General features: G+C 37.2%; 1 protein-coding gene across 1 annotated transcript; it reads left to right on the top strand.

The window, feature by feature from the left end:
* The first annotated feature begins 55,662 nt into the window (after positions 1-55,662).
* SYT10 (synaptotagmin 10) lies at positions 55,663-110,874 on the top strand. Its single transcript, XM_049882810.1, has 7 exons — positions 55,663-56,088; positions 73,588-73,945; positions 84,688-85,252; positions 101,971-102,091; positions 105,363-105,534; positions 108,520-108,649; positions 110,738-110,874. Exons 1-7 carry the CDS (start codon positions 55,938-55,940, stop codon positions 110,807-110,809), a joined length of 1,569 nt encoding a protein of 522 aa, XP_049738767.1. The 5' UTR covers positions 55,663-55,937; the 3' UTR covers positions 110,810-110,874.
* The last annotated feature ends 33,305 nt before the right edge of the window (positions 110,875-144,179 follow it).

Genomic DNA, 144,179 nt, shown 5'->3' with positions numbered 1-144,179 from the left:
TTCAAGCCAGATTCAGGAAGTGGAGTGGAACAAAGGATATCATTGCTGATATCAGACAGATCTTGGCTAAAAGCAGAGAATACCTCTGAGCACTACCTTTGCTGTGTCTCAAAGGTTTTGGTGTGATGTGTTTTTATTCTCAATTAACTCTAGGATTTTATTTATTCCATAGTTGATTTCTTCTATTAGCCAGTTGTTTTTAATCAACATGTCACTCCGTTTCCATGTAATTGATTTTTTTCCTTGTTCTTCCTGTTATTGATTTCTATTTTTATGGTAATGTGATCGGAGAGAATGCTTTATATTATTTCAACATTTAGGATTTTATTGAAGCTTGCTTTGTTGCCTAACGTGTAGTCTATTCTGGAGAATGTTCCATATGTGTTGGAAAAAAATGTATACTTTGTTGCTGCTGGGTGGAGTGTTCTCTATATGTCTATGAGGTCAAGTTGGTTGATTGTGGCCTTTAGATCTTTTGTATCTTTGTTGAGTCTCTTTCTAGATGTTCTAGAAAAGTGGTGTCTTAAAGTTTCCTACTATTATTGCGGCACTGTTCATTCTCCTTTCAGTGCTGTAATAGCTTGTTGTGTATTTTGGAGCCCTGTCGTTGGATGCGTAGATATTTATTAAGGTTATATCTTCTTGGTAGATTGTCCCTTTAATCATTATATAATGTCCTTCCTTGTCTTTTATGCATGAGTTTGCTTTAAAATCTGTTTTATCTGAGATTAGTATTGCCAATTCTGCCCATTTTTGGTTACTGTTTACTTGATGTATTTTTTTCCATCCTTTGATTTTTAATACATTTACGTCTTCGTTTCTTGGGTTTGTCTCTTCCAAACAGGACATTGATGCATCACGTTTTTTATCCATTCTGCCATTCTCTGTCCCTTTACAGGTGTATTTTAAGCCATTTATATTCCGTGTGATTATTGATAGGTATGAGTTTATCATTGTCAATATTGTTGTGCTTTTTTTTGGTGGTGCTTCTGTTTTCTTTATTCCTCTTACTTTCCTGTGCTGAGTTCCTTTTGATTGGGGATTTTCTTTTCTTTTGTTATTATAGATTGTGAGTTTACTGACACTTTATGTTTTTCTTCTTTTTTTATGTTGAGGAGTAGGTTTGTTACCTTTCTTTGTGTTACTCTGAAATTTACCCTTATCTTTCAAAGTTTGTGCCAGTCTTTTATTACTTGATATCGCATTGACTAGGAAGTCAAATTTACATCTCCATTTGAAAGTTCTATACCTATGCCATTTATTCCCCCCTTTTATTGTTTTGAGATTGTCTTTATTTACAGATTGATGTCTCTCTTTCCCTGGTTTAAGTCTCTTAGCTTTGTTTTATTGTTGAGAGTTCTTCACTTTAGGTTGGTATCTGGCTGATGCTTTCCTGTGTCCTAGACTCTTCTTGTTGTCTGATGTTGTTGGTTGTTGGTTCTCTAACCAAAGGACCTCCTTCAATATTTCTTTTAAGTTCCCTTAGTTTCTGTTTATCTGGAAATGTATTAATTTCACCATTGTATCTGAGAGAGTTTTGCAGTATATATTATTATTTGTAATTTAGATGAAGGCTTACAGAACAAACTAGGTTTTCATTAAACAGTTAGTACACATACTGTTTTACGACATTGCATAACAACTCCACAACATGTCAACATTCTCCCTTCACAACCTTGGTTTCCCTAATACCAGCTTTCCTGTCCTGTCTGCCTTCTAGTCCTTGCCCAGGGCTGGCGTGCCCCTTTAGTCTCATTTTGTTTTACGGGCCTGTCTAAACTTTGACTAAAGGGTGAACCTTGGCAGTAACTTCATTACTGAGCTACAAGGCATCCAAGGACAATACTCTTGGGGTTTCTTCAGTCTCCATCAGGTCAGTAAGTTTTGTGGTTTTTTGTGAGTTAGAATTTTGTTCTACATTTTTCTCCAGCTCTGTCCAGGATCCTCTATTGTGATCCCTATCAGAGCAGTCAGTGGTGGTAGCCAGGCATTATCTAGTCGTACTGGACTCAGTCTGGTACAGGCCATGGTAGATGTGGTCCATTAGTCCTTTGGGCTAATCTTTCCCTTGTATCTTTATTTTTCTTCACTCTCCCTTGCTAGGAGTGAGACCAGTGGAGTATCCTAGATGGCCACTCCCAGCCTTTTAAGACCCCAGATGCTAATCACCAAAGTAGAACATAGAACATTTTCTTCATAAACTATGTTATGCCAATTGAGCTAGACATTCCCCGAGGCCATGGTCCCTATAGTCCTCAGCCCACCAATTCGGCCCCTCAGGGAGTTTGGATGTGCCTTGTACAAGATGTGCTGGCTTTCCCAGTATTGTACTGTCTTACCCTTCAACAAAGTTACCACTTATCTATTATCTATTTGGTGTTTTTCTATTCCCACCCCCCCCATAACCATCAAAGGTTTCTTTTTGTGTCTAAACCTTTTCATGAGTTTTTATAGTACTAGTCTCATATAATATTTGTCCTTTTGTGATTGACTTATTTCACTCAACATAATCCCCTCCAGAATCATCCATGTTATGAGATGCTTTGCAGATTCATCATTGCTCTTTATCGTTGCATAGTACTCCATTGTGTGTATGCACCATAGTTTGTTTATACATTCATCTGCTGATGGGCATCTAGGTTGTTTCCATCTTTTTGCTATTGTGAACAATGCTGCAGTGAACATGGGTGTGCATATGTCCATTTGTGTGACGACTCATTTCTCTAGGATATATTCCTAGGAGTGGGATTGCTGGATCATATGGTATTTCTATTTCTAGCTTTCTAAGGAAGCACCATATCATTTTCTAGAATGGTTGTATCATTTTGCATTCCCACCAGCAGTGCATAAGAGCTCTGATATCTCCACAGCCTCTCCAATATTTTTTATTTCCTGTTTTTTTTTTTTTTTTTATTCTTGCCAGTAATGCCATGGTATCTCATTATGGTTTTGATTTCCATTTCTCTCATGTCTAGTGATCATGAGCATTTCCTCATGTGTCCGTTGGGTGCTTCAATGTCTTCCTTGGTAAAGTGTCTGTTCATTTCCTTTGCCCACTTTTTAATTGGAATTATTTGCCTTTTTGTTGTAGAGGTGTTGGATTTTCCTTTACACTTTATAGATTAGATCTTTGCCTGATTTTTAATAGCCAATTTTTTTTTCCCAGTCTGTCGGTTCTCTTTTTACTCTTTGGTGAAGTCTTTTGATGAGCATAAGTGTTTAATTTTTAGAAGATCCCAGTTATCTAGCTTATCTTCTGGAGTTTGTGTGCTGTTGGTTATGGTTTTTATCCTGTTAAGGCCATGTATTAGGGCCTTTAGTGTTGATCCTATTTTTCCTTCTATTAACCTTTTAGTTTTTGGCTTTATATTTAAGTCTTTGATTCATTTTGAGTTAGTTTTTGTGCATAGTGTGAGGTATGCATCTTGTTTCATTTTTTTTGCAAATGGATATTTAGTTTTGCTAGCACCATTTGTTGAAAAGGCTGTCATTTCCCCATTTGATGGACTTTGGGCCCTTGTTGAAGATCAGGTAACCGTAGGTGGATGGATTTACATCTGGGTTCTCAATTCTGTTCCACTGGTCAATGTATCTGTCATTGTACCAATACCAGGCTGTTTTGACTACCATAGCTGTATAGAAGGTTTGAGGTCAGGTGGTGCAAGTCCTCCTACTTTATTCGTCAATAGTGCTTTATTTATCCGGGACTTCTTCCCTTTCCATATAAAGTTAACGATTTGCTTTTCTATTTCTTTAAAGAATATTGTTGGTATTTGGATAAGAGTTGCATTGTACTTGTAAATTGCTTTGGGTAGAGTTGTCATTTTCACAATGTTGAGTCTACCTATCCATGAGCAAGGCATGTTTTTCCATTTATGTAGATCGCTCTCTTTTTTTTTTTTTTTTTTTTTTGCAGTAGTATTTTGTAGTTTTCTTTGTATGGGCCTTTTATATCCCTGGTTAGATTTATTCCTAAGTTTTTTGTTTGTTTGTTTGTTTTTAGGGGTTATTATAAATGATATTGTTTTCCTGATTTCCTTTTCATCATTCTCTTTATTGATGTATAGGAATCCAACTGATTTTTTATGTTGATCTTATATCCTACTACTTGGCTGAATCTATTAGTTCCAGTAGTTTCCTCCTAGAGTCTTTGAGTTTTCTATATATAGTATCATATCATCTGCAAATAGGGATATTTAAACTTCTTTGTTACCAGTTTGGATGCCCTTTATTTCTTTTTCTTGCCTTACTGCTCTAGCTAGAACTTCCAGCACAATGTTAAATAGGAGTGGTGATAAAGGGCATCCTTGTCTTGTTCTTATTTTCAAGGGGAATGTTTTCAGCCTCTCTCCCTTAAGAGTGATGTTGGCCATTGGCTTTGTGTAGATGCCCTTTATTATGCTGAGAAATTTCCCTCTATACCTATTTTACTGAGAGTTTTCATCAGGAATGGGTGTTGGAGTTTGTCAAATGCCTTTTCTGCATCACTTGAGATGATTATGTGATTCTTTTGTTTTATTTCTGTGGTAGATTACATTGATTGATTTTCTAATGTTGAACCATCCTTGCATAGTTCGTATGAATCCTACTTAGTCGTGGTGTATTATTTTTTTAATATGATGCTGAATTCTATTGGTTAGAATTTTGCTGAGAATTTTTGCATCCATATAATTTTCTTTTTTTTGTGGTCTTTGCCTGGTTTTGCTATCAGAGTTATGCCAGCTTCAAGAATGAATTTGAAAGTATCCCTTCCTTTTCTAGGTTCTGAAACAGTTTGAATAGTACTGGTGTAAGCTCTTCTCTGAATGTTTGGTAGAATTCTCTGGTGAAGCTGTCTGAGCCAGGGCTCTTTTTCTGTTGAGACTTTTTAATTACCTTTTCAGTCTTTTCTCTTGTTATGGGTCTGTTCAGACCGTCAACATCATTTTGTGTTAGTCTGGGTAGGTAGTGTGTTTCTAGGAATTTGTCCATTTACTCTAGGTTTTCAAATTTGTCAGGCTATAGTTTTTCATAATACTCTGTTATAATCCTTTTTATTTCAGTTGGATCTATTGTAATGGCCCCCATTTCATTTCTTATTTGGGTTATTTGTGTCCCCTCCTGGTTTTCTTTCGTCAGTTTGACCAGTGGTTTGTCAACTTATTGATCCTTTCAAAGAGCCAACTTTTGGTTTTGTTGATTCTTTATATTGTTTTTCTATTTTCTATTTCATTTATTTCTGCTCTGATCTTTATTATTTCCTTTCTTCCAGTGGCTGTGGGCCTTTTTTTTTTTTTTTTTGGTTGTTCTTTTTCTATTTGTTCAAGTTGTATAGCTAATGTTTTTATTTCATCCCTTTCTTCTTTTTTTGATGTGTGCATCTGTTGCTATAAATTGGCCTCTGAGCACTGCCTTTGCTGTGTCCCAAAGGTTTTGGTATGATGTGTTTTCATTCTTGTTTGATTCTAGGAATTTTTGGATTCCATCTCTTATTTCTTCTATTACCCAGTGGTTTTTATGCAGAGCATTACTCGGTTTCCATGTAATTGATTTTTTTTTTTTCCTTGCTCTTCCTGTTGTTAATTTCTACCTTGATGGCACTGTGGTCACAAAAGATACTTTGTATGATCTCAATGTTTTGGATTTTGTTGAGGGTTGCTCTGTGGCCAAGATGTGTCCTATTCTGGAGAACATTCCATATGCTTTGGAAAAGAGGATATATCATTCTTTTTGGCAGTTCTTTTCTTTCAAGGTTTTATATATTTCATCCCATTGCCTTCTTGCTTGCATAGTTTCTGCTGAGTAATCAGAGTTTAGTCTTATGGTTTCCTGTTTGTAAATCACTTTTCGTTTTTCTTGAGCTGCTCTCAGGATTCTTTCTTTGACTTTGATTTTGGCAATGTGATTTATGATATGTCTTGGTGACTTTCTTTTGGAATCTATCCTATATGGGGTTTGTTGAGCTTCTTGGATAGTCAGCTTTTCATGTTTCATGATATTTGAGAAGTTTTCGGCCAGTAAATCTTCAGTAATCTTCTCTATGTTTCCCATTTTATTCCCCTGTTCTGGAATTCCAATGACATATAAATTTTTGCTCTTGATTGTGTCCCCATAATTCTTAGGTTTTCCTCATTTTTTTCATTCTTTTCTCTGATTTTTCCTTAAAGTGGCATCCATGGATTTGTCTTCAATCTTGTTGATTTTGTTTTCCATTGTTTAAAATTTGCCCCTAAAAAAGCTTCTATTCTGTTGCTCATTTCTTAAATTTTGGATTTCTAGTTGCTATTTGACTTCTAATTGTTTATTTTAATGTTTTGCTGTTCTATTATTTTCCTGAATTCTTCCATCGCTTTGGTTGTATTTTTCTTGACTTTGGCTATGATTTTTATTAGTTTTGTCTGCGTTTTCCATGATTTTGTCAATTTTTTTTTCTTGGTTTTGTCTTTGTTTTTCTTGATTTCTTTCCTAAACTCTTGGAGAGCCCTAAATATTAGTCTTCTGTATCCCATACCAGGTAGTTCCACTGCCTTTTTTTCTACTGGAATGTCATCTGATTCTTTATTTTGGTCACTTGCTGGAGCCATCTTATCCTACTTTTTTTATGCTTTGATATTGCCTTCTGTCTCTGAGATATTAAGGCATTATTTCTGTATTTATTGATTGTATGTTCATTTCATCCTCCTTTGTTTTGTTTTGATATGTCAGAGCGGGTGGGCCAGGTATGCTTTGCTGTTTGCTTGTCTGTGGGAACTATACCTCTCACCACTCTATTCTAGTGGACAGGGTAGCAGTAGGCAGGGTGAGCCCAGTTCACTGTACACTGGTTTGGTGAAGGGTTGAGTACGGACTGGGAAGGCACTGCCTGCCTCCTGATGTTGATCCAGCAATGTGGGAGTGTTCATACCCCCTCATCTAATAGGCAAGAGTACTGGATGTGGAGCGGTAAGGTCTTCCCTTCATTCAGCAGCTGGTCTAGTGGTGGGAGGGGAGGGGAAGTGTGGGCCCTATGCAGCAGCAGGACTGAGCCAGGGACAGTCTAGCCATGGCAGCATGGTGAGGGCCAGCCATAAAGAGGGGAGAGGTTTGTGGCTGGGTAGGGGGAACAAAGAAAAAGAAGAGATAGGTAGAAAAAAAAAAAGGTCAGGTAGCTGGTGTGTGGGGGCAGGGCAGACCTGGGGCCAGTGGTAAGGGTGTGTAGGTGGCATACAGGGCTAAGTGGGAGGTAGAACGGAGGTAGAAAGCAGTGGGCTGTTTCCTCACTAGCTGCAGTGGTGTGGCATGGTCCAGACGGAAGTGAGGAGGTGGTTTATGAGGCTAAAGGGGATGGACAGAAAAAATAAATTAATTAAATTAAATAAAAAATGGCACAATGGGGGCTGGTATGTGGGGCAGGGGGCTCAGGCTGGTGGGGGGCCAGTAGCTTTATGCCTGTGGTGGCGCAGCATGGCCTAGTGGGGAGGGGTAGAGGTAGGGTATGAGGATAGGTGGGAGGGAAAAAGAAAAGAAGGAAAGGGGGAACGTGGCATGGCAGGAGCTGGTGGGTGATGGCAGGGCAGACCCTGGCTGGCACTGGGCTGGTGTCTCTGTAGCCAAGGCAGCCTGTTGTAGCTCAGCAGGAAGTGGTAGAGTTGGGGCATGGGGCTAGGTGGAAGGGAGAAGAAAAGTAAAAAGAGGGGGTGAATGACGTGGCAGGAGCCAGCAGGTAGGGGTGGGCAGACCTGGGTTGACAGTGGGCTGGTGTCTCTCTAGCCAGGCAGTGTGACGTGGCTCAGTTGGGAGGTTAGAAATGAGGTATGAGCTAGGTGAGAGGGAGAAAGAAAATAAACAAAGAGACAAAAAAATTAAAAATGACTGGCAGGAGCCAGCGGTTGGGGGTGGGAGACTCAGACTGTTGGCAGGCCAGTGTCTCTCTAGCCTACTCTAGCCAAGGTGGTGTGGTATGGCCCGGCAGGAAGGGGTAGAAGTGAGGTATGGGCCAGATAGGAGGGAGAAAGAAAAAGAGGAAAAGGTGAAAATGGTGTGGCAGAAGCCAGCAGGTGGAGGCAGGGCAGACCTGGGCTGGAGGTGGACCAGGAACTCTCTATCAAAGCTGGCTTGGTGTGGCCCATCAGGAGGGCTGGAGGTGGCATATGGGGCAGAAGGGTGAGAGGTGGGAAAGTGTGTTTCTCTGGTTACCAGATGCTCTGACTCCTCTTGGGAGCTCTGTGAAGTTGCCTTCCTGTACTCCCTGTCCAGGGTCATTGATGGCTGTGCACCAAGATGGCAACATTGAGCTTTTAGTTGTCAGGGGACCTCCATATCTCTCCTTGTTTTGTTTTCCTTCAGTTTCTTGTTCCGTTCAGTGTTTGATCTATTTCCTCATGCCTTTGTTTGATGTTTAGGGTTTCAAGATTGATATTTGTATCTGTTTTATGTAACTTTATTTATTTATTTTTTTTGATCCTTCCTACAGAGGGATGGCATGATGTGACTGTCTAGGGCACCATGTTGGCTCTGCCTCCTGTATGATTCATTTTAAAATTACTTTTATGGTCTTCCTCATTAGTGGAAACTCTTATCTCTGGTACAGTCCCTTGATTTGGAATGAACAATCGCCATGTAAAAATGTCACCATATTTCTATCCTAAGACAAGGCTGTATCAATACACATCTCTTTATCACTCTGCCCATATTCCCTACTGTTTAATGCAAATTCCCATGTCTCTTTTCTCTTCAGCTCTCCTCCCATAGGTCCTCATTCAAAGACTGCAGAAAATTTCCCCATGATTCTAATACAGTAATACAAGTATATATGTTAAGAAATAGAAAAGACACACCATCGTACCAGTTGGATCCTGTCAGGAAAACAGAAAATATGCCATGTATAGGAGATTGGTTATTCAAATTTTAAAGGGCTGAAAGACAAAAAGGAGGACCCTGAGATAACTCAGGGATATTAGCTGCAGAAATCAGCTGCCACATCAAAGATGGTGGAATAAAAGGAAAGAGATTGGGATTCTCAGAAACTAGGAACTCAGAGGTGAGGCTTTGTTAAGTGAGCACAGACTTTGAAGGAGGGAGGTGACCTGGGTGCTCCTGGTACCTTAAAACTTCAAGGAGACTCCTCGGGCCTCTTAGGGAGGGATAGAAGTACCACCCAGCTGCCAATGGTACCTCTAATAATGGTACTGGCAGTGCTTAATTAAAGAGGCTGGAGACAAAGGACAACTGTCCCTGTTGGGATGAATACTGCTACCCACCTGGTGCTGAAAGACACATCAAAAACAAGAGAAAAGTTCTTCCCAACTACTTCCCTCTAGTGCAATGATTCTTAATCTTAGCTGCACATTAGAATCACTTAATTTTAAAAACCCTGATGCTCAGTTTATTCTCCCAAACAATGAAATCTGAATTTGTCGATGTGGAAATTAGGCACTAATAGTTTCAAAGCTCCCCAGGTGATTCCAATATGGAGCCAAAGCCGAGAACCATTAACCTAGTGCCTCCTATTGGCAGAGCCTTCTGGCAGATGAGTCTGGGTAGTTTGCAGAGTTCCTTCCCCACAACTACAGAAGAGAGTAGAGAAAGGTGTATTTTTTTTTTTTTTTTTTTTTGCTCTACTTCAGTTAGTGCAGAATTTAAATCCTGTCTCATAAAGACATATTCTGTCATTTATATCCAAGAGTAGGGGAAATGGGTCTTTACTTGTAATGTACACAAAATTTGTTACTCAATTAGCAAAAATATGACCAACATTTTCCTGGCACCTAAGGTCAAAATAAATTTGCAGAAATAGTAATACAGGAAAACTTTCAAACTGTACCTTATATGTATTGGTGTGATTAACATATTGCACAATATCTATAAGAATAACTCAATGAAAAATTCATTTGGACCAAAGTATATCATTCAAAAATTAATTTTCATATATTTTGACTCAAATTTATACAACCTAATAAATGAGTATTTAAAATTATAGAAACCTGGACACAGTATTTAAGATATAGTAAATATGATTGCTACTATCTTGATTATCTTAGCTTCCACCACATATTTCTGAAATTGAATAATCTGTCTTAGAGACTTTTGTAAATCTAAAATAATGTCAATTTTCATAATGAAAGAAAACATGGATCACTTATTTCAATGTCCCAAACAATAAACCATTATAAAAATAACTAAAATAAAAGTTTCAAGTTGCATTATCATGTCCCAACAGATTTTGTGTATCATACAAGACTGATCTCCCCATGTCCTTGGATATAATGACATAATATTGCCCTTAGCGAGATAAGCTATAAAGTCTGCACACACTGAATTAGAACAAAGACAAGCAAAAAAAAAAAAAAACATAAAAGCACCCACAATATCTGAATGTTCCTTAACTAAATGAATTGACATATCTTAAGAGTCAATGTATCATTCTGAACTGGGATTATTCAGCCAGGAATCTAGAAAGCCAGAGTTCAGTGAGGTAGTTGGAGGTGGCCCCTTACAAATATTCTCAGTAGATGGTTCCCTAACTTACTAGCAAACTATCCTAGAACCTGATACTATTAAACATAAAATCCTATATGTAACTGGCATTGCTTGGAGCCTACATATACCTTTACCCCCAAAAGAAAATGTGCATTGAGCATTTAGCTTCCATATAGTTTTCCTGGTGAAAATTGGTCAAGGTCATTCACTGGAAATTATCCGTGTCATTGGAAATTAATAAAGGAACAATTTCACATTGTATATTACATGCTGGAAAGTCTCATAATTTTGATTAGGGTAAGTCACTGAAACCTTCAAGGTCAAGTTTCTAGACATGCATATCCATCAGATCTTCCCCAGGAGATTTCTGACCTTGATGCCTGGCTGTGTATTTAAACATCTTCACTTACAAAACAAATTTTTTCAAAACTTTGATTAATAGTTCTTCAAGAGATCAGGAAGGAGATCATGCAAAATGCAGAACAAGCCAAGGAACACACAGATAAAACAGTCGAGAAAATTTAGGTTATTCAACAGCATAATGCAAATTTAATAGGCTGCAAGAATCCATAGAGAGACAGCAAATCAGAAATTCAGAAGATTAACAATAAAATTTCAGAATTAGACAACTCAGTAGAAAGTCAGAGAAGCAGAATTGAGGAATGGAAGTCAGAAGTAGTGAGATTGAAGATAAAACACTTGACACGAATATATTAGAAGAAAAATCAGATAAAATAATTGTAAAAAATGAAGAAAACCTAAGAATTATGTGGGACTGTATCAAGAGAAATAACCTACGAGTGATTGGAGTACCAGAACAGGGAAGGATAACAGAAAATACAGAGAGAATTGTTGAAGATTTGTTGGCAGAAAATTTCCCTGATATCGTGAAAGACAAGAAAATATCTACCAAGATGCTCATCGAATCCCATATAAGGTAGATCTCAAAACAAAGTCACCAAGATATATTATAATGAAACCTGCCACAACCAAAGATAAAAACAGAATTTTAGGAGTGGCTAGGGATAAGGAAAAAGTCACCTACAAAGGAGAGTCAATAAGAGTAAGCTCAGACTACTCAGCAGAAACCATGCAGGCAAGAAGGCAATGGGATGACATATATAAAGACACAAAGGAAAAAAATTGCCAGCCAAGAATCATCTATCCAGAAAAACTGTCTCTCAAACATGAAGGCAAAAAGGACATTTCCAGATAAACAGAAATTTTAGGGAAATTCGAAAAACCAAAACAAAACTACAAGAAATGCTAAAGGGAGTCCTCTGGTTAGAAAATCAATATTATATAACAACCCAACTCTAAAACACAGGGCAGAAAAACTAGATATCAACACAGATTGAGAAATCACAAAAATAAAGCAAGATAAAAAAGCCCTCAAAACAGGAAAACAGAGACATTCTATGTAAAAGATGACATTAAATCAATAAAAAAGGACTAAAAAATATAGTCATAGATCTTTCATATGGAGAGTAAGTCAACGTGATATATAGAGATAAAAGTTTGATTTAAAGTTAGAAAAATAGGGGTAAATACTAAGGTAACCACAAAGGAAATTAACAAACCTACCCATCAAAATAAAATACAAGAAAAACATAAAGACTCGGCAAAAACAAAATCAATGACAATGAAAAACAGGAAAGCACAATTTATAAAGGAAAACTATTCAGCACAAAAAATTAAGTGGAAAAAAAAATTCTCAACAACACACAAAAAAAGAAATCAAAATGACAGCACTGAAGTCATACCTAACCACAATTACGCTGAATGTAAGTGGATTAAATGCACCAATACGGAGACAGAGAGTTGCAGAATGGATAAAAAGAACACAATCCATCTACATGCTTCCTACCAGAGACACACCTTAGACGTAAAGACGCAAACAAACTAAAACTCAAAGGATGGAAAAAAATATATCAAGCAAACAACAATTAAAAAAGAGGAAGAGTGGCAAAACTAATTTCTGTCAAAATAGACTTTAAAGTTAAATCCACCACAAAGGATAAGGCAGGATACTATATAATGATTAAAGGGACAATATACCAGGAGGATATTACCATATTAAATATTTACCCACCCAATGATAGGGTTTCAAGATAAATAAAACAAACTCTAACAGCATTGAAATAAGAGATAGCTCCAGAATAACAGTAGAAGACTTCAACACACCACTTTTGGTGAAGGACAGGACATCCAGAAAGAAGCTCAGTAAAGATATGGCAGATCTAAACACCACAATCAACCACCTAGACCTCATAGATTATACAGAACACTCCACCCAACAGTAGCCAAGTGTACTTTCTTTTCCAATGCACATGGAACATTCTCTAGAATAGGCCACATAATAGGTCATAAAGAAAGCCTTAACAGAATCCAAAACATTGAAATATTACGAAGCATCTTCTCTGACCATAAAACCATAAAAGTAGAAATCAATAACAGAAAAAGCAGGGAAAAGAAATCAAACACATGGAAACTGAACAACACCTTGTTCAAAAATGACCGGATTATAGAAGATATTAAGGGCAGGATAAAGAAATTCATAGAATCCAATGAGAATGAAAACACTTTCCATCAGAATCTTTGGGGCACAGCTAAGCAGTCCTCAGAGGTCAATTTATAGCAATAAATGCACACATCCAAAAAGAAGAAAGGGTGGAGGACCTCATACCACCAAGAGAGCAGCACTGAGAGCAGAGCTTGTCCTTTGGACCTGGGGTCCCTGTACCTCAGAAGCTCCTCAACCAGGGGAAGTTTGAGGATAAGGAATCTTCCTCCAAAGCTGACAGAGAGAAAGCCTCCCTGTGGACCGGATACCTTGAATTTGGAATTGAAACCTACTAGACTGTGAGAGAATAAATTTCTCTTTTTAAAGCCATCCACTTGTGGTATTTCTCTTATGGCAGCGCTAGATGATTAAGACAGAATTTGGTACCGAGAGAGTGCAATGCTGCTCTAACAGATACCCAAAACATAGAAGCGGTTTTGAAACTGTGAATGAATAGAGTTGTGACAGTGGCAGAGGACCAGTGGTAGAGAAGCGGCAACAGCAGAGAACCAGCAGCAGCAGAACCAGGAGACCAGCGTAAGACAGCATTGGATCTGACCATGGAGTGAAAGAGCTGAGTGCCTGTGGCCAAGAGGATTCCTGGTGGAATAGGGTGCTCCCAGGCACTTACTGACAGAGCTACTGAGCTTTGGAACATTTGCCCCAGCAGGGCAAATGTGGGTGTGAGGTCCGAGGAGCCGAGAGGCCAAGAAACCAGGAAGCAGAAGCTAAAGAGACAAGGAACACAAGAAGATGAGCTGCCTTAGTCTCAAAAGGTATGGCCATTACCTCAGGGGTTTCAAAGGGTGGAGCCATGGCCTCTGGTGTTTCTAAGGGTGGAAAATAAATTTCTCTTTGTTAAAGTCAAAAAAAAAAAAAGGGCCCAAATCAAAGGATTAACCTTATAACTGGAAGAAATAGAAGGAGAGCAACAAAAGAAACCCTCAGGCACCAGAAGAATGCAAATAATAAAAATTAAAGCAGAATTAAATGAAATAGAAAACAGAAAAACAATTAAAAGGGTTAACAAGGCCAAAAGCTCATTCTTTGAAAAAAGTAACAAAATCCATAAACCACTGGCCAAACTGACAAAAGAAGAACAGGAGAGGAAGCAAATAAACCAAATGAGACATGAGATGGGTGATGTTACAACAGACCCAACTGAAATTAAAAGAATCATATCAGACTACAACGAAAAATTGGACTCTAACAAATTTGAAAACCTAGAAGAAGTGGACAAATTTCTAGAAACACACTACCTACCTAAACTTACACAAACTAAATAAACCCATAACAAAAGAAGAGATTGAAAAAACTCCCAACAACAAAAGAAAAGCCCTAGCCTTGATGGCTTCACTGGAAAATTCTACCAAACTTTCAGAGAAGACTTAACACCACTACAACTAAAGCTATTTCAGAGCACAGAAAACAATTGAATGCTCCCAAACTCATTCTATGAAGCCAGCATCTCCCTGATACCAAAACCAGGTAAAAACACCACAAAAAAGGAAAACTATAGGCCTATATCCCTCTTGAGTTTAGACGCAAAAATCCCCCACAAAATTCCAACCAATAGAATTCAACAACATATCAAAAACATAATTCACCAAGACCAAGTAGGATTCATACCAGGTATTTTTTTTTTTTTATGCAGAGATAGTTCAACATTAGAAAAACAATCAATGTAATCCACCACATAAATAAAAGACAAGAACCACATGATCTTATCAATTGATGCAGAAAAGGCATTTGACAAAGTCCAACACCCATTCATGACAAAAACTCTCAGCAAAATAGGAATAGAAGGAAAACTCCTCACCATAATAAAGGGCATTTATACAAAGCCAACAGCCAACATTATCCTAAATGGAGAGAGTCTGAAAGCATTCCCCTTGGGAACTGGAACCAGACAAGGATGCCCTTTATCACCACTCTTATTCAACATTGTGCTGGAGGTCCTAGCCAGAACAATTAGGCTAGATAAAGAAATAACGGACATGTAAACTGGTAAGGAAGAAGTAAGAGTCTCTCTATTTGCAGATGACATGACCTTATACACAGAAAACCCTAAACAATCCTCAAGATAACTACTGAAACTAATAGAAGAGTTCAGCAGAGCGTCCCCAGGATACAAAACAAACATACAAAAGTCAGTCAGATTCCTCTACACCAACAAAGAAAACATCAAGAGGAAATCGCCAGAACAATACCATTTACAATAGCCCCAAAGAAGATAAAATACTTAGGAATAAATCTAACCAGAGATGTAAAAGACCTATACAAAGAAAAGTACAAGACACTACTGCAAGAAACCAAATGAGATCTACATAAGTGGAAAAAAATACCTTGCTCATGGATAGGAAGACTCGACATTGTAAAAATGTCTATTCTACCCAAAGTGATCTATAGATACAATGCAATCCTGATCCAAATTCCAATGGCATTCTTTAATGAGATGGAGAAATAAATCACCAACTTCATATGGAAGGGAAAGAGGCCACAGATAAGTAAAGCATTGCTGAAAAAGAAGAACAAAGTGGTAGGCCTCACACTACCTGGCTTTAGAACTTATAAGGCAGTCAAAACAGCCTGGTACTGTACTGATACAACAACAGATACACAGACCAATGGAAGACAATTGAGAATCCAGACATAAATCTATCCACGTATGAGCAGCTGATATTTGACAGAGGCCCATAATCTGTTAAATGGGGAAAAGACAGTCTCTTTAACAAATGGTGCTGGCATAACTGTATATCCATCTGCAAAAAAATGAAACAAGACCCATACCTCACACCATGCACAAAAACTAACTCAAAATGGATCAAAGACCTAAATATAAAATCTAAAATGATAAAGACCAAGTGAGAAAAAATAGGGACAGTGCTGGGAGCCCTAATACACGGCATAAACAGTACACAAAACATTACTAACAATGTACAAACACCAGGAAAAAAAACTTAATAACCGGGAGCTCCTAAAAATCAAATACTTATGCACATTCAAAGGCTTCACCAGAAGAGTAAAAAGATTACCTACAGACTGGGAAATTGTTTTTGGCTACTACAAATCCAATCAGCATCTGATCTCTGAAATCTACATGATACTGCAAAAACTCAACTACGAAAAGACAACCCAATTAAAAAATGGGCAAAGGACATGAACAAGCACTTCACCAAAGAAAACATTTGGGCAGCTACCAGAGACATGAGGAAATGCTCATGATCATTAGTCATTAGAGAAATGCAAATCAAAACTACAATGAGATACCATCTTACCCTGACAAGGCTGGCATTAATCCAAAAAACACAAAATAATAAATGTTGGAGAGGTTGTGGAGAGACTGGAACACTTACACACTGCTGATGGGAATGTAAAATGGTACAACCACTTTGGAAATCTATTTGGTGCTTCCTTAAAAAGCTAGAGATAGAACTACCATACAATCCAGCAATCCCACTCCTTAGAATATATCCTAGAGAAATAAGAGCCTTCACACGAACAGATATATGGACACCCATGTTCACTGCAGCACTATTTACTACAGCAAAAAGATGGAAGCAAACAAGGTGCCCATCAAGAGATGAATGGATAAACAAATAGGGTATATTCACAGAATGGAATACCATGCAACCATAAAGAACAACAGTGAATCCGTGAAACATATCATAACATGGAGGAATCTGGAAGGCATTATGCGGCATGAAATTAGTTGTAAAAGGTCAAATATTGTATAAGACCATTATTATAAGAACTCAAGAAAAGTTTAAACCCAGAAGAAAATATTCTTTGTTGGTTACCAGGGTGGAGAAGGAGTGAGGTATTCACTAATTAAATAGTAGATTAGAACTACTTTAGGAGAAGGGAAAGACAACACAAAATACAGGAGAGGTCAGCACAACTGGAGTAAACCAAAAGCAAAGAAGTTTCTGAATACAATCAAATGCTTCAAAGGCCAGAGTAACAAGGACAGGGGTTTGGGGACCATGGTTTCAGGGGACATCTAGGTCAATTGGCCTAACAAAATGTATTAAGAAAACGTTCTACATCCCACTTTGGTGAGTGGTCTTAAACGTTAGCAAGTGGCCATCTAAGATGCATCAGTTGGTCTCAACCCACCTGGAGCAAAGGAGAATGAAGAATGCCAAAGACACAAGGTAAATACGAGCCCATGAGACAGAAAATGCCACATAAACCAGAGACTACAACAGCCTGAGATCAGAACTGGATGGTGCCCAGCTACAACCGATGACTGCCCTGACACAACAGAGAATCTCTGATGGAGCGGAAGAACAGAGGGATGCAGACCTCAAATTCTCATAAAAAGACCGGACTTAATGGTCTGACTGAGACTAGAGGGGCTCTGGAGGTCATGGTCCCCAGACCCTCTGTCAGCCCAAGACTGACTGGAACCATCCCCAAAGCCAACTCTTCAGACAAGGATTGGACTGAACTATAAGACGGAAAATAATACCGGTGAGGGGTGAGCTTCTTGGCTCAAGTAGACACATGAGACTATGTGGGCAGCTCCTGTCTGGAGGTGAGATGAGAATGCAGAGGGAAACAGGAGCTGTTTAAATGGACATGGGGAATACAGGGTGGAGAGGAGTGTGCTGTCTCATTAGGGGGAGAGTAGCTAGGAGTGCATAGCAAGGTTTCTATAAGTTTTTCTATGAGAGACTGACTTGATTTGTAAACTTTCACTTAAAGCACAATAAATTAAACATAAATATATAAATAAAATTAAAAAAGGTTTGAGCACACATTTAACCAAGATAATATATTGATCGCAAATAAGCACATGTAAAGATGCTCAACATCATTAGTGATTGTTGATATTTTGTTGTTGTTTTTAGCTGACATTGAGTGAAAACAAAATATTTCCTGATCCTGCATCATCTTCATGATCTTTGGTATGTTTGAGTCCATTGTTGCAACTATTGTTGCAAGTTATTTCAAAGCACCAACTTTTGAATTCATTATTTTTTCCTATTGTTTTTCTCAGTTGAGACGATGGCATGAAACCGGGCAGTGTTTTTTTCAGTTGTACATAGGGTCTCTATGAGGCAGAACCAACTCTTCAGCATCTAACATAATCGTTTTTCTATTCTCTCATTTATCTCTATTTTAACGTTTATTATTTTATTCTGCTAGCTTTGCGCTTAGTTGCTCTTATTTTTCTAGTTCTTCAAGGAGCAATGTTATTTGAGATCTTTCTTCTTTTTTAATACAGGCATATACAGCTATAAATTTCCCTCTGAGCATGGCCTTCACTGCATCCCGTAAGTTTGGTATGCTGTGCTTTCATTTTTATTCAACTCTATTATTACATTTCCCTTGTGGTTTCTTCTTTGACTCATTGGTTCTTTAATAATGTGTTGCTCATTTCCACACAATTGTTCATTTTCCAGTTTTGCTTCAGTTATTAATTTCTAGATTGATTCCATTGTGGCCAGAGAAGATACTGTGTATGATTTCAGTTTCTGTAAATTTATTGAGATTTCTTTTGTGACTTAATATGTGGACTAGCCTGGAGAATGATCCAGGTGCAGTGGAGAAAAACATGCGTTCTGCTGTCGTTGGGCAGAGTGCTCTATGTATGTCTGTTAGGTCCAGTTGATTTATAGTTTGTTCAGTCCCTCTATTACCTTAATGATCTTCTGTTTAGACATTACATCCATTATTGAAAATAGTGTATTATAGTCTCCAACTATTATTGTAGAACTGTTTCTCCTTTCAATTCTGTCAATGTTTTGCTTTATACATTCTGGGCCTCTGTTGTTAGGTGCATATATATAATTGTTATATCTTCTTCTTTTATCATTATAAAACATCCTTCCCTGTCTTTTTGTTTTGTTTTGTTTTTTTAATAATAATTTATTTTGTTTTTGGTGAAAGTTTACATAGCAAGTCAGGATCCCAGTTGACAATTTCCACACAAATTTTTCAGTGACATTATTTACATTTTTCAGAATGTGTCCACATTCTCCTTAGTTGTGTTCTGGTTGTTCCATCTCCAGTACTCTAGCTTACCTGCCCCCTTATCTTCTCATCTTCGCTTTTGAATAAATGTTGACTTTTTGTCTCATAGAGATGGTTTTTAAGCAGAGCACCAATCTTATGGGTGATATCCTTTATTTTCTGTACCACTCTGCTATTTCCCTACAGGTGATCTCTGGGGACAGACTCAGTTCAAGATTTAAAGAGTGTCTCAGGGGGATAGTCTTGGGGATTCTTCTGGTGTCTACTGGTCCAGCTAGTCTGGCCTCTTATTTTAAGCATTTGAGTTTTGTTCTACGTTTTTCTCCCATTCTATCTGGGACCATCTATTGTGACCCCAGACAGAATGGTCAGTGGTGGTAGCCAGGCACAGTCTAGTTCTTCTGGTCTCAGGGTAGATGAAGTTGTAGTTTGTGTAGACTATCAGCCTTGTAGACATCTATCTTCTCTAAGCTTTTGGTTATCTTCTTACTCTTTTGTTCCTGGCAAGTAGAGACCAATAGTTGTATCTTAAATGGCTACTTACAAGCTTTTAAGACCCTAAATGCTACCCACTTCACTAGCATGCACAACATGAATTTTACGAACTATGTTATGCCAACTGACTGAGTTGTCCCATGGGAGTACAGTTCTAAGCCTTCAAGCCAAGAAAACCAATCTTGGAAGGTGTTTGGTTATGTCTGAGGAGTATCTGTATTTGTGTCTTCAGTGAATGTATGTGCCTGCAAACACACATTTGTATACACACATACATAAAGATACTTCATTACCTATGTACATACTTGTACCTAACCATATATATCTATACTCAGACATATGTGGTCAAACACTCATTTTTTGGTCTTTGTTGGAGTAGTTTCCATCTTATTTATGTCAAATTCTTTAGTACAGACATCTTTTTCTCTTCAAGGTTTCTCAGTGACATCATTTATTTTGGTTTTGCTGTGCTCACTACACACACACATTCGGTGCCACTTTTCTCATCACCAAAAATAACAGGTATCTATGATATAAAGCATGCTTCCCTCTCTCCCTTGTAGCCACGAATGAACATTGGTCTCTCTCTCTCTATGTCTATTCATGCCTTCTTATAAAAGAGGAACCATAAAATATTTGTCTTTATAAGCTTGGCTTCTTCCACTTAGCATTATGCCCTCCAGGTCCATCCATGTTATGTTTCGTGTATTCTTGATGCTTATTCCACCTTATTCCATTGTATGTACCATATTTTGCTTATTCATTCAACCATTAATGGACACTTTGGTTGTTCCCATTTTTTTTGCTATTGTGAATAATGCTGCAGGAACAAAGGGGAGTGGGATTGCTGGATCATAAGAAAGTATTAGGTTAGTTCAATTTCTAGTTTTTTGAGAAAGTGACATACGATTTTCCATAGTGGTTTTACCATTTTACAGTTCCACCAGCAATGGATAAGGGTTCCAATCTCGCCACATCCTCGCCAACATTTGTTGTTACCTGTTTTTTGTTTTTTTTTTCATATCTTTTACCTGGGATGAGATGGTATCTCATTGCAGTTTTGGTCTGCAGCTCTCTAATGGCTAATAGGAAACCCTGGTGGCATAGTGGTTAAGTGTTTGGCTTCTAACCAAAATGTCGGCAGTTCAAATCCATGAGGCACTCCTTGGAAACTCTATGGGGTAGTACTAGTCTGTCCTCCAGGGTCACTATGAGTCGGAATCGGCTCAATGGCAAGGGTTTTTTTTTTTTTTCTTGAATGGCTAATAATCATGACCATCTTTCCATATGTTTGTTGGCTGCTTGGATGTCCTTTTTGGTGAAGGTTCTGTTCATGTCTTTTGCTCATTTTGTGATTGGGTCATTTCTCTTTTTGTTGTTGTTATAGTTTTCAGTAGGTTTTAGAGATTAAACCCTTATCAGATATGTTATTTCCAAAGATGTTTTCCCAGTCTGTGGGTTGTCTATTTACTCTTTTAATAAAGTCTTCTGATGAGCGCAAGTTTTTCATTTTTATGAGGTCCCTTCTATTTTGTCTTCTATTCGTGTTTGTTGTGTTTGTTACTGTATTTTTGCAAAAGATTAGGCCCCATAGTTCCCTCCCTATGTTTCCTTCTAGGAGTTTTATGGTTTGGGGCTTAACATTTAGGTCTTTGATCCACTTTGAGTTAGTTTTTGTGTATGCTGTGACGTATGGGTCCTGTTTCATTTTCCTCAAAGTGAATATCCAGTTTTGCCAGCACAATTTATTAAAGAGGCCATTTCTGCCCCATTGAATGAGCTTTGACGCCTTGTAGAAAATCAGTTGTCCATAGATGGCTGGGTTTAATTCTGAGTTCTCAATTCTATTCCACTGATCTATGTGTTCGTTATTGAACCAATACTAAGCTGTTTTTATTACAGTGGCTGTATAGTATGTTTTGATATTGTGGTGTGTGAGGCCTCCTGCTTTGTTCTTTTTCTTCAGTATCACTTTGGCTATTTGGGGTTTCTTTCCCTTTCATGTGAATTGGTCATTAGTTATTCTGTTTCAGTAAAGAATATTGTTGGGATTTGTATTGGGTCTGCATTGTATCTGTACATCACTTTCGGTAGCAGAATCAATATTTTCAGTGTATTAAGTCTTCCAATCCATGAGTACAGACATCTTTCCATTTTTGTAGGTCTCTTTTAGTCTCTTGTATTAGTGTTTTATAATTTTAATTGTTTAAGTCTTTTATGTCACTGGTTAATTCCTAAGTATTTTATCATTTTGGTGGCTACTGTAAATGGTATCATTTCTTGATTTCTTTTCCAGAGTACTCTTTTTAGTGTAGAGGAACCCAACTGATTTGTGTGTGTTGATCCTGTATCCTGTAACATTCCTGAATTCTTCTATTAGTTCCAGCAATTATCTTGTGGAATCTTTAGGATCTTCTATGTACACGATCATGTCACCTGCAAAGAGAGTTAGTTTTACTTCTTCCTTTCTGATATGGATATTTTTCATTTCTCTTTCTTTCCTTATTGCTCTGGCTAGGACTTTCAGTACAATATTGAAATAGAGTATTGATAATAGGCATCCTTGTCTCTTTCCTGTTCACAAAGAGAAGGCCGTCTCAGCCTTTCTCCACTGAGAATAATGTTAGCTGTTGATTTTGCATATATGCCCTTAATTATATTGAGAAATGTCCCTTCTATTCTTTTATTGCTGAGGGTTTTTGTCAGGAAAGGATGCTGAATTTTATCGAATACATTTTCTGCATCAATTGATATGATCATATTGTTCTTTTCCTTTATGTGGTGGATTACATTAATTTATTTTCTAATGTTGAACCACCCTTATAATCTAGGTATGAATCCCATTTGATCACGGTGTATGATTTTTTGATATATTGCTGAATTCTGTGGCAAAAATTTTGTTGAAAAATTTTGCACCTATGTTCATGAGGGATATTCGTCTGTGATTTTCTTTTTTGTGTGTCTTTGTCTGGCTTAGGTATCAGGGTTACGCTGGCTTCACAGAAAGTGTTCGGTAGTGTTCTTTCCTCTTTTATATTTCGGAGAGATTGAGAAGAATTGGTGTCAACTCTTAATATTTGGTAGAATTCTCCAGTGTAGTCAACCCATCCTGGTTTTTTTTGGCAGTTTTTTGAAGACATCTTCAATCTCTTATTTTGTAATGGCTCTGTTTAGATTGTCTATCTCTGTTTGTGTTAGTTTGGATAGGTAGTGTGTTTCTAGGAATTTGTCCATTTCATCAAGGTTTTCAAATTTGTTGGAGTACAATTTTTCATGGTAACCTACTAAAAACCTACTATGATCATCTTTATCTAGGCTTAACCAGTTGTAACGTGTCCAGGTTCATCTCTTAATTTGGTTATTTGACTCATCTGTTTTTTTTTTTCTTTTGTCTGCCTAGCCAATGGTTTGTCTATTTTATTGATCTTTTCAAAGGACTGACTTCTGGTTTTGATTCTTTCTATTGTTTTTCAACTTCATTTACCACTGCCCTGATATTATTTCCTTTTTCTGGTAGCTTTTGGCTTCTTTTGCTCTTTCTTTTCTATTTGTTCAAATTGTCCGTTTAAGTTATTGACTTCAAATCTTCTTTTTTTTAATGTAGGAATTTATTGGTATGAATTTCCCTCTGAGTACTGTTTTGGTTGTGTCCCAAAGGTTTTGATATATTGTGTTTTCATTTTTGTTTGATTCTAAGAATTTTTTAATTTCATCTTTGATTTCTTCTATGACCCAGTAGTTTTTTTCCTAGTGTATTATTTAGTTTCCACATACTTTTTTTTTCCCCCTTATTTTCCCTGTTGTTGATTTTTAGCTTCAAACCACTGGGTCAGAGAAGATGTTCTGCATAATTTCAATCTTTTTAAATTTGTTGAGACTTGTTTTGTGTACTAGCACATGATCATTCTGGAAGAGGGTTCCATGTGCACTGGAGAAGAACATGTATTGTTCTGAAGATGAGTGGAGTGTTCTACATATGACCGTTAGGTCAAATAGTTTATGGCTTTATTCAAGTTCTCAGTGTGCTTATTCAAGTTCTCAGTGTGCTTAGTGATCTTTTTAGATGTTCTGTCTATAATTGAAAGTGGTGTGTTGCAGTCCCCTACAATTATTTTGGAATCGTCTATTTCTCCTTTCATATAAGTTAGTATTTCATGTATTTTGGAGCACTGCTTTTAAGTGCATATATAATTGTTATGTGTTCTTGCTGGATTGACTCTGTAATGTCCTTCTTTATCTCTTATAACAGATTTTGGTTTAAAGTCTATTTTACCAGATATCAGTATGGCCACCCCTGCTCTTTTTTGTTTACTGGTTGCATGGAAAATTTTCCTTTGTCCTTTATTTTCAGGCTGTTTGTATCCTTATATCTAAGGTGTGTTTCTTGTAGACAGCAAAAGGATGGATTACGTTTTCGTTTTTATCCAGTATGCCACTCTCTGCCTTTTGCATGGGCCGTTTAAATCATTTATGTTTAAGGTTACTACTGAAAATGAAGTGCCTGCATCATTCATTTTGCTATTTGTTTTTTGAGGGTTTCATATATTCTGTTTTTTTTCTTCTAATTTTTCTATTTTTGTTTGGCTGCTTTCTTGTGATGAACCTTTTTGCTTTCTTCCTTCCTTTCTCCTGTGGATTTTTTCTCACTGATTTCTTAGTGGTTATCACAGATATTACACTGTGTAATGTACAATGGCAACAATGTTTAACATACGAACAACAGCTAACATACAACTTTAAGCTCCTCCCTCCTCCTTTCTGTTGGTGAGTGTCTCAGTTAACTAGTGTTGCTATAACAGAAATACAAGTGATTGGCCTTAACAAACAGAAATTTACTCTCTCACAGTCTAAGAGGCTAGAAGTCCAAACTCAGGGCACCAGCTCCAGGGGAAGGCTTTCTCTCTCTGTTGCTCTGGAGGAAAGTCCTTAACATCAATCTTCCCTGGTCTAGGGGCTTCTCAGTGCAGGGACCCCAGGCCCAAAGGACACATTTCCCTCCTGGTTCTTCATTCTTAGTGGCATGAGGTCCCCCTGCCTCTCTGCTCACTTCTCTCTTCTATATTTCAAAAGAGATTGACTCAAGATACAACCTACTTTTAGACTGAGTCCTGCCTCATTAACATAACTGCCTCTAATCTTGCCACATTAACATCATAGAGATAGGATTTACAATACATAGGAAGATCAAATGACAAAATGATAGACAATTACACAATACTGGGAATCATGACCTAGCCAAGTTGACATACATTTTGAGGGGACACAATTCAATCCATAACATTAAGTGTCCATTAACATCATTGTACATCTTATATTCAATAGGTTTATTCTATAGTTATTTCTTAAAACTTTGATGTATTGTTTGCATGATTAAATTAATGATTTTATTCCCTGAAAATATCATATACTTGGTCCTTATGATTGCATTTTTGGAGATCTCTCCCTCTTATTTTTCATTTATTTTTCCCGTGTATAGATTCAAGTATTTATTTAATGTTCTTACCTTTCCATTTGGAGAATTCCTGTAATACTTACAAAGCTGGTCTAGTAGTGGCAAATTCTCAGAGCATCTGTTTGTATGTGAATGTCCTGATTTCTCTCTTATTTGTGAATGACAACTTTGCTGGGTAAAGAATTCTTGGTTGGCAGCTGTTTTCATTCAATATTTTATATATGTCACTCCATTGTCTTCTAGCCTCTATAGTTGCTGGGGAGAAATCTGCATGAATTCTTATGAAGGGCCCTTGGAATGTTATAATGAGTTTTTCTCTTGCTGCCTTCAGAATTGTCTACTTGTCTTTGATTTTCAAGAATTTTATTAGGATTTGGCATGGTGATGATTTTTTTCTATTTCCTCTAATTGAGGTTTGTATTTTTGCAAGCTTTGTTCCTGTATTTGCAGGCTTGGTTCTCTGTTCTTGGAAATTATCTCTGATATTTCTTGTAAAATTGTTTCTATGCCTTTACTGTTGTTATAGTGCTAATGTTAGATTTCTTAATTGAATCCCACCACTCCATTTGGGTTTGTTCGCTTTTCTTTATTCTTTTCTCTTGTTTCTCTTGAGACTTGATAAGTTCAGTTATTCTGTCTTCTAGTTCATTTATTCTATCTTCTGTCTGTCCAATTTTATTGTTCAGTGTTTCTCTTGCTTTTTCTAATTCAGTTGCTTTATTCTTCAGTTCTTTTTTTAATTGATGTTTTCAAATTTCTTGTTGAGTCTCTCATTTTGTTTTTCCATTTGATTCCTGATCTTCATTAGTTTTCTTTGTGCTTTTTGCTTTCTTTAAACATATTTAGCACCATTATGTGAAAATTTTTAATTTGTTCCATTATCCATGCCTCCACAGAAGAAATTTCCTTGTCTTCACATTTTGTTTTTGATTGGCCCTTCTTCTCTTGTGATTTTGTGTGTTTTACTATTTTTTGTTGAACTTGGAGCATTCTGACATATTTGTTTTTAATAATTTAAATTCTGTTTTCTCATTTTTTTGAGAAAATTATCTGATTTCAAGAGACTGGTTTAACTCCACTATTTTCTCCTAAAAATCAGTAAATGGCATGCTTATCCTTGGGTTTTTTTCAGCTTGCATTCAGGAGTTCTGGGTGCTTGGGCACTGAAGTTCAATATGCATAAGCAAGGAGTTTTAGCTGTCCACAGACATTGACATAAGCATTGGTACTCGGCTTTCCTGTGGTGAAGATGGGGAGTGCTCCATGTCTTTCTCTCATGGGTACCCCTGCACAGGCTCTCCCATGGTGCCCTGCTGTGAGCAGGGAACCACCCATTTCCCTCTGTGTTGCCTGTCCAAAGTATTCCCTTTACTCTGGTGCCCTTTCATCTCCTCTCAGTTCCAGTGCCCGTTCATCTCAGGCCTCAGAGAGATTCAACAGCACTCTCTCACAGAGCCACGGTCTCCTTTCACCCCCTGCCAGTTTGCAGCCTGGGAACTCCCACAGCCAACCTGCACCACCTCAGTTTAGCTCCCATTCTGTGTTCCCAATTTGGTGTGTTGCCAAACCCCATTATAAATGGCTGCAACGAGTGAGTGCTTCAGATGATAGTGGGTAGCTTCTCTCAGGTTCTTTGCAATCCCCGTTCTTCCTCTCCCCCACTTCTGGACTCATCCCTACTCTCCAGCACCTCAGCTTCCATCTGGAGTTCTGAGATCTCACTCTCTGCTTGTTTTTATTTGTTGTTCAGGGGGTTGATTGCTGTGGGTAAAATGGGAGTGGCCACTCACTTTGCCATCTTGCCCTGCCTCCCATCTTTGTCTCTTGTGACAGTTTTTCACTTAAAGTCTATTTTGATATTAATTTCAGCTCTCTTTTGGTTACAATTCACATGAAATGTTTTTCCCATGCTTTCACTTTCAACCTGTTTCTTTGGATATAAAGTATGTTGTTGACAATATATAGTTGGATCTTATTTTTCAAACGCATTCTGCTAATCTCTGCCTTTTAATTGGAGAATTTAATCCATTTACATTTAAAATAACTACAAATAAGATGGAACTTTTGGCAATTTTTTATTTATTTTCTGTGTGCCTTATATATTTATCATTGCCTCCAATATTGTCTTCTTTTGTGTTCAATTGTTTTTTTTGTAGTAAATCATTTTGATTCCCTTTTCATTTCCTTTTGTGTATTTTTTTTCTTTTAGCATTTTCTTTATAATTGCTATGGAGATTATACTTAACATCCTAAATTTATAACAATCTAGCTTGAAATTGATACCAACTTCAATAAAATATGAAAACTCTACAGCTCCTTCCTACCCTCCCTTTATGTTGTTATTGTCACAAAGTACACCTTTATACTCTGTGTGCCCAATAACATAAATTAATAATTTCTTTATGAATTTGTCTTTTAAATCATGTAGGACATAATAAGTAGAGTTACAAAACAAAAATACAATAAAACTGTCTTTTATATTTGCTGATGAAATTACCTTTATTGGAGATTTCTATTTCTTCATATGGTTTTGTGTTAGTGTCCTTTCATTTCTACCTGAAAGGCTCCCTTCAGCATTCCTTGCAGGGCAGCTATCCCCCACTGTTGTCGAGCCAATTCTGATTCATAGCAATCCCATACGGTTTCCAAGGCTGTAAGTCTTTACAGAAGCAGATTGCCACATCTTTCTCCCAAGGGCAGCTACAGTGGTAACAAATTCCTCAGCTTTTGTTTATCTGAGAATGTTTTTATTTCACCCTCATTTTTGAAGGACATTTTTGCAAGACATAAAATTCTCAGTTGACAGTCTTTTCTTTCAGCACTTTAAATATGTCATCCCACTACCTTTTTCTGATAAGAAATTAGTGCTTAATTTTATTGAGGATCTCTTGAATGTGATGATTTGCTCCTCTTTAGCTGCTTTCAAGCTTCTCTCTTTATTTTTAATTTTCAGCAGTTTTATTATACTATGTCTTGGTTTGGATTTCTTTGAGTTTATCCTCCTTAGAATTAGTTGGGTTTTCTGGAAGTACAGATTCGTGTCTTTATCAAATTTGAGTAGTTTTCAGCCATTATTTCCTCAAATATTCTTTTGGCTCCTTTCTCTTTCTTCTCCTTATGGAGTTCCCATAGTATGTATGTTGTTCTGCTTGATGGTATTCCACAGGTTTCTTGGGCTCTGTTCAGTTATATTCATTCTTTTTTCTTTTTGTTTCTCAGAGTCAATAATGTCAATTGTCCTATCATCAATTGACTTGATTTTTTCTTCTGCTGCTCAAATCTTCTGTTAAACCCCTTTAGTAAATATTTTAATTTCAGTTATCGTACTTTTCAGCTACAGTAATTCTGTTTGGTTCCTTTTTTTAAAATTTTTATCTCTTTGTTGATATTCTCATTTTTTATGCATTATTTTCTTAATTCCCTTTATTTTTTTGTCTGTGTTTTCCTTTTGTCCTTTGGGGATATTTAATAAGTTGTTTTAAAATTTTTGTCTAGTAAATCCACTACCTGGCCTTCCTCAGAGACGGTTTCTGTCATTTTATTTTGTCCTTTTTTAACTGTTCATACTTTCTTTGTATGCCTTGTTATTTTTTGTTAAAAACACTTAAAAACTGGACATGTGAATGTGGTAGCTCTGGAAATCAGATTCTCCCCTTTCCCAGTGTTTGCATTTTTTTTTTAAGGCTGAATGCTGTCGTATTCTGTTTGTTTACATACTTCCCCTAACTATTTTTGCAAATATGGCCTTCCTAATCATGTGTGTGTTCATTGAATTCTCTGTTCCTTAGCTTGTATTCAGCTATCATTTTGACAGAGAATGCTGGGGGTGCGGGGGAGGGAGTACAGGGATGAACACACATGTCTTCCTGTTTTTTGCAAATTGACTCTGTGCCGGGGCTCTCCTTCAATACTTATTCAGCCTTGCAGTGAGTCTAGGAATCAGCCTGAGGTGACGGCATAGTGTCTTCTGAGATATTTTCTGAGCATGTCTCTTGCTCTGAGTAAGCATGTTGCTTTCTAAACTCCTCCATAAACATGGGAGCTTTTGCATATCCTAATTTCCCAAAGAAACGTCTTCTCTTCCCAGTTCTTTAGGCATATTGTATTTTCAATTGGATTTTTTAGCCCCAGCAAGATACAGATTGTTATAACTTTCAGGCAATACCTGTTACTCTTCCTCCCTGCATGACTTCTGAGATAAGCCAGAGATAATGCCTTTGTATCTGTCCTCCAGATAGCCCCTAGAGGTGTTAGAAGAGATACATATAATAATTTATGAAGAAGATCAGTAAAATCCGCTCTGCTTCCTCCAGGGCCAGGGAATATAGGCTGCCATTGCTTAAGACTGCCAATGAGCAAAGGAAAGGGTAGGGCATGGAAATCTAGAAAACTAAAGCTTTCCTAGTGTTTAGACGTCATCTTTTGTTGTTATTGATTCAGCGTTTGCTTAGTAGATATAAATATTTGATTGATTTCCAGAGTTATGACAAAGTTGGTCCCATCAGTTTCTGCTTGTTTTTGGTTGTTCATATGGGGGGGACAGGACAGTGGAGCTGATTATCCCTTTCATTACCAAATTTTTATTTAAAAAAATTTTTTTCGATGACGTGTTTTCAGTATTGGAATGCATGCTTACTAATTGAGTGTGTTTAAATTTTGGGTTGGTAATATGGATTTTGAGAAATATGATCTGGCAATACAATCCGCCAGTGAAGTGAGTGGCACTTTGGTGCCACCTATCTGTGGCATGATAGTATGCCAGTGAGAACTAGGTAGATAATTTATTGCTGACACCGTTCCATTAGGTTACATGAGGAACCTCTGGTTTTCCAAACATGACACAGAAAAACCAAAACAAACCCATCAGGACTCCCTATCACACAGGAAACACAGTTATGCTTGTGAGCTTTATCTCACAGAAATAAAGGAAAAAAAGGCAAAAGTTTACAAAACTAACATATTCAGGAATCATCACCTAATAGAACACCTAACCTACACAATAATAAGGCTCAAAGTATGGTCTGCTGAGCTTTATGCATTTCTAAAGGGACCCACCGTGACACTAAATCCATTATAACCGGAGTAATGCCTTACCTCTGAGGTCCAGAGGCATAAAAAGTGGCTGACATACTGTTTATGCCCATGGGAATGAAAGGGTTATTCTACTCTCTTGCTGACATCACTTGCATCCACATGTTTTAATATGTGATATTTCAATACAGTTGTGAGTATATAATCATGTCCCCTATAAATTATTCTTTACCCTAAGAGGTGAGGTATTTAGAAATATGTTATCTTTAACTTATTGATTTTTAGTTAATTAAATTTTCATTGTTGCTGTTGTTGTTAGGTGCCATTGAGTCAGCTCCAACTCATGGCAACCTTAGGTATAACAGAATGAAATGTTGCCCGGTCCTGGGCCATCTTCATTATTGGCACGTTCAAATCGATTGTTGCAGCTATTGTGTTAATCCAGCTCATAAAGGGTTTCCCTCATTTTCATTGGCCCTCTACTTTACCAAACAAGCTATCCTTTTCTAGCGATTGGTCCTTCTGATGATGTGTCCAAAGTAAGCAAGTTGAAGTCTCACCATCCTCACTTCTAAAGAACCTGTTGGCTGTATTTTTTCTATGACTGATTTGTTCATTCTTATGGTGCTCCATAGCATATTTGTTGTTCTTTGCCAGCACCACAGTTAAAAATGCATCAATTGTTCTTCTGCCTTCCTTTTTCAATATGTGAACTTTCACATGCATATGAGGTGAGTGAAAAGACCATGGCTTGGCTCAGAGTACCTCAGTCACCAAAGTGACATCTTTGTTTTCTAAAACTTTAATGAGGTCTTTTGCAGCAGATTTTTTCAATGCAATACACCATTTCATTTTTTGACTGCTACTTCCATGAACGTTGATTGTTGATCCAAATAGTCAGAGTATATTGTCTATATGGTTACCAGTTATTTGGAAATTTTGAGGATTAATTTTTGGCATATTAATTGGTCAATTTTGGAAATTTTTCCATGAATGCTTAAGAATATGAGTTACTTAATTTTTTTGTTAAAATGTTTTATGTATGTCCATTTTACCAAGCTTATTAATTGCATTCTATATCTTTAACATTTCTACTTGACCTGTCGGTATGTTGAAATCTCACATAATGATGGTTAATTTGCCCACCAGTGTTTAGAGTTAAGTCAATTTTTCCCTCATATATTCTAAGGTTATACTATTACAGACTTAATGTTCAAAAGTAAATTGCCTTCCTGGAGGCCTGAACCTGTTAACACTATATTGTGACCTTTCCTTGATAATGTTTTTTGTAAAAGATATTTTATATTGATATAGCTATTTCAATGTTCTTTTAATCAGTGAAAGTAGATTATTTTTAGTGGTATTACCTTATTTCCACCTGCCATTCAAGTCTTACATAACTCCTAGTGAGGAGAGATTATGCTTGTGTTTAATTTAAGGGTAGAGGAGAAAATATCTTTCCATTGAAAATATTAAATCAACAAATATTAAATTCTTCTGTTTGAGCCAAAAGTATTTCATATAGGAAAAGACAAATAGACACACAGAGTCACATACACATAAAAACACACACCATTAAAAATATCTCAAAAGGGTAAGAAAGGGTTTGTTCATATTTTGGTTAAATATCAGAGAATTTTTCCCATATGTGGTCAAATATTCAGTAGATTTGTATATACTTGGTGATTTTCTGTAATGCCTATGATCTGTTGATAGTTTACTATGTGCCAGGCATTAAGCTATGCATTGTTTACATATAATCTCAGTAAATGTGTACACTTGAGTGGGTTAAATGATTTTCCTTTTCCTCAATTTTTCATCTCTAAAAGAAGACAGTTATGTCAGTTCGTGTATTAATTTTTTAGGGCTACCATAACAAACTACTCAAACTGGGTGACTTGAAACAATATAAATTTATTCTCAGTTCTGGAGGCCAGAAGTCTGAAATCAAGTTGTAGGCAATGTTGGTTTATTCTGGAGGGCTCTGATGGAGAGAAGGTCCCATGCCTCTCTCAAGCTCTGGTAATGGCTGGCAATTCTTTGCATGTGTGACTTGTAGATGTATCTTTACATGGCTGTTGTCTCTCTGTCTCCGTGTATCTTGTATTCTTTTATAAGAACACCAGTCATATAGGATTAAGACTCACCCTACTCCAGTATGACTTCATGTCAACCTGGCTGATGACACCTTCAAAGACTACTTCCAAACAGGAATAGGGGTTAGGATGTCAGCATATATTTGTGGGTGACACAATTCAACCCATAACAGTTGGTCTTCTAAGTTGCTTTTTAGTGTTATAAATTTTTAAGATATGTGCTTTTGTGGGTTTTTCTAGGGAGAAAAGCCTGAGCAAGTTTTAAAACAACCTAATTTTTTTTAATATTTATACTATTATAGTAGTAATATAATGCGGATCAATAACGCAATATATATACCTTCGATAGGTACCTTTATCTTAAAAAAGTTGTGCGCACCTGTGTGCACATACATACACACTCTCCCCGCCCCCACAAACACACAACTCACAATTATTTTAAAAAACACTTCCAAGTAATGAGGACACTGACAAAAGGGCAATTTAATAACATCAGTAACTGATGGGCTCAGTGCCACGAGTTTATTGATCTATTTGTCTACAAAAGTAAGTCTGTTTTCACACTACTCACCTGTTAGCCTTTGTTTTATCACTTTATTTACAGAGTTTTCTTCCTTTGCTATATATTTTTGCATGTCAGTAATTAAATGATCTTGTTCATGGTTTAGTTTTCAGATTTGACATCGTTTATACAGCTCACAAGAACACTTTCTAATACTAGAAATAGGTAAGAACACAGTTCTTATTAAATAAAATCAGTGATAAACTTACTAAAAAACTACAAAATGCAGGGATTTTTGAAACTGTCAGTGAACAGGCAGTGATGTTTCAGAGCTATGGATAATAGATCAGTGAAGGGTTGGGAACAGACAAGTTTCAAGGGTCACAGTTACCTGGGAACATTGACAAACGACTTTTCACCCAAAGGAAGTGTGCATAAAAGTGAGACTATAGGAAATGAAAATCTGAATATTATTTTTATGAATTCTAATGCACATTAAGAAGGGATCCTGTTGGTGGAGCTGTTAAGAACTGGGCTGCTAACCCAAAGGTTGGCAGTTCAAACACACCAGCTGCTCCATGAGAGAAAGATGTGGCAATCCGCTTCTGTCAAGATTTACAGCCTTGGAAACCCTCTGGGGCAGTCCTACTCTGTTCTATAGGGTCATTATGAGTCAGAATTGACTGGAGGGCAGTGGGTTTGGTTTCTGGTTTAATGTGCATTATATAATGAAAGAAATGAGTTTCTTAAAATCAAATTTTCTTTTACAACTCTACATTGCCTCTGTGTACTGAATATGATAACAAAAAAAGTGCTGCTTAGAAAGAGTTATAAAAGGAGATTTTAGTGCAAAAATAGCTATGCTGGGTGGCACAAATGGTTAAGCACTCAATTACTAGCTGAAAGATTGGTAGTTCAAACCCACCCATAGGTGCCTTGGGAGATAGGTTTGGTGACCTACTTCTGAAAGGCCACAGCTTTGACAACACTATGGAACCATTCTACTCTGCACATGTGGGTCTCCACGAGTTGGAACTGACTCCATGGAAACTAACAACAATAACCTGAATAAAGTAATACATTCCACCACTCATTCAACTTCCTCTCAGATTATTTCTGCAAGTACACAATTATCTACATTTCTCTTTGCCTTCCACCTATCCCTAGCATTTCATTTTGTTTTTCCCAAAGCAGAATTGTATAGTAGGAGGTTTCTCTAGAAAGTAAAACTGGGTAGCATTCCAAAGAATCCAACAGGGTTAGTATGAGGAGCGTGTACAGTCATGTAGGCTGTGTACTTCATACGTGATTATGATACGAAATGTGTCCCCTGGAGTTGTGTAATACGACAGCCCTGTACACTGATAATTTCAGAAATTCTCAACTCTGGGGATCTTCAATCAAGTATCAAGGACCCCCCATTAACAAATACAGGTATTCACTCACTGCAATACATTTATCTAGACCTGAAGGAGTCAGAGGGTTTGGGTGAGGCTCATTCATTTACATCTTTGACAAATAACTTTTACGTTTTTATCATGTGCCAGGCACCATTCTAGATGGTAAAAATAGAGTATTAAATTAAAAAATGTACTCACCTTTTTGATGTTAACATTATAATGAAAGAAAACAGACCTTAAACAGTAAATTACTAATACAACATGAACATTTTAGAGAATCATAACTGTTACAGAAATTGTAAATCAAAATAATGGGTCAAGGATAACATAAATTTGGAGGTTAGGAGGAGGCTATTTAAGATAGGATGTTTAGGTAACACCTGTTTCAGGGAAGGACATTTGAATTGAGAACTGAATTATAAGAGGCAGCCACATGAAGATGGGGGCAGGATACATTGCCAGGCAAGGGACTGGCAAGTGAAAGGCTGGGACTCAGAACTACATTTTCTACCCATTAGTACCAAGAATGGTAACTGATGGCAAAAAGAGTGGAAAAAGCAATAGTGAAGAGGTGGGAATTCAGGAGCACAATCCATTCCATTTTGGGGAGCATAACAGGCAAAAGTAGTATATCCTCCCCAAAGGGCACAAGAAAGATCTAAGCTAACAGATCAGGGAGCTTTATGAAACCTCTCTGTAAGAAGACAGGAAGACTAAGGGAGTAGAAATTAAGCAGAAATTGCCTTAATCAAACTGCCAATTATAAAGACAATGTATGTTTACATATTTTGGTACAGGTGTATCTTTTCTACTAAGTAATAATTTCCCTGAGGATGGGGTCTCTCTTATTAATCTTCTTATTTTTGATGAGGTCTACTGATTACTCTTTTTTGGCCCCAAGAAGGATCCACAATCAATTATGGTTTTACAAGATAAATGTTCAATAAATATCTGAATAGGGCATTCATGAAGTGGAGACATTTAGTTAAATTACATGGAATTGCACCCACAGGTCATCTGGAAGAGATAGATGTGTCCAGGAGAGAAGGGGCACTGTGGCCATACAAACACAGACAGTGCATATCAGAGGCAATTTTGAATACCTGAAGATTATTTTAAACCAGTTTGTATGGCCATTGCATCTACAGAAACCCTCTTGCAAACTATAACCTTTGTCTGTGTTTCACTTTTAATTAAGGTTTGTATCTTTTCCAGGCTCATCACTGAGGAAGGAAAAAGCACTCATACAACTGGTAGATGTAGCATACACAGCACACCAGGGTCAAAATTAGTGGTGGCAAAGATAATTAACAGATAATGTCAATGCACTGAAGTGTTGTCATAAGATAATGGTCTCCTGCTGCTATATAAATGTTGAAGTGAAGCCCATTTTTCAAAAACAAATATCAAAGTTGAGCCAGGAAATATTATCCCATAAAATAATAACCTTTAAACAATGCTCTATTGCAATAATTTTTCTGATACATTATACCTTTCTCTAAAAAATGCTAGAAAGAGTAATTTCATAATGGGGATGCTATAATTGTGTCATAATAGTTATTTGGAATCATATTAAATGTTCTCATTCAATTTGATCAGAATCTGGCTTTTAAAAAAATTTTAGTCATTTAGAAATGTTTATTTTAGCATATTTTCCAGTACGACTAGTTATCATTTCACTACTTACTCTGTACGATCAGCTTACTTGAAAATGATGATTAGCCCTGAGCGTCTGAATGGAAGATTATGCCTTTTTTTTTTTTTTAATCAAGAAGCATGTCTTATTGATAATAAAATATTTTCAAATTCATCATTGCATTTTTATCTAACAACTTCAATTAAGCATTATAATCTAATATGACTGGGAAAAACAAAAAACTAGCCTATTTTTTTTTCCTAAGGAATATATCCTAGATGATTGGAGGGAATAGCACAACCCCAGATAACAACTAAATAACCACATATGGATTATGAATCACGAATTAATATTGGAGGCAGTTATTGACCTTTGTGTAGGATATTTTATCTAAACTTAATTAGAATAGTTTTTTTTTTTTTTTGCCTGTTATCAATTTATTGTCTTTCAGCTCAAAAATCCACCTTTTATTTCTTGCTCTGCAATAATGGAAGTGGACTTTGCAAACATTTTTGCATTCCCAGATGGCATTAATATTAAGCTTTGTTAGTGCAGAGTACTGGAAGGACATGGCAGGAGGAACCATCTTCTCTTCTTGGTTTCCGGATGCCCCTTTTGGTAAACTCCTGCAGTGCACTGCAGCCAGCAGCCCTTCCCCATGGGCAGCTTCCCCCACAAGCTAAGCACACCACCCCAGTGAGCACCTCAACAAACTTTTCCACTATCCTACGGGTCACTGCCATACCTCTCCCACAAGATCTGGATCTAAGCCCTGGAAGTAAGGCTTTTCTAAATCTGTTCCTTCCTTGAGTGCTCCACCTTAGCCTTAAAAGCAGATCCTTTTCCATATTTTTTTAAGTACTCGTTTTCCTTTAATAAATAATTTCATTACAATTAATAATTAATAACAAAAGTAGATATACCTTTCCTGTATTTTTTAAGTTTTCATTTCTCTGAGTAGGTTGTTGTTGTTAGGTGCAACTCATGGGGACACCATGTTACACAGTAGAGCTGCCCCACAGGGTTTTCTAGGCTGTAATCTTTATAATAGCAGATTGCCAGATCCTTCTCTTGTGGAGCAACTGGGAGGATTTGAACCACTAACCTTTTGGTTAACAACTGAGGGTTTAACCATTTGCACCACGAGGGTTCCTTCTTTAGTAGGTAATTTCATTATTATTAATAATTCTTTATATTCAATCTTTCTTGTTGAAATTATTGTGTGGCTTCTGGCTCCTGAATGGACTCCAACTAATACAGCTTCCAGTTTCAACCCATCAGTTTTTAAATAAGTTCAATGAAGAGTAATTTTATACAAAAAGGTGTGACAAAATGTTAAGACAGACATCACAATTACAAACGGAAATTATGCTCTTCTTTGTAAATGTTCTTTATATATTCTAGATGATCAATAAGCTTTGCTAAACCTACATGTTTAAAATGAAAATGTTCAGAATAGAGTGTGTTGCTTTAATTTGGTGGCTCAGCACAACTGATTTCTGATGTTCCTCCAGAATTCAACTGATGGAAAATAAGTCATTTCATATTTGTTTTCAAAATTCCATTTATTCATTTTCTCCAATGAAGCAAACAAACAAATCATGATGTTCAAGGAATCTGAGTAACTGCTCTATATACTCATACCTATGAATGAAAATCAAATATATATTTTTAAAAGAATAGATTCACCAAACCAATAATGATGTATGTCAAGGATTTACAAAATCCTTAAGCCAAACAAAAGTCAGAATTAAAGAAAATGTTCCCGTCCACCTGGGAGGGTTGGATTAAACAGACAGTATAAAAAGAAAATGGTGGCAAAGTGAATCTAACAAAAATAATTAGGAATACATGTGTGGGAAGGGGTACTGGGCTAGAAAGGGAGAGCGTGGTAGAAAATCAAATGATTCAATCAACTGTCCCAATTTTGAAGGCTCTTTTTTCTTAATTCTGTGCTTTTCAGTACCAGCCAGAAAGCAAAGCCACCTGTGATACTATGTAAAATTGCAGATTTCTAGAATCTCCCCTTGGAGATTCTGGTTTATTGGTCTGTGGTAAGGTCCAGGTGCAAGTATTTTAGAAAATTCTGAAGCTGCTGACTCAGTTGTCTGTTTCAGCATATATACACACACACATATATAAATATATATATACATATGTATATTAAAATTGAAGATATGTATATGTGTATTGAAATTGACTATTTTCACCAACTACTGCAGACTGAAATTGATAAAACATGCAATTAGGACGCATCAATAATTACCAGTGATTGAATGTGAAAGTTGGAAATGAAGAAGGAACAGCAGTTGAAAATATTACCTTTGTGATGGAAATGATTGCAGAGATTGCATGATAGAATTTTGCAAGACCAACGACTTCTTCATTGTAAAGACCTTTTTTCAACACAATAAATGGTGACTATACACATTTTTTTTTTTTTTTTTATACACATAGACCTCATCAGATGGAATACACAGGAATCAAATCAACTACATCTGTGGAAAGAGAGGATGGAAAAGCTTGACATCATGAGTCAGAACAAGGCCAGGGGCCAGCTGTGGATCAGACCATTAATTGCTACACGCAAGTTCAAGTTGAAGCTTAAGAAAATTAAAACAAGTCCACGAGAGCCAAAGTATGACCTTAAGTATATACAACCTGAATTTAGAGACCATCTCAAGAATAGATTTCACACATTGACCACTAATGACCGAAGACCAGACGAGTTGTGGAATGGCACCAAGAACATTGTACATGAAGAAAGAAGTCATTAAAAAGACAGGAAAGAAAGAAAAGACCAACATGGATGTCAGAAGGGACACTGAAAGTTGCTCTTGAACATAGAGTAGCTAAAGTGAAAGGAATAAAAGATGAAGTAAAAGAGCTGAATGGAAGATTTCCAATGGCATCTTGAGAAGACAAAGTAAAGTACTATAATGAAATAAACAACGACCTGGAGATAGAAAATCAAAAGGGAAGAACACACTCAGCACTTCTCAAGCTGAAAGAACTGAAGAAAAAATTCAAGCCTTGAGTTGGAATATTGAAAGATGCTACAGGAAAAATATTAAATGACACAGGAACATCAAAAGAAAATGAAAGGAATACAGAGAGTCACCGTACCAAAAAGAATTGGTCGACGTTCAACCATTTCAGGAGGTAGCATATGATCAAGAACCAATGATACTGAAGGAAGAGGTCCATGCTCCACTGAAAGAATTGACAATAAACAAGGCTCCAGGAATTGACAGAATACCAATCTAGATGTTTCGACAAAAGGATGCAGCACTGGAAGCACTCACTCATCTATGCCAAGGTATTTGGGAGACAGCTACCTGGCCAACAGACTGGAAGAGATCCATATTTGTGCCCATTTCAAAGAAAAGTGATCCAACAGAATGCAGAAATTATTGAAGGATATCATTAATATCACACATAAGTAAAATTTTGCTGAAGATCATTCAGAAGCAGTTGTAGCAGTACATCGACAGGAAACTGCCAGAAATTCGGGCCGGATTGAGAAGTGGACGGGAAGTGAAGGATATCATTGCTGATGTCAGATGGATCTTGCCTGAAAGCAGAAAATACCAGAAAGATGTTTACCTGTGTTTTATTGACTATGCAAAGACAATCAACTGTGCGGATCATAACAAATTATGGGTAACATCATGAAGAATGGGAATTGCAGAATCTTTAACTGTGCTCATGAGGAACCTGTACGTAGATCAAGAGGCAGTCATTTGAACAGAAGGGGATGCTGTGTGGTTTAAAGTCAGGAAAGGTGTGTGTCAGGGTTGTATCTTTCACCATACTTTTTCAATCTATATGCCTAGTAAATAATCTGATAAACTGGACTATATGAAGAAGAACAGGGCATCAGGATTGGAGGAAGACTCATTAACAACCTGTGATATGCAGACAACACAACCTTGCTAGCTGAAAGTGAAAAGGACTTGAAGCACTTACATGAAGATCAAAGACCTCAGCCTTCAGTATGGATTACACTTTAACATAAAGAAAACAAAAATCCTCACAACTGGACCAATAAGCAACATCATGATAAATGGACAAAATATTGAAGTTGTCAAGGATTTCATTTTACTTGGATCCACAATTAACACCCACAGAAGCAGCAGTCAAGAAATCAAAGGACACATTACACTGGGTAAATACGCTGCAAAAGATCTCCTTAAAGTGTTGAAAAGCAAAGATGTCACTTTAAGGACTAAGATGTCCCTGCCCGCAAGCCATGATGTTTTCAATCACCTCATATGCATGCGAAAGCTGAACAATGAATAAGGAAAGCCAAAGAAGAATGGATGCATTTGAATTATGTCTATGTATACACACACATATATAGGTATATGTAAATTTATTTATACATATATATATGCCCATTTGATCAGGCAAAATTTTAATCACTACTCCTCTTTCAAAGTCAACAATGTCAATATATGTATGAATTTAACAAAATTAATTTTGTGGACCACTTACATTTTTACTTAATAGTCAAATAAAAAATAAACTACAGTTGATCTTACTCAAAAAAGGATGTTTTATACTCCCACAAGATAGTAAATACATTTCATCAAGCCCTAAAATTTAGTAACTACTTAATGTAAGCTACCAAGTCTGCCTCAATCTCAGTCTGCCTAGAAAGTCAAATAAAACTTGAAGATATCTGATTCGTGTCCTATTATTTCTGATATGGAAACCACAGTGTTTGTATGTCCTTTCTCATGACCTGCTCTGTCCTCTCCGCATAATGTCATTAAAAGCACCAGGTTCTTTGCTTCTTCTAATGATAAATCAAAGTACACATATGGCAGAAAATTTATTTTGTCACTCTTAATGTAGCCATTCTGTATAAGGAAGGGTAACTGGGATTCTAGAAAGCTTTGAAAGGTATCATGGTGATGATGAGGCAATAGCCAGTATTTCTAAATAGATTGTAACAATGATTTCTAGGCTTTCCCACCAAAAAAGAGATTTCCAAGGAAAGCCTGTAGCTCTCTGTCACTGACAAAAGATTGGAGTATTGCTCACACAGTGAGATTGTCATTGTTTGTGTAGTCTTAAAAAAAACTAAGTTTATATTTTAGTTCCAGCATTTACCAGCTGGATAAACTTGGGAAGAGGCAAGTTACAGAACCTCTTTTTGCTTCTACGTCTATAAATTGAAGATAATCGTACGTATATTCGAGGGCTATAGTGAGAATTAGAGATAACGTTTGTGTGTGTGCATCCACATACACTCATATATGTTGTGTGCTGTGGTCAAGGCAGCTCTAACTCATGGCAGCCTTATGTATAACAGAAAAAAAGTGCTGCTCAGTCCTGCGCCGTCCTCATGATCATTGCTATGTTTGAGTTCACTGTTGTGGCTACTGTGTCAATCCACCTCATTGAGGTTTCCCTTGTTTTTGCTGACTCACTACTTTACCAAACACGATGTCCTTTTCCAGCAATTGGTTTTTCCTGATGACGTGTACAAACTAAGCGAGTTGAAATCTCCCCACCTTTACGTAAGGCGCATTCTGGTTGTATTTCCTCTAAGATTAATTTGTTCATTCTTTTGGGAGTCCACAGCATATTCAATATTGTTTGTCAATACCATATGTATATGTATATACCTATAAACATACAAGGGCGCACATGCACACACCTTTGCTGTGTGTGTATATATGTGCATATTTGTGCATAAAAAGAACCTAGTAAAATACGTAATAGACACTCAAGAACTTATAGTTATTATGTTTTATCAGCTTCATAGTTACATATACAGGCATTGATTGAACTACTAAAATAATTATAACTGCCTCATTATGCTGGGATTATTAGACTCACATAATTATGGTACAACTATCACTACTACTGGAGCCTAGGTGGTGCAGTGGTTAAGAGCTATGACTGCTAACTAAAAGGTCAGCAGTTCAGATCCACCAGCTGCTCCTTGGAAACCCTATGGGGCAGTTCTACTCTGTCCTACAGGGTCACTATGAGTCAGAATTGACTCGACAGCAATGGGTTATCACTATCACTATAACTAGATGCTTGAATTAAAAAACATTTGCAAGTATGCTGTTACTTTTAATTCCTAGGAAATTCATTGCATGGCCTCATTTGCTATTAACTTTACTAAGTGTTACGCATGTGAATCCAAAGAAGAATAGACTCTTTAATTATCAGGCATTGATGTGTTACTGTATTTTGAACACGAGGCTGGCACTTGTTTTATTTGGAATAATCAGTGAGCTGAATAAATCTTAAAAACACTTAAATCTAAAGTGAAATTTGTTTTCTTAACTAATGTCAATGGTAATGAAATACAGGCTCACATGGAAAAATAATTTTCATTTAATATTTTCATGATGTTTCTTGCACTGAATTTAAATAAGATTAGGACATTTATCTGTATTCATTTTGGTACAGTATAATGAAAGGCAGTTTAAAGCAAAGCATTTAAGAATTATGGATGTTCTTATGATCAAGATGGGGAAATGTGAGCTCTATGAACATTTGAGGAAGACTGGGAGGCTGCAATCATTTATTGAATTCCTGCAAAATATTAAGCACTTGGGATCTCAGCTTTATATACATTATCTCATTTAATCCTCACACCATAAATAAAGTGTTATAACCCCCAATTTATAAAAAATGATCTGAGGTTTTAGAAGGGTTTTTGCCTAAGGTCACTAATGGAGGAAGTGATGTTACTGAGATTTGAACCTATGCTGTCTGACTCCAGAGCCCAAAGTCTTCACTACTAAACTATAATACCGTTTTCTAAAGATTAATGTAATCTTAAAAGAAGTCCCTTCAAAAGCTTCAGATTTGTTCCAAACAATCTTATTATTATCTAAAATTATTTTTCATATTACAATAGTAATATGTGGTTGTTCTAGGTAAATCTAGGTTCATATCATATAGAGAATTTAGATGATAATACAAACTAAAAGATGAAAATAACACTAACCCAATTGTATAGATGTTGAGTTGCAGAGAATAGAATTCATCTGCCAGTCCACATCAAAGTATATTTTAATAAGTACTAAATGACTTACAGAATTATTGTAGGGTGTGAAGAGACAAATTCTAGGTTGCGTTTTAAGAATGAAGCTCAAAGTCATATGCCAGGGACCTGCTAGCTTTTCTATGGTTAGAAATTAGGATTTAAAGCCATGCCATCACCACCAGGACTAGAAAACTGCTCCAGAATCTACCCTGTGAATGCCATAATACACACCAGCAAAATCAATGTCTCATGCCCAGCTCCATAAGAGCCAAGCGATAAATAACTTCACATTGGGACCCCGGATGATGCAGCAGCAAAAATTTAAACCCTTCCATGACCATGCTTGCCAGCAGAAACAACAGAAGTATAGTCTCTGCCACATTTCCATCTTCCAAAGTCACAAAAATTTACTCCTATGATTTCTTCTACAATGTTTACCATTTTAGCACTTACATTTACGTCCATGATACATTTTGAGTTAATTTTTATGTTTGGTGTGAGGTAGAGGGTCCAACTTCACTCTTTTGCATGTGGATACCAGTTGTCCCAGGACTACTTGTTGAGAATACTATTCTTTCCCCATAGAATTGTGTTGGCACTCATTGAAAATCAATTTCCCATAAATTTGTTTATTTCTGAACTCTCAATTCTATTCCATTCACCTACATATCTTTCCTAATGTCAGTACCATACTGTTTTGATTACTACAGCTCTGTAGTAAGTTTTGAAAATGGTGTCATGGATTGAATTATGTTCCCCCAAAAATGTGTGTATCAGTTTGGCTGGGCCATGATTCCCAGTATTCTGTTGTTGTCCTCAATTTTGTGATTATAATTTTGTGTTAAAGAGGATTAGGGTGGGATTGTAACACCCTTACTAAGGTCACATCCTTGATCCAATATAAAGGGAGTCTCCCTGGTGTGTGGCCTGGACCACCTTTTACCTTACAAGAGATAAAAGGAAAGGGAAGCAAGCAGAGAGTTGGGGATCTTATACCACCAAGAAGGCAGTGCCCTGAGCAGAGCACATCCTTTGGACGTGAGGTTCCTGTACTGGGATGTTCCCAGACCAAGGAAGACTGATGCATCAAAAGGACCTTCCTCCAGAGCTGACAGAGAGAGAAAGCCTTTCCCTGGAGCTGGTGCCCTGAATTCAGACTTCTACCCCACTGGACTGTGAGAAAATAAATTTCTCTTTGTTAAAGCCATCCATTTGCGGTATTTCTGTTATGGCAGCACTAGATAACCAAGACAAATGGGAAGTGTGAGTTCTGTAACTTTGTTCTTCTTTTTAAAGACTGTTTTGGCTATTCTGGTTTTCTTGCACTTCCATACAAATTTTAGGATCAGCTTGTCAACTTCTACAAAAAATCAGCTGGGATTTTGATAGGGATGGCATTGTTTCTATAGGTCAATTTGGGGAGTATTGTCATCTTAACAATATTAAGTCCTCTGATTCATAAACATTGGGATAATTTTCATTTATTTAGGTTTTCCTTAATATTTTTCAACAATGATTATAGTTTTCAGGGTTCAAGTCTTGCACTTCTTTTGTTGAATTAATTCTTAAATATTTTAGTTTTTGAAACTATTATAAAGTGATTTAACTAATTTCATTTTTTAATTGTTCAGTGACAGTATGTAACAGTACAATTGATTTTTGTGTATTGGTCTTATATCCTGCAACACTTCAGAACTTGTTTATTAGTGGTAATGATTTTTATATTAGCACACATTTTACCCTAGTCCTGGTCACGAGAGAACACAAGTCTATCATTTTTTTGGATGGGAAAAGTGCACTTGATATGAGAAGAATTAATTTTAGCCTATCAAGTTAGGATTGCTTTTTTCCAAGCCAGCTTTCTTCCAAGAAAGTGATTGAGAATTAGAGTCACTAAAAATGTATGTACTGTTTATACTACCATGTATAAATATTTGTTCAGTGAAGGAATAAATCATAATCATAGCAATTTACACAGCATTTTGATCAATATCTCCTTTCTATGGAACTTGCCAAAATAACCATTAATATTTATGTGTTTCTGGGTTTTAGAAATTGGCAAAAAACATTTTAAACTCCTATTTTGTCAATGCCTACTTATAAACTATCATAAAGTTTCATTCAGTCACTAAGGAGTTAAATAGTTGTCTCATTCCTACTTTGTGCCCAGCATTGGTCTCAGCTCTGGGGACCCAGTGATGAAAAAGAGATCTGGCTCTCATAGAGTTTGCACTCCAGTGTAGGGAAGGTGTGGGGAAACACATAAATAAAAGGTAAACACATAAATAAACAAGCAAGTTAATTTCAAAGAGTGGCTAGCACTATAGAAATGACAGAATATTCTAATACGATTTATAATGACAGCAACCTCCTCAATGGGTGAGATTTGGGGGACAGAGTTGTCTAAAGAGGAATTTTAGGGAGGTCAATGGTATGCTGTGTGAGGTAATTCCTTACTTATTGCCTCTTTAGAGGGGGATGGGGAGGTTTCAATTCTTTTACTTATGAATGAGATGCTAATCTTTATGAGACGCTAATCTGAGAAAAACTTTGACACAGGTAATAAGGCTGGGTTGTATCTCGTTTACATAACAAATTATCTTGATGCAAAAAATGCTGATGATAATTTATACTTGCATAGTGTTTCACAAGTTTTTGAGCATTTTCACATTCATTGCCTCTTTTGAGCCTCAGAACGTGTAATAGTATTTTGACTTTAAAGAAAAACTAGGCTCAAAGTATCTGTAACACATGGGGTCATCATGAGTCAAAGTCATCTACCAACCAGCAACTAACAACAACATCCATCCCATTGCTGGTAAATGATGGAATTTACACTAAAACTATGGTTTTCTACCTAAGTTAATCCAATGACTTCAATCTTCTATTATTTTAAATTGGTTATTTTACAGGTATGAATGTCTAGCATATACTTCTGGTGTAAATTCTTAGCAATATTTCTTGTTTTTAAAGAGCCCATATAGAACAATGGTTCCCAAAATGTGGCCTCTGGATCAGCAGCATGAGCAACACCTGGGAGCTTGTTAGAAATGCAAATTCTCAGGCTCTACCTCAGGCCTATTGAATCAGAAGCTCTGGGGGTACAGTCCAGAAATCTATGTTTTAACAAGCCTTCCAGGTGATTCTGATACATTCTGAAGTTTGAGTCAGAGGATAAGTTACGACTACCCTATACTTCTTTATTATTAAAAATAATCGTTTTAAAATTTAATGTAATTTTAACTTCATTTATATACATACACATTATATAGATAAAACTTTACATAAATGTATAAATTATCATATCACATCTTTTTTAGTGCAGTCCTTGGGAAAAAAAAATTGCACTCAAAAGAATGGCAAGATGTAAAAATAGCAACACCTATTGTTGTAAGCAGGGAATCCAAAAGAAAGGGCATCCTTATAATTTCTAGCAGAAATGTGAATTTAAATTCAACTTCATATAGAAGAATTCTCCTTCTGGGGAATGTAGACCTTAGAAATAAAGTTATTACTATTTAATAAATATTACAAAGAAGTTCATTAAAACATGGCCCATAGTGATGAACTACCTCTTCAAAGTAGAGTTGACCTTAATGATGTGGATGGAGTCAAACTTTCGGGACCTTCATTTGCTGATGTGGCATGACTCAAAATGAGAAGAAACATCTGCAAACATACATTAACAATTGGAATGTGGAACAAAGTATGAATCTAGGAAAACCGAAAATCATCAAATGAAATACAATGCATAAACACTGATATCCTAGGCATTAGTGAGCTGAAATGCACTGCCATTGACCATTTCGAATCAGACAATCATATGGTCTACTATGCTGAGAATGACAAACTGAAGACGAATGGTGTTACATTAATCATCAAAAAGAATATTTCAAGATCTATCCTGAAGTACAATGCTGTCAGTGATATGATAATATCCATCCAGATACCTACAAAGAAGGCGAGTTAAAATGACTGTTATTAAAATCTACGCACCAAGCTCTAAGGCCAAAGAGGAAGAAATTCAAGATTTTTACCTACTTCTGCAGTCTGAAATGGATCAAACATGCCATCAAGATGCATTGATAATTACTGGTGATTGGAATGTGAAAGTTGGAAACAGAGGATTGGTAGCTGAAAAATGTGGCTTTGGTGATAGAAACAATGCCAGAGATCGCATGATAGAGTTTTGCAAGACCAACAACTTCTCCATTGAAAACCAAAAGGGAAGAATAGGCTTGGCATTTCTCAAGCTGAAAGTACCGAAGAAAAAATTCAAGCCTTGAGTTACAATAGTGAAGAATTCTACTGGGAAAATATTAAACAACGCAGGAAGCATCAAAAGAAGATGGAAAGAATACACAGAGTCACTGTATCAAAAATAATTGGTCGATATTCAGCCATTTCAGGAGGTAGCATATGATCAAGAATCAATGGCAGTAAAGGAAGAAGTCCAAGCTGCATTGAAGGTATTTGCGAAAAACAAGGCTCCAGGCATTGATGGGATACCAACTGAAACATTTCAACAAACAGATGCCGCACTGGAATTGCTCACTCCTCTATGCCAAGAACTCTGGCAGACAGCTACCTGGCCAATTGACTGAAAGAGATCAATATTTGTGCCCATTTCAAAGAAAGGTGATCCAAAAGAACATGGAAATTATCGAACAATATCATTAATATCACGCACCAGTAAAATTTTGCTGAAGATCATTCAAAAGTGAATGCAGCAGGACATTGACAGGAACTGCCAGAAATTCAAGCCAAATTCAGAAGCAGATGCGGAATGAGGGATATCATTGCTGAAGTCAGATGGACCTTGGCTGAAAGTAGTGAATACCAGAAAGATGTTTACCTGTGTTTTATGGACTATGCAAAGGCATTCAACTGTGTGGATCATAACAAATTATGGATAACATTACAAAGAACAGGAATTCCAGAACATTAATTGTGCTCATTAGGAAGCTGTATTTAGACCAAGACGTAGTTATCTGAACAGAAGAAGTGGCTACTGCATGGTCTAAAATCAGGAAAGGTGTGCGTCAGGGTTGTATACTTTTACCATACTTATCCAATCTGTATGCTGAGCAAATAAAAAAAAAATCCAAGAAGCTTGACTAAGTGAAGAAGATCAGGGCATAAGGATTGGAGGAAGACTCATTAACAACTAAGATATGCAGATGACACAACCTTGCTTGCTGAAAGTGAAAAGGACTTGAAGTACTTACTGATGAGGATCAAAGACCACAGCTTCAGTGTGGATCACACCTTAATATAAAGAAAACAAAAATCCTCACAACTGGACCAATAAGCTAAACATCATGATAAATGGAGAAAATAGTGTAGTTGTAAAAGATTTCATTTTACTTGGATCCACAATTGTCATTCATGGAAGCAGCAGTCAAGAAATCAAACAATGCATTGCACTGGGCAAATCTGCTGCAAAAGACCTCTTTAAAGTGTTAAAAAGCACAAAGGTGTCACTTTAAGGACCTAGGCACACCTGACCCAAGCCAAGATGTTTTCAATATCCTCATATGCATGTGAAAGCTGGACAATGAATAAGGAAGCCCAAAGAAGAATTGATACCTTTGAGTTATGGCATTGGCGAAGAATATTGAATATACCATGGACTGAACAAACATGAAGAATGAACAATTATGTCTTGGAAGAAGTACAGCCAGAATGCTCCTTAGAAACAAGAATGGCAAGACTTTCATCTCACATACTTTGGACATGTTATCTGGAGAGACCAGTCCCTGGAGAAGGACCTCATGCTTGGTAAAGAAGAGGGTCAGCAAAAAAGAGGAAGACCTTCAACAGATGGATTGACACAGTGGCTGCAACAATGCACTTGAGCATAACAACAATTGTGAGGATGATGCAGGTCCAGGCAGTGTTTCTTTCTTTCGTACATGGGGTCACTATGAGTCAGAACCAACTTGACAGCACCTAACAACAGCAACGACAGGTGAGGAACAACTAAACATGAAGCAAATCCTCATCTGTAGGGAAATAGTTGAAAAAATTATGGTACATCATCATGTTGAGAAGTTTCTAGTCATCAAAAGTAATTACTAAAGCTACAACTATTTAGTTAGAAAAATTTTCATTATTATATTTGTGTAAGAACTGCACCTTTTTCAAAAATAGACAATGACAGAACAATGCCCGTTTCTGCACATGTCTCTCTGTGTGCTTATTTAATTACCTGGGAGAAAAAAAATATGATAAGATGCATGCTAGCTTGTTAAATGGCATAACTATCAGGGGCATAGATTGGTTACTAATATGAATGGAGAAGCAGAAAAGGCCATGTTTTTATCATTACTACTCCAATTGCATCTGCCTAGCTGAATGGCTCCTAAGCTGGATTTTGCTTACTCTGTAGGTGTCTCATAAGGATAGACGAGAAGCAGCAGGATATTGCAGCAGTTAGGAACCTACTTTTGCAACATTAAGGCCTTAGTCCAAATCCAGGCTCTACAACCAACTAGCTGCATGTCCTAAAAAAGGCCATTTAACCTCTCTGCAACTCAATTTTCTCATCTGTAAAATGAGAATAATAATACAGTAATCCCTACCTGATAGATTTGTTGTGACCATTAAATGAATTAATATATGTAAAGGCCTTGGAACTGTGCCTGACACTGTTCTAAGTGAGTTAATACATGAGTTACTATAACAATTAGTTTGCAAAGTAGCTACTTTTATATAGGTTTATAAGGTCACTATGATTTGGAATCGACTCGACGGCAATGGATCTTATAACACATAATATTTATGATGATTATTACATCATATATGTAAAACATACAACACAGACCTGACATAAAACAGGTGCTCAAATGTTGGTATCTGTTCTCAAGGTACAAATGACCATTTTCTCTCTTCTCAAAAGACGTATTTCACTGGTATCACTTGCTCTTCCTTCTTGTCTCTCTTCTCCCAATTTCCCTGGGAATAGAAGCTTACCAGTTTCTACTACACTCTGGTATTTCTGCAATAAGCAAGTAAAGCTAAAGGCCTTTATCGCTGGTAATTAGAGGGAAAGATCTGGTTTCTCATGAACACAATTAAGTGTTCCGGAATTGAGGAACCTGCACATAGATCAAGAGGCAGTTGTTCGGACAGAACAAGGGGATACTGAGTGGTTTAAAGTCAAGGAAGGTGTGCGTCAGGGTTGTATCTTTCACCATACCTACTCAATCTGTATAACACAGCAAATAATCCAAGAAGCTGGATTATATGAAGAAGAATAGGGCATCAGGATTGGAGGAAGACTCATTAACAACCTGTGCTATGCAGATGACACAACCTTGCTTGCTGAAAGTGAAGAGGACTTGAAGCACTTACTGAGGAAGATCAAAGATCACAGCCTTCAGTGTGGGTTACACCTCAACATAAAAAAAAAAGGAAAACAAAAATCCCCACAGCTGGACCAATAAGCCACATCATGATAAAGAGAAAAAATTGAAGTTGTCAAAGATTTCATTTTACTTGGATCCACAATCAACAGCCATGGAAGCAGCAGTCAAGAAATCAAAAGACTTATCACATTGGGTAAATCTGCTGCAAAAGCCCTCTTTAAAGTGTTGAAAAGCAAAGATGGCACCTTGAAGACTAAGGTCCGCCTGACCCAAGCCATGGTATTTTCAATCGCATCATATGCATGTGAAAGCCGGACAATGAATAAGGAAGACTGAAGAAGAATTGACGCCTTTGAATTGCGGTGTTGGCGAAGAATATTGAATATACCATGGACTGCCAAAAGAACGAACAAATCTGTCTTAGAATAAATACAACCAGGATGCTCCTTAGAAGCAAGGACTGCGAGACTACATCTTACGTAGTTTGGAAGAGTTGTCAGTGGGGATCAGTCCCTGGAGAAGGATATCATGCTTGGTAAAGTACAGGGCCAGTGGAAAAGAGGAAAACCCTCAATGAGCTAGATTGACCCAGTGGCTGCAACAATGGAGTCAAACATAACAACGATTGCAAGGATGGTGCAGGACTGGGCAGTGTTTTGTTCTGTGGTACATAGGGTCGCTATGACTCAGAACTGACTTGATGGCACCTAACAATGACAGAGGAAAAGAAACAGGGTTAAGAAATGACATACATTAATTTATTCATTCATTCAGAAAATACTTGTTGAGTGGCTATTACTACTGGCATGGTGTAAACCCCAAAAATGAAACCCGTTGCTATAGAGTCGGTTACAACTCATAGCAACCCTATAGGACAGCGTAGAACTGCCCAATAGGGTTTCCAAAGAGCGGCTGGTGGATTTTAACTGTGAACCATTTGGTTAGCAGCTGTAGCTATTAATCATGGTGTAAGGCACTAAGAAAAGGATGAAGGAAGCAAGGTTCCCTACCTTCTGAATTTACATCAAATTAATTATTTGATTTAATCACGATGTGTGCTACAAAAGAGAAATGGAGGATGCAAAGAAAGCACAAAGTCAAAGAATTATGAAAGTACAAAGAAAACAGGCAGAGGCCAGATCATGTGGGGCTTTGCAGGTCACTCTAAAAGTATTTGATGTATCTAAAGTACAGTGAGAAGATACTACAAAGTTTTAAAAAGGAGAATGACATGATCAGGATTACCTTCTTAAAGAGTTAAATATGATAGATTGAAGAAGTGCATGTGTTCCTGCCCCTCCTGAAATGCCAGTGAAACGACAGTACAGCAATAAAAAGCAATGGACTCAAAAACACAAAAAGAATAGGAGAGAATAAAGGAGACGACAAAAGATGTCAATAGGTTTAAAGATGGAAACCAGTGAAGGGAGCTCTGCCTTGCCGAGCAGAGAAGAGACAGCTTAAACCTCCAGAGGCAAATAGCAATGAAAACCTAGTGATTCACACCACAGAGCCTCAGGAAGCACCAGAAATAGAAGCACCTCATACCAATTCCACAGAAGATGGGAGTAGGGTAAGAAGCTTTAAAAAGTAGTAGTTAGAGCTAGTGTAATTCTAAAAGCATCTCAAGGCTCAAATTTCCATCCACACACCTGTGTTGAGATGATTACCATTCCCCAAACATGCAAATAAAAGTGTTAATTCCTGGAAATATTAAACGAGAAAGCCTCCGGACCTAGATGTCAGACTCCAAAGAGGGATAGTGAGGCTCCAGACTGAAAAAGAAGGGTGAAGTGAAAGCAGGTGGACTCTAGTTATTATTCCATATCCCTAGTTTTTTAGTGAGAGGTTAGAAAGTCCCTCTCTGAAAAAATCAAAGAACTTCCAGGACAAAGAACTTATTGACAATGATACTTGGAGGTGCTCCATCTAAGAATACAGCTCAGTTCTGAGTCACCCCTCGGTGCAGCCAGCTGGTCACAAACCCCACTGATGCACTCAAGGCTTCAAATTCTTACTACAGTGCTCTTAAATATGAGCGGAGAGCCAAGCATCAGCAGACACCTGAGGAGATTATCCATGGTGAAGAACAAAAGCTAAGGAAAAGGAGAAAGTCTTCTAGAGGAAAAGGACAAAAGCAGAAGCCAAGGGAAAAAAAGTTAAAAATGCATAATTAATATGGTCAGAGAAACAAGCAAAGACTTTGTATCTATGAAATAAAAACAGTCAGTAAACAAGACAGTATGCATAGAACTTTAATAGCGGAAATTGTAGTAATTTAATAGAAGGCTCAGAAGATAAAGTGAAGGAACTCTTCCAAAAATTAGATTACAAGGAATGAGGATGATAAGAGATGGAAAACAGGAGAGAAACAAAAACAGGAGAGAAACAAAAGTTGGAGATTCAGTCTAGGTGGTCAAATATCCAACAGAAAGGAATTCCAAGAAGGAACTCCACTAAAGAAGGATAATCACTAAAGTAATAAATCAGTATAATTTCTCAAAATTGAAGGACTGAAAAGTGGGTCTCAGTTTGAAAGAATACTAAGTGCCCATTAGGATGAATGAAACAAGTGAACACAAAGAGAAAAGAGAAGACACCAAAGCTCTCAGAATGATGAATCATGGTTGTATTAAAAGGACCCGGAATTAGAACGAAATTGGACTTCTCAAAAGCGATACCCATCTAGGCAAACCAGAAATCTAGTTATCATCATTGGCAGTTGGGATGAGTGGGAATGCCATTCTTTGAATTAAGAAACACTGGAGGAAGCCCAAGTCTGTAAGAAAAGTATAAATTGGGCAGTTTTGAGTTTGAGCTGCCTGCAGAACACAGAAAAGGAAAGTAGTAAAGCTTTAAGTAAGCTAAAATATAACATTGTCTGTGATGTTTATTCGGACTGAACTCAACTGCTCTAAGATTTCCTCATTTACTCACCCTGCTTAGTTCCTCTCTTGGGCTTCAATTAATATTTAAATTTTAGACTTTGGAATGATTCCCAAGATCCTCTTCCTTTAGGGATGTATCTACCTAAGAAGATATCTCCTCCTACCTCAGGTTTGGAAAGGGGCGTGGGAAGCTAAGAAGAAGGAATTGGACAAGGGTTGAGCAAATAGGGAAATCACAGTGTTGAACTTCAAAATCACCACTCATGAAGCTCACTTAACTCACACAAGAATTCTCTTAGGCTTCTCATTTCGAAATAAATTCCTCCTCTATTTAATGCAGAGGTCATTCAGAAGGAAGCTGCCACAGAGACCCTTAGAGCCTGTATTATTATTATTATTTGCTATTAATGCCTAGTAAGCACTTGGCACATCAAAGTACGCTCCATAAATGCCAGTCTAACCTTCTCTCCCCTCCATTTACTGTTTTAAGAATTCTTCCACAGTGTAGGCACAGAAGTAAATGCCGATCTATACTCTCTGGTTTACTTTTAAGCTCTTGGTGATTGAAGGAGTTGGCAGAAAAATAAAGACTATGAACTGAAATTCTTATCCTAATTTTTATCCTTCAGCATTGGAAAAAAATGACCTTGAATGCAGTTTTACTTTTCCCCCAAAACTTACCGGGGCTGTTTATAAATGACAGGAAAAACTGGTTTGATTCACCTTCTAATGAGCTGTGAGATACTCTAATGAACAAAGAAAGAAAAAAAAAAAAGCAAAACCTTGTGGTATTAATTTTAGATGAAAGCAAAAAAAAAAAAAAAGAAAAGCCCAAAGACTAAATTCAGAAAAATGAATATTTACATGAAACTAAATCTACTTGTTGTGAAATCACAGCAGTAAGAGTACTAATAAGCCAGTAACAGCATAAACAAATACCAGGAAAGTTATTTTCAGAATTTATTTACTTAATAATATTTAACCCTGAAATCAAACATAAGAGGGTCATTAATGAGAACTTCTGCATTACTCCACTTAAGCAATTAGAGTCTGCAAGTAGTATAAAGACAAATTACTCACTTGGTCCTCCCACACAGCCATTTGTTCATACACTAAACATGAAAGCACAGCATTGCATTGCAGGTTGTTTATACAGGTCTGTCTGTCCAGTAGATTGTGGTGAGCTGGAGGGCAAGGGAAAGTGGAGAGGGCCTTATTAAAGTGTGTTACCTAGCTTCAAACATACAGTAGAAGCACAATATCTTTTTGATTGACAGTGAAATCATTTTTTTAGATGATTCGATTTAAAAACTACTCAAATCAATGTGCATAAATACAAAAAGTAAATGAAGCCTGTAGATTTTACCTTGTCTAAATTCATGGTAAAAATAGTCCTGCTTAAACCAATTGTCTTGTGAATCAAGTAAAAATGATTCAACTAATGAATGCCTACCTACCAGAGTGCTTGCCTAATATTTATAGTAGCTTTTACCATAGTGTCTGACACAAAGCAAATAATAATGCGCCATGAACAGATTCCCAGTTTAAAATAATTCTACTAGTATAGATACATTAAAAAGCTCAGGATATTCCATCTCAAAAATAAAGAAGACTCCCCTAATAACTGTCAAATCAACCCTTAGGTTATAATATGGGATCTAATTATGTCTAAAATGATTTAAAACTATGTAAATGCATTTGCTATATCCCTATGGTACTTGTTTATTATTTTTATTTTGTGGCTTTAGCTCCATTAACAATTTGCACCTATTTGCATTAGAGAACTGTAAGAACAGGTGAGCTCAAGACACTCCAGTCCAAGCCTCTTATTTTACAGACTGGGATAAACACCTGACAGCAAATTATTCAAGGTTAAGCAAGGCTGTGGGACAGATTTGAACTTAATCCCCCTCCCTTTTAACACCAATGCCTTGTCTTCTTTTCAGTATTTACATCTCTAGCAATACTGATAAAGGGAGTCAAGTTGTACATTCTCAATTGCCAATGACTGATTAATCAAAAGAATCCTAACTGAATATTAATATAGATAACTTTTTTTGCGATTTACCTAGAATCGTTTAACAAATCAAAGGCAATAAATTTATTTGCCTATACGTAGCATGTATGCATAAGGAAAAATTGAACTAGCTTTACAGGAAATGTACGTTATAGCGAATTTCACTACAATAAAGACCTCCGAAGTAAAATATTTTCTGTCCCTATACCATCATCATCGGCAATCATGTTAAAAATTACCTCCAGGGACGTCTCTTTTTCTTTTTTCTCTAGATGATTTAGTTTGAATATTCAATTTTTAAACTGCAGTTTTTCGTTTTTTCTTCAGATGTGGATGGCATGGAATGACTCTTACGAACAACAAAACTGAACAAGGGCATCTGTAGATAAGTTGGAGAGACGGGGGGGAAAGGTTGGGGGAGGAGGATGAGCTGTGAAAAGCACAAAGAAAACGAAGAATACTTCTCTGACCCCTTGCTGCAAAGATGAGCACCCCCAGCCTCAGCAGGAGGGCCCAGCAAAGGCGCCGGGCCGGGCCGGACGGCGCCCCTCCTCCTGCGCCGGCCCCCTCCCCATCTGACTGGTGAAAGGGGGCCTGCGCGCTCTCTGCCACCCGTTGTTCCGGGCCCGCGCCGGGCTGCGATTGGATGCGCCGCCGCCAGGCACCCGCCAGAAGCACAAACACGCTGGGAGGAGGAGAGGGGCGTTCTTTCGAGTCGAGGGCTTTGGCTTTTTACGTCTCTCCCTCCCCTTCGCACTCCATGCCGGGTCTCTGCCTCCAGCTCTCCTCGCGCCAGGGGAGAGTTAGCACAAACCTCGCCGCCACTGCCTCGCTCGGGCTCCCGCAGTCTTCCCCGGCGCCCTCCTCTCCCGCCATGGGGCCAACTTGGGGCTCCTAAGAGTTGCCTGTTCTTACCAGCGCGCTCTCCGGCCAAAGTCCCCGCGGGCGGGCTATGGCTTAGGGCACAAGAGCGGCCAGCCACGAGGTAAAAGGAAGGGGAAAGGACGGCTCACTGGGAAGAGAGGGAAAAATCAAAAGAAAACCCACACGATGAGTTTCCACAAGGAGGATGGAGTGAGCAGCCTGTGCCAGAAAGCGCTGCACATCGTCACCGAGCTGTGCTTCGCGGGACAGGTGGAGTGGGAGAAGTGCTCGAGTATCTTCCCCCCGGACAGGGGCAGCCAGGGCGGAGGCAACACAGGTAACGGAAAAGGGGTCGGCTCGGGCCCTTGCACTCCGCTAGGACCCCGTGCGCTCAGCTCCAAGCTCCCGGGTCCTGCGCCTCCGGCGCTGCGCTGGAAGCATCTTTCAGGCGCCGCGTCTTCCCACCGCGCTCCTTCCTTCTTCTCAGCTCCTGCGACTTCGACCTTGCGGTTGTTTGGGTCCTTTCCCCCTTTTCTCTACCTGCCCGGCTTCCTCCACCTCTCTGCCTGCTTCTTGCCTGCGGGCGCCGTCTCTTGCTCCCTGGCTCCCGCACTCTGTCTCTCCGCTCTCACCCACGCCGGGTCTCCCTCCCGGAGTAGAGAGGCAAGCGCGGGCGGCGGCGCCTGGACCGCTTGGGCGCCGCTACCCTCGGGGGCGGCTCGCCGGCGGGGACTCGGGTGCCCTTGCTTGTCCCACGGGTCGAGCTGGCTTAGGTGAAGGGACCCAGCCAGAGAATTCGTGCTTGGACGCACAGAACCTCCTTTCAGATGGGGTAGCTTGGCCACGGAGAGAGGAGCAAATCCTCGTCGGTGTAACCCGGGGCTGCAACCTGTAGAGCGCTAGACAGTTTCCAAAACCCTTTCATCTACATCATTTTCTAGGACTTCATACCGCAGGGACTATTGATCCCATTTTGAGGCGACATCTAAGGCTCAGGGCACATGTCGATTAAGTGGAAGAGAGGGAAGGGTTATAAATCCTTTCCACACTCACGCTTTCACACCCCAGCATACAGGCATCCTCCCTACTCTTTCAAGAAACTTGAAAGGAAATGGGGTGGGATGGAGGAGGACATCGACAATCAACTATCTGGAGGTGGAAATAAGTCTGAAGTGAAAGATTTTTCTCAAGGCTAAAAAAGGAATGTGTGTTGGGGGCCGGGGGGGGGTGCCTGTATCAGAACCAGACTTTATCACTCCCACTGTTTCAGTCATGCTTGGAGGAAAGGATTTCAACCACCTGCACAGTAGTTGGCTTGTCCAGCCTGCTGTGCTAGTCACACAGGCGAGATGGGCTCGGGAGCTATGTATGGGCCGAGTGGTTCATAAGCGCTTTGAGGGTCACTTGTTGCTTTGGGAGGCAAACGAACAGTAGTTTCTTAATTTTCGACATCGCACCGGCCAGTTGGAACAGCAGCTTTTAAGCATGTTAACTTATTTCTTCCCCTTGTCATGCCTTGTCATTCTGGTGTCCTGTCGGTGTCTCCTGAGGGTAGCCAGGGCAATAAGTAAGAAGTGGATGCCAAGCTCTGGGCGGAGCAGAGCTGTCAGGAGCCAGGCGTGCTAATTAGGAGGAAAGGAGGGCACACACAGTGAATCCCGCCCCACCCCCCACCCCCAGACGAAGACAAAGAGGGAGGTGAGGGGTGAGAATGGATTCAGTTTAGCTTTTACAAAGCATTGTTAAATTGCATCTATGCAGGCTTTTCAGATTCTCTGATCTTGGCAACAGGGGCCAAGAGGGGCTTCTGTCTGCTTGGCAGAACCTGAGGAGATACTGCTGTTTGGTCTCTGGAGCGGAAGGAAGCATCATTGCTACTGTCAACTTGCTTGAAACTTAAATATTCTGTGAATGAATATACACAACTCAGAGTCTTTTCTATTTGCCTAGTACATGTTATATTTCTAGAAGTGTATGAAATTGAACTGTAGGTGTTAAATTTCTAGGAGTAATTCTACTAGAAGGGCCTGGGGGAACATCTTGTGTGTATATATCGTGTATAGTTCCTAAGCGTGAGATAAAAATAAGCACTCATAATTGTGGTGATATTACATAAGCTCCTCTGAAATGTCTTTTAGTGGCATAAATACTAAAGATAAGACTCAGAGAAGGGGTACAGTAGAAGAAACCAGAGTATTTAAGTTTAAAACCTATTTTTGGTCATATAACAGTTGATGCTGTGAATAAAACTCATTCTTCCCCTTTTGTGATAATGCAACACATAATTAGTTTCCTGGATTCTGGATTGGCTGGTAATGTAGAAAATGTGTAAAGGTTGGGACCAAATACTAGCTTCTAAATAAATACAAATCTATATCAGCTTAAGATAAAACACAGTATATGGACTGTACAAAAGGTTCTGAGCTTTTCCTAAGCACTACGAGAAGTAGTTGTATCCCTAATTCTTTTGGACTTTCCCTCCCAAACCAAAACTGGGGAAAAATTAGTCTAAAACAATTGCATGGATATTCTTTGCCCCTTAAGGGAAATATAAGCTATTCAAACTAGGTATTCAACAGAATATATGAACATATATATTTAAAGGTTACCCCTAGGTGGTATGTTATAAAGATCTACCAGCCTACTAGGTGGTGTGTTATAAAGATCAACAGGATTTACATTTTCTCTTTGCAAATCTGTGCAACAGTTAGAGGTAAACTACTTTAATCTGAGAATAAAAAAATAGTCTACCCTTATTAACAGATACCTATGAAGTGGATTCAAAGATTATTTACATAATATTTAATTATACTTATTAGCCTTCTAGCTACCCATTGTTCTTTAAAGTATATTTTCTTATGAAGTGTGTAAAAAAAATTTTTTTTTATTTTAGGTCCCGAAATAAGCACTTCTAGTAGGTGATTCTTCTACTCTGTTTGCTTAATAAGATGCATGTTATTGGTAACAGGACACCGACTATGACGTTGACTGGTACAGTGGTTATTCAGTTTGAATGTTAATCATCACTGCCCAGATGGTGTCAGTTATGCTAAGGCTGCAGTGACAGTGGCAGGCTTCCAGACTGTGCATATTTTTAGATTCCTTCACAAAGGGGAAGAGGGAGAGAAATTCAGGTAATTCCAATTAAAGTCATTCTACATTAAGAGAGTTATGAATCACATATACAAATAAGATATTATCCTACTGTCTCTTTAAATACCAACAGATAGCAAGCATCACCACCTCTTTACCATAACATCAGTAGCAGAAACAGCAGCAGAATTATTGCCGTTGAGAATTTGCCAATCAAATTGGCCAATTCCATATTTTAGTAAAATATATGAAGACTTAGACTGCTGCTGCCAACACTAGTTAATTTACTCTTAGGGAATAGTTTATTTGAGCCATTGTATACTTCGACATTACTAGTATACTAGAAAGCTCATCAAGTACAATTTTTAGAGAATCAGATTTTGGGAACCTCTTTACCATTTTCTCCCCTCCTCGAAACAAATATGCCACCCACTAAATTCATCTTAATGCACAATATGGTTTAATAATAGAATGATGCTTAAGGGAAATGCAAAACAATATATTGATCTCACATGTTGTTTTTCAGATGGATAGATTGTGATTTGACTACACTATACATAATAGTTTTTAAATTGGATTTGGGTTAATTTTTGTTCAATCATTAACTGCTTACCCATATCCAAATGCTTATGAGGTTCAAGGAGCCCATGCTGCCTAAAAGAGACTTCATAAATCACAGCTAATCAAACCCACTTAAATTCACAGTCACTTAAGATTATACCATATTGTATAGACCTAACCTTAATTTAAATATTCTTAATAAGCATTTAAGTCATCACTTTTAATTTTTCATTTCTACACAATTTTAATTGGAGACTAAAAATTCTAAAATAAATATTTAAAAAAAATTCTTCTAAATTGACATGTGTATTCTTCAATTTATTAAACGTGGGGACAATGAGTAGGTATATGGCAAAGAATGTCGTTGAAGTTACTTGGCTAATAAAAAAGAAAGTTAAGTGAAATTTTAAAACTTATATCATGATTCTCCTTTGAGATTAAAGCATTTTGAGTCTATAATGAGGGCTTAAAATGAGTAGGGGCACTTCATAGATTTTCTGTACACACACAAAGCAAATGACTACCCAAATAATTTAGTTAAGCTATAATCTCTGTACCGTTATAACTCTGAGTTTCACATATCCTAATGGTAATAGAAAGAATTACAGTTTAGAAACATATATTAGTGGATTTTTTTCTTGAGAATTGTAGATCTGAAAAAGACTAACTGAACTACAATGAATTCAGAATTATAGGCACACAGCCCATCTGAGGAAGGATGGATGAGAAGGATTTTTTTTCCTTCCTCCTCTTGTCACCTCCCTGAAAATGGCCAGCTTTTACTATTCCTCATCTCATTCTCACATGATCATCAATACATATTACACTTGCTCTCATTTACTCCAAAGGAAAATGAACAGCTGTCTTCAAAGGACAAGCAGCTGTCAGCAAACATCTATTTTTCTCAATTATGAACATCAACATTTTGGCAATATTGGGAGGATTTTTTTTTTTACCTTAGCCATTTTTATTTTCTTGTGACAAACTAAGATCTGTATTTCCTTTTTTTATGAGCTTTGAATCTCTTAAATCTAATTCTTACAGGAGTGATTTTACATAAAAAGCATATAGCTGTACATTTCATTTAAATCACATTTTTCTTAAGACCTTATCATCATTGTAATTTTGCTCTTATGGAAAAAGTTAGTCATTTTGGGGGATAGATCTGCATTCATTTACAACTTTATGGGTTTTGTGTATGAAATTCTGGCAGAAGACTAACATTATCATAAATGTTTAATGAAATTTTCAATGCCAATTAAAACAAATTATATTTGGAATTTGAATTCTTTTCTTCCTGATCTACATCTTATTCTACTCATGTTCTGACCAGCAAGTCATAGAATGTAAGCTCTTTGAGGGCAAGGGCTTGTTTACTGCTTTATTCTCCATGCCTAAAAAAATCTGTGGCTCCTACTAGAAGCTCAGTAAGTATTTGTCAATGAAATAAAGAATGAATGAATCAATTAATTTATTCTCAATAACCTCAATTTATTTATTTTTAAAACAAGGAATACCACTTAATAACCCCCAAGTCCCTTCTGAAACTTAATTATATATATATATATATCAGATCTTTGTAGAACTGCCCCACAGAGTTTCCAAGTAGCACCTGGCGGATTCAAACTGCTGACCCTTTGGTTAGCAGCCGTAGCACTTAACCACTGTATCACCAGGATTTCCTTTGTGTCCCTAGTGTTTAATATTATATCCTAGATAGGCATGCAAAATATGTAGTTTATAATAATGACAGAAATTACAGCAATTGAAGCATTTAGAGTTAGAATTTAATGAGCAACCTACCCATGAAATAGCAACTGAATACCATATGGACGACCATTGACTTTCCTCAGAGTGGGTTCAAACACAGCTATGAATCCACAGCTAAATTAATAAGTGTTACATAATAAATGTACTGAGCTTACTGACATTTTAGAAAAGTGGGAATATCTGTATTGTACCCATTTACAAAAGTAAAACTAAACCATGGTACTTCGGTTAAGCAGAAAGTAGTGTGGGAAACATAACTATATCATTATTAAAATTGTTATTAGTCATTCCAGTTAGAATTAGAAATCACCATTTTGCAGGTGTGAAAACTAAGGCCAAGAAAATGTTAGTAACTTCTCCCAAAATTGTATCTAGTTAGTGATGGAGCTAGGATGAGACTCCAGGGCTCCTTAGATCCTAACGTAGGTTCAGCAGAAAGAAAAAAGAAAAAAAAAAAAAAACAGGAAGAAGAGGAGATGGGGGAGGGGCAAAGAACGGCATCTTTGAGATTAAATAGCACTGGGGGAAAAGCTTGTGAAGTTAGGCTCTTAACTATTATACTTTTGGTTGTAGTTAGTGGCATATAAGTGGTCAATAAGGTTTATCAGTGTTTAATTATAACCTAAATCCTAAACTTTTCTTTTTATTAGATTTACTGTCATCCAAATATGACATGAAACCCTGGTAATGCCATGGTTAAAATCTTGACTGCTAACCAAAATGTCAGCAGTTCAGATTCACCAGCCCCTCCTTGGAAACCTTATGAGTCAGTTCTACTCTGTCCTATAGTACCACTATGAGTTGGAACTGATTCGACGGCAACAGATTTGGTTTTTGCTAAATATGACACACAATGTTACATGCATATGTATGTATGCATATGCACTTGAGTGGATACGGGTGTTTGTTACTCCTATTTCCCGGCCAGTTCTAATTGATTTGTATCAACGCTAAAATCATGTTAAAGGTTTTAGTGTGTTTGAAATGAACAATTTGTGAAATCTTATAATTCCAAATATAGCCTCTTTATATATTCATAAAAAAGCCTATAATGAAAATAGAGGACATTAAAGTACCAAATTGTTTTTGTTAATTTATAATTAGTAAGGTAATCTATCAAAATTCATTCGTTATACTTTATTGCCATATTATGGTTAATTTCAGTAGTTAACAATCCATATTATTATTAAAATTTAATACTATGAGGCACTGGATCAGGAGGGATCAGTCCCTGGAGAAGGACATCATGCCTGTAGAGGGTCAGCGAAAAAGAGGAAGACCCTCTACGAGATGGACTGACACGGTGGCTGCAACAATGGGCTGAAGCATAACGACGATTATGGGATGAGATGCTCTTGAACTTGAAGTAGTTAAAGCAAATGGAAGAAATGATGAAGTAAAAGAAATGAACAGAAGATTTCAAAGGGCGGCTCGAGAAGACAAAAGTATTACAATGACATGCAAAGAGCTGAAGATAGAAAATCAAAAGGAAGAACACGCTCAGCATTTCTCAAGCTCAAAGAACTGAAGAAAATTCAAGTCTCTAGTTTCAATAGTGAAGGATTCTATGGAGAAAATATTAAACGACATGCAACCAAACCAAAACCCACTGCCATCAAGTCGATTCTGACTCATAGTGACCCTATAGGACAGAGTAGAACTGCCCCATAGAGTTTCCAAGGAGCACCTGGTAGATTCGAACTGCCGACATCTTGGTTAAGAGCCGTAGCACTTAACCACTACGCCACCAGGTTTTCCAAACAACATGCATGAAAAGAAGATGGAAGGGACACACACAGTCATTATACCAAAAAGAATTGGTCAACGTTCAACCATTTCAAGAGGTAGCATATGATCAGGAACTGATGGTACTGATGGAAGAAGTCGAAGCTACACTGCAGGCATTTGCGAAAAACAAGGCTCCAGGAATTGATGGACTATCAGTTGAGATGTTTCAACAAATGGATGCAGCACTGGAAGTGGTCACTCATCTATGCCAAGAAATTTGCAAGACAGCTACCTGGCCAACCGACTGGAAGAGATCCATATTTATGCCTATTCCCAGGAAAAGTGATCCACCCAAATGTGGAAATTATCAAACAGTATCATTAATATCACGTGCAAGTAAGATGTTGCTGAAGATCATTCAAAAGCGGCTACAGCAGTATATCCACAGGGAACTGCCAGAAATTTAGGCCAGATTCAGAAGAGGATGCTGAACCCGGGATATCACTGCTCATGTCAGATGGATCTTGGCTGAAAGCAGAGGATACCAGAAAGATGTTTACCTGTGTTTTATTTACTATGTAAAGGCATTCAATTGTGTGGATCATAACACATTATGGATAACATTGCAAAGGATGGGAATTCCAGAACATTTAATTGTGCTCATGAGGAACCTGTACATAGATCAAAAGGCAGTTCTTTGGACAAAGCAAGGGGATACTGCATGATTTAAAGTCAGGAAAGGTGTGCATCAGGGTTATACCCTTTTACCATACCTATTCAATCTGTATACTGAGCAAATAATCTGAGAAGATGGATTATATGAAGAAGAATGGGGCATCAGGATTGGTGGACAACTCATCAACAACCTACATTATGCAGATGACACAACCTTACTTGCTGAAAGTGAAGAGGACTTGAAGCACTTATTGATGAAAATCAAAGACAACAGCCTTCAGTATGGATTGCACCTAAACATAAAGAAAACAAAAATCCTCACTAGTGGACCAACAAGCAACATCATGATCAATGGAGAAAAGATTGAAGTTGTCAAGGATTTCATTTTACTTGGATCCACACTTGGATCAACACCCACGGAAGGAGCAGTCAAGAAATCAAAAGACACATTGCATTGGGCAAATCTGCAAAAGACCTCTTTAAAGTGTTGAAAAGCAAAGATGCCACCTTGAAGACTAAGGTGCGCTGGACCCAAGTCATGGTATTTTCAGTCACATCATATGCATGAGAAAGATGGAAAAAGAGTAAGGAAGACAGAATAAAAACTGACGCCTTTGAGTTGCGGTGCTGGCGAAGAATATTGAATACACCATGGACTGGCAAGAGAACAAAAATGTCTGTCTTGGAAGAAGTACAACCAGAATGCTCCTTAGAAGCAAGGATGGGCGGGACAACATCTCACATACTTTGAACATGTTGTCAGGAGAGATCAGTCCCTGAAGAAGGACATCATGCTTGGTAAAATACAGGGTCAACAAAAAAGAGGAAGACCCTCAACAAAATGGATTGACACAATGGCTGCAACAACAGGCTCAAGCATAACAATGATTGTGGGCATGGTGCAGGACTGGGCAGTGTTTTGTTGTTTACATAGGTTTACATAGTGTTTTGTTACATATACATATATATGTATATATATAATTGTTGTTGACTCTTCTGAATGGGTTTTTGATTCAGAATTGGTGATGCCCTTGTTTCCACACATTAAGAGTGCTGTATCAAAAGTGTTAATGATTCAAATTTTTTTTCATAATAGAATCTATAAAAGATGTAAAAGACATAAAGGCCATTTGTGCTGTGTCCTAAAGACAGATAGCTGTGCAAGGATGTGGAATGTTGGCAGTGTTGCCAAACACATCTGACTCAACACATTTCCCACCCATTCCTAATTCAAATTTTGCCCAAATTTTAGCTGTTAAGGAGAAACCACTTTCTTCCTTGCTTTATGTTTTCTTTTCTTTTTTTTTTTTTTTTTTTATGTTTTCAGGTGGGAGCTACACAACAGGAATAATTATAAAAGCTTGCCCCACTCCCTTTCCCTGAGAAGTAACTTATCTGATTCCCCCATCTTTGAGACATATGCTTGATATCTTCAGGTAACAAACATTCTCTGCTCCTCCATGCTGTAAGTTCTACAGAGATGTCTCTATAAGGAAGACCCATGGCTGTCCAGCCAAGGCTGTGACTGTATGGGTAAATATAATTAATTCAGGGTGATATATCAGCAAATCCATTTTCTGATAGACCTAACCTGATATTCCCTAGTAGTTTAATTGCTACCTGTCTGATCATTGTGTCTGTCAGTTGTTCTGAACACAAATGGGTAAGAATATAGAGTGTAAATTACTAGTCACCTGAGACACTGAAGTCTACTTCGATATGTTGAGCTCCATGATAAACAAATTCACTTCTCTCAGTGCCAAATATCATCAGAAGATGAGTTTCTCCTCTTTTTACTACCCTGTGGATCACCATTCAATTCCATACTTCTTTTCTTCTAGGCACTCTTGTTTAAAGACAAATAGTTGATAATGATACCATTCCATTGCTGAGCACTTATTATGTAATTTATGATGCTAAATGCTTTACATACATTTCCTTATTTAAACCTCAAACATATGTTTGAAATAAATATAATTACTCCTATTTTGGAGTCACTGGATGGCACAAACACTTAAGCACTTTACTTAAGGTTGGTAGTTCAAACCCACTCAGAGGTGCTTTGGAAGATAGTCCTAGCTACCAAAAGGTCACAGCACTGAAAACCCTACGGAGCAGTTCTCTGCACACATGGGATTTCCATGAGGCAAAATTGATTCTACAGCAATGAACAACAACAAAACTCTAATTTTACTGAGGCTCATAAAGTCTAAACAATTTGCCAAAATCAACCAGTGTTGGAGTTGACATTTGAACCCAAGTCTAAATGGTTGTAAAATACAAACTATGTTATACTGTCTTCCTAATAGAAAGATTTCTGTATATTCCCTCCAAATCACCCAAATTTTAGTCATCCAAGAATCTTAAAACCCAAAGACATTTGAGGACTTTTTCAAATAACTCCCCAAATATTTATTCAGTAGCTGTGCAAACCCTTTTTAAGTATGTAATATATAAACTAAAAAAAAACCAAACCCACTGCGGTCGAGTCAATTCTGACTCATACTAGACATTAAAAACAAAAATGCAAAGGATCAGGGAGTGCGAGTACTGGTAGGAGGTATTTGCATAAGCAAAATAAGTGCAGATCCACAATACTTTATCCACATTGATGAAATACCAAAACCTCTGAAAAGGGACATTATTTTGTAATTTTGGCAATTTGGCATCAATACCTTGCCTGAATTGGCATGAAGCTACTTACAGTCTTCAATTACCCCACTTAGTATGACTAATTCATATATTTCATTACCAGATATATTAATGCATTTGATTACTGGCTCTAAAAATACATGAAGATTATAAAGCCCTAACTGTAATATTTGTAAACCATAGTTGATAATCAGTAAGCACATTTACATGTTTTCTCTTTTCCTGACATTATGGTGCTAATAAATAATAGAAGGTAATAAAATAAATAAGCTGCAAAATATAAAAATGTCACACACTCCATCACCAATGGAATGGAAATGGGAAGCATAGTTAATAATTGCTTTAGGAAGCAACTGGAAAATATTGATGCCTATATATCATAAAAAAATATATATATATATCATATCATAGCATGTCAAAATTAATTTGCATTCTTATAATTAAGTAGCAGTAAAAACTGGAATTATTTCCATTTTTGCTTGGATCTCCACTAGCGACAAAACGGGGCTTTGAATGAAACCATTTTATCTTACCAATCAGGGACATGTTAACTAAAACAAGGTATCATTTTCCCCAGCATATCAGCAAAAATTAAAGTACAACAATATTTCTCTGATATTGTGGGAATTAGTAAATTCATGTACTATTTTCTTACAGCAACTCTGGGGTTAATTTTGGTAATATATAGTAAACCTAAGTATGTGTATTTTAAGTATGTGTATAAGCTATGACCCAGAAGTTCCATTTCTAGATATTTACCTTAGAGAAACACTCACAAATATGAAAAGGCAAAAGGTACTGGATACTCTTTGTAGTTATAATAACAAAAAATCAGACAATCTAAATACTCATCATAATTATTACGGAATGCTATGTGGCAATGAAACTAGACCTCAAGTATTATTGATTAAAAAATAAAGCACCTTGAAGAAAGAAATATACAGTAACTAATGCTAACCTCGGAAACCCTGGTGGTGTAGTGGTTAAATGCTACAGCTGCTAACCAAAGGGTCAGCAGTTTGAATCTGCCAGGCTCTCCTTGGAAACTCTATGGGGCAGTTCTACTCTGTCCTATAGGGTCACTATGAGTCGGAATCAATTCAGCAACACTGGGTTTGGTTTTTATTTGGTAATGCTGCCTCAGAGAATGAGTCAATAAAATGACAAGCCCCTAACTAGACTGACAAAGGAAAAAAGAAGATGCAAATATTTAAAATTAAGAATGAAACTGGGGACATTACAGCCAACACTACAGAAATAAAAAGGGTCAAAAGAGAATACTATATACAACTGTATGCCAAGAATTAGATAATCTATATGAAATGGGCAAATTCCTAGAAAAACATAAACTACCAAGCTGCCTCAAATCCATAACAAGAGGAGAAGAGATTGAATCGGTAATCAAAAACCTTCCCCAAAAAGAAAACCATTGTTGGAGCAGTTGGCTTGACTGGGGAATTCAACCAAACATTTATAGAAGAAGTGACGCTTTCAAAAAATAAAAGAGGAGGGAACACTTCCTATTTCATTTTATGAAACTAGCATTACTTTCAAGTGTTAGTAAGCAAAGATGTCACTTTGAAGATTAAGGTACTGAAAACATGGTGTTTTCAATGCTCATATGTATGCGAAAGCTGGGCAATGAATAAGGAAGACTGAGGAAGAACTGACGCCTTTGAGTTTGGTGTTGGCGAAGAATATTAAATATACCATGGACTGCCAAAAGAACGAACAAATCTGTCTTAAAAGTACAGCCAGGATGCTTGTTAGAAGCAAAGATGGCAAGACTACATCTTACATACTTTGGATATGTTATCAGAAAGAATCAGTCCCTGGAAAAGGACATCATGCTTGGTAAGGTAGAGGGCCAATGAAAAAGAGGAAGGCCTAACAACAACAACAACAGCATTACTTTGATACCAAAGCTAGGCAAAGACACCACAAGGAAAGAAATCTGTAGGCCAATACCCCTTATGAATATAAATGCAAAAATCCTCAGAAGAATACTAGCAAACCAAATCCAAAAGCATATTAAAAGGATTATACACCATGAACAAGTGAGATCTACCCCAGGAATGCAAGAGTGGTTCAACAGTAGAAAAATCAATCGATGTAATATACCACATTAATAGAATAAAGGAAAAGAACCGTATGATCATTTCCATAGATGCATTTTATAAAACCCAACACCCTTTCATGGAAAAAAAAAAAAAAAAAAACTAGGAATATGAGAGAAATTCCTCAGAATAATAAAGGACATTTATGAAAAACCCACAGCTAACGTCATACTCAATGGTGAAAAACTGAAAGCTTTTCCCCTTAAGATCCAGAACAAGATACAGATGCCTGCTCTTACCACTGATATCCAGTATTGTACTGGAAGTCCTAGCCAGAGCAAATAGCAAGAAAAAGAAATAAAAACTATTAAATCAGGAAGGAAGAAATAAAAATATCCTTTTCACAGATGACATGATCCTATGTATAGAGAACCCCGAAGAATCCACAAGAAAGCTACCAGAGCTAACAAATTCAGCAAAGTGGCAGGATACAAGGTGAACACACGAAAATCAGTTGAGTTTCTATACATCAGCAATGATTATTTTGAAAAGAAAAGTAAGGAAACAATTTTATTCATAACAGCATCTAAAAGAAAATAACTAGGAATAAGTATAATCAAAGAAATGACAGACTTGTACACCAAAAACTATAAAACATTGCTGAAAAAATTAAAGAATGCTTAAATAAATGAAAGGAGATTCTGTATACATGGACTGCAAGGCAATATTGTTGAGATCAATATTACTCAAAGCAATCCATATATTCAACACGATCCCCATCAAAATTCTAACAGCTTTCTTTGCAGAAATGGGAAAAGCAATCCTCAAATTTATATGAAATGGCAAGGGGCCTTGTGAGGGTTAATGTTATGTGTTAACTTGACTAGGCTATGATTCTCAGTGGTTTGGCAGACAGTATGCAATCATTTCTTATTTTGTGTTTTGAGGTGAGTAGTTTTTCTTTTTTAGCCAATCAGTTTGAAGAGGAGTTTCCTTGGAGTGTGGCCTGCATCAATGAGATCAACGTATGTTCTGGCAAACCTCTCTCTCAATGCTTGTATTCATCTCATCTGACCTCCTGTCTTTGGACATGAGAAGCCTTCAGCCTGTTGCCTGACCTGCAGGTTTTGGACTCACCAGCTCTCGTACCCCATGAGCTAGCAGCCTGCTGTCTGACCTGCAGATTTTGGGTTTATCAGCCCCTGTAACCACATTACTCAGGGGAAGCCTCCATACTGACCCATGGATTTGGGACTTGGCAGCCTCCACAATTCCATGAGCTATTTCCTTGAAATAAATCTCTCTCTATATATATTTATATATACACTTCATTGGTTTTGCTCCTCTAGGGAACCTAGCCTAAGATAGGCCTCAATCAGCCAAAGTAATCTTGAAAAAGAACCAAGTAGGATGACTCCCATTTCCCAATCTCAAAACATACTATAAAGCTACAGTAATCAAAACAGTCTGGTACTGGTATGATGATAGACATATATATAGACCACTGGGACAGAATTGAGAGTCCAGAAAAAAACTGAATATCTGTCATCTATGGAACTGATTTTTGACAAAAGCTCTAAGTTCATTCAATGGGGAGTGAATAGTCTCTTTAATAAATGATGCTTGGACAACTGAATTTCCACATACAAAAAAATAAAGCTGAACCCTTACCTCACACCGTATAAGAAAATCAACTCAAAATGGATCAAGGACCTAAATGAAGAACTCAAACCATAAAACTGTTAGAATAAAACACAGGCATAATGCTTTCAGTGTTGGTATTTGACAATGGATTCTTATATATGATATCAAAAGCACAAGCAACAAAATTGATAAATGGAACTTCATCAAAATTAAAACATTTTTTCATCAAAGGGCTTTACCAAGAAAGTCAAGAGACAGCTTATAGAATTGAAAACAATTGGGGAGAACAATTGGGGAGAACTCTATAGCCCTGCTGTGGTAGTGGTTAAGAGCTCGGCTGCTAACCAAAAGGTTGGCAGTTCAAATCCACCAGCCACTCCTTGGAAACCCTATTGGGGCAGTTCTGCTCTGTCCTATAGGGTTGCTATGAGTGGGAACTGACTTGATGGCACCTACCAACAACAACTGTAAGGGTTTAATATCCAGAATATATATAAAGAATGCCTACAACTTAATAACAAAAAGACAAACTGCCCAATCAAAAAAAAAAAAAAATGGGCAAAGGACTTGAATAGACAGTTCACCAAAGAAGAAATACAAATGATCAACATGCACATGAAAAGATTCTCAGCGTCATTAGCGTTGGGGAAATGCAAATCAAAACCACAATGAGATATCACTTCACCCCCACTAAGATGGTTATGATAAAAAAAGGGAGGGAGGAGAAAAACAGGTGTTGGTGAGAATGTGGAGAAATTGGAATCCTCATCCATATCTGGTGAGATTGTAAAAAAGTACAGCTGCTATGAAAAATAGGTTGCCACTTCCTCAAAAAGTTAAACATAGATTTACCGTATGATCTAGCAATTCCACTCCCAGGTATATACCCAAAATAATTAAAAGCAGGAACACAGATACATGTATACCAATGTTCATTGCAGCACTATTCACAATAGCCAAAAGGTGGAAAAAATATAAATGTCCATCCATAGATGAATGGAAAAATGAAATGCAATACATACATATAATGGAATATTACTCTGCCAAAAAGATAAATGAAGTCCTACTACATGCTACAACATGGATGAGTCCTGAAACCATTATGCTGATTGAAATAAGTCAGTCACAAAAGAAGAAATATTGTATGACCCCACTTATATGAAGTATCTAAAATAGGCAAACATATAGAGGCCAAAGTTTATTAGTGTTACTAGGGCTGGGAGGGCAAGGAAAAGAGGGAATCATTGTTTAGGGGGCAGTAAACTCCTCTTAAGGGTGATGAAAAAATCTGGAAATAGATGGTAGATGATAAATGTAATGTATAGTTGGTCTTCAAAACTTTAAGAATGCTATAACATTAGATTGCTAACACTGCTTGTCTTGTTGTTGGGTGCCATTGAGTCGATTCTGATTTATAGTGACCCCATGTGACAGAGTAGAACTGGCCCATAGAGTTTTCTAGGCTATAATCTTTATGGGGGCAGATCACCAGGTTTTTCTCCTGTGGAGCAGCTGGGTGGATTTGGACAGTCAACCTTTCAGTTAGCAGCCAAGCACTTAGCTGTTGTGCGCCAGTGCTCCTTGAACATTGGTTATCTTCAAAGTGTGAAAATGGAAGTGGGTGGGGAGATGTTATGAACTTTAAAAATACGCTTTATATTTGAGAATAGTTTTAAATTTACAGAACAAGTGAGAAGATAGTACAGAGATTTCGCATATATCCCTCAGCCAATTTCCGCTATTATTAACATCATGGTATATTTGTTAAAATTAATGAACCAGTGTAGATACATTATGATTAGCTAAAGTTCATACTTTATTCAGATTTCCTTACTTTTTACCTAATGTCCTTTTTCTGTTCAAGATACCACATTACATTTAGTTGTCATGTCTCCTCAGGCTCCTCTTTTTTTTTTTTTTATTTTACTTTAGATGAAGGTTTACGGAACAAACTAGTTTCTCATTAAACAGTTAGTACACATATTGTTATATGACATTGGTTAACAGCCCCACAACATGTCAGCACTCTCCTTTCTCAACCTTGGGTTCCCTATTTCCTGTTCCTTCCAGCCTTCTAGTCCTTGCCCCTGGGCTGGTGTGTCCCTTTAGTCTCGTTTTGTTTTATGAGCCTGTCCAATCTTTGGCTGAAGGGTGAACCTCAGGAGTGACTGCATTACTGAGCTGAAAGGGTGTCCAGGGGCCATACTCTCCGAGTTTCTCCAGTGTCTGTCAGGCCAGCAGATCTGGTCTTTCTTTTTGACTTAGAATCATTTTGTTCTACATTTTTATCCAGCTCTGTTCAGGACCCTCTATTGTGATCTCTGTCAGAGCAGTCAGTGGTGGTAGCCAGGCACCATCTAGTTGTACTGGACTCAGTCTGATGGAGGCTGTGGTAGATGTGGTCCATTAGTCCTTTGGACTAATCTTTCCCTTGTATCTTTAGTTTTCTTCATTCTTCCTTGCTCATGAAGGAGTGAGAACAGTGGAGTATTCTAGATGGTCCTCAGGCTCCTCTTGACTGTGACAGGTCTCAAGACTTTTCCTTGTTTATGCTGGCCTTACAGTTTTGAGGAGCACTGGTCAGGTATATTGTAGGATGCCCTTCTATTGATATTTTTATGATGTTTTTCTCATGATTATATTTGTGCTATGGGTTTTTGTGAGGAAGACCTCAGAGGTAAAGTACCATTTTTATCACATCACAGCAAGGATACATACTATCAACATGGCTTATCACTGTTGATGTTGACCTTGATCACCTTGCTGAGATAGTGTTTGGTAGGTTTATCCACTGTAAAGCCACTCTTCTTTCGCACTTTCCATATAGTATTCTTTGGAAGGAATTCACTATGTACAGCCCAAACCTGAGGAGTGGAGAGTTACATTTCCCATTCCAGATGGTGAAGCACCTACATAAATTGTTTGGAATTCTTCTGCATGGAAGATTTGTCTCTTCCATTTATTTATTTACTCAGTCTTATTAACATTTTTAGCATATTTTGTTAGATCATTTTACACAACAAGCATATATTCATTTTGTAATTATTTTAAAATAATCTTTTAAAGAAAGCTAGATAGCAAATCATTAATTTAGGACTTAAAGTAGGACCATGCAAGATTATAAGAAAGAGCCTGTGAAGTTTGAAAATGTAGCTAATAGTATATCTGTCCTCTATTAGCACTATTATTCTCACTTAGATTACAGAAAGCAGTTTATATTTAACATGATTCCCTGCTTAGTTAATGAGAAATTTGCATCTTTAGATCAAATATGGAGCAAACAGAAGCATTTTCTATTGTGTGCGTTTTCAGAGTTTCTTAAACTTTATGGCTTCGTGGCAGGTTGCCAATCTTCATTTTGCAAAATCTTGGACCTCTTGTAGCATTCTTGGGAATTATATGTATATCTCATGCTTTTCCTGTGTACAGTTGGAAACTATTCCTGGGCTGGAATTTTTCACATATCTCCTTTGAGAATTTCTAGACATAGTTATTACTATTTCTTACCTGCAAAGACAATTTGAAAGTTCTTTTTAGAAACTATAAATCAGGGAACTATTAATAATAATCAAAATGTAAAATTACCTTACCATTTCTGCCCTTTTATGTATAATATCGATGAATTAATATTTCTTCGCATTGTCATTTTTTTCCAGATATTTCGGTCAGCCTGTTAGCAGTCATTGTCAGCTTCTGTGGCCTGGCCTTGTTGGTTGTCTCACTCTTCGTCTTCTGGAAGTTGTGCTGGCCTTGTTGGAAAAGCAAACCTGTAACTTCCAATGTTAGTGCCCTTCCACAGAGCATTTCGAGTGCTCCTACTGAAGTTTTTGAGACTGAAGAGAAAAAAGAGGTTAAAGAAAATGGAAAGCCGGCACTAACAGTTATTGAACCCTCAATAAAAATCAGCCACACTTCCCCTGATATCCCAGCAGAAGTCCAGACTGCTTTAAAAGAACATCTGATTAAACATGCACGTGTGCAAAGACAAACCACTGAGCCTACATCTTCATCCCGGTAAGGAAACATCAAACACATAAAATTATGTGTGTGTGGTGTGATTTCATAACGGAGAAAAACTGGGATGGGAAGGGAGAAAAGAAACAGGAGAAATGGGAAAGACATCAAAATGGATAACTGAAAAAGAGGGAAATGGTAGGAAGGAAGTGAGTAGGGCAGAATATGTAGCTGGAGAGAGAAATTGAGGACAAAGAAGCCAATTAGGGAGGGGTACCAGGAAAGGGGCTTAGTAGAATTTGAGGATCCGGTAAAATCATGTAACTACGGAATAAAACTACAGAATATCATCATTTATTAACCAAAATAAAAAATATATATATATTTTTTCCCTTAAAATATCATTGGTTGACTAGCTGCTACCTGCAATCTTATAATTCAGTTCAATTCAGCCAATAAATATTGATAAAGCATCTTTTGTCAATGCTTATCATGGAGGCACAAAAAAACCAGAAATTATCTAGTTGTTCACAGTCACAACTGAATAAGAGACGAATGTTTAGTCTACCATTATTTAGCACCTATACCATATACAGGAGTCCTGCAAACAGTTAAGTGCCTGTTAACCACAAGGCTGGTGGCTGAAACCCACCCAGAGGCGCCACAGAAGAACACAGTTCTATTCTGCACACATGGTGTCCCCATGACTTGGAATTGACCTGATGAGAACTGTTTTTTGATTTTTTTTTTTAATACCATAAATAAGGAACTGCTGGGAAATATACATTTCATTACTTACTCAACTTTCATAGACCAAGATCTTATACTGGCCCTAGTGTGATAAGTCCTACGAGAGCCTAAATATCACGAGAATACTAAGGAATGTACACAATTAAGGGAGGAAGAGGAAGACTTCCTTAAGGACAATATATTTTAACTTAGCATGGAAAAATCAGAAAAGTCTTGTTTGAATGAAAGGAATTTGTTGTAGTGTATTTCAAATTGTCTTAAGTCTAAAGGAAAAAAATTCCTGTGAAGAGGCATTCTTTCTACTAAGTATGGTCTTCAGTTCTTAAAACGAACAAGATGGGGGTAGCCATTTTTCTCTGGTTTACCCTAAACCAAAACCAAACCAAACCAAACCCATTGCCTTTGAGTCGATTACGACTCATAGCGATCCTACAGGACAGAGTAGAACTGCCCCATAGAGTTTCCGAGGAGCGCCTCATGGATTTGAACTGCCGACCTTTAGGTTAGCAGCCGTAGCACTTAACCACTACACCACCAGGGTTTCCGGTTTACCCTAAAGTAGGGTAAAATCAACTATGGGGAGGTAACAGCTGTTTCTTGCTAACTAATTTATTTCCTAATCTTTCCCTCCTACCGCTCTAAATCTGAGTAAGGTGCATCTATGCTTTCTGATATGACATACTTTTGTGGGTTTAGAAAGCTATCAAATTAAAAAACTATATGTGAGTCATATTTGCTACTAGGATGGAAAGAATGTTCAACATGTTTTTTGTGTAAGTTAAAGAAAGGATTGTATCTATAAATAAATCTATTTCTTTCTGAAATATATTCTACAGGGATAAGTAAGAAGCTGTTAATAACTGTTAACTTTGGGGTGAGAAATTTTGGAAGGAAGGATGGATGAGAGTATCTTTTCCATGTTACATTTTTTTTGTGCTACTTGAATTCTATAACCAAGGCATGCCTAATATTTATTATTATAGCTAGTTTTCCTGAGTAGTGGCATTTGGAGTCATTTTTAATTTTTATTATTCACGACTTTTATGTAAACTAATCCAGTAGATGTTAATTTTATTATGGATATGACTGGTAACTATGAAAATAATATTCTCATATACCACTTTTTTTTAAATGTTACAGAAATGTAAAAATACCTTTGGAGGGACTTGCTTGTTTCCCCAAAATGTATGTCCCACTATAACTATTGGAAAACCACTTTAAACTTATCTCATGTGCTTACTTGCTTACTATTACTATCGTCCCTGGGAACTGTGGCCATAGATGATATTTGATGTCCCCAAAGCCTTAAGATACTGAGAAATTCAGAGGAAATGTTCAATTAATCTGAAAAACATTTTTAAAAATGTTAATGACAGTTATAAATATAGAAAAACTTACCATTCAGAATTACTCAACTCTTTTAGTTGATAAGTGGACCCTACATCAGGACACGCAATTAATGAAGAAAAATTGAGGTAAGCTCTCTCTGCTGCTTGCCAAAGTGTTTTTTAGGAGAAAAAGCCAAAATACTCTCTCCAAATATTATCTCTTGATTATTTGATTATTCCTAGCTATGGGAGAATGAAAGAATGTATACCAAAAACACAATTGCGAAGACTTGGATTTGAATACAGAATTGGTTTCTGGGAATAACATACACTTAGAATGAAGACACATCCGACACATGCTAGCTCTGGATCCCTCACTAATTATGCAAAATAGAATAAACCAGAAAAAAATTTTTTTCTCTTAATCTTACAAAACAAAAATTAGATTGTAAATATCTCATATGTTCTAAGAGAAAAGTGCAATACAAATTCATAGTTTTCCTAGAACTTTGATGTCATTTGGTCTGCCTTTGACTTTCCTTGTTTTATATGGTTGGCTGGGGAAGGAGGAAAAAGTATTTTTTTTTTTTTTTAGCATTTGAAATTTAGTCACTATGCCAGGTACTCCTCCTGCTAATTCTGTGCCACCAGCATGAAATATTATTAATTACCCCCATTACATGTGAGTTAACCAAAGCCCAGAGAGATTAAAAAATTTGCCTAAAGTCATGTAACCGGCAAGAGGTGGAATTTAAATTTATCCAGACTGATAGAACATGTTTTAATTGAACCCAGTGGAATGTAGTTTTTCTGCAATCGAAGATGTCGGTTACAAAATCTGCTGAGGATGGGTAGTCTGGCAGTTAGAGGACAGGGGCATCTTCCTGCTCCTTTTACTCAACTAGGAGTCTGGAATTGCATGTGGTATCCTGACTGACTAAGGTCATGATTTTAAACTCTTTGGCTTTGGGATGAATTCTTTGCAGAAAGCCTGATTACTCCTAGCTCTGAAAAAAACCCTCATCTACATGAATTACTTCATCTTACCAGAAATTGCATTCATGTGGAGAGGAAGAGGAAATTATTGAATTTATTGCAGTCCACTTGGACACAGAGACCAAGGTACATTATTATAAATCAAATTATTCTGCTCAAAGGCCAACTTCTCACAATGATGTAACAGAATGAAACCTACACACACACACACAATGACTGTAACTTTAATACTTGGTTTCCTCACCTTATTGGGATGTTACACCTCCAGTCTGCTGTTAGGACTCCCTTTTATTTGGATCAAACAGTAGATGATAAACAACATACCCTTCAAATTGTATTTGTCTCTATATTTAATAGCATCCTGATTGGTCCAGGAGTTAACTGCATTGCTGGAAGCTGACACATTTCCTGAGTTCTCATCTCCCTTTTCAAAGACCTGGACATTAGACCTCACCAGCCTACCAGGCAACAACTCACTTGGCATTTGTGTATTTATTACTAGCTGTCTTCTAGTCTTCTAGTATTACCCTTGATTCATTGTTCACCTAATAGCATTATTCAAAGGATATTTACATCCAGGTATAGGCAGTGTATTCTGCACACTCCGTCCATCCTGCAAACTCTCAGAAGCTGTAAAGAAATTTACAATAATAATGTGGAGATAAGCCATATAATACCAACTTTAATAAAAGGAATTGTAAGTGCCAAATGTATGGTGGAGAATGTGGAATTCAGAGACTAGAGAACTTATTTCCAGCAGCTGAGGCCTGGAGAAAGATCATTAAGCTGAGGCTGAAGGAAACTAGGAATTCATTTTATGTAACTAGGAAACATATAAAAATTCATAGAACAGGAAGTATTGCTCAGAAAACAGCAGGTAAGCTACCTTGCTCAGAAAATGGAGTTCAGTGGAGGAATACTGGAAGATCAAGTCAGCTAGAATTAAATTATTGTGAGGCCTTGAAATCCTGGCTAAGATGATCAGAGTCTATCCTGTCATAAATATTTGCAGCAGAAGAGTTTTTTTGGATAAGAACTATATCTTAGGATAATTAATCTGGTGAAAGTTTCTATATAGGATGGACTCTAGAGGAAGACATCTATTTGAAACTAATACAGTATTTGAAGCACAATAAATATCAGGAAGTCAAAAATAAGTAAATAAAGATGGAAACCTCTGAAATTGTAAAGTAAGAATCTAAGAGCCCTTATATAAAACATTAAGTAACACTTCAGTCTTTCCAAGTCTAATTCAAACCTTTTAAAAGCCTGACATTCAAGGCTGTTATCATCCGATGATGCAGAGCCACCATTAGAGCACTTGGTCCCATATTCCCCCAAACATGTAACTCTACATTTCAAATAAACTAGGAAACTCCTCTTTTTGTGGGTGCTTCCCTATCCCTGAGCTTTCTTTACCCTGCTTCCAGTATGTAAAGGGCTCTATTCCTCCTTCTTCACCAGTTAGAAACTTTACCAACAGTTCCTAGACCAGTCTCACTCCAGCCAGAAGAGACCCTCTTTTTATTTGAACTCCTATACCCTTCAATGTGTACTATTTAAATGGGACATATGGTAACTTCTAATACAAAAAAAAAAAAAAAACATTGCAGTTGAGTAGATTTCGACTCATAGCAACCCTATAGGACAGAGTAGAACTGCTGCACAGGGTTTCCAAGGAGCACTTGGTGGATTTGAACTGCCAGCCTTTTGGTTAGCAGCTGTAGCTCTTAACCACTACGCCACCAGGGTTTCCACTTCTAATATAAAAAAACCAAAAACAAACCCAGTGTCACTGAATCGATTCTGACTCATAGTGACCCTATAGGACAGAGTAGAACTGCCCCACAGAGTTTCCAAGGAGCACCTGGCGAATTTGAACTGCCGACCCTTGGTTAGCAGCCGTAGCACTTAACCACTACGCCACCAGGGTTTCCACTTCTAATATAAAAAATATATATATATATATATATATATATAAATAGTTACTGCTAAATGATAAGTTTTCTTAGGCAGAAAATCTGTAATATTCACTTCTCTATTGCTCTTGAGATCTAGACAAAGTACTATAAGAATTCAGGGAATATTTGAATTAAAAAAAAAGCAATAAATAAAGTCCATGACCTTATCTTATCTATCCAAACAGATCCTTCATGGTTGCTCACTAGAAGCGTACTTGGTCTTTTTATTACTTTCCTATAGACTTCAGCTCTCTTCTGCCTGTTTGCTTTGACTCATGCTGCTCCCTGTCTATAATGATCACATCTTTCTTATCTACTATAAGATCTTTAAGGAAAATGCATCTGAGAGTTTACTTTCCCTGTCAGTTATAAGCTATCACATTTTATTATCTAAAGTTATAGTCTAACAATTATCTATTGTCTTAATATTGGCCTCTAGCTGTTTGCCATACTAGATGCTAAGTTCTCGGAGAACAAAGAATGTGTGACCTACTTTTATATCCTTCTAATTTCCAGCACTATGTAGGTGCATAATAAGCATCAAATGAATGCTTCTGATTGACTGATCTCTCCATTCCCCTTTGCTCCTTTAAAGACAGCATCAGGTGGTGAAATAACATTATGTTCATATTAGAAAGAGGTTAATGATGGTATACTCCTAGGGATGGGTATGAAGACCGATTGTGCATTCATTAATGGTGTCAAAATGCGATGAGTGTAAGTGGCAAAATAATTTGTTGAGATTGAGAAATTATATAGGTGGCTAGAGAGGATTCTAAGTACCTACAAAAAAAAAATAGGCAATTAGGAAACATAACAGCAGATACAATTGAAAATGAAAAAAAGCAGGAAAATGCACATGGGAAGAAATCGCTGACATGTATGCGCTATGGATTTAGAACTAGATACGTTATTGTTAGGTGCAGTTTAGTCATTTCTGACTCACAGTGAACCTGTGAACAACAAAGTGAAACACCTCCCAGTCCTGTGCCATCCTCACAATTGTTTCTATGCCTGAGCCCATTGTTGCAGCCACTGTGTCAATCCATCTTGTTAAGTTTCTTCCTCTTTTTTGCTGACCCTCTACCAAACATGATGTCCTTCTCCAGGGACTGGTTCCTCCTGATAATACATCCAAAGTACATGAGATGAAGTCATGCCATACTCACTTCTAAGGAGCATTCTGGCTGTACTTTTTCCAAGACACACTTGTTTGTTTTTTTGGCAGTCCATGGTATATTCAGTATTCTTCACCAATACCATAATTCAAATGCATTAATTCTTCAGTCTTTCTTCAGCTTTCCCATGCATATGAGGTGACTGAAAAAACCATGGCTTGGGTCAGGTGCACCATGATGTTGTTGATGTTAGTTACTGTCCAGTCAATTCCAACTCATGGAGACCCCATGTGTGCAGAGTAAAACTGCTTCACGGGGTTTTCAAGATTGTGACTTTTCAGAAGCAGATTGCCAGGCCTGTCTTTCAAGGTACCTCCAGGTGGGTTCTAACTGCCAATCTTTTGGCTCATAGTCAGTGCTTAACTGTTTGTGCTACCATTCTAGGAGAGGTAGTGGGGAGCACGGTTGACTTTTACCCTAAGTAAGATGGGAAGCCACTGGAGAGTTTTAAAGCAGAGGAGTGGCATGATCTGACTTATGTTTTCAAGGATTACTCTGTCAGCTGATTTGAGAATAGACATTGAAGAGGCACAAAGATAGAAGCAGAAAGTCCACTAAGGAGGTATAATCCAGGTCAGTGGCTCTGAGAGAGACCTGGCAATCTGCTCCTGTAAAGATTACAGCCAAGAAAACCCTATAGGGCAGTTCTACTCTGTCATACGGGTCTCTGAGTTGAACCTGATTTGACAACACCCAACAACAATAACAGCAACAAAGCCACTGCAAATACACAGGAGGATAAAAGAACTGCTAGATGCTGAGAAGCAATTTAGTCAGAGGGTCCCTGTTGTCCAGGATAGTGGTCCTGGTCATGGTCACACAGGAATGACTTTGTGCCTTCAAATAGAAAACCTAGATTTGAGATTATCAGGACTAGAGAGTTCATTATGGGGTTTGCACTTCAGCTCCTTGTGTCCTGAGTTTTAATAATAATGACTAATAGAAAAACCAAACCCATTGCCGTTGAGTTTGACTCATAGCAACCCTATAGGATAGGGTAGAACTGTCCCATAGGGTTTCTAAGGAGCAGGTGGTGGATTCAAACTGCAGCCTTTTGCTTAGCAGCCACTGCTCTTAACCACTGGGCATCAGGGCTCCTGTAACCCAATCCCACTGCTGTCAAGTGGATTCCCGAGTCAATTCCAACTTACGGTGACCCTGTGGTGACTGTCACATGCCCCATAGTGACCTAATATATGTACGAGAAATTATAGTTTTCAAAGTCATCTTATCTATAATATCTCATTTAATAGTCTCAAAAACTGTGAAAAGACTACTTTATAGACCAGGAAATTAAAACTCAAACAAGTTAAAAGACTTGCCCAAAGTTGTCCTTACTACTTGGGAAGCTGGGACCAAGCTGCTGGACTTCCAGTCCAGCACTTTTCCACCATGTCTCAACGTAGTGATCTTCACACTTTTCTTCTGAGCAGAGGAAAAATTGGTTTGGTTTGGAGTGAGATTCCAGGACACTACCCACTTGCCCACCAGAGTGGCTCTATATATATTCAACTTCTGAACTTAGATTTTATTTGAAGGGAAAGATCTGTTGACAATAAATATTTGAAAACCAGCATCTTAGTGCATTAAATTCCTGTAGCACTAAATAATATTGACTATATCGAGTCATCTTCAGATGTTCCAGGTGGGATGGGGAAAGTTCTTCCTTCTCTATTTGGAAAGGTACATGGATAGTGTCCTCTTAAGTTTGAAGGGTAAGAATGGGATCAGTAATAGTCAAGTGGCCTGTACTTTGACTGGATATTTGCTTAAGTCTAAATAGTTACTTATCGCTGTCATTCCAAAACAGGAAAAAAAGGGGTGGGGGGAGGGAAAGCCAAGAAGAAAAAGATCTGTGTTGTCATGGCAATAGTGTAGCATTGTAATAATTAAAGCTTCACGTAACTGACTAGCTAAACTGTGACTTAGAATCTGCACTATTTACTCTATAATTAGAGCACTGGCTTACTAGGACAAAAATGTTATACTTTTTGATTCCTCTTAGAAGAGGCTTTACAGCTGCACAATTATATTCAGAGGCATAAAGAAGGAATTATTGATTTTTAAAAGGTAGGGATATAAGATTAAATTTGTATTATACTAATAAGCACAAGTAGGTGTGAAATTATGAAATATATCTATTATCTATAAGAAATCAATTTCTTGGGTGTTTTTGCTCACAACAATTAATAGAAATATTTTAAAATCTTATTGCATAGTGCATAAGTGAAAGTGATTTTCACAGGAGTAGTAGATTATTTATTTAATAAAATATCCTGAATACTTTAGGAACATTGAATATACAAACTAGATTATATTTGACCTCTTTAATAATTCAGAACAACATATACTGTCTCTTTTCCTTTTTTTAATATTTTTATGTTTCATAAATGTTTTCTGGCCTTTTTCTGACCCTAATTTATCCTCTAGATCATATATATCTGGAATAGATTAAAGGTCAAATACATTTAATTACATGCCTAATGCATTAAGATGGGATAGATCTGAAGAAACAGATCATTTCAGGTCTTAAATTAGGTCTTAAATTAAGACTTTTATATATGTATTTGTTCAAAAAGCAAAAAGCAAACCCATTGCTGTCAAGTTGATTGTGACTCATAGCGACCTTATAGGACAGAGTAGAACTGCCCCATAGGGTTTCCAAAGAGCAGCTGGTGAATTTGAATTGCCAACCTTTTGGTTAGCAGCCATAGCTCTTAACCACTGTGCCACCAGAGATCCATATATTCACTAGGATACAGAAACTGAAATATTGGATCTTAAATTCAGTAGTTAAAATTCAGAGCTAATTCCGTCACCCGAGATGAAGTATTATGTTTCTTTACATAGAAATTTAAAAAAAGCCTCTAATTATAATCAGATTTTAACTTAATGAGACATTTTTCAATATGCAATAGTCATGACTGTCCTCAGATACTAGAAGATAAACTAGTTGCCATCGAGTTGACTCCAACTTATGGCCACCTTACATGTGGCGATAATAAAAGGCGATAGCTAGCATTAATCTCATCTTTGCCCTCTGCCCTTTGCCTCTGCCTCGTCTCCTTCCTAGGTTCAACAGCTACTTCTAACTACTTCTCAAATATTTTCATGCATAGGTATCTCACTTCCAAATGTTCACTAATTTTTTATTTGGCTTAAATAAATCAATCTCTGTGTGTGCATTGGTTAATCAAGTATTCATTAAACAATGTACTCAGTATTACCTGGCAGTGTAAAGGTATAAACCTGATTCAGTAGAAAAGAGAAGCAAGTAAAAGTTTTTGAAGTGCGTGCCCTGACAGTGTACTGGGTAGATATTAAGTGTAAGAGGAAGCAGGAAGAAAGAAAGCCAGTGGAAAGCTAATAGAGAAAACAAAATATAAGGTGATGACGATCTGGACTGAATGGCAATGGAGTGGAATGGATGACTTTATGAGATACTTCAAAGGAAGCATCAATAGGATTTAGAAAATTAACTAAATTTACTGAATGAAGGGAAGGTATTCAAGCATACTGCATGAATGACTAATAAAAGTGTTAGCACTATTGTCAGAGATTGTAGGAGGGAGAGAACTGGTTTGAAACCAGAAGGGAAAAAATTATGACTTTGTTTGGGTTTGAGGCAAAATTAGAACATCAGCTTATAAATCTTCCTTAGAGATTTAGAAATATGAGACTAGAAGTTATAGTTGGGGAACCATCAGCTTCAAGCTAATAATTATAATTCAGGAACGGATAATCAGTCTTAGAAGATCTAAGACTAAGCCGTGAGGAGACACATAGGTTGGCACAGCTCATACCAGAAATCATGGAGGAATATAAGAGAAGTAGATCTTAACGCAAGTCACATTTACAAGACATTAAGCAGACATATTTAATGTTCTAAAAATGTTGACTAGATGAATAGTAACAGTGACCACAGGAAGCTCAGTTTTAATTTTAAAAATTCTATTATGTTAGCCCCAATGTCTGAAATTCTATATTTATCCTTAGAACTTCAGAAGCCCACTCCATGTTGAAAAAAGGAAAATGTACTCATTTTGGCTGTCACAACTATATATTCTTTTTAAAAGTAAATATTTATTTAGTTATTTCCAGTATTAGAAATAATTACCACATAGGAATACGTGCACTTATGTATTTTTTAATACTGTAGTGACTGAAACGTAAAATGCATGAGACCCAAATCTTGATGAAAAGAAACCAGCCACCTGAATGCTTTTGTCTACATAATGTTTATATTGAGATATACTCAGATGATTGATAACATTTATAATACTTTGTGGAATTTTGAACTTTGTTGTAATCATGTCTTTTTGTAATTATATTTTATTATGTGCTTTTGACGGACAGTACAAATTTCCAAAAACTCATTAAAAATATTATAGTTGTATGTTTCGGGTGTTTGTATAAGTTTTGGAGAAATTTTCCTTTAAATATTGCATTTCTGCTTTTTCAAAAGTAGCTCTTTGATTGTATATCTTAATTATCCTGGGTATGGGGGAGAGTTGGTATGCAAATGTGTAACACTGTCATCAAAATGATCTACCTAAATGATGTTTGTTTGTATGTGTGTGTGTGTACAGCCACAATTCCTTCCGGAGACACCTACCGAGGCAAATGCAGGTTTCCAGTATTGATTTTAGCATGGGCACAGAACCTGTTTTACAAAGAGGAGAAACTACAACCAGCATTGGAAGGATAAAACCAGAGCTCTACAAACAGAAATCAGTTGACTCTGAGGGCAACAGTGAAGATGTCAAAACCTGTGGGAAGCTTAACTTCACCCTCCAGTATAACTATGAAAATGAACTTCTAGTTGTTAAAATTATCAAAGCCTTAGATCTCCCTGCTAAAGACTTCACAGGAACCTCTGACCCATATGTGAAGATGTATCTTCTTCCAGATAGGAAAAAGAAATTTCAGACCCGCGTGCACAGAAAGACTTTAAATCCTCTATTTGATGAAACCTTTCAATTTCCTGTAGCATACGATCAACTAAGCAACCGAAAATTACATTTCAGTGTATATGATTTTGACAGATTTTCTAGACATGACATGATTGGGGAAGTGATTCTTGATAATCTGTTTGAAGTCTCTGATCTCTCCAGGGAAGCCACGGTGTGGAAAGATATTCATTGTGCTACCACAGTAAGTAATAATCCCACCAACATACTGGTTTATATTTGATCTTCTTTGATATATGAAACTAATTATTAACCCAATTACTGAAATAAATTGTATAGGACTATGGAGTTTATATCTTAAAAATCTGCAAAGGTAAGATTTGGTTAAATGCATAATAAAAATATAGTATACAGCAGTATGTGAATAATACTAAATAATATTTTCCTGATAACCTCCACAAATGTAGTCTTGCACGCATACTTGCACGCACACACACATTTTTGGTATAGGCTATATATTATTTGAAAATACTACCTAAGATTGCCCTGGGAGGATGATAGAATTCTGAAAAGAGGAGTTGATATTCCTTGAAGAGAAAACAGCATGAGGGAAAGGAAATAAATCAAGACAGTGTAGAATGTTTTCATGAAAAAAAAGTAGACTCGGAGTGGGGAAGATGAGATGAAAAAGGGAGTAAAGAGAACACAAACTAGAAAAAAAAAAAAAATTTTTTTTTTTTTTATGTCAAATGTAAACTACAATCAGGAGGGTCTTTAAAGCCATAGGGATTTATATTTATTTTATCAGGAGAGTGAAACTACTGGAGCTATTACCTCATATGGCAACATTATGTGTACAGTGGATAGAAGAGGAGGATTGTGAAATGTGGGAGGCCAGATGGGTTCCTAACACAGCCGACTGTCTAGATCAGATGAAATAAAGCCTGACTGAGGCTGACAGCAATGGGGATGGAAAGGAGCTAATAATATACGTTAATGGAAGCATTGTCTGTCACATTTACTTATTTAAATATTCTATAAGTATACATCTTATGTCTGCCACTGGACTCTGAATTTCTGGAAGACAGAAATGATCTTGTATATATGTCTTGCATCCCTTGTAGTACATATGCGTGTTCGGTGGTTAATCAATAAATACTTGTTGAATTAAAAAGTTAGCAAATTTTCATACAAGGTCAAGTGTGAGAATGTATGTAAGTATAAATCTACCACCATGAGAGGAAAAAACAAGGCAATCATATACCCTATTGACCCTAAATCAGTAAGTATATGCAGCTATATTTTGTTAGCATTTACTATATCTATTGGCAAAAAAATTAAAAATTATTCAACAATATATGGCACAATTCATATTTAAAATAAGCCAGAACTATTTTAAATTTACTGTCAAAATTCTATCATATTGAAGCAAGTCACATATTTTGCATTTATGATTTCATCACAGGTAAGTTATTTGTATAAGAGAAGGGTTAATATTTTATCAGGAATTACCAATTTTTTCTTTTTTTTAAATTTGAGACTGAATGGCAAAGGTGTCTTTATCCACTTTAGGAGCACCCTACTATATACCACAGATATGGCAAGCCAGTTACCTCTCATACTAACATAGAAACATCTCCAAGGTAGGGAAAAATCACACTGAAGAACAGTGTCACTACTTGTGTAAGCCCAGAGGGAGAAATATTTATTCATATTTGTTTATATATGCAAAAAAAGTCTGTGCAAGGATGCACAAGAACTTAATACTAACCCACTGCCATTGAGTCGATTTGGACTCATAGCAACCCTATATGACAGAGTAGAACTGCCCCATAGGGTTTTCAAGGCTGTAATCTTTACAGAAGCAGACTGCCATATCTTTCTCCCATGGAACGTCTGGTGAGTTCAAACCACGAACCTTTTCGGCTAGCAGCCAAGCACTTAACCACTGTGCCACCAGGGTTAATAATAGTATTTACCTAGAGTAAAAAAATGGTAGAAACTGGATGAATATGAAAAAGAAATGATTTGCAATATATTGCTTTATATATATTTTAATTTTAAGCCACGCATGCATAATATTATTCAAGTGCTTAAATAACTTTTTTTTTAAAAGTCAGTCATTACAAAGACTGATCTATTTTGAACATTTAAATGTAGTTTTCCCAATCATAGTTAAGAAGCTATTGAAAGCATAATTCCGCTTTTTTTTTTTAAACAGAACCAAATTAATTTTTTGTATTTATTTATTTATTCATCTATTCAGTGAACATTTTCCCCCACATCAACCATGTTCTGACACTTAGGAATTCTCACAAGAAAGGAAGGTACACGTGCATAACCACGTTGACCTGGTTTACAGCTATAAAATAAGTCTGAATCTTTTATCTTCTAACTAAGCACCTGTCAAGTATTGTTTCAAAGAGTAGGCCTTGACATGACAAATACAAAGGAACTGTTGGGCTTATTGTATCAACCATTTACAGTACTAAATGTACTAGCTGAGTTTGGGTTTGAAGGAACCTATTTTATTACACTTTATTAAAATCTTTGAACACTTTAGATTGTCTTAAATTAGTTTTCTTCTAGTTTTATATTTTTAAATCTAACCCCAATCCTCCTGGATCCATACCAGGATCAGAATAATACTGTATTTTTTTTTTTTTTTTTTGCATTTAGCTATCAATGAATACTCTCCTAAAGTTCGTTAACTATGGAACAATGTCTTAGCTAATAATATTTTAAAGAGAGCCAATATTCCAACTTCATTATAAAGAAAAAAGTGTGATGGAATTCAGGGCGGTAAGGAGCAGATTTTTTGGTCAGGGGCTGTCTGTTCCACTAGAATTCCCCAAGTGCAGCAAGCAGTGTTTTAGCCACAGGCCTAAAGATTGGGACAATGAACCCATGTCTGCTCCTGTTGGAGCATTCTTAGTTTTCTGTTTCTTCTCTGCTGTAAATCTGACTGTGGAGAGTTACAGACTATACACCTGCTACTGGGCTTCCAGTGGTGGTTAGGTGTAGAATTCCTGACCCCCATGTGGGACAGCAGGGTTTGATTCCCAGCCAATGCACCTCAAGTGCAGCCACTACCTGTCAGTAGAGGCTTTTGTGTTGCTATGATGGTGAACAAGTTTCAGCAGATTCCAGACTAAAACAGACTAGGAAGAAAAATCATTTCTAAAAATCAGCCAGTGAAAACCCTCTGGATCACAGCAGTCTGATCCTGTTGTTCATGGGGTCACCATGAGTCCAGGGCTGACTTGATGGCAGTTAACAACTCCAGCAACAATGGGTCACCAGAAGATCACATGATGCAGCATCCATGGATGGCTTCTGCCATCAGCACCATTGACGAGAACTGACTCATGGTGCTATTTTAGAAGAAAAAAAAAAACCTACATACAATCATGTGCCACATCACATCCGTCTGGGCAACGTCTGACCGCATATACTTCTGTGGTCCCATAAGGTTATAATGGGGTTCAGAAATCATGATTGGAGTACGGGACGTAGCAAACGTAACCAGATGTAGCAAATGCAATAGCTTCCCGCATGCAACATGTGTATCTCATGTTTCTTGTATACAAAGCGGTTGTGCTGCCAGGTGTATAATGGTACAGTAGATATATAACCTATAATATATATGTCTTGATAGCCATAATAAACACCTATGTTACTGGCTTATGCATGCACTGCACTTTCTATCATCCCCGGGTTACAAATGTCCCACTTATGTACAACTGGTAGGTAGAAACGAACCCCCACCATACCTGTCATACTAAAAATTCGAGGTACATACAATGGTTTGTAACAACAAATAGGCACTACTTTACCACTCACATCAAAACATCATTATTACTGTATTATTAAGTTAAACATGTTTTAGTGTATCTGGAAGTATTTCTTTAATGTTTTTTATGCATAGAAAGGTACCCTATATACTCAGACAAACATTTGACAAACATGAGATATGAACCATACCTAACTATTCCAACTTACATACAAATTCGACTTAAAGATAGATGTAGAAGTGGAACTTGTTCGTAATCCGGGGACTGCATGTATATCACATGGTGTTCGCACAACGTCCAAATCATATAACATCCTATTGCGCAGAACGTATCATGGACATTAAGCAATGCGTTATTGTATATACAAAAGAAGCATTTGAAATACCACACCTGAAAGTTGATGAGTCCCTAATCACCTCAGTGATGATGATAATTTAGTCATTTTGGAAGAATTTATAGGAAGCATCTTCTTTTTTTTTTCAAGATAAAATTAAATCTAAGTGTTAAATTAATAAAGCCTATCATAGAGTGTCATAGAGCCTATCATAAATTATGAGCATTCCCAAAGCACAATGCTTCTTGGCCTTAACACCTGCCCAACTAGGCCAGACTTTGTTAAAAAGAAAAAAAGTCTCATGAATATTTAATATTCAATAAATCACCATAGTCATTACATTATTTTTCAAGTTTCTAGATTTTTAGATTCAACTCAGATATCTCTTCCTCAGAGATGCCTGACGTGATTCACTTCTGTTTCCACTAGGCACTTCCTCCACTTGCTCCCTCACTAGCCTGTACATGCACTTACTGAGGTGCATACTACAAAACCTCAGGGGCAAATGATACTGGATGTCTTCTGTCTGTCCCTCCTGATTCACTCTCCAAATTCATCCTCCACCCTGTTTGGCAATGAAGGAAGCTGGCCTGTCTGGTCCATAGGCTCTCTGTTCTCTGAGCTCCCGCAAGAGGTTTTAAGCAGGGAAGAGAATGACGGTAGGATATTTATTCTCTTCAGGTCCTTCACTGCAAGTTTGCCTCAGGCTGGCTTTGTTCGTCACCTGGAAGGTTATAGTTTCTCTCAAAACAGCCTGTTCTTCCTACCACTTTCCTCTGAGTCCTGGTAACTATACCCTCCCTAGCCCTCGCAGACCTAGGGGTGGTTATTTGTGGTTATCAACTCCAGGGTTCTACCCTATCTTTTGTGGTTTCCCTACTCCCTGCTCATATCTCTTTAAATATTCCCTTCATTAAGCCCTCTGGAATTACTCAAATTTTGAGTGAGCCATCTGTTTCCTGATGATATCCTAAAGAAAGAAAATGATCTCTGATTACAACAGCTTAATTTCCTATAACCTTCTTGGACTATGCCATGTGTCCGAGATGTCCTATGTGTTCATTACCTTTGGAGAAGCCAAATCAGCCCTTTAAAAACTTGATAACAAGACAAGTTTTCAATGACAAAAAATGGAAAAGAACCATGACTATCGCTAAAGTTCTCTACTCTTTACCAAATAGAAAAGTTTGACAGAACACCTTAAATTTCACATTTCAATGCAAATGAAAAAAATTAGAATGCCTCTTAAAAATCAAAATTTCAGACAGAAATGATGTATCATCTATTTAGAATAGTCTAGAAAAATAACTTTAATTTTATAGGCTCCAAAACATATTGTATGTGCCCAATTTCTTACTTTGGAAATCTAAAATAGAAATACTTACAAAACGTTATGTATGTCCATGCTTTTTAAGTAGGATATACTGACTGCAATTTAATTTTTTCTAAATAGTGGTGATCTTTATGACCATGAATTATTATAACAAATAAAATGAGCAGATTTTTTTTTTTTTCTGTTCATGGTCCATCTATTACACTATTTCATCTCTACTATAAGTTTACATGCTTCCTGAATTTCTTCTCTGATCTGTTGCTTTTACGTTGCGCAACCAAGTACCTACTTTGCTTACAATTGTGTATAATTATAATCAGTAACTCTTAAATAAGAACCTGGGATCTTTTTCTCAGAGTGAACTGTGTGAAACTGTAAGAGGCTGAAAGTCTTTTCATATTAACTTGAAAGTTCACAAGTGTCTTCCAGGTATGATTTTGAGAAGTCTCATATCCAGCTCATATAATCCTATTATTTTAGAATTGATGAGACTCCAAGTTCGATTCTTTCATTTTATATTTTAGAAAATGGAGGCCCAGGGACATTAGGAAAATCACTTAAATTCACACAGCTGTTTAAAAGAGCCAGAACAGGAGTTAAATCTTTAAGTAACTCCTAGTTCAGTGTTGCTTTTTTTTTTTTTTCTGAGTTATGTTAGAGTTTTACCATTCTTGGAATATACTAAAATGAAATAAAAAGAATTTTCTTCTTAACATTGAAGTTCAATGTTTGGCCTACAGAATTAGAAGCTCTAAGTACTTAGGGTTTTAAGTGCTTAACAGGAAACCCTGGTGGAGTAGTGGTTAAGAGCTATGGCTGCTAATCAAAAGGTTGGCAGTTTGAATCCACCAGGTACCCCTTGGAAACCCTACGGGGCAGTTCTACTGTGTCCTATAGGGTTGCTATGAGTTGGAATTGATTTGATGGCAACAGGTTTGATTTTGGTTGGTTTAAGTACTTAACATAGTTAGAATTAAAGTGAGTGCTACATGAGGCCACTGAAGCTTTTTGATTAGAAAAGAGACATAATCACACTTCGGTATCAGTAAGATTCTTAGCTACTTTGTAGAGAATGGACTTACTTTGCGGGGCAAGGATAAAGCCACAGAAACCAATTTAAGATATACTCTAAAAGAGTGCAACCAAGTTCATCCAATCTAGGTGTCTCCATACACCAACGGCATATACACAATAGTTCTTTTTATTTGGAACTTTATAAAGACCAAAAAAAAAAAAAAAAACAACAAAAATTGTGTTGAAAGGTATTGAAAACTCTAAGAAGAGCTGTATATAGTTTACTGTACAAGCTTCTATACCCCCCATCTATGCATAATGATATAAGGTTTGAAAATAAATTGGTTCTTTCACCATGAAGCTTACGGTATCTCTTAACCTGCATGATTAAAGGAAGAGTTCTTATCATTTATATTTTCTTCTTATCTCCCAAGCTGTTCTTCTCCTAGTGTCTATACTCAGCTTTCCCCCAAACACCTCATAGTCCTTCTTACACAGGTACTTAACGAGATTTGTCTTGTTAAATCTAGGAATGGTCGTCTAAAGGCCTCAGAACTCTGTCTTTATAACCTGAGCATTCCATGACTCCTGATAGCTAAAGTTCATGGCTGTGTTGCATAAGAGCAAAACTGTTTTGGCAGGCACAGAACTTTCTGCTTGGAGTGGGAACTGAAAATAGATCTCCTTCTGAGCAGAAGATTGGGCACTATTAAACAGCATCCCTGACAGTAGTAGCTCTGGGTAGTAACCATTACATTAATGCCTGGTGGGATTTGTGATTGGCCCATCTCCAACACTGCCATAGTCTCTGACCATTTTCTGCCCTGACTTCAATCACGTTCCATTTGGACTCTGTGCCATGGCCAAGCACAATGCTTAAGAATATGTGCTTAATACAAAATGCATTCCTTCCTTCAAGCAGAAATACAGGGAGGTCCTGCTAAAGGGCACTTAGTGAGCTTTTCTCTGTCTTCAAGTGGGGATGGTGGAGAAAGAATCAGTAATGAAAATATGATGTAAACCTCCAAGAATTTAACCAGGTTTTGTGATAAACCAAAAGTGATAGAGGGCTCTTTTCCCCATTTTTCGCCCCTTTCCCACTGAATACAATGAAAGCTGGATTTAATCAGAATAACTGGATGAAGGAAGGGCAGAGAGGAAGTGCTATGTGAAACATGTGCTTCTTTGAAAGAAAAGGGAGGAAGTGAGCTAGCAACTAGAGAAGGGTTATAAAGTTAATTTACATTCCCTAGTTGTATTCAATCAAACAGCTTCCTCCTTCTTGTTTGCCTCCCAAAGGCACAAGATTCTGTGTGCTAGCTGGTTGAGGAAGCTGACCAGGTGTGTAAAGAAAAAAGGCAATTCATAGATTTTAGGGATACACTGATTCTGAAATTCCAGTGCATTACAGGATTAAGGAAAATAATCCCACATTACACTGGACAAGATAAGGATCCTTTAGCTTCCAACCCCATCTTTAAATGGCTCAAAACTGTTATGATTATTAGTTTATTTTATGCTCACGGCCACCACATATGGACATGCCCTCGCACAATCTAGGGAGTTTCATTCACATAGATCACACACCATAACTTGCAGATGCATAAACAGCACCTCTGCTCACTAGGGGGTTAGTTTTTCACTGATTACTGAGAAGTGTTCTCCTTTAGAGAGTAGATGTCCCTGCGCCACTGCCACTGATATCATGATGTGACCTGATGTCTTTATAATGATTTATTCATTTACTCATCCAACAAGCTTGTTGTTGCGCATCAACCTTATGTCGGGTCACTGACTCCAAAAACACTGATATGAACAAGAAAAAAAGGAGTATTTTTTTAGCATCAACTGTGTGTCAGACTGCAAGCTGGACCCATTACATGTATTATCCTTTTATATTATCCCTTTTACATCTAACTTCAGCCCTTCCAGGTAATTGCTATTAGCCATGAAGCTGGGTCTCACATAGACTGCAGACAAAGTCAGGGTTGATCTTGTTCAGCATTTCTGAGAAAGGTCCATTTAGAATAAGGCCAGTGTATTGTCATTTAGATTATCCTCTGGTCTTGCTAAAAATCTCTGGCTTTGCCAGAGCCAAGTGGTCTCTTTTGCATCTTTTGGTCTTTGTTGGACCCTTCATGCCTCCTTATATGCTTCTCCCTCTGTTCTGAATTCCCTTTACCTTTAATCATTCTTAAACGTTCAGATTAAATGTCACCCCCCTCTGAACCTCTCCAGCATCCTCATGGAATCAGGCCCCTTTCCTCTGTATTCCTATCATTAACCCAGACCCAGTGCCGTCGAGTCAATTCTGACTCATAGCGACCCTAGAGTTAAAACCCAAGAATTCCTCTAAAAAGCACCTATAATACTATATCCAAGAAGCATATTCTTTTAAATTATGCAGACGTGTGTTTTTATTTCAACTTTTTTCCCTAATTAATTGTATGATGTGTGATGGATCCCTAATTAATTGTGTGGTGTTCAGAGAGGTGAAACGACTTGCCCAAACTCACACATAAGCCCTTCTTATTTTGCTTAGTTGCTGTCAAGTTGACTCCAACTCATGGTGACCCCACGTACAAGAGATGAAATGTTGCCTGGTCCCCTGTCATCTCCACAATCGTTGGTATGCTCAAGCCCATTGTTGACACCACTGTGTATTTTGACTGCCTTCCAACCTGGGGGACTCATCTTCCAGCACTATATCAAACAATATTCTGTTTTGATCCATACAGTTTTCACTGATTAATTTTTAGAATTAAACCACCAGGCCTTTCTTCCTAGTCTATCTTAGCTTGGAAGGTCTGCTAAAACTTTCTACCATGGGTAACGCTGATAGTATTTGAAATACCAATGGCATAACTTCCAGCTTCATAGCAACATGCAGGTCACCACAGTATGGCAAACTGACAGATGGGTAGTGGACATAAGCCCTATATGGAGGAAAATTTTGTCTTGATCATCATGTTCTCCAGTGTGAGCATGCTAATGAAGGAAAGAATGCTTAGAGAATGAAAAGGCATTTGATGTATAGCTGAAGTGCAGAGTTTTGGAGTTGTGGGAGCTTAAGGAGAAGCAGAAAAGAAGTTAGGGACCATAGCTGTCATGTCAAGGAGTTTGGATTTTATATTGTATTGTAGGCTCTGTGTGTCCAACACATATCAAAGAGTCAATCATAACCCCCCTGAGATTTTTAGCAGAATGAGAGGACAATATTGTCCAAAATGGTCTTTCCTCATGAATCTGCAACCAGATGAACCTTGATGCTCTCTGCCTTGAGGATTGGTTCTTTCCTCTTACAGCACATTGTCTGGAAATTTAATTAAATGATAGCCATTTTTATGACCACTTGTTCTTTATCTAGCCAATAGCACCAAGTGATCCTCTGTGATCTTTCCAATGAGGTTTTACCAGCTGTATATCAACAATGCCTGAGAGGGCTTATCCAGACATTTCTGAACTAAATATGCTTCTTAGTTCTCATTTTACCAAAGCTTAATACGATGAAACTTTGGGACTTGAAAATAAATGAATTCATCTCTCTGAACACAGTCATTTTATAGCAAGGAAACTGAGGTCAAGTGGAGGTTAAATGGGTTACTCAAGGTTAAATTTTATGAGTTTTCTCAAGTGAATAGGAGGTGCAGTCTGAGAGAAATGGGAATAATAAAGTAGTTTGACTCCAGTAGACTCATTCCTGTCTGCATTTCACTGTAGTTTCATTTTGTAAACAGGTGGATGAAGGACTAATAGCTTGATAAAGAAGCTGATTTGATCTAGTAATACCTCTTGCTTTTAAGTACGTGAGGAAAACCATCACTTTCTCTACCTTCTTAAACAGAAAATATGGGGTATGTCTCTTTATCTTGATGACTTGAATATTAATTACTGTTCAGAGCTGTAGGAAGTGTTAAGTTTTTAAGTTACGGAGGCATCATTAGGACCGATTCCTCTTAATACAAGTGGTTCCGGATTGCTATAATTTGTAGAGTATTTGCTATATGTGTTTGTATTGTGTTTTTGCAGCTATCATTTATTGTCGCCTTCACCAGATCTACTGCTACTAGGTCCCACAACTCCACATTGTATTTGTGAGTTTTGACCTGCTGTAGACTAATAAACCATGTAAACACTCTCATTAGATTTTTTTTTTTCTGAGATGAGTAAATGGGTGGTGAATAAGAACTGTTGTAGTCTCCTTACACCACAGAATGTTACTGTATAACTTTGTTATATTTATGCTGTATATTCAGAGACTTTTGAGCTCATTTTATGGTTCTTTGCTAAACACCAGAGAGTTCTGGAAGTATGAATCTAAAGAAATTAGAAATCGTCAAAAATGAAATAGAACGCATAAACATTGATATCCTAGGCATTAAAAATTAGTGAACTGAAATGGACTGGTATTGGCCATTTTGAATCGGACAATCATATAGTCTACTATGCTAGGAATGACAACTTGAAGAGGAATGGTGTTGCATTCATCGTCAAAAAGAACATTTCAAGATCTATCCTGAAGTACAATACTGTCAGTGATAGGATAATATCCATACACCTACAAGGAAGACCAGTTAATATGACTATTATTCAAATATATGCACCAACCACTAGGGCCAAAGATGAAGAAATAGAAGATTTTTATCAGCTGCTGCAGTCTGAAGTTGATCAAACATGGAATCAAGATGCATTGATGATTACCGGTGATTTTAATGCAAAAGTTGGAAAAAAAGAAGAAGGATCAGTAGTTGGAAAATATGGCCTTGGTGACAGAAAAAATGCTGGAGATCTAATGATAGAATTTTGCAAGACCAACGAATTCTTCATTGCAAATACCTTCTTTCACCAACATAAATGGTGACTATACACATGGACCTCACCAGATGGAACACACAGAAATCAAATTGACTACATCTGTGGAAAGAGATGATGGAAAAGCTCAATATCATCAGTCAGAACAAGGCCAGGGGCCGACTGTGGAACAGACCATCAACTGCTCATATGCAAGTTCAAACTGAAACTAAAGAAAATCACAGCAAGTCCATGAGAGGCAACATATGAGCTTGAGTATATCCCACCTGAATTTAGAGACCATCTAAAGAATAGATTTGACGCATTAAACACTAGTGACCGAAGACCAGACGAGTTGTGGAATGACATCAAGGACATTATCCATGAAGAAAGCAGGAGGTCACTGCAAAGACAAGAAAGAAAGAAAAGACCAAGATGGATGTCAGAGAAGACTCTGAAACTTGCTCTCGAATGTCGAACAGCTAAAGCAAAAGGAAGAAATGATGAAGTAAAAGAACTGAACAGAAGGTTTCAAAGGGTGGCTCGAGAAGACAAAGTAAAGTATTATAACGACATGTGCAAAGAGCTGGAAATGGAAAACCAAAAAGGAAGAACACGCTCGGCGTTTCTCAAGCTGAAAGAACTGAAGAAAAAATTCAAGCCTTGAGTTGCAATAGTGAAGGATTCTATGCGGAAAATATTAAATGACACAGGAAGCATCAAAAAAAGATGGAAGGAATACACAGAGTCATTATACCAAAAAGAGTTAGTCAATCTTCAACTATTTCAAGAGGTAGCATATGATCAGGAACCGATGGTACTGAAGGAAGAAGTCCAAGCTGCTCTGAAGGCATTGTCGAAAAACAAGGCTTCAGGAATTGATGCAATATCAATTGAGATGTTTCAGCAAACAGATGCAGCACTGGAGGTGCTCACTCATCTATGCCAAAAAATATGGAAGACAGCTTCCTGGCCAACTGACTGGAAGAGATCCAATATTTATGTCTATTCTCAAGAAAGGTGATCCAACCAAATGTGGAAATTATAGAACAATATCATTAATATCACATGGAAGCAAAATTTTGCTTAAGATCATTCAAAAGTGGCTGCAGCAGTATATAAACAGGGAACTGCCAGGAATTCAGGCTGGTTTCAGAAGAGGACATGGAACCAGGGATATCATTGCTGATGTCAGATGGATCCTTGCTGAAAGCAGAGAATACCAGAAGGATGTTTACCTGTGTTTTATTGACTAGGCAAAAGCATTCAACTATGTGCATCATAACAAATTATGGATAATGCTGGGAAGAATGGGAATTCCAGAACACTTAATTGTGCTCATGAGGAAACTTTACATAGATCAAGAGGCAGTTATTCAGACAGAACAAGGAGATACTGATTGGTTTTAAGTCAGGAAAGGTGTGCACCAGGGTTGTATTCTTTCACTATACCTATTCAATCTATATGCTGAGCAAATAATCCGAGAAGCTGGACTATATGAAGAAGAACAGGGCATCAGGATTGGAGGAAGACTCATTAACAACCTGCGTTATGCAGATAACACAACCTTGCTTGCTGAAAGTGAAGAGGACTTGAAGCACTTACTAATGAAGATCAAAGACCACAGCCTTCAGTATGGATTGCACTTCAACATAAAGAAAACAAAAATCCTCACAACTGGACGAATGAGCAACATGATGATAAATGGAGAAAAGATTGAAGTTGTGAAGGATTTCATTTTACTTGGATCCACAATCAACAGCCATGGAAGCAGCAGTCAAGAAGTCAAAAGACGCATTGCATTGGGTAAATTTGCCTCAAAGGACCTCTTTAAAGTGTTGAAGAACAAAGATGTCACCTTGAAGACTAAGGTGCTCCTGACCCAAGCCATGGTATTTTCTATCGCATCATATGCATATGAAAGCTGGACAATGAATAAGGAAGACCGAAGAAGAATTGATGCCTTTGAATTGGGGCGTTGGCAAAGAATATTGAATATACCATGGACTGCCAGAAGGACGAATAAGTCTTGGAAGAAGTACATACACCCAGAATGCTCCTTAGAAGAAAGGATGGCGAGACTGTGTCTCACATACTTTGGACATGTTGTCAGGAAGGATCAGTCTCTGGAGAAGGACATCATGCTTGACACAGTACAGGGTCAGCGAAAAAGAGAAAGATGGTCAACGAGGTGGACTGACACAGTGGCTGCAACAATGGGCTCAAGCATAACAACGATTGTGAGGATGGTGCAGGACAGGGCAGTGTTTCGTTCTGTTGTACATAGGGTCACTATGAGTCGGAACCAACTCGACAGCAGCTAACAACAACAACATTCAGAGACTTTTGAGCTCATTTTATGGCTCTTTGCTGGACACCAGAGAGTTCTGGTTGTTGGGGCTAAGTATGACCTTATAAACCTCAGAGGTATAGAGCAGACTGAGAGGGAGTGGCAATTAAAATGTGACCTGCTCACTGGAGTTGGACAGCCAATTCAGGGACAAACTCAGTGGTGGCCACTGAGAAATAGTGTTCACTGTAGCCAGAGCACTTAGCCCAAAGATAGAGCTCTGCTGTTACATCTGGTATAGGACCTTTATTAAGGTCATGCAGTCATTTACCTCCATTAAGTGCATTTTCTCATGATTATCTCTTAGATACCTTCCAGATTTAAAATGTTGAAGAATACTGATATTTACCTTAAAGAGCATTCTTTCTTTTTCAGGATGTAGGTTGTTTTAGTCCTTTAACATTTAAACTTTCTAAAAGAAAAAAGATTAATCTAATAAAGACTCAAACTTTTGTATAGTCATTACACATGTGTACTTTAAATTTTACCACCTAATTCAGTTTCCTGAAAACTTCTGACTACATGAAGTTTGAACATTTAAGTAGATTTCTTACCACTGCTTTAGGTAAAAAGTCACCTAGCTTAAAACATAGAACTAATGGGATGTGTTCTTTAATGATGCTCTTTGCTTTTGATTTATTTGGGCCAATGCTTTGACCAACTCCTCAGTTTAACCTCTATTTAAAATACCTGTTAAGAATAAATTGTCAAAATCCACAGAAAGCATCTCTGAGAGATGAAACCAAACTCTGTTCAGCCAAAAAGCATGTGACATATCTAGAGATATAGAAAGATTACTTCCACAGATTGCTTAATGTGTAAAAATGAAACCGATTTAGTTGGGCACAAGAAAATATGCTTTATTTATTAATTAACCTAGGTGTACTATTAGTGTACTTACTTTTGTTTGCATGTGGTGCATTTCCTGTTGGATTCTAAGCATTTTATGCCTAAGGCCATGTCTATTTCTTTCCTAGCTTCTCCATCGCCAGCCCACCATGTTTCTTGGTGGAACTTCATGTAATGTTTTATAAATATTGAAGGATCCTTTAATTTTGACCAGCGGGCAACAAAACATGCCTACTCTTATTGATAGCTTCTGGAAGAAGAAATATCCAAGCTAGGGAGTGAGAAAGGGGTGTGGCTAGCAGACAGAAAACTTCAGCCCAAAGACTATGCCAAAAAAACACTTGGAAAAAGAGACAGAAAGAGAAAAAGGAGAGGACCATCAAATGAAAAGGGATTCAGACTTATTTTCTTAGCCTTTTAAAGCCTACTCTCCCTTCTGAACTCAGACCTATCACTACACCTAGCAAATAACAGATACTCAGTAATTGCTACCTAATGAAAAGAATGAATCCTTAGCTGGAGGTTGTGCTGTTCCTATCTCTCCTCAGGACTCTCCTAGTTTTGATCTGCAGCAGTCCATCAGCCCAGATGAGACCCATTTGAATATACCTTTCTCCTCATTTTGAAAATGATGTTTTCTGAGACTCAGAGCTCAAATAGATTCCCTAAGATATCATAAGTAGGAAGTAGCAGAGCCGAGGGGCAAACCTAGTTTAACTGGCTCTAAAGTGTATGATCTTAACCATTAGGTACTACTACTTCTAGAGCATGACTAAAGAGATGGGAATTACATAAATCAGAAGGTGAGCTGTAAGAGTAAGTCCAATAAATGCTAATAGTTCATCATGAAGAATTTTTAAGAACCTAGTTCTATGTACCTAGGTCCATAGTCAACAACTTAATATCTCCCAAAGTTAAATATACCACAAATTGCCACACCAGGAATGATTCAATTGAATCCTTTAGTACCACAACTCTTTGGCAACCATCCTAAACTGCTTATTGTCCATACTCATTTTCATTTAGCTACCATCTATGCAGCCAAAGACAGCAAACATATCTGTATCAGGGTCACTGTGGACAGCTCTGCTTTATAAATGAAACAAAACAGGTCATTTTTCTATAGATTAATTAATTTATTCATTCTTTCAATAAAAATATGTACTGCAAACCTACTATGTACCAGACTCTGCAGTAGGATGTGGAAAATAAGACACACAGGAACCTTCCTCTCCTAGACCTTATGTATGGGATTCAAGGAAGGCATAAAATAAGTTAAAAAGATTATTTCAGACAGTGATGCATGCTAGGGGAAAAAAAAAAGTGAAGGATCTGGGAGTAGGTGGGTATCAAATAGGAAGGGGGGCTGATTTAAAATGAATGATGGAGGAAGGCCTCACTGAAGAAATGGTGTTTGAGCTGAGTCCCACATGGTGAGAAGAAACCAGCTATGTAAAGATATAAGAGAAAAAAAAAGTATTAGTCAAAGGGAAAATACAAAGGTCCAAAAGCAGGAACAAACTTAATTTCTTTGAATAGCAGAGAAGACTTTTGTGTCAGCAGCAGAGTGAACTGGGGGTGAGAGTTAAGAGATGTAGTTAGAGCAACAGGTAAGGTCCAGATCATGTGGGGCCTTATAAACCACAGAGTGACCTTGTAATGTTTTATCCAAACAAAGACATATTTAAGAATGGAAGAGGGATGTTTTTAGTAATTGTACCAGGACAGCAAGTATTAGCCAAGAATTTCCCAGGCAAACCAAGACTTACAATTACCCCACATATACACCCGGGTAAGGAGTTTGAATTTTGTTACAGTACCATTTTTTTTTTTTTTTTTTTTTTACCATTGTGAGCCCTTAAACAGTTTTAAGCAGGAGAGTGATATGGTCTGATTTGCATTATATAATGATGACTTTGACTGTTTTACGAAGATTAACTTATTAGATGGGCTATCAGTTTTAAAGGCTATTGATGTAATCCTGGCAGGAGGTGATGGTGGCTTCAGTGGTAGCAGTAGAGATGAAAACAAATTCACTGATTTGGGATATATTATATAGTATAGCAAGACTTGCCCATGGGTTGGATAGAGAAGAGAAGGAAAGAAAAAAATAAAAATGACTACTAGGTGTTTTGCTTCAGCTTCTGGGTGAACTGTGGTGCCATTTGCTGATTTTAGGAATACTGACAGAAGAATAGGTTTTGAAGATGATGGGGAACGGGTTAGACTCAGGAGTCTGGTTTGGGCCGTCTTAAGTTTGAGATGCCTGTTAGAAATACAAGTGGAGATACCCAATGAACAGATGGTTTATATACTTTGTTCCCTCTGTTCAGAGGAGCTTTCTTGCTATGCTATCCATAAAAAAAAAAAAAAAAAATTGATGAAACAATTTAAAATGACATTCTATTACAACGATTTTTCATTCAACATCTTAGATTATATTTTGTTTTCATTATCTGGTGTTTGAAATCATTAACATTATCGATTACCTTTCTAGGAAAGTATAGACCTGGGGGAAATCATGTTTTCCCTTTGTTATTTGCCTACTGCTGGGCGTATGACATTGACAGTCATCAAGTGTAGAAATCTGAAGGCTATGGATATTACTGGCTCATCAGGTATGTACACAGTTGGCTATCACATCAAGGGTGCATTCCTAAATAAAATATTCTACCTATCTAAAATTATATATGGCTATTGAATTATTGAGTTCATTTGTCTGTAGACGGGTACTATAAAAGGAAAAGAAAGAATTACAAATTAAACTGCACCAACTTTCCTCTTTAATTGGTGTATCATTATGAAATTTTTGAAAGTTGTCATCAAGTATATTGACTTTGAAGTAGGTTCTTATTTTTATTTATTTCTCTACTGATATAGTTCTTTCTAAAAAAATACATAATTTTATTATCTACTTCCCCACTTTCGGCTATTAAAGTGCTTATAAAGGAAGATTCTTGGACTTTAAAGCAATTCACTCAAACTTGTATTACTTTGTGAGGGCCATAGAAAGACATATTTAGACAGAATTTATTTCCCTCGCCTGATCTGCAGAGAAGGAAATGTGTGCCAGACCACCATTTTCATTTGCATTCTTGCCATCTTTCTAGTTGAAAATTTGGGCAGCTGTAGAGACTGGAAGAAAAAACAAAGTAAATGAGTGCTTCTTGAAGTTTATTAAAGAAATTCTTAAAGGAAAGTTCTCTTGTGCTCCTTCATTCCTTCATTTGAATGAATGCAGTTCTAGGGGTTTCTTTATAACTTAATACGTGAATTTTGGCACAGCTTTGTAGAAGAAAAATGGCAAGGGCTGTATAGAAAGATCAATAAGCATTTGTTGAATTAAAACAGAAAAGAAATAGTGATATATATATATAAATGTACATATATACATATATATTTATGTCATTTTGGAGGGAGGAATTCTATAACTTTGTGGCTCTTCAAGACAACAACAAAAAAGAATTAAATTTGCGTTACTAAAAGAATGGCGTGATCTTTAATTTTTGATGCGGAAAGATCTCCAGGATATATTAAGTGGAAAAAAATAAAAAAAGCAAGGTGCAAAGAATCAATATGGATATTCGGCTCCCCTCTGTAAGAATAGGGAATTTTAGGATACTTATATTGCTAATATTTGCATAAAGAAATACTGGAGTTATACACAAAAAATAAGGCATGAAGAAGAATGGAGACAGCTGGGAGACAGACTTTTCATTGTACATCTCTATCATTTTGATTTTTGAACTATGTCATGAACTCCCTATTAATTTTTTAAAATTTTAAATACTTATATAAAGCATACCTTTATATAACCTTTATATTCATATATAAAGACAGAATAGCAAGTACATTCCACATTTGTTTTGTGAAAATATCTTGGGCAGTAAATGTTGAAGAACTTAAGATAAACAGCGTAGTCTGCAACCTATTGTTTCTTCTACTCTTTCTGCCATGCATCAAAAGAAATCAAATTTTCACACAAGCAAACAGCATCAAAGGTATAAGTGTAAGACTGCTTTTTATTTACACGAAGATTTTCATCAGAGAAACTGCTTTGAGAACACCACCTCATTAGTTCTCACAACAGGCTTGTGAATCAACTAAAAAAAAAAAAAAAAATTTTTATCAACTAAGGAGCCAGTAAATTACTGGCTTGTCACAAGTAGAGAAGTGTAGAGGCATGATGGGGGTAGGAAAGAATAAAGCATGTCTCATTTCCATTGTGGAGCCCTGGTGATGTAGTGGTTAAGAGCTCAGTGCTAACCAAAAGGTACACAGTTCGAATCCACCAGCCACTCCTTGGAAACCCCATGGGGCAGTTCTACTCTGTCCTATAGGGTCCCTATGAGGCAGAATTGACTTGATGACAATGGGTTTTAGTTTTTTTGCATTCTCATTGTTAATGAGAAGGCCTAAACCCGGGAGCTCATACACAAAAGTGTAGCACAAAAGCGAGTTTCTTCCTTAGAATATACATCCTATTATTAAAAAGATTTAAAAAAAAAATGGAAAACAAGCATTGACCATTGCCCTTTTATCTTGTTTTCCTCTAAATATCCTATTTCTTGCCACAAAATACATTTTCCCCTTTGATAGGAATGCTAATGAAATATACAAATACGTTTTTCTAGAGCTTAAAAGTCATTAATCTGCTAAAATAAATTAATTATTTCCATCATATTGGCTTATTTGAAGGAAACAAAATTTATTTCTATATCAGTGGACATGGAGAAAAGAAGTGGCGTGGTACAGTTAGAGGGCTGCCAAAATGAAAAGAATATTGAGGAAGATAGACACTGATTTTTAACCTCCAAAAGTCTTGCCTCCTGTTAATAAAAGGGTACAAAATAAGGCTTTTCAGAAATTTTTGCACGATACTGTACAATTTTCTGTAAAACTGTAACAATTTTTCTACCTAAGGTGGCAGGGGTAAGAGGATGGAGACCAAGTCAACTGGGGACAGAACATGTTAATAATTATTTGATCCTTTCGGTTCATAAAAATATAGCCCAAGTAAATCTTTCTCTTTCCAACTGACACCATGTAGACAACGTCATATCAGGAGCCTTCCTTGTTGATCCATCTTAAAATCAACTATCGTCATTATCATATACTGCTATGCACTTTATAAATTATTTGTAGTAATAGTTTCTTCAACCTGAGCTCCTCATCAAGTGCCAACATTATGACTGCAAAGTGATACCTCTAATGTTAGTAGCTTTTCCAACAAGTGAAAAAAATTCCAACTATAATTTTTTTGCTTCTGATTTCTATTCATCGTGAGCCTATATACTTTCCTAGAGATAATGTTGCTGAGTCTTCTTATTTTAAATCATTTTGAAGGAGACTAATCTTAATACAAGTATTTGTATTTGTTAGGGTTATATTTCCTCAAAATCAGCTCTATCAAAATGTGTTCTCAAATAAACCAAAAAACAAACCAAACCTGTTGCTGTCGAATCTATTCTGACTCACAGCGACCCTACAGCACAGAGTAGAACTGCCCCATAGAGTTTTCAAGGAGCTCCTGGTAGATTTGAACTGCCGACCCTTTGGTTAGCAGCTGTAGCACTTAACCACTACGCCACTAGGCTTTCCGTGTTCTCAAATAGCTGTGTCTAAAAGATGCATTACAGTTCTGAACTGGCTTTTGACTAAACCACTGGGCTTCTCTCTTGTATCAAAAAAAAGTGAGATCAAGTTAATTCTTTTTTTGCTAATTTAAGATCAACTGCTTACATATAAAATAAGAAGTCTTAGAGAATTGGCCCAAATTAGTAATCTGAACTTAAAAGTGGTAATGCTTAAGTGCTTAATATATCATTTTTCTTATTTAGTAAGAATGAACTACAGTTTTGTTTCTACTATTACTTTCATTTTAATTAGATCCATATGTCAAAGTGTCTCTGATGTGTGAAGGTCGAAGATTAAAAAAGAGAAAAACAACTACAAAGAAGAACACTCTAAACCCTGTGTACAACGAGGCCATTATTTTTGATATCCCTCCAGAGAACGTGGAACAGGTCAGCCTCTCCATTGCGGTCATGGATTACGATAGGTAAGTGTTATCTGTCTCCTCACCGAGCGATGTTGTTGCTGTTAGTTGCTGTCCAGTCAATTCCCACTCATGGTGACCCCATGTGTGCAGAATAGAGCTGTTCCATGGGGTTTTCAAGGCTTTGACCTTCCGAGGTGCCTCTGGGTAGGTCTGAACTGCCAGCCTTTCAGTTAGTAGTCCAGCTCTTAAACATTTGCGTCACCCAGGGTCTCTTCACTAAGTGATACAGAGGCAGAATTCAGTTTTTGAGGTTTTTACTGCTATAAATGTTTTAATTTAAATTTCAGGAGGAAAAAACAATTCATTCAAAATTCATTGTTTTCCAAAATGAGACGAAAGGACAGGGGCAAGGACAAGAAGGCAGGAGGGGACAGGAAAGCTGGTAATGGAGAACCCAAGGTCAAGAAGGAGAGAGCGTTAACACATTGTGGGATTAGCAACCAATGTTACAAAACAATATGTGTATTAATTATTTTAATGAGAAACTAGTTTGCTCCGTAAACCTTTTATCTACAGTACAATTTAAAAACATTGTTTTCTATGCTACAGTTTTTTTTTTTTTTTTTTTTCTTTTTCAAAAGAAGATACTCTTAAGTTAAAAGATAAGATACTTGAGCTAGTGGAAGAATGGGTCCAGAACCAGTATTGAATAAATTACAGAGAGCATTGTTTTGAAGTCTTCTTTTTGCAATAACAGTGATTATAAAACAGAGTTTGTTTTCCCAGCTGCGCTGGAATATGAACACCTTGGTTCTTGCCTGAGCTCTATCATTAACTGGCTGTGTGAAAGGACAAGTTACCTAATCTCTTTTGGATTCGCTTTCATGCAATTATGAACAGGGAGTATTTAGAATGTAAGGTGAATAGTGGCCATAGGGATACAACCTTGATGCTTTCACATTAATGTTAAAACACTGCCTTGTGATCATTCTTCCAACTTGTATGCTTCCGCTTTCATAGAATAAGCCAAAACTCCCCAGTGCAGCTCTGAAGAGTTTTCTTGACACAGCTCCTTACTTCACCCTCCCTTGAGTCCCCTTGTCTGAAATGTGTCCCTGTTCTGTGTATCTAGTCCCACCCATGCTTCCCAGCCCTGCTCAGGTCAGCCTATTAAGCCTTTCTTAGATGAATAATCTCCCTACTTCTTGAACTCTGTCCCACTAAATGCCTATACCTTTTATTTGGCCCTCAGTATAATTCCTTGTTATTGTTTTGCTTTTTATATTTATAAATCTTTTGGAAAGGAGCATTATATATTTAATCTACAAAATTATCACACCTAGACAGTGCCTTACTACATTTATTTTATTCTAGTGATGACAAAAGTAGTACAGAACACACATATACAAATACACAAAAAGAAGGTCCATTTTATAGTATCATGAAAATGGGAGCAACGAGGACCCTAGACCCTTGGGAAATTAATGTGCTACTCTCTGACTTAAAGCAAAATAAACAAACACAACAAAATGATTGCCATCAAGTCAATTCCAACTCATAGCAACCCTATAAGACACAGCAGAACTGCCCCATGGAGTTTCCATGGAGCAGCTGGTAGATTTGAACGACCAACCTTTTGGTTACCGGCTGAATGATTAACCACTGCGCCACCATCAAAACTAAGCACTAAAGCACTGAAAAATAAAATTTACATCATCTATTTGAAATGAATTTATATCAAAGTACAAAGACTGTGAATAATTAGATTGTGTGTGTGTGTGTGTAGGGACAGAGAGAGAGATCTTGCATTAGTTGAAATTTTAAACTCTAAAAATTCCGTTACTGTTTTTATCAGCAGTCCTTGTCCTGTTTACCAATTACCACTATTGATTGCTCACAGCAGTGATTGAAGGTAGATACAATTGAGCAACAGCTCCCACAATTTTAGGAAATGGGTCTTGATGACAAATAGACAAAATATTTTGATTTCTTAAAAAAAATGCTTGTTTGTGAAACTTCATACTGAGGAAGATGACAGTAAATATACATCTCTAGATCCATGACAGGAAGAAAGTATTGAAATGTCCTAAAATCTTCTCAGAAGTCTCCTCAGAAATATCTGTCAAAATAATGGTAAAGAAACTCTTCTAAACTCCTTTTTGTTCTTGAGAAGCAACTTACCACATGTGTTCTCGGGTCAATTGCCCTGATTCAGATCCCATCTGCACCTCTTACTGGTATGCAGTCAGGTCACTGCTTCACTTCTGGGTGTTTAGTTTCTTTTTCTGTAAAATGAGGCGATAATAATGATACTCCTAGTCATGGTGTGAGGATTAAGTGGGTCAGTACATTTAAATTACTTAGAACAGTGTCTGGCACATAATAAGCTCTCAGAGATATCAGCAATTATTTTGATTTTGATTTGTTGCTGCAAAAACAAGACATGAATAGAAAAACAGGAGTGTTGTCCAATATGCTCTACTGCTGTGATACATTAAATCAAAGGCCGTGGTACTGAACATAGCCTTGTCTTGTTTAATTGTAGTACAAGTAGGAATGTACACTGACATATCATTTAGACTCAGTTAAATATGGCCATTGATACAAAAAACTGGGAATTATGCTCTTGGTGAGAAATCTAAACATCATTATAAAACAGTAAGCCTATGGAACAAACAAGGTTTGATTTATGTCACTTAAATTTAATAGTGCTTTCGAGAAAGAAAATAATCACATAGGTAAGGACATACTGGCATTTTTCATTCTCACCATTATTATTATTGTGCAAATGTGCTCAAATTATAGAGCACTAAATTGGTTTTTGTGTACTCTGTACATAAATTTACTATGAAATTCTGATCCTGTTTAGTAAAATTCACTTAAGGTTTTTCCTTTGACCTGAAGAAGTTTAATCTGCAAAATCATCTAGAACCTATAGCGAAGTCTAGTGATTTAATCATATGGTTAATAGACTACCAAAATGTGTGAAGCTCTTATTTCTCTTTGAATGTCTGAAATGAATGTGTAATATTCTGTGAATCATAGGGTAGGACACAATGAGGTCATAGGCGTGTGCAGAACGGGACTGGATGCTGAGGGTCTTGGGCGGGACCACTGGAATGAAATGCTGGCTTATCACCGGAAACCAATAACCCACTGGCACCCCTTGGTGGAGGTAAGCTCTGTGATTTCCTGACATCTACTCTTTGCTATCTTCTTTGCTTAAATGCTATTTATTTGCTAACATTCATCTAAAGTTTTATTCATTTATGTGCAAACACACACACACACATACATATATATTTTTTAACCAGACATTGCTCTTGCTCTTGTTCCACAGTCTCTAATGTCTGCTACTCAAAGTTGTATTTCCGTTGTCACCACTAGACTTTCTGAGTTTGACACACCTTTGGACAACAAGCCCATAAAAATAGAAACTATTATTTTCTTTGCATAGCGTGAAAACGTACCTCAGTGAGTGGTGGAGCAAATTAGTAAATTTATTACTAACTGGAAACTAAATGTTGGTGCTCTTTTTTTGTGAAAAAGAGCAACCTAACCTAAAGTTCTCCAGAATCCCTAAACAGAGATACTGTTACCAAATGCAACTTTTGTGTAAGGAAACGGGTATATCTCCCCCAACTCTGGTCAGGAAGTAAAACTGCTCACAGATTTTAAAAATATTGAGGAGTCAGCTTGCCTAAGTTTAAAGCCTATTTCTGTTATGTGCCTACATATTGTGGAGCCATGGGCAAGTTATTCTAACCTCTCAAAGTTTCTGCTATTATTCTGTAATAGGAGTAAATTCATAGTGTGAGACTAAACAAAATGTTAACTATTGTTTAGCACAGAGTATGGTACAACGTTAGCTATTATTACAACTGTTATTAATAGCTATATTAACCAGAGGAAGTATCAGCATGAAATTTTTGTCACGACTTTTAACTATAAAGTTTGCCATCAATCTACTCATTACACAATGCTGCTAGGTTCAATGGCTTTCTCTCACAAAGACAATTGCTGGGGTCCCTTGAAGAGTCACAAAGTAAATCACTTATTAAAAAAAGAAAAAAAAAACATAGCTGTTGAGTCGATTCTGACCTATAGCAACCCTACAGGACAGAGTAGAATTGCCCCATAGGGTTTCCAAGGAGTAGCTGGTGGATTCAAACTGCTGACCTTTTGGTTAGCATCCAAGCTCTTAACCACTGCGCAGCCTGGTTTCCAACATCACTTATACGATCTGATTAATTGAGAAATAATACAAGTTGACAAAAGAATGTGTACTAAGTGATGGATTTTATGCAATTCATTAAAAAGAATAGTTACAATGAACATTTAGCAAATAAATGATACATCTTCCTTTCTCCATGGGTAAGATTCTATCTACTTCTAGTTCTGGCACCAGGAACTGGTTTACATGGGAGAAGCTGTGTGGTGTAATTGACTAAATGTCAGTGGGCCGAGGTTCTAATCTCAGCTTAGTCACAAAAAGGTGACTTTGGCTGTGTTACTCAGGATATTGTAGGGAAAACTGGATAAACATTGTATGAGCTTTGCACGCTCAGACAATGGGAGGTGAAGTGTCATCATCTATATCTGTTTGTATATTAATGTCCACTTTTTTACCTGACTTCATTGCTTAATGGAAATCACAAAAGACAGACACAGAGAACGCACATTCACACACACTTACAGGTGCACATTCACTGAGCACTTTCCCCTAACGTGTTTTAGAAACATAGACACGTGTATTCTCTGAAGAGCTCAATAAGTGTTGGGAAAGTTGCATTTCATTTCAACAATGTATTGTTTAAAGTATTCTCAGGCCCTCTCCTCACTTTAATTGCCTCTATAAAAATCACCTCCTACCTTGCGGCAAGTGACACAGGATCTCTTGTGTCTGGAACATCTTACTGCTCTTACCTAGCAGTTGCTCCAGCATAGAAAACGATTGATTATTTTACGGAAAGAACTAAAAATTGTTATAAAATTTGCACTTAATCTGCAATCATAAATAGTTGCCTGTACAGTGGTGCTCTGTGTACCGTCTGTGTACGATGCTCTGTGTATATCTCCGCAAGATATCTGTGTTATCTTATGCTACTGCAGAAGCTAAGTTCTGAAGGGAAGGGGGAGTTATGTATATATTCTACTTAGAGACTTGTATATAATGGGTGAATATTTACTATTAAAAGGTAGCAACGATTTCTCACTTGTTGTCCTGCACTAGATCATATATTATGAAATCATTCTCTTTCAGCTACCTGGTCGGGCAACCAGTTTTGATAGTCAAGGATCCTGTTCATCTCCCAAACCACCTTCCACGCCATAATGCCTCCAAAATGAGACTAGTGTAGTAAGAACATAGAACCATGTGCTCATCAAATCAACGAGAAAAAGTGGAAGGTTTGATTTCTCCATTTAAAGTATATCCATGGTAATGAATAAACTTGATGTGCAACTTTTTCATCAAAGTCTTTTTTGATTGTTAGTTAAATTTAAATATATTAATACATTTTACTTGAACATAACTAGTCCTTACTTACATAGGTATTTTATCCTTCATGGCATATGCCTATTAGTACAAAGAGTGTTTTAATAAGTTGTAATTCTTTGCAGAAGCAAAGAAATAATTTTTTTTTAAGAATCAGTACTTACATAAAATTAAATATAGTTTATGCTGCTGTTGTATAAAGTAGCCCATATCATAAGCGTATGGTTTTGATTTTGTTAGAAGTATATTCATTTCCAATTGTACACAATTCTATATAAACTTTAATGAAAATGTCGAACCTACTTAGTGTTAAATCCTTGAGCAATCAAATTAATGTTATTTATCTGATAATATTTTCTTTCATCCTAAGCAGATTCTTTTCTTGGTTAGGTTTGGCTTTACCAAACTCAAAATTTTGTCACTTAAGCTTGTTCTTTAAAGCATACAGATAAGTCTGTATATTTAAAGAACTATTTTGAATATAAATTTAAGAAGTAATATTTAGTAGCTATAAAATGGAGGTAGAGCCATTTTGGCTACTATTTTATACTGTCTTAATGTTACATTAACTGAAATACCTGTTGCATCGTGTAACTGATATTTTAAAAATTCTAATAATTTTCATCTCAAATGTAGCATTAATATTCCTAAGTGAATAGAATCAGAAGTTGTTCATTTTTTAAGTGTTTGTAAGGTTCTCAAGTTCTGTGACATGTACATTTTTGTGACATGAAGCTGTAATGTAGATCATGTATTTCTGATAGACCATACTAACAGACACCAAAGGTACAATAAAACTTTGTGCTCATTGTCCTTTAGGCTTATGAAGCAATGGTGACTTTTAAACCCAATCAGTGTCTAATCATAGGAATTAGGTATTTTCTTAAAGAAAGAAGGACTTATTTATCAGCAAACTATATAAATTTACTACAAACAATACTTCAATGCTCAATAAAAATAAACAAATGAATTCCAAAGGCCCAGACCTATAGTCCTTTCATGAAAGGCATGTGTCTTCATAAGGATCAAGGATCATGCCCATAGTGGTAAAAACTATGCAAATGTTTTGCAAGACATAACTTTCTTTTAAATCAGGTCAACTTTTTATTGTCTTGCTTCCAGGCCCTATAAGAAGATTTATATATATATATTTACTCCAAACTTACTTTTGAGATGGATATATTTTCCAAAAAATAGGAGATCTGAAGGATCAAAAAAGATAAGATCTTAGCTTAGAATATAATTAAAAACATATACATCAGGATGAGAAAATCTTACCACAGCAATTGCCAGATTTTTATCTTAGCAAAATCTCTTTTTAAATATTAAAAAATAATTTTTAATGCCTTGAAATTTTGTTTGTTGGTATCTCTCATAAGGATGACATTACTGTTAATTAAGATGTAAATATTTTACACATTAAGATTTTAAAAGCAAATACAATTCTGCCTAAATTTAACAAAAATGTTGGCACCATCCTAATGAAAACAAGTATTTCTAGCTAACATTTTCCCATTGAAAACAAGAGAAGAAACTTGTTTGAAAACAGTTGGCTACTAGCAAGCCTAAAAGAACCACTTGTCATAGGCAGAATGATTGAACCTGATGCTTCTACTTTGAAACTCTTTGTTTTACTGGAAAATAAAAATTGTCAAATGGGAAGGCAAAAGTCATACTCTTACTAAAACCCACTGCCGTCGAGTCGATTCCGACTCAGCGACCCTATGAGACAGAGTAGAACTGCCCCGTATAGTTTCCAAGGAGCGCCTGGCAGATTTGAACTGCCGATCCTTTGGTTAGCTGCCGTAGCACTTAACCACTACGTCACCAGGGTTTCCATACTGTTCATAGAATCACATTTTTGGAGAAAATTGTTTTACTGGTAGATATAGCTGTAAAGATATAGCTGTAACTTAAAGTAAATCAGCAATTACATTTCCTAAGTGGTGGAAAGCCTGGTGGCGTAGTGGTTAAGTGCTACGGCTGCTAACCAAAGAGTCCGCAGTTCAAATCCGCCAGGCGCTCCTTGGAAACTCTACGGGGCAGTTCTACTTTGTCTTATAGGGTCGCTATGAGTCAGAGTGGACTCGACGGCACTGGGTTTGGCTTTTTTTTTTTTAAGTGATGTAATAATTATTTATACCCAAAAACATATTTTCAGGACTTTGTATTCATCCTTAGAAGTTCATGCTTCCTAAGGAGAAAAGCCAATACTTGTGATGAAAAATGAGAACAATCAGCCAATCGGGAGACTTTAATTTGAGGATTATATATTAAAATAAGTTTTTAAAGAAATATTTAAAAAGTTGATTCCTAGTGTTTAGCATAAACTAATCATGCCAGAGTAAAATTAAGAGGAGGAAATTCACCACAACTTACCTTTTCTGCAATACATGAGGAAGATGTGCCCTCATATTCATAAGGCATGATCATTTCACTTGATAGCTCATATTGGAAAAAGCATCATCTTACCACTTTTAATGTAACACATTTACACTCTATACAACCACATGTCCCTACACACATAACTTATCCTCTTTCTGCTTGTGATTAAAGATGGAAGAGTTTAGTTTCAGCATTTAAAATAAGATTTCATGTTAGAAATATCCTTCACTAGTACGTGTGGGAAACCACATTTTAATGACAGCACTGATACATTATGAATTTGTAGCTTAGGTATATGATGAATACCTAATTCAGGGATTTATTCAGGGACTTACCAAACATAAGTCTGGGAAAAAGGAGCAAATATGGATTCATTAGCATAACAACACTGATATTCTTTGAGTTTTTAGGTTTTTTTTTTTTTAACCTGATTCACCAACAAGTAATCAAGAAAATAATGAGTAAATAGAATCTGAAAAGAACATTAAGTGTTTATGGAGTATACAGTATTATCACAAAAATCTGAACAATTGATTTTTCTTATACTGGTTTTCTAATAATATAAAGTTTTCTTTGTCAGGCCAGCCCTGTGTGTCTGGTACTTTATTTTACATGTAAAAATTCATTGATATAATACATCTGCAGTTCAGGAAAAAATACTATTAGGACTTGTGCCAGGGAAATAGAGATAAAAGTGTGGAGCAAAGCACCCACTTTCTTATGCAGTTTTGGGGAGTGTGTGTGTGTTCTAGTTACTGCAGGGAGATCACAACTGATCAACAATGACTCAGGTTTTAGATAAAAGCAAATATATTTGCACCTATTTGGTTGTGATATTTAATTGACATTTCCAACTGTATTTATTCTGCTATAATGTTTATTATTTTTAAATTTTGCCGACTCAATAAAGAGCTGTCAATCTCTCAAAGCTTTTATTTAATGATTGCTTTCAAAATGAAAAAAATAAACATTTACTACTCTCTCAAATTTTACTACCCATAAAACAAAATATAACTTGTATGTGTCAGAATGGGCTACCAAGAGAGCCAAAGACTATTTATTACAAACAAAGGGGCACAAAATCTTAACATTTAACACATGATAATTTATCTGCCTCTTTAAAAAGAGTGCTTGATATTATATCAAAACCCAAACCCAGTGCCGTCTGTAAGAACATATGTTTATATAGAATGAAGTTACATCTAATTTCATTGTCACCTTAGTTGTGATGACTTTATGAACCATAAAGAAGGAACAAACCTCCTAACCTATTACCTGATAATTTAAAAAACAAACAAAAATGAGGCTGGGAAGGATTTAAGTAAATCATACAGCCTCTACTAAATCTAAATAGAATGTGGGGAGTTGTTTGCTTCATAAATTGTTCTTGAAACAATTCTGGTTGATCTGAGGTACTTACATCATCTAAACTTTCAAATCTGCAGGCTAATAACTTACTGCTGCCAATGAAAAATGATTCAAAAGCACTGGAAGTAAAATAATTTAAAGTAAAATTCTACACAGTTAAATGGCACTTAAACAAAGATGTCAAAGCATATGAAAATACAGATATTGAGATGCAAAATCAAAGAACTCCTTAACTTTTAGAGGAGATATAGTTATATCCTCTACCACTGTTCAAAAACCCCACTTCACAGCATTTTAATAGTTACTCAGTGACATTGCTCAGGATATGATTCATCTGAACCTACCATAAGGGCCCATTATTAAAAAAAAAAAAAGTTTGTATTTTACATGAGAAACAGAGCTCATTAACCTAAATGCTATTTCCAATGTTATTCAGTGATACTTTTTCAGGCAAGAGTTTTCTGTTCCATTATAAGACTTTACATTTATTTCATGTTATGTTAATTACAGTGAATGGTAATTTAATAACAGATATATTGGTAATTGTCATCTGCCATTAACAGCTAACCAGAAAGATGTGTATTTGAACAGTGGCAGTTAATTAATATTAGGTTCAGGTGTTTTCTCATCAAATTAAAAAATTGTTTATTTTGATTCAGCTCATCATAAAGACAGGTAACCAGGGTTTAACTTGGTAGCATTACAATATCATGCAATAGAGCCTTACAAAAGAGAACACTAAATCAAGAACTAAGGTGGAATATAAAAAGGATTTACTGAATGAAAATATTTTAAATACTGGAAACAGTGGTTAAAAAAACAAACAGAATTTGCTCCAAAGAAAGAATAGGCTTCTCCATGCCTGAAATGATTTAAATAGACTCCTGCTACGAGTGAGATATCAGAACAAGCTCTAGTGGCGCAGTGGTTAAGCTCTTGGCTGCTAACTGAAAGGTTGGTGGTTAGAACCCACCAGCTGCTCTGCAAGAGAAAGATGTAGCAGTGTGCTTCCATAAAGGTGGCTGCTGTTAGGTTCTGACTCATAGTGACCCTATGTACAACAGAACGAAACACTGCCTAGTTCTGCATCATCCTCACAGTCGTTGCTATGTTTCAACATATTGCTGCAGCTACTGTGTCAATCCAACTCGTCGAGGGTCTTCATCTTTTCCACTGACCCTCTACTTTACTAAGCATGATGTCTTTCTCCAGGGACTTGTCCCTGTTGATATCATATCCAAAGTACGTGAAACAAAGTCTCTCTGTCCTCGCTTCTAAGGACCATTCTGACTGTACTTCTTCCAAGACTAAGGTGCGCCTGACTCAAGCCATGGTATTTTCAGTGGCCTCATATGCATGCAAGAGCTGGACAATGAATAAGGAAGATCGAAGAAGAATTGATGCATTTGAATTATGGTGTTGCAAAGAATATTGACTATATCACGGACTGGCAGAAGAAGGAACAAATCTGTCTTGGAAGAAGTACAGCTGTAAAGATTATAGCCTTGGAAAATGTATGGGGTAGTTGTTCTCTGTCCCGTATGGTTGCTATGAGTCAGAATCCTCTCGAAGGCAATGGAGTTGTGGTTTATTTTTATCTACACTGAGACAATAGAAGTGACTGCTATATAGATGCAGATAGTATTTGTATGGAAATATTTCAAACTCAAGCCAATAATAATTTCTTCCAAACTCACCTGGATAAAGAGAATCATCTCCGAAGGACAAAACTATGTCTGATCTTATCACTGGAGTGTGGAAATCGACCATTTTCTTCAGAAATTTTGTTGTGGTTTACATCTGTTGTACAAAGAACCTCTATTCACTGTACAGGGTGATGGATTTCAGTTATTCAATTTCATGTGTTTGTTCCCTCAAAAACAATTTATTGGATATCAACACATATTACTGATATGAGTTAAAATTGTTAAGAGAAGTCGTTCTCATTGTTGGAAGATTAACATGTCAAATATTTCTTTTTGTTATCTCTTGCAAAATTGTTTTTCTATTTTCTCAATCTTAACTTCAACATAGAGTATTATGTTTTCGCTATGATTCTGATGTAAAATAACATTTGTGGACCCAATAAACTATAATCCCTAAGGCTATTTACAAATTGGCCCCAGATCATTCTCTATAAAAAATTGCATTGTTTATTCTCTTCATATCTATAAAGATAATTTTGTGGGTTTTATTTTATTATGTTGATTTTGTTTTGCCTTTTAAAGGGTGTGGGAACTCTGGTGGCTTAGTGGTTAAGTTGCTAACCAAAGAGTCGGCAGTTCAAATCCACCACATGCTCCTTGGAAACTCTGTGGGGCAGTTCTACTCTGCCTTCTAGGGTCGCGATGAGTCAGAATTGACTCGGCGGCACTAGGTTTGATTTTTTTTTTTTAAAGGGTGTTTCAAGCTTTCCATTTTTTGGAACAGTTATCGCCAGTGTCAATAGCTTCATACATTCTATTACTTTATAAGTAAAACAACTAGACCAACTTTAACATGAAAAACATCTACATTTATTGTTTGTTTCTTAAACAAAAAGTCTAACCCAAGTTAATGACATTCACATTAACTTGTTATTCACTCAACTGAAAAGGGGATTTGGTTCATCTGTAAAATATATAGAAAATACACAACACAATGAAGTAAGACCTTCATTTCAGAATGAACAACAAAAAGGTCAAAATAGAAAAGAACTGTCTCACATTGTATGTGTGATGATTCCAATAATAGTCTGAGATGTTCGCCAAATATTCTAAACTGTCAGGAACCACTAAAGTTCTTCATTTTGCACATGACACTGAATAATTTAGATCCATCTGATTTTATCTTCTTTAATACCCTTGAGTCGTTGTTCATAAGGTGATGTTTTAACTGCAGTTTGTGACTTGATATTTAGCCATTGTTCAAATCAGTATCTTTGACTTCTGTATCATAAAACAGGAATTTTAAAAAATCTTTTGAAATTTGTGTGTTTCTGGCTTTTGTACGTGGTAAACAGCCATTTGTGAAACTTGACAGCATATAATTGTATTAGAAAAAATGTTTTTCCAAACACCTTTAAAAGATGTTACACATTGCTGTATTTTTACAAAGTCTTCTTTAGAATATGTGAACATACTTGTCAGGTTCAGATGAATTATGTAACAATGAAACCTCAAAGCTGTTATGAAGTATACAGTTTATGATTACTTTTGTAAAAGAAAATGGAAAAGCACTTGAAATATAATTTTACTTGTTTCTATGTATTTTGAAAAAGAAATAAAGTGATTATAAATTATTTTTGTCTTTGAAGAAAATACATTTAAAAAAAAATTTTATTGTGCTTTTAAGTGAAAGTTTAGAAATCAAGTCTGTCTCTCACACAACAACTTATATACACCTTGCTACACACTGCCAATTGCTCTCCACATAATGAGACAACCCGCTCCCTCCCTCCACTTTCTCTTTTACGTGTCCATTTCACCAGCTTCTAACACCCTCTACCCTCTCATCTCCCCTCCCGGGAGGAGATGCCAACATAGTCTCAAGTGGCCACCTGATTCAAGAAGCTCACGCCTAACCAGCATCCCTCTCCAACCCATTGTTCAGTCCACTCCCTGTCTGAAGAGTTGGCTTTGGGAATGGTTCCTGTCATGCGCCGACAGAAGGTCTGGGAGCCATGACCATCAGGGTCCTTCCAGTCTCAGTCAGACCATTAAGTCTGGTCTTTTTATGAGAATTTGGGATCTGCATCCCACTGGTCTCCTGCTACCTCAGGGGTTCTCTGTTGCGTTCCCTGTCAGGGCAGTCATCAGTTGTAGCCGGGCACCACCTAGCTCTTCTGGTCTCTGGCTGATGTAGTCTCTAGTTTATGTGGCCCTTTCTGTCTCTTGGGCTCGTAATCACCTTGTGTCCTTGGTGTTCTTCATTCTCCTTTGATCCAGGTGGGTTGAGACCAACTGATGCATCTTAAATGGCCGCTTGCTAGCGTTTAAGACCCCAGACGCCTCTCTCCAAGGTGGGATGCAGAATGTTTTCTTAATAGATTTTATTATGCCAATTGACTTAGATATCCCCTGAAACCATGGTCCCCAAACCCCCGCCCCTGCTACGCTGGCCTTTGAAGCATTCCGTTTATTCAGGAAACTTCTTTGCTTTTCCTTTAGTCCAGTTGTGCTGACCTCACCTATACTGTGTGTTGTCTTTCTTGTCACCTAAAGTAGTTTTTATCTACTATCTAATTAGTGAATACCCCTCTCCCACCCTCCCTCCCTCCCCCGTCTCATAACCATCAAAAAATATTTACTCTCTGTTTAAACTATTTCTTGAGTTCTTATAATAGTGGTCTTATACGATATTTGTCCTTTTACAACTGACTAATTTCACTCAGCATGCCTTCCAGATTCCTCCATGTTATGAAATGTTTCACTGATTCATCGCTGTTCTTTATCAATGTGTAGTATTCCATTGTGTGAATATACCATAATTTATTTATCCACTCATCTGTTGATGGGCACTTTGGTTGCTTCCGTCTTTCTGCTATTGTAAACAGTGCTGCAATGAACATGGATGTGCATATATCTGTTCGTGTAAAAGGCTGTTATTTCTCTAGGATATATTCCAAGGAGTAGGATTGCTGGATGGTATGGTAGTTCTATTTCTAGCTTTTTAAGGAAGCACTAAATCAATTTCCATCTTTGTATAAGTCTTCCAATCTCTCCACAGCCTCTCCAACATTTGTTGTTTTGTGTTTTTTTGATTAATGCCAGCCTTATTGGAGTGAGAAGGAATCTCGTTGTAGTTTTTATTTTTAATGGCTAATGATCGTGAGCATTTCCTCATGTATCTGTTAGCTACCTGAAAGTCTTCTTTAGTGAAGTGTCTGTTCATATCTTTTGCCCATTTTTTAATTGGATTATTTGTCTTTTTGCAGTTCAGTTTTTGCAGTATCATGTAGATTTCAAAGATCAGGCACTGATCAGAAAAATCAAAGCTAAAAACTTTTTCCCAGTCTGCAGGTAATTTTTTTACTCTTTTGGTGAAGTCTTTGGATGATCGTAGGTGTTTGATTTTTAGGAGCTCCCAGTTATCTAATTTTTCTTCTGCAGTGTTAGTAATGTCTTGTACACTGTTTATGCCATGTATTAGGGCTCCTAACATTGTCCCTATTTTTTCTTCCATGATCTTTATCGTTTTAGATTTTATATGTAGGTCTTTGATCCATTTTGAGCTCGTTTTTGTGCATGGAGGAGGGTATGTGTCTTGTTTCATTTTTTTGCAGATGGATATCAAGTTATGCCAGCACCGTTTGTTTAAAAGACTGTCTTTTCCCGCATTTAACTGTTTTGGGGTCTTTGTCAAATATCAACTGCTTCTATGTGGATGGATTTATGTCTGGATTCTCAATTCTGTTCCATTGGTCTATGAATCTGTTGCTGTAACAGGACCAGGCTGTTTTCACTACTGTGGGGGTATAATAGGTTCTAAAATGAGGTAGAGTAAGGCCTCCCACTTTGTTATTCTTTTTCAGTAATATTTTACTTATCCGGCGCCTCTTTCCCTTCCATATGAAGTTGGTGATTTGTTTCTCCATCTCATTAAAAAATGTCATTGGAATTTGGATAGGAATTGCATTAAATCTATAGATTGCTTTTCATAGAATAGACATTTTTATACTGTCAAGTCTTCCTATCCATGAGCAAGGTACGTTTTTCCACTTGCATAGGTCTCTTTTGGTTTCTTGCAGAAGTGTACTGTAGTTTTCTTTGTATAAGTCTTTTACATCTCTGGTAAGATTTATTCCTAAGTATTTTATCTTCTTGGAGGCTACTGTAAATGGTATTGATTTGGTGATTTCCTCTTCGATGTTCTTTTTGTTGGTGTAGAGAAATCCAACTGATTTTTGTATGTTCATCTTGTATCCAGATACTCTGCTGAGCTCTTCTATTAGTTTCAGTAGTTTTCTTGACGATTCCTTACGGTTTTGTGTGTTTAAGATCATGTCATCTGCAAATAGAGATAATTTTACTTCTCTCTTCCGAATCTGGATGCCCTTTATTTCTTTGTCTAGCCTAATTGCTCTGGCTAGGACCTCCAGCACAATGTTGAATAAGAGCGGTGATAAAGGGCATCCTTGTCTGGTTCCCGTTCTCAAGGGAAATGCTTTCAGGCTCTCTTCATTTAGGATGATGTTTGCTGTTGGCTTTGTATAAATGCCCTTTATTATGTTGAGTATTTTTCCTTCTATTCCTATTATGCTGAGAGTTTTTTTTTTTTATCATGAATGGGTGTTGAACTTTGCCAAATGCCTTTTCTGCATCAATTGATAAAATCATGTGACTCTTGTCTTTTGTTTTATTTATGTGATGGATTACATTAATTGCTTTTCTAATGTTGAACCATCCCTGCATACCTGGTATGAATCCCACTTGGTCATGGTGAATTATTTTTTTGATATGTTGTTGAATTCTATTGGCTAGAATTTTGTTGAGGATTTTTGCATCTACATTCACGAGGGATATAGGTCTATAATTTTCTTTTCTTGTGGTGTCTTTACCTGGTTTTAGTATCAGGGATATGCTGGCTTCATAGAATAAGTTTGGGTGTATTCTGTCCTTTTCTATGCTCTGAAATACCTTTAGTAGTAGTGGTGTTAACTCTTCTCTGAAAGTTTGGTAGAACTCTGCAGTGAAGCCGTCCGGACCAAGGCTTTTTTTTGTTGGGCGTTGTTTTGATTACCTTTTCAATCTCTTCTCTTGTTATGGGTCTATTTAGTTGTTCTACCTCCGTTTGTGTTAGTTTAGGTAGGTAGTGTGTTTCTAGGAAATCATCCATTTCTTCTAGGTTTTCAAATTTGTTAGAGTACAATTTTATAGTAATCTGATATGATTCTTTGAATTTCACTTGGGTCTGTTGTAATATCACCCATCTCATTTCTTATTGGTGTTATTTGCTTTCGCTCCTGGTTTTCTTTTGTAAGTTTGGCCAGTGGTTTATCAATTTTGTTGTTTTTTTCAATAAACCAGCTTTTGGTCTTGTTAATTCTTTCAATTGTTTTTCTGTTTTCTATTTCATTTAGTTCTGCTCTAATTTTTATTATTTGTTTTCTTCTGGTGCCTGAGGGTTTCTTTTGTTGCTCTCTTTCTGTTTGTTCAAATTTTAGGGGTAATTCTTTGATTTTGGCATGTGTGCATTTATTGATATAAATTGACCTCTGAGCACTGCTTTCATTGTGTCCCAAAGGTTCTGATAGGAAGTGTTTTCATTCTCATTGGATTCTCTGAATTTCTTTATTCCATCCTTAATGTCTTCTATAATCCAGTCTTTTTTGAGCAGGGTATTGTTCATTTTCCAAGTATTTCATTTCTTTTCGCTGCTTTTGCTGTTATTGATTTCCACTTTTATGGCCTTATGGTCAGAGAAGATGCTTTGTAATATTTCAATGTTTTGGATTTTGCTAAGGCTTGCTTTATGACCTAATATGTTGTCTATTCTAGAGAGTGTTCCATGTGCACTAGAAAAGAAAGTGTACTTGGTTGCTGTTGGATGGAGTGTTCTGTATATGTCTATGAGGTCAAGTTGGTTGATTGTGACATTTGAGCTTCTGTGTCTTTATTGAGCTTCTTTCTGGATGTCCTGTCCTTCAGTGAAAGTGGTGTGTTGAAGTCTCCTACTATTATTGTGGAGCTGTCTATCTCACTTTTCAATGCTGATAGAGTTTGTTTTATGTATCTTGCAGCCCTGACATTGGGTGCATAAATATTTAATATGGTTATATCTTCTTGGTCTATTGTCCCTTTAGTCATTATATAGTGTCCTTCCTTATCCTTTATGAAGGATTTAAAGTCTGTTTTGTCAGAAACTAATATTGCCACTCCTGCTCTTTTTGATTGTTGTTTGCTTGATATATTTTTTTCCATCCTTTGTTTTAGTTTGTTTGTGTCTCTAAGTCTAAGGTGTGTCTCTTGGAGGCAGCATTAGATAAATTGTGTTTTTTAATCCAGTCTGCCACTCTCTGTCTCTCTAATGGTGCATTTAGTCCATTTACATTCAGTGTAATTATGGATAGGTATGAATTTAGTGCTATCATTTTGATGTCTTTTTTGTTTGTGTGTTGTTGATAGTTTCTTTTTCCCACTGAATTTTATGTGCTGAGTAGATTATATATTGTCCTTTCCTCATATTTGTTGTTGTTGATTTTGTTTCTGCTGTCTCTATTTTTTTCTTGTATTTTATTTTGATGAGGAGAGTTTGTCTCCATTGTGGTTACCTTATTATTTACCCCTATTTTTCTAAAGTTAAAACTAACTTTTACTTCTTTGTATTACCATATCCTCCTCTCCATATGGAAGGTCTATGATTACATTTCTTATTCCCTCTTTTTATTTTAATGTTATCTTCTTTTACATAATAACATTGCTCTTACCCTGTTTTGACCTTTTTTTTTTTTTTAATCTTGCTTTGTTTTTTTGATTTCCCTGTTTAGGTTGACTTCTGATTGCTCTGCCCAGTGTTCTAGTCTTGGGTTAATATCTGATATTATTGATTTTCTAACCAAAGAAATTTCTTGTAGTTTTGGTTTGGTTTTTACAAATTCCCTAAACTTGTGTTTATCTGGAAATGTCTTAATTTCCCCTTTATATTTAAGAGACAGTTTTGCTGGATATATGATTCTTGGCTGGCAATTTTTTTCCTTCAATTTTTTAAGTATGTCATCCCATTGCCTTCTTGCCTGCATGGTTTCTGCCAAGTAGTCCGAGCTTATTCTTATTGGCTGTCCTTTGTAGGTACTCTAAAAATTCTCTCTTTATCTTTGGTTTTGGCAAGTTTCATTATAATATGTCTTTGTGACTTTCTTTTAACATCTACCTTATGTGGATTTTGATAAGCATCTTAGATAGATATCTTCTCATCTTTCACCATATCAGGGGAGTTTTCTGCCAACAAATCTTCAACAATTCTCTCTGTATTTTCTGTTATCCCTCCCTGGTCTGGTACTCCAATCACTCATAGGTTATTTCTCTTGATAGAGTCCCACATGATTCTTAAAGTTTCTTCATTTTTTTAATTCTTTTATCTGATTTTTCTTCAAATATATTAGTGCCAAGTGATTTATCTTCAAGTTCAGAAATTCTGGCTTCTACTTGCTTAATTCTGCTCCTCTGACTTTCTATTGAGTGGTCTACTTCTGTAATTTTATTGTTAATCTTCTGAATTTCTGATTGCTGTCAGTCTATAGATTTTTCCAGCTTATTAAATTTTTCATTATGTTCCTGAATAATCTTTCTAATTTCTTCATTTGCTTTATCTGTGTGTTCCTTGGCTTGTTCTGTGTATTGCCTCATTTCCTTCCTGATGTCTTGAAGGGTTCTGTATATTAAACTTTTTTATTCTGCATCTGGTAATTCCAGGAATGCACTTTCATCTAGAAGATCCCTAATTCTTTGTTTTGAGAGCTTGTTGAGGTGATCATGGTCTGTTTCTTCATGTGACTTGATATTGAGTGTTGTCTCTGAGCCATCTATAAGTTATTTTATTAGTTTATGTTTGCTTACTGTATCCTAGCTTCTTGTTTTGTTTTGTTTTGTTTTGATATGCCCAAATGTGTTGCTTGAGTGAGCTAACTTGATTATTTTTGCCTTTGGCGCTCTGACGTCCTGTCCCCAGATGGCTAGAGCTGTTATCAGGTATATCAGTCTGGGAGTCCATTCACTTTTCTTGTATGAATTCAGCTGACATGTCCAGGTAGCTGATCATCAAGTATGTGGTACAGGCTCTGTCCTACAGTCTTAGAGGTGCAGGGGTGATTGGTGTAGGTATCACTATCTGGTTGCAGCAGGGGGTCATGCTCTGAACAAGGCAGGGGGTTGAGAACCGACCCTTGAGTGTCTCTAAGGAAAGCGCACCCCTGTTCCTTAGATCGTGCAGGTGGGTGGGTTCTGCAGATGGACCAAGGGCACCCAATGTTTTTGGTTGTAAGAACTGGGAAGTACCAGTTATCCTTGGACCTCTGTCACAGGTGGCTGGGTAACCCAAGTGGAGCTACCAGTCCTTAGGCCCCTGATGTGGGTAGGTGAAGATCCTGTTTAATAGGCAAAGCAATGTCAAACATCAAACATGCACCTCTCCATTGCACAGCTGAAATGGTTGGAGTCTGCCAATAAGGGCCTATTCTCCTGAAATAGGCCTGCACAGGTCCATGCAGAGGGGAAAGGTGCTCAAAGTCCACAGACCGTTTATGCCTGGACAGGAGCCGCTTCTGTCCTGAGCTCCCCCAGAAGGTGGAGCTGGCAAATTGTTTTTTCCCCCAAATGCATATTTTTTCCTTCTACAAGGCCAGCAGGATGGCCCTAGGTGCTCATCAGTGCCTATCTGAGGCCCAGGGAATTCAGCCGCTGAACCCAGCTTGGGGGTGGGGGGGTGCATTAAGATATGTGCAAGTACTTAGCTTTTACCGAGAGCGCCATTCTTCTCTGGTTCCGGAGGTTTGAGTAAGCTGTGTGGCTGGCTGCTTCGCCCTGAGGAAACTGTGGCTGAATGCTAGTACCAGCTCACCTCTGTGGCTCCGGGAATGGTGCCTGAGGTCTCTCCGTGATTCAGGTCTGGTAATTCCTCTCCAGTTCTGAACCGTCTCTTCCTACCCCTGCCCCTCTGTTTGTTTTCTAAGCTTGCCTTTGATGTTCAGTGCTCCTAGCTTGTCAGAAATATACTCGTTTCACTTGTTTTTTCTGGTCTTTGTTGTAAAGAGGGCTCGCCGGAAGTGTCTGTCTATTCTACCATCTTGGCTCCACCTCAAAGAAAATACATTTTTTCAGATTTAATTCTGAGACCTTTATGTTGTGAAGTAAGGAGCCCCGGTGGCATGGTAGTTAAGTGCTCAGGGGCTAACTGAAAGGTCGGCCATTTGAACCCACCAAAGGCTCTTTGGGAGAAATGATCTGGTGATCTACTGCGGTACTGACTGCAACCTAGGAAACTCTAACAGACATGGGTGGTCATGAGTCAGAATAGATTCAAGAGCCAATGGTTTTCTGGTTTATGAATGTATATAGCGATCTAAATGATTACATTTGTGTGTTTTTATGAGCAGTTTCTTTGGGTAAATTTCAAGACATATATGATTTAAAATTTTAGCTTAACTGCGGAGCCAGACCTGAGTCAGTGACAGAAATTCAAACCAGAAAGTAGAGATAATAAATAAGAATCATACTGAGAACACAAGACACAAGCAGGCCACCAAACTGCATGATTCCTTGAGGCATCAATCACACTCTAGTCTGTGTAAATGGTGCTGCCAGAAGCACACAAATCTAACCACCTTAAATTAGTAAATAACAATGCATAAGCCATTCTGTAAGCTTCAGAATTACCTCAACCAGAAACTAAAATTGAAAGCTGATATCAAGAATTGAAGGAGAGATTTTTTTTTTAATTGGACAGCTTGCTTAAAACATACAAAACATACACTATGCACAAAACACTGTGCTCACTACATACTTTATCCCTAATCTATAAAAAAATCCCTATAATGTACTATGGTGACCATTTTACAGATGGAGAAATTGAGACTAAAATCAGTTAAGAGCTCAAATCTGAATAAGTGGCTAATTCATTCCAAAGTCTAGGCTTTTTTGCTATACATGTCATCAAATATAAAAACTATATTTGTATATCTTTAAGGATATTTTCACATCTGTGTTTCTTAATTATTACTACAAGGCAGGTGGATATTTATCACCCCCATTTTACAGAGACAGTTGTTGTTCAGAGAAGTTAATTGAAAGCCCAAGGTCGTAAAGCAAGTGGTGGGGCTAGACTCAAATCTATAGATTTTTGGTCTTCTAACTGCATGCATATTTTATCCCTTGATGCACTTAGAGTAGAACGTAGTCAGCATACTACGAAACAAAGGATGGATGACAGGCTTTTTTGCCTCTTACATAAATAGCCAAGACAAAATATTTTTGAACTTCACTGACGCTTACTTTGTTGTTGTTGTTGTTGGGGCCATAGTGACCCCATTAATAACAGAAGGAATTGTTGCCTGGTCCTGTGCCATTCTCACATGTTTGAGCCCATTGTGGCAGCCACTGTATCATCCATCTCGTTGAGGGCCTTCCTCTTTTTCACTGACCCTCTACTATACCAAGCATGATGTCCTTCTTCAAGGAGGGGTCCCTCCTGATAACATGTCCAAAGTAAGCAAGATGAAGTCTCACCATCCTCACTATATCTATCTGCCTGTTTTATATAAAAATCAAATTAGTTATTTCTGTCTGACCTAAAATTAGTTAATGTATAAGTCGATTTTGTAATATGGAAAACACTAGGCAGTGATAGCTACAGCTATGGACTCAAACATACCAATGATTATGAAGCAGTCGGCAATATTTTGTTTTTTTAAACATAAGGTCACCATGAGTCAGAGCTAACTTGAGGGCAACTAACAACAACAGGCAAATAGTATTAGGTTTTATCAGCAACATTATTCTTGTCATTAACAACTGAAACCCACTGGTGGGATAAATCTTTTTCTAAAAAGCTATAAGAATGGTGGCCTTCAAAGTGCATGCAGATCAAGTTGCTTAGAAAAAAGGAATAGATACCAAACTGACCCTAACAAAAAAGCATGGAAGGGAAGGAGGATGGTATGCAGGCTCAAGTGTACTGGCCTTCTGTAAGTCATATCTCATTTTCTCGTTGTTATGGTCATAGCTCATAGTTCAGGGTCGTGGCCATGGGAAACCTCTTTTCTGCATTTTACAAATCTTGTTAGTTGGTTTAACAATCTCCAGATTCTCATAGAAGCCAGCCTTACTACCCAGTGATGTCACAGCCATCTCCTGAAAATACACCCATGAACATCCCATAGCCTTACTCAAAAACCCTAAATTAGTCTTAAAAAAAAAAAAAAAAATTTTTTTTTTCTGGACAACTGGAAATTCATAAAGAAAAAAAAAATCTTTGGCTACTTACCTCATATGATATATAGAAACTGATGTCAGATGTATCAGACCTAAAGTATAACTCTTTAAAGATTCTGGAGGAAGACCAGGAGGATATCTTTGTGACCTTGGTCAACACATGGCCAAGTGCTTCTAGTCTCTTAGAAATGGCACAAGACAACTATAGAAATATAAAAATTTTAATTTCCTTCATATTAATCTCTAATTTCAATACAACTGCAATCAAAACCCCAACAAGTTTTTGTTTTTATTTTTAAGTTTTTTAATGAAACTGGACAAGCTGATTCTTAAGTGTATATAGAAAAGCAAAACTCTTCTAAAAAGCCACTCTTCTGAAAAGGAGGAGGTAAGACTGTACAAGTGCCTTGGCTTATTGTAAAGCTATAGAAATTAAGTCACTGTGATACTACAGCAATGATGGACAAATTGAGAAAAGGAATGGAGTAAAACCATGTCAAGTAGATATGGAAATTATGTATGTGACAGAGGGGACACACTAGATTGTGGAACAAATACTGCTATTTTAAAAAAGAAGCTGTAAAAACTGGTTACTCATGGAAATATAGCTGGAGACACTTTTGCCCATGTGGACTAGGAGATAAGTATAAAAATTTTTATAAAATTATTTTCACAAAATTTTCTATAGACATAGAGATCAATGGAATAGAATTGAGAGTCCAGAAATAAATCCTCACATTTATAGTCAAATGATTTTTGACAAGTGTGGCAAAACAATTTATTAGGGAAAGAATAATCTTTTCAACAAATTGTACTAAGTCAACTGGATATTCACATGCAAAAGGATGAAGCTGAACTTCATCAAAACTAAAATTTGTGTGACACTGTGACAGCTAATTTTTATGTGTCTGCTTGGCTAGGCTATGGTGCCCAATTGTTTGGTCAAACACTAGGTCTAGGCTCTGTTATAAAGTAGTTATATGTGATTAAATCATTTGGTCTTAAATAAAGCAGATTACTCTTCACTATGTGAGTGGGCCTCATCCAATCACTTGAAGGCCTTAAGAGCAAAAGGGGAGTTTCCCTAGGTGTATTCTGCCTCCAGACTATAAACAGACATTTTGCCAGAACTCTCTCTCTTCATTCTTCCTTGCCCAGCCACAGTATCTGAAAATTTCCAGTGTCGTTGTTTCATTTAAGCTAGAATCTTTTGTACCGTAAAGAGTTTTCTCCATGGGTAATTTTTTATTGTTAGAACAAACGACACAAAAGAGAGAACACTACCTCCTAGATGCAAAATGTTGGGAAAAATCTGAAACCAAAACGTGTTCAAATTTTAAGTTGTGATCTACCAAAGGTAAATTTTGATTGATACTATTTCTCCCTTGTTTTTATGACTTTCAAGCTATATTCATGATTATAAACTCATATTATAGCCTTAATATATTCTCATTATATTGGCACCCAATGGAAAGTTATTGATAATAAAATATTTAGTTGTTCTATACTCTTTGAGTTACTAGTTGAATGTATTAGAAATTGTGAAAATGTTAGTACAGTGTTTTATTTTGATACCTTTTAAAAATCATAATAGGTATCAAGAAACAAACTACATCAAATAATAGCTGAAGTTTAGGAGCTTTTGTCTACCATGCATGATAATATCGTATAGTGTCAACATAAACAAGCAGGTATGTTTGGGCAGGCATGTAAGCAGGATATAGGCAGAACAGGTGGTGAGATTGAAACGCAACATCAGTTGTATTATTTCCATTTTTCTGGATGAAAATATAGCAAAGTTTACCTTATCACAGAACAGACAGAAACATAATTTACCTTTTACATTATTGACTATCCGTACCTTTGAAAAAGTTACCACACGTTAACAATTGCATGTTCTCCCCCTACACATTAGATGGATGGTGTAGGACATGTGTACCTCCAAATTTTATCTACACTGTTCTTAAGTTCAGAAAGTAGTAGAACAATTATGAAGTTTATAGGAGAAAAATTGTAATGAAAGAATGCTATACAAGGGTAAATTTGTATTCAAGGGCAAAAAAAATATTTTTAGATGTGCAAGTTTTCAGGAAGTATACTACCCACATACACTTAATACAAGATATTTTTTGAAGTAGTAATTCAACAAAATAAGAGAAGAATCTCAACATGGCACCATAGACAGAAGCACCATGCCATCCCTCCACAGCAAAGATCTGAAAAACTAAGTAAAATACAGACAAACATCATTCCTGGACCTGAAGTACCAAATGAAGACATAGAGAACTCAGCCAAGTACCGAATGGAATAAGAAACTGACAGAGGACAGAAAGCGAGAGCAGATACATGCGGAGGGCCCATCAGTTAACAAAGCACAGATCCCCCATCTTGGACACCGGTCAGGGATCAGCAGACAGGGAGCACGGGAAAGCAGCTTCATGGAACTCCCAGCAGGAAACAGAGCACCCAATAACCTGCAATACACGTTTTCCCACCCCCATTCTTTCCCCGTTGCTCAATCTCTGATCTTCCTGGCTGTCTGCGGTGGCTCAACTGGCTGGGAAGTGCAGCTTCTGTGCCACTTGGATTTGCCCCACCCACGTTGGAGATCAGCGGACAGAGAATATGGGAAAGCAGTTTCACAAAGTTTCCAGCAGGAGACAGACCACCAAGTAACAAGTGATATATGCTTTCCTAGTTCCCCTCTACTCCCCTCCACAACCTTCAGACTTCTCTGCTTCCTGTCAGCCCCAGCATCTTGGCCGGGTGGCAACTGCTTTGGCCTCAGGTTGCTTAGATTCGCCCTGCCCACACTGGCCAGGCCCTTGAGCTAGTATTGCTTCTTTCCATCTCTTTTGGTTTCTTCTGTGCCTCCTACCACCTCCCCCTCCTTTCTCTGGAACACCTGGCTCTGTGTGCCATATTTGCTTCTTCCTGAAAGGCTGTGAAGCCACTCTCAACTGGAGAACCACCTCCCCCTCCCCCGGCCTGAAACACAATGCTGGCAGTTTTTTTTTTTTTCCTTGTTCTGCTTTATTCTGCTTTGTTTTGTTTTCCTTTTTGCAGCTTGGGAGCCCCTTCTAGCCAGGCTGCACTGTACAGCTTAGGAGCCACTCCCCCAATCTGCGCAGCCACGTAGGTGGGATCCCTGGGGGCATTTCTCTTTTTCTTTTGTTCTTCTTTCTTTCTTTTTTTTTTCTTTCCTCTCTTTTTCCCTTTCTGTCTGTCTTCATTTCTCAGTTCTCGTCTTTCTACACTTATCTTCTTTTCCTGTCTCCTGAATACCTGATGCTATGTGACATCTATACCCCCTTTAGCCAGGCTATACTGGGCAGCCTGGGAGCCACTTCCCCAGTCCGAGCAGCCCCACCGGTAGAACTCTGGGACTCCTGGGGGCTTTACTTTGCTTTTTTTCTTTTCCAAATTTTTATCTGGTTATTTTTTTTTCTTTCTCTTTCTGTTGTTTTTTTTTTTTCATTTTGCTTTTCTCCATTTCCCAGTTTCTCTTCTCTCCACTCCAATGGCAAGCTACCTTAGCACTCTTTTTTTTGTTTGTTTTTGGTGTCTGTTTTTCTCTCCTCTCTCTCCTCTTTCCCATACCCCTATTAGCTCCACATATCACAACTTCACCCCTCTTTCCTGTCTACCTGCACCATGCACTGAACATCACACCTCTGAACAGCACAGGCACAGCCTACTGGAACCTGCCCAGCATTGATTCCTGGCCCTCCCCTGCAGCTGGACCTGCTCTGCTGCACCACAGCTGAATGAATGTCCCTGCCCATTGGACGAGGAAGTGAAAAGTATCATGACTACAGACGAGCAAACAACAAAAAACACACAGCCTCCCTGCTCAGACATAATCAAATAAAACAAAAAAGCAGGATGAAACTAACAAATCCACAATCAGGAAACAAAAAAATAACTAGTGAATGTCCCTAAGACAGCAGACAATATCAAAACATATAAAAAAGGACAGGATGATTCCAGAAGGTGTCCAAAATAAAACACCAGGTGACTTTCCAGTAGGAGAAAAGGCACTAGAACTACCTGATAGGGAATTCAAATTTCTCATATTCAGAGCAATCCAACAGTTGAATCAAAAAGCTGACAAAAATGAGGAAAAAATAGGCAAATTTTTAGAAAAGGCAGACAAATTCATGGAAAATGCAGACCAAAAAAAATGGAACAATTCAGTAAAGTAACACAGGAACAAAATGCCAAAATAAATTCACAACTAGAAATCATACAAAAACAATTAGAAATCTAAAAGGTAAACAAGATTTCACAAACAGACAGTGTCATAGAAGCACTGAGGAGCAGGTTTGAAATGATGGAAGACAGAATCAGTGAAATTGAAGACAAACACTTGGATACAACTCTGTTTAAGAAAAAATCAGAGAAAAGAACAAAGAAAAATGAAGAAACCCTGAGAATTATGTGGGATACAATCAAAAGCAAAAATTTGTGAGTGATCCGAGCTCCAGAACAGGGAGAGAAAATGGAAAAAAAAGAGAGGATCATTGGAGAATTGCTGACAGAAAATTTACCTAACATTATGAATGATGAAAAGCTGACCATCCAAGACGCTCAATGAACCTGATAAGAAAACTACTTAAATAAGAAATTGTTTGAATGAATGTAGTTAGTTCATTAAACCCACTGCTGTCAAGTCAATTCCAACCCATAGTGACCCTACAGGACAGAGTAGAACTGCCCCATAAAGTTTCCAAGGAGTGCCTGGCAGATTTGAACTGCCAACCTCTTGGTTAGCAGCTGTAGCACTTAACCACTATGTCACCAGGGCTTCCACAGTTAATTCATTACAAAGCATCGTATAAAAACATCTTGAAAGACAATATATGATATAAGAGCTATGAAATGATAACACAGGCTTAAATTTCAGATTTCACCAACAAAAACTAGAAATAAATTTGCAATAACACATGGAGGTGGTTAATAGATGCCTAGACAACAATACTTAAGGAAAATAACTAATATATTTACCTAAAAACTGACACTACTAGAATGAAAATGAAGTGTTTACCTTTTAAATTACTAGAGAAAAAAAACAAAGTAGCCTATACAAAAAAGACCAAAAAAGAAAGGAAAACAAAAAATCATTTTAAAAAACAAGAAATCACTTTTTAAAAAATAATAAATTATATAACAACTTTATATAAGATCAAATAAGGAGCCCTGGTTGTGCAGTGGTTGAAGTGCTCGACTGCTAGCTAAAAGGTCCATGGTTCAAACTCACCAGCCATTCTGCAGCAGAAAGATGTAGCAGTCTGCTTTGGTAAAGATTACAGTCTCAGAAACCCTGTGGGGCAGTTTACTCTGTCCTACAGGGTTGCTATGCATTGGAATCGACAGAAACGGAGTATAAAATCAAATTTTGTTAAGATAATCTCTACAAATAGGAAATTTTATATATTTATATCAACATTTTCAGATCAGGTAAATGTGCACAAATGCCTAACAATAGGGCTTTGGCACACACACAAAAAAAATTACATCACATATTGCATTTTAAAAAATCACATTCCAGAATACTTAATGATAGTGGAAAGTTATTTTTTATGTATTTTAAAGATGAACTGCAAACTAAAAATTCTGTATATAAGACCAGCTGTGTTCTGAAAAGGAGCTCTGGTGGTTCAGTGGCTAAGCGCTCAGGAGCGAATCCAAAGGCTGTTCCAGGGGAGATAGGTGGGGCAGTCTGCTTCTGTAAATATCACAGCCTTGGAAACCCTACAGGCCAGCTCTGCTCTGTTGTATAGGATCAATCACTATGAATTGGAATTCACTCGAAGGCAAAGGGTTTGGGTTTTACAGCCTTCTGAAACAATGAGTCCTTTAATGACAGTGTTTTTCTTTTGCAGATATTTTTCATTGATTTTGATATATCACTAGGGCGGAGCTGAATGCTTTGCAAAACTAAAGACAGAGAAAAATTTGAATCTGACAGAGTAAGAAATATATTGGAGCCAACAAAACTGGGTGCCATAGGGAAAAGTTATCAGAGAGAAACTTCTAGTGACAATTGAGCCTAGCGGGGCAAGGAGTCCTGGTGGCACAATAGTTAAGAGCTAGGCTACTCATGCATTTACTTGTGGCAGTGTAAAATGGTAAAATAGCTTTGGAAAACAATTTTTCACTTTCTTAAAATATTAAACATATACCATATGACTCAGCAGTCCCACTCCTAGATATTTACCCAAGACAAAAAATTTTTAAAAAGTCCACCTAAGGCTTTCTACATAAATGTTCACAGAGGCTTTATTTATGATAGCAAATTATTGGAAGCAACCCAAACACTCTTAACAGGTAAATTGACTAACAAATTTGGTATATCCATACAATAGAAAACCACACAGCAATAAAAAGGAATGAAGGACTGATACCCACAACAACATGGATGAATCTCAATGTCATTATGCTAATCAACAGAAACCAGACACAAAGATGTACGTACAGTATGATTCCGTTTATTTACAACTCTAAGACACAAATCAAATTACAGCAAAAGAAAGATGGTACATGGGCCAAAATGGAAGGTTGACTAGCAATGGACACAAGAGAATTCCTTGAGGGTGATGGAATTCTTCTACTACTTGTGTTGGTGGTTACAAAAAACCAAAAACCAAACCTGTTGCCATCGAGTTGATTCCCACTCATAGTGACCCTAAAGGGCAGAGTAGAACTGCCCTGTAGGGTTTCCAAGGAGTGGCTGGTGGATTCGAACTGCTGACCATTTGGTTAGCTGCCATAGCTCTTAACCACTAAGCCACCAGGGTTTATATAGTTCCCCATGTGGTAGTTACAGGGGACTATATACTTGACAAATCTCATTAACTCTACACTTAGACTCATTAACTATACACTTAAGAATGGATGGATTTTGTTATATTCAAATCACATCTTCATAATGTGCTTTTAAAAAACCTGTACATACATTTGGAGCCCTGGTGACACAGTGGTTAAAAACTCCGCTGCTAACTGAAATGTTGGCAGTTCAAATCCGCCAGTCACTCCTTGGAAATCCTATGGGGCAGTTCAACTCTGCCCTATAGGGTCATTGTGAGTTGGAATCCACTTGACCGCAACCAGTTTGGTTTTGGTTTAGTACATACATTCAACATTCCCCTGACTTGAGTGTCTTTCCTTGATCTCATTCCTAGTCATTTCTCTCCATCTTCACTATCCTAAATTTGTTGTTTATCAATCTACACAGACCTTTACATTTTACTATGTGTATATCCAACAGTACCAGATAGTATTGTTTACAGGCTTTAAAATTTTATAGAAATGGTATCACATGCTGTTGGTAAATATTGTTTTTGAGATTTTTTTCAAGTAAATTGTTGAACCTCCTGTATTTTATTATCATGAGTATGTGATCATTTATTAATCTGTTCCTATTTTGATGGATATTTAGCTCATATTTTATACAATGAATGGATATCGCTTAAAAAAAAAAAGGTCAGCTGCTAACTGAAAGGTTGGTGGTTTGAACTCACCCAGTGGCTCTGCAGGAGAAAGACCTGGTGATCTGTTCCCATAAAGATTACAGTCTAGAAAACCCTATGGGGCAGTTCTACTCTGTCACATGGGGTTGTTATAAGTTGACATTAACTTGACGGCACCTAACAATAATAACGGGGCATCAGAAAACAAGGGGTGTTTAATGAGGATTTTAGGATTTCCTTGCAATTCCCTTAATGTTCTTTCTTCTGTAAACTGTTGTTGTTTACACTGATGTTTTGTAGATAGATCCTTTAGGGGACTCATAAAGGTGCTGAGTGAGGGTGGGGTTAGGAGGATGGAGAGAGGGCGCACAGCAGTGTAGGGGAGCCACCTCAGCTACATTTGGATGTGAAGACAAAAGCTTAAAAGTAGATAGATACAACTATGATTGTTTTAGGACAATGTGTTTTGTTTTTTATATATTTTGCTACTTTGTAAATAATTATAGGGAACATTTTACTATAAATGCCAATGGTGTTCTAATGAAGAAAGAATATTTCAGTCATTAGTTCATTCAGTAAATATCTATTGAATAGTTACTCTATGCCAGATATTCTTCTGGGGACTTGCAATACATCAGTTATCAAAAATACAAAAATAACCAAAATCTGTGGTTTTATGGTGATTAAATTCTAGTCAGAGGACTCAGGCAGTAAAACACACAAAGGAAATATATTGTTTATGGTAAAGTCTGATAAGTGTTATTGAAAAAGAGAACAGATTAAGAGGAATCACGGGTGTTGGGGGGGATAGGCTGTAATTTTAATTAGGATGGTCAAGGTCATTGGGAAGGTCACATTTGAGCAAAGGCTTGAACAGGTGAGGGAGTTAAAATAAAGTTACCCAGAAGAAGACTTTCCCAGGAAGAAGGAATAACCAGTGAAACATCTTAAGATGGAGCATCCTTAGATGCGCATAGAAAAGCAAGTTCGACACTGGTCTACAATGGAGTGAGGTGCGGTGGTAGCTGGAGTTGAGGTCAGAGGTGTAAGTGGGGGGCAGATCATAACGGACTTTGTGGGCCATTGTAAGATTTTGGCTTCATTCTGAGTAAGCTGGGGAGCCAATGGAGGTTTTTCAACAGATGAATGACAAAATTCAATTGTTTAAAAAAAATTAGCCTTGCTATTTTGTCACGTATAGACTCCAGCTACAGTGTAGAGAGGCAAGGGTGGAGGCAGGGAGTCCAGTGACAACACTATAGCAACAATCCAGGAGAAGGATATGGCCACTCCCATCAGGAAAACAGAAGGCAGAAGTGCAGAGAATTGATCAGTTTTGAATACATTTTAAAGTTTCCTGGCAGATGCAGGAGTGAGAGAAAAAGAAGAACCAAGAATGACTCCAGTTTGTTGGTCTAAATAACTGAAAAGATTAAGATGCCCTTAACTGAAACAGAAAAGAATGTAGGAAGAGTGGATCTGGGGGCATCAGAACAGAAGGTCAGTTTTGGAAAAGTTAAGTTTGAAATGTTGTATTAAACATCCAAGTATAGCTGTTGAGTGGGCAGTTGTATATATGAGAGAAGTCCACATTGGTGATATAAAGGCATGATATTATCATTAAAGGAGGAAATATAGGATGAAAGAAAAAAAAAAACAGGACTGAGCACTGGGATTCTTCGACATTAAGAGCTATGGAACAAAGTCAAAAACAAGATGAAACCAATTGCCACCAATTCTGACTCATGGCAACTCCACACATACAGAATAGAACTGCTTCATAGGCTGTAATCGTTCAGAAGCAGATTACCAGGCCTTTCTTCTGAGGTACCTCTAGGTGGATTTGAACTACGAACCCTTTGGTTAGCAGTTGAGTGCTTAACCATTTGTGCCACCCAGGACTCCTTGGAAGCAGTAAAAGAGATAGAAGAAGCTGCAGAGATGATGGGGGGCAATCAGGACAGTGCACATTTCTGCACGTCAGATGAGAAAGGTATGTTAAGGAGGAAGATGTCATCAACTGAGTTAAATGCTACTGAAAGAGCAAGTAATACAAGAACTGAGACTGACCAATAGAATTAGTAACATGAAGGTGATCTGTGACCTTAATAAGCAGTTTCAGTGGAGGGGATGGAGCAAAAGCCTGGCTCAAGAAAGACTGAAGGGAATATAAAGGAATAAGAGATGGGGTTGAGCCAGTGAAGAGGAGCCCTAGAGCACTATGAGACTGTGAACCGGGGAGTGGCTGGATGACTAGAAAGGAGCCCTGGGGGTGCAGTTGTTAAGCGCTTGGCTGCTAATTGAAAAGACTACAATTCAAACCCACGAGCTGCTCCGAGGGAGAATGATATAGCAATCTGCTTCTGTAAAGATTACAGCCTTGAAAACACTATGGGACAGTTTTATTGGGTCCTCCAGGGTCAGTTTTTTTTTTTTTTCCAGGGTCACTAGAAGTCAGAATTCATTCCAGGACAAAAGGTTTTTTGGCGGGTTGGATGACTAGAGGGTCTAGGATAGCAGGGATGCCAAGCAGCAGATTTAATCTCATCAATACCTGGATTACTGTCAGTTTATCATACTGTGGGGACTTGCATATTGCTGTGATGCTGGAAGCTATGCCACCAGTATTCAAATACCAGCGAGGTCACCCATGATGGACAGGTTTCAGCTAACTTCCCAGACTAAGAGAGACTAGGAAGAAGGATCTGGTGGTCTACTTATGAAAAAAAGTAGCCAGTGAAAAGCTTATGAACAGCAGCAGAATACTGTCTCATATAAGGAAGATGAGCACCTCAGGTTGGAAGGCACCCAAAAGACGACGGGGGAAGAGCTCCCTCCTCAAAGTAGAGTCAACCTTAATGACTTGGATGGAGTCAAGGTTTCAGTACCTTCATTTGCTGATGTGGCATGACTCAAAACGAGAAGAAAGAGCTGGAAACATCCATTAATAATCAGAATGTGCAATGTACGAAGTATGAATCTAGGAAAATTGGAAATCAACAAAAATGAAATGGAATGCATAAACATTGATATCCTAGGCATTAGTGAGATGGAATGGACTGGTATTGGCCATTCTGAATCAGACAATCATATAGTCTACTATGCCTGGAATGACAAAGTGAAGAGGAATGGCTTTGCATTCATCATCAGAAAACATTTCGAGATCCATCCTGAAGTATAATACTATCAGTGATAGGATGATATCCATACAGCTAGAAGGAAGACCAGTTAATATGACTATTATTCAAATTTACACACCAATCATGAGTGCCAAAGATAAAGAAATTAAAGATTTTTACCAACATCTGCAGTCTGAAATGGATCATACATGCAATCAAGATGCATTGATAATTACTGGTAATTGGAATGTGAAAGCGGAAAACAAAGAAGGATTGGGAGTTGGAAAATATGTCCTTGGTAATAGAAACTACACAGGAGATCACATGACAGAATTTTGCAAGACCAACGACTTCTTCATTGCAGATATATTTTTTCGATAACATAAATGGCGACTATACATGTGGACCTCGCCGGGTAGAAAACACAGGAATTTAAACAACTACATCTGTGGAAAGAGACGATGGAAAAGCTCAATATCATCAGTCAAAACAGGGCCAGGGCCAAATGTAGGACAGACTATCAATTGCTTACATGCAAGTTCAAGCTGAAGTTGAAGAAAATTAGAACAACTCCACAAGAGTCAAAGTCCTACCTTGAGTATATCCCACCTGAATTTAGAAACCATGTCAAGAACATATTTGACGCATTGAACACTAATGACTGAAGCCCAGATGAGTTGTGGAATGACATCAAAAACATTGTACTTGAAGAAAGCAAGACGTCATTAAAAAGACAAGAAAGAAAAGACTAAAATGGAAGGCAGAAGAGACTCTGAAAGTTGCTCTTGAAGGTGGAGTAGCTAAAAAGAAAGGGAGAAATGAAGAAGTCAAAGAACTGAACAGAAGATTTCAAAGGGCCGCTCAAGAAGACAAAGTAAAGTATTATGATGAAATGTGCAAAGACCTGGACACAGAAAACCAAAAGGGAAGAACACACTCATTATTTCTCCAGCTGAAAGAACTGAAGAAAAAATTCAAGCCTCCAGTTGCAATACTGAAGTATTCTACAGGGAGAATACCAAACGATGCAGGAAGCATCAAAAGAAGATGGAAGGAATACAGAGTCACCGTACTAGAAAGAATTGGTTGACATTCAACCATTTCAGGAGGTAACATATGATCAGGAACCAATGGTACTGAAGGAAGAGGTCCAAGCTGCACTGAAGGCATAGGTGAAAAACAAGGCTCCAGGAACTGACAGTATACCAAGTGAGAAGTTTCAACAAACGGATGTAGCGCTGGAAGCACTCACTCGTCTATGTCAAGAAATTTGGAGGACAGCTACCTGGGTAACCAACTGGAAGAGATCCATATTTATACCCATTCCAAAGAAAGGTGATTCAACAGAATGTGGAAATTATCAAACAATATCATTAATATCACACACAAGTAAAATTTTGCTGAAAATAATACAAAAGTGGTTGCAGCAGTATATCAACAGGGAACTGCCAGAAATTCAAGCTGGATTCAGAAGAGGATGGGGAACGAGGGATATCATTGCTGATGTGAGACGGATCTTGGCTGAAAGCAGAGAATACCAGAAGGATGTTTACCTGTGTGTTATTGACTTTGCAAAGGCATTCGACTCTGTGAATCATAACAAATTATGGGTAACATTGCAAAGAATGGGAATTTCAGAACACTTAATTGTGCTCATGAACAACCTGTACTTAGAACAAGAGGCAGTTTGTTTCCAACAAAACAAGAGGATAGTGTGTGGTTTAAAGTGGGAAAGATGTGTGTTAGGGTTGCATCCTTTCACAACACTTATTCAGTCTCTATGCTGAGCAAATAATCTGAGAAGCTAGACTGTATGAAGAAGAACACAGCATCAGAATTGGAGGAAGACTCATTAATGACCTGTGATATGCAGATGACACAACTTTGCTTGTTCAAAGTGAAGAGGAATTGAAGCAATTACTGATGAAGATCAAAGACCTCAGCCTTCAGTATGAATTACACCTCAATATAAAGAAAACAAAAATCCTCACAACTGGACCAATAAGCAATATCATGATAAACAGAGAAAATATTGAAGTTATGAAGAATTTCATTTTACTTGGATCCATAATCAATGCCCATGGAAGCAGCAGTCAAGAAATCAAAGGATGCATTGCATTGGGCAAATCTGCTGCAAAAGATCTCTTTAAAAAGTGTTTAAAAAAAAAAAAAGAGAGATGTCAGTTTAAGGACTAAAGTGCACCTGACCCAAGCCATGGTGTTTTTAATTGCCTCATATGAATGTGAAAGCTGGACAATGAATAAAGAAGACTGAAGAAAAATTGGGGCCTCTGAATTATGGTGTTGACGAAGAATATTGAATATACCATGGACTGCCAGAAGAACGAAAAAATATGTTTTGGAAGAAGTGGAACCAGAATAGGCATTAGAAGTGAGAATGGCGAGACTTTGTCTCACATACTTGGGACATGTTATCAGGAGGGACCAGTCCCTGGAGAAGGACATCAGGTAGTAGTAGAGCCACAGTGAAAAAGACGAACATCCTTAATGAGGTGGACTGACACAGTGGCTGCAACGTTGGGCTCAAGCATAACAAGGGTCATGAGGATGGGGCAGGACCTGGCAGTATTTCATTCTGTTGTACACAGGATCACTATGTGTTGGAACCAACTGCATGGTACCTAACAGCAACAACAACAATCCTAAGCAGGTGGTGGAATTTTCAGTTACCCAGGGTTGCTGAAATCTGGAAAGGATGCTAGGTGTTTTGTGATGGGGCAGAGGGTAAGTGTTCTTGATCTCCCTCGGTGATAGCAGAGAGAAACTCCTAGGGAGCTTTTCTTTTATTGAATTGCATTATCCAACATGCTCAATTGTACTCGATTTCCCTGAGAAAAATGTTAACATTTTTCCCCAAAAGAAGAAAGATTAATAGCTGTTAGTGAAGGTTGAGAACATGAGTCACTCATCCCCAAGGACCACCCCCATGCCATGTGGGCAGATCTAGAATGCGAGTTCACTAATGTAAAGTATGTATTTGCATTTTCTGCCATTTGTTGCCACTTAACTTTGGATAAAGTGGTATGTGCCTCTATCATAAATGGAGACTCTTCAGCTGAGGTATCATACAGTCTTCAACTCTCTTATTCTAAGTATTTTTGATAAAAATTTATGCAACCCATTTTGGCTAAATGAATCATTTACGTACTCTTGTAAATTTTATCTATATCAGGAAAGCAATGACTGAAGCACTTGAAAATCTCTTTATATAATGTGATTTGCTCACCCTGAATAGGAAAAGTTATATGAGTTTAGGTTGTTAACTGCTAAATTGTGGGTGTGGATGTGTGTGTGGGGGGAGGGGGGTGCTTTCCTCTGCCACACATAGGCTATACTCTGAGTTTCTCAAGGAAGGCAGCACAAAAAAAGTTTCGGCTAAGTGTTTATTACTTAGCTGAACTGTTGCCCTGAATCTCTGCCTCATGTGTACCTTAGCAAATAGGTTTGGACAGTTTAGGAATAAAAAGAAGTGTGCTTTATGCTCTCTCTTTTTGAACCAAAAGCCTTGATCAGGCCTTCAGAAGACAGATGATTCCAATCTACTTCTCATTTTCCAGAATTAAAGAATCATCTCAAACAGCATATGTTCCCTCGATTAATTGAGATTAAGACTGAGAACACAAGTCCTCCAAAATTCTAACCTGAAAAGGCACCACCATCCAACACTTCACCTTCCTTCACTTTCCTAGCTTGATAATCCTATTTTCTTCCTAGGAGACCTAACGATAGCGGTAATGGCTAAGGGCCTTTGAGTGTTTCCCAAGAATCATTTAACTATGTTCTTGGTATTTTTTTTTTTTGGTATGGGTATTTTCAATCCTTAGTTTACTAATAGGTGAAGAAACTGAATCATATAACTTTTTAATAGCCTTCCTTAAATAATATAATCTGTAAATAGTAAGACCAGGTTTTCATTCAGGAAGTATAATTCCAAAGACTTCTCTTTTAAAAATTGCACTGTAGCACATTAAGGAGGCTGAAAGAGAGGGTGGGCCAAAGTAGTAATCAGCTACCCATCCTCTCAGAATAAGTAAGATGCTGTTCTATTGCTTTTCAGTATTTTTCTATGCTTAATACAGTCATTCTAAACCATAGAAGACCCAATGCTGCCTTTTTTAATAAAAATTTTGTAATACTCCCTTTCATATTCTGAAATGAAATTCATAAATACTATAATCAACACATAATTTTAAAAAATTCATATGAGGCCTTTACTGCAATGTAAAAGGACACATGAAAGATAAATTATTTATAATAAAATAATAGATACTTAAATATAGAACTGCTTGAGCTCGGCTATAATATACAATGGAATCAGATGCTTAGACCTAACCCTAAAGTCAAGGGGAAAATGCAAGCAGCATCATGCCATTGGAGGCATGGTCTTCTGTTATGGTTAATGACTCTTCATAATTTCCAGGCAAAATAAAGTACAATCTTCCCTCAGTATCTCTATCCCTGGAAAATTTAAGATATTTCAACACTATGCAAAAAATATATGTCCATATGTAAAACAGAGTTAAGTTCTAGGTTCAGATAGTTATGCACTGATTTTTATCTACTTGGATGTTCTGTGGGTCAGTTAAAAGTAATGCAGAATGCTGGAAAACTTTATGCAGGCTGCCCTGCATATTGCATCCCTGGTCCTTTCTCATTAAATGACAGCAGCCCTACCAATCACTCTGACACCTCCCAGTGAGCAGTGCCATTCCTGTTGCGGGCCACTGATCTAATGCTATTCTTTTTCATTGGTCAGTCTGTGAGACATTTCCAAAGTTGCTATTTTCCATGGTTATATTTTCTGGTCCCCTAAATTCCTCCTTCAGGAGCTATAAAGTAGGGCTTATAGTTAGTTTGTATGCATACATGCTTAGAGCTAGTAGCATAACAAGCATGGCAGGATAATATTTTTAGATATTTACCACTGTTTTTGCTTTTTCTTCCTGGGGTTGTCTTTTTTCCACTCCTTTCTTCTTCTGCTTTCTATAGCCAAAGCAGCTAGATGTTACATGATCATTTTTTCAGGGGAGAAATACGACAGAGAAAAATGGAGTTTCTTCCTGGCTTTTGTTTGTTTCAAAACTCTATGCTCATAGGCGGATGAAGATGATTTAGTCCAACAGCTTCTCTCCACCCCAACTCCTATGAAACTAAAGCAAAAGTTCCACAGGCTGAGTGGTGAGCAGCTGAGCCCAAGATGAGAAGGCCTCACACGGATGACTCACATGGGGAAGAATGAAGCCTGAAAAAAAAAAAAATCCTGACTTCCAGAAGTTACAGAATCTTAACTAGTTCCATGTACTATTAAAAATCCCCTTCTCGAGGCGGAGCCAAGATGGCGGACTAGGCAGACGCTACCTCGGATCCCTCTTACAACAAAGACACGGAAAAACAAGTGAATCGATCACATACATAACAATCTACGAACCCTGAACAACAAACACAGATTTAGAGACGGAGAACGAACTAATACGGGGAAGCAGCGATTGTTACCAGAGCCTGGAACCAGCGTACCAGTCAGGTACGGCACAAGCACAGAGAGCTGCTCCACCCCCCTGAACTAAGCCCGGGAGGGGGACCAGCCGGTTCCACGGGCGGCGTGGGACACAGCCGGTAGGAGAAGTCTCCGGAAGGCAGTGACTGGTCTTGGAACGGGGAGAGCAGCGTCCCAGCTGGGGAACCGTCCCGCTGGGATTTGGACTGGACGCAGGCGGCTTCATTAACATCCAAATAGCCTGAGCCAGAGGGAGAACTCTGATAGGGATCTGACTGCATTTTTTTTTTAGCGGATTTTCTGGAAAAACTAGTTTCCCAGTGATGGCTCGGAGACAACAATCCATATCAAACCACTTAAAGAAGCAGACCATGACAGCTTCTCCAACCCCCCAAACAAAAGAATCAAAATTTTTCCCAAATGAAGATACAATCCTGGAATTAT

Source organism: Elephas maximus, chromosome 4, assembly GCF_024166365.1.
Source record: "Elephas maximus indicus isolate mEleMax1 chromosome 4, mEleMax1 primary haplotype, whole genome shotgun sequence".
Classification (NCBI taxonomy): Eukaryota; Metazoa; Chordata; class Mammalia; order Proboscidea; family Elephantidae; genus Elephas; species Elephas maximus.
Note: the sequence above shows the minus strand (reverse complement) of the source record. Positions and strands in the feature narration are given on the sequence as shown.

Coding starts and splice junctions, on each gene's coding strand:
- SYT10 (XM_049882810.1), top strand. CDS start 55,938: ATGAGTTTCCACAAGGAGGATGGAGTGAGCAGCCTGTGCCAGAAAGCG. Junction 85,253..101,970: donor ATATTCATTGTGCTACCACA/GTAAGTAATAAT, acceptor TTACCTTTCTAG/GAAAGTATAGACCTGGGGGA. Junction 102,092..105,362: donor GGATATTACTGGCTCATCAG/GTATGTACACAG, acceptor CATTTTAATTAG/ATCCATATGTCAAAGTGTCT.